Source organism: Lacerta agilis, chromosome 12 (assembly GCF_009819535.1).
Source record: "Lacerta agilis isolate rLacAgi1 chromosome 12, rLacAgi1.pri, whole genome shotgun sequence".
Classification (NCBI taxonomy): Eukaryota; Metazoa; Chordata; class Lepidosauria; order Squamata; family Lacertidae; genus Lacerta; species Lacerta agilis.
The window spans coordinates 13,576,776-13,720,954 of record NC_046323.1 but is presented as its reverse complement, the minus strand read 5'-3'; the positions used below and the strand labels follow the sequence as shown (position 1 = coordinate 13,720,954).

Below are 144,179 nucleotides of genomic sequence, written 5' to 3'. Positions count from 1 at the left end.
GTTCAATCAGACTTATTAGCCTCAGTATGGTACCAGCTTTATTTAGTTTACAGCATAATCCAATGCATGTACTGGAGTGCAGTTGGACTTACTAGTCATGCTGGCTGTGGCAGATGTAAGTTAAGAGTTGGAAGACAACTTAGAACCATAGCATCTGCATAAACTGTGTTAGTTTTCAAAGCACAATTCTATGCACGTTTACTTATAAGTCCCATCGATTTCAATGGGAATTACTCCCAGATAAGTATGCATATAGGACCAGCTTGAGTGAGTACATTGATCATATACTTTACAGCACAATCCTATGTCTACACATAAGTAAGTCCCATTGAATTCCATGGAGTTAACTCCCAGATAAATGAGGTTAGGCTTAATTAGCTATGGTTGATTAATTAGTGGGAAATATTTGAATAACTTGGGTGAAGTTGAAGCAAACACCTGTATGTTTTTAAGATGTTCTGACTTTGGTATTTTACGTATTTATTTACATACATGAATGTCAAATATCACAGTACTTACCATATGGAATTTAAAAATAAAAATAGTAAAAATGGCTTTTCTATCTAAACATGAGTGGCAGCTTTTACTTATGCTGTTGTAAGTTGTCATAGACTTCCTTCCATTTCCTCAAAAAGGCATTGCATTTCTGTTAATATGCAAATTTAATTTATTTAAATCTAATCAGTAAATTGATTAAAAGACAGGTGATTAATCAACTTCAGATCTTTAACTGGTGGACAGCTCTTGTTAGTACAGTTATTAATTCATGTACAGATTGCAAAGTGAACAATTAGTGCTATAAAATCAATTTGTGGTCCAACGTCCAAGAAATGATTATTTTCTCGGTGGAACAATCTCTCTCGGAAAGGAGTATTTTACCATTCCTTCTGTATTGTAAACTAATTCGATACTTTTGCATGCAACTGCAAATCCAACTAAGAATGTGAGAAGAGGAGAGAAGCCTTTCAGGAAACAGAATTAAATAGCAAAATGGGCATTTCAGGAAACTTTCCCAAGCCTGGGGATCTAGTGCAGGTGAAGCTGAATAGAGAAGCAGGAAGGCAAGGAAACAGATGTGTTCCTTAAGGTAATCTTAAGGTTTGTGAAGGAAATCATGTCAACCGAGAAGGCAAAATTTGCCTGTCTTTCCCCCTTCCCTAATGCTGTATGAGGCAATGCATGGAACTTCAGCTCAACTCCTAGAGTAGCTTTGCCAGCTAAGCAGAAATAAAGTAGCTTTAATAGAAGCTTGATTGGCAAGAATCAGGTTTTTGTTTACACAGGGAGAATAAATACTTATTGCTCACTACGTATATGTTATTTCCTTCCATGCATTGCAGTCACCAAGTTCCTGTTGGATCTTCCTGGCTGTTGAAACATCGGCATGCTGAGCATGTCTTCTACCACAGAATACTGTTAGAGACAGGGCCGAAAGGGCGGGTTCAAAATCTGTCTACCGTTTTGTTGTTGTTGTTTTTAATTGGAACCTACCTTAATGGATGCCCGCAGCTCAATCCTCCGGATGTCTCCTTGCAAGCAAGTCCCACTCATAGCTGTCAAGTTTCGGATTTGAAAATAAAGGATCAGCAGCCTCACCTATCCCGGGGACAGTCACATGGCAGTGGCAGGCGGAGCCAGAAGCAAAAGTGGGCGGCACTGGTGTGAACGCGTGCAGTAGGCTTACTGTATTTTGGAAACGCTGCCCGCGGGCTACGACGCCTGTAAGCGCGGGAAATGGCTCCCGCTTGCTTTGAGGCTGCAAGGAGGCGAGGTCTTCCCAGTCCCTGGCCAGCAGGGGGAGGGAGAGGAGCTGCTTCCTTTGAAAAAACGGGAAATTAAAGGGATATAAAAAAATAAGGGATAGCAGCGGGAAACTGCTTGAAATAAGGGAGATTCCCGGGGAAAACGGGATACTTGACAGCACTGGTCCCACTTGAGTTCTCTATGGTTTTCTCCCAGGTAAGATGATAATGAGGATTTAAGCTTCAGTACTGAACATGGATTTGAACCTGGATTTCAACATCCACATCTAACACTGCAGCAGCTCCTGAACCACAAAGACTGTAAGCTGCATTTAGTTCTGGGAAACCGTGCACCATTTTTATTGGTGCCTTTTGGAGACATAGTATGTTTTCCAGAAGTTTCCGGTGACCCAGGCTTTAAAGTAAATCTAATGCTGCAGGGCCTAACAAGAGTAACTTGGGTGGCAAAACATCAGTAGGAGATAACCCTTTATTTACTTGCATAGGCAGGAGTACAACCATGGACAAGTTGCCCATCAGCCATGTCCCAGGGGCCCTTGGTGCAGCTTATTTTAGGTGTGTGGGCAACATCAGGATTGCAGAATCTATATTGTCTTTTACTAGAACCTATAGATCCAGCATGCTCTGGTCCATGGCGTGCTCTGGTCCATGGGTTCACGAAGAGTCGGACACGACTAAACGACTGAACAACAACAAGAGCCAGGTGCAAAAAACAAAAAAAAAAAAACCTACCCAATAGATTGAAAATTAAAGAATCCCAACCCAGGGATTGGTTTTAAGCCCCAGAACTTGAACAGAGCTCACAGTTCTTCCGCACAAAAATCCACCCCAAGCTTTCTCCATTTCAGCAATATCATTTAAGGTGCAGTGAGGGAGTCGTTGCTACCATTGTTAAAACAGTTGAAATCATTGCTGATCTATTGCAAACCACACAGTGTCCTACAAGCAGACCCAGAGCTACTGTATTTTGCAGGCCAATCTGACTCTTCATCAGTTTGTTTTGGATACTTTAATGCTAGCGCTTGAACCTGGGACTTTTCCTATTACCGGTATCTCCCCTCTCCACTTTTCTGGTAATGATAGCTAAGTTTGCAGCTGGACCTTGCAAAGCTTAATTAACTTGCAAAGGAAGAACAAGGTATATTGCAGAAAGGTCAGCTGTTCTTGCAAACTAAATTTCCAGTAAGAAACTTGACTGCAAGAGTGAGAACTTTGTGGCACTTAGTAGCCACACCTGGAGCCACCCTGTCTGGTGAAACAGACAGCAAGAAGAAGAGTGAGATACAAAAAAATCCTGTTCAGGAATGGCCAATTAATACTCTTGCTGTTTATATATTCACACCCACCCACCCACCCCAGTAGTGTTACAAATCTACAGTAGAACCTCTACTTACCACTGCCTCTACTTGGGCCTGATCCAAGTTGCGAACGCAGCAAATCTGGAAGAAAATACTGGGTTTGCCGCGATTTGCGCACGCACAGAAGCGGCTTCTGCCGTTTGTGGACACGCAGAAGCGGCTGGCGCCATCTGCACATGCACAGAAGAGCGCTGCCGCCGAATTTGCCTGCGCACAACGGCGCTTCTACCAGCGACCCGGATCAACTTACGGACAGACCCCCAGAACTGATTACGTCTGTAAGTAGAGGTTCCACTGTATCTAATTTGGGGGTCCCCAATGCTTTTGGGCCTGGGGGCACATTTGAAAATATGTCACGAGCACCACAAAATACCCATTTAACAGAATGAAAGATGGCGATGCTCAGAAATACCCATGGCTCAAAAAACAGGCAAAAACACCCACACCCATTAATACATAGCACTGATTAAAGAAAGCTGGTGACATTTGCAAAGCAACCCCCCTCAATTTGTTTTGTTTTTTTAATGGTAAAAGCAAATGGTAAATGTCAAGATGGGTATCTCAGGGCACTGTGGTGTCTATGAGTCTTCAGGACTGACCCTTAAGAAGCAATCATCATAGAAGGATCACAGCAGTCCTGAGTGTCTGTCGCTGTGGTTTTGCACTATGACAGGGTTCAATCTACATTACATGGTTTATGGCTTTTAATTCAGATGTGGTTTTTGAAGCATGTTGTTTTTAATGACAGAGACTTGTAGGATATTATTGAGCAGTTTAGCTTTTGACTTGTAGGATGTTATTGGGAAGTTTGTAATGTTGGATGTTTTATCGTATTTTTAATATTCTGTTGGGAGCCGTCCCAGAGTGGCTGGGGAAACCCAGCCAGATGGGTGGGGTATTAATAATAATAACAACAATAATAATAAATAATAATACTGGCTCTGTATGTAAAGTAACCCTTCTTGCTTTGTTATTGTCACTATGAATTTTGGTCGCTATGAATTTATCATATCTTTATATTTGGAAAGGGCAGCCTGAAAACCTAATTGTAATGAGTGAATGAAAGGTGGTGTGCAAAATCCATCATATGTGCAACTATTGGGCTAGCTGGAGCACCTGCTCACCATGATTCATAGCCAATGTTAGTAATATTCGGAGTAGGGCCTACTCCGAGTTGGATATAACCCTGTGAATGTACAGACGTACCTCGGAAGCCAAACAGAATCCGTTCTGGAAGTTCGCTCAACTTCTGAAAAGTTCGGAAGCCAAGCCACGGCTTCCAATTGGTTCCTGATTGCGCAGGCGCACTGGAAACAATAGCGGAAGCTGCGCCAGATGTTCAGCTTCCAAAAACAGTTTGAAAACCGGAACACTCACATCCGGTTTTTGATCATTCGGGAGCCAGAACGTTTGACTCCCAAGGCGTTCAGGAGTCGAGGTACGACTGTATTAGTGCCATTTAGGCTAGAGCAGCATACTAACCAACACTATCGATTAAGAACCTCTGCATTTTTAGCTTCCCAATATTGGAGTCTCCGGTGGAGGAATTAAATATCAGGATGAGTACCGTAAATATAATTAAAGATGGAGATTGTTTCCCACAGACCCAGTCCTCCCCTGTAAAATTTAACACATACACTGGGAAAAGGGGGCATAATCTCTCCAGCTTCATTGTGTTACTCATTCTCTGTGGGGAAGGGGTAGCAAATAAGTGAAGTAGACAGTAGTGCAGGCTGAAATAAATACATACATATGAGAATTGGGAAAGAGGGCACTAATTTTTGCAGCTTAATGTGTTTCCCTCCCAAACCAGTTTCAGTCCAAATTAAGGAAAACAACGAAACTAGCTAAATTTTAAACTGGCAATGTGTACACAGTGACATGCTGCACTGGCTAATCCCTGTAACAACCAACCTGCTGCAAAGGTGTAGCTACACAGAGTGCTTTAAAAACTGGCACAGTTAAGACCCACCCACAGATACTTCCTATAATGCTGCTGTTGTTTTTTAATCTGAAGCCTGTCTTTGGCAACTAATGGAATTTTGCAACTCATTTCTACAAGGCCAAGATTTTTCTTCTGTACAGTATGAGGGCTGGTCTTCCTGGCTTGCTGTCACTCTCCTCTTATTTTAGATTACTTCCCTTTGTGCTATTTGTGGATTCTCACCGCCCCCCACCCCACCCCAGGGATGACTGTTAGTCCTTAGTCAGCAGGTTATCTTATTTGATGCCATTCGTTTTTCTGGGCTTTTGGGAATCAGTAGTCCAGGGGAATGTGCATTATTTGTTTGTTTGTCTCTCCCTTTTGGCCAGAAAGCCATGGGAGGAATAATTTATTTTAAATCTCCCCCCCCTCCCCAAACCCATTTACAGTGGAATTAAGGGTGGTGAGATCAAGAAGTAGAAAGGGCTCCCACCCCTTAAATAGTGTTCATGAAAGGGATTTTCAGCAGGCATAGTTTGCATGACAATGCACTTACTTGGTTACCTGAGAGTAGACCCCACTGACTTCAAAGACTTACTTATGAGTAAGCATGCACAGATTTGAATTGTTGGTGTTTCAACTCCCACTCTTTCTCTTGTGCAAATTGATGTGTTTTATTTAGAAGTAAAAATCACTTGGTTCAACTGGAGTTACAAGTACAGGGACCCCTGACCATAGGTCCAGTCGCAGACGACTCTGGGGTTTATTGGCCGAGGCAGCCTGCGTACAGCTTCCGGGTCATGTGGCCAGCATGACTAAGCCGCTTCTGGCAAACCAGAGCAGCGCATGGAAACGCCGTTTACCTTCCCGCCGGAGTGGTACCTATTTATCTACTTGCACTTTGACGTGCTTTCGAACTGCCAGGTTGGCAGGACCTGGGACTGAGCAATGGGACCTCACCCTGACGTGGGGATTCGAACCGCCGACCTTCTGATCGGCAAGCCCTAGGCTCTGTGGTTTAATCCACAGCGCCAACCACGTCTGCGTACTTAGGAGTAACTGGAGTCACTCCTAAGTTAAGGACCCCTGGATAGTTAAGTCCCATCAAAGGCGACTATGGGTTGCGGCGCTCATCTTGCTTTCAGGCAGAGGGAGACAGCATTTGTCCACACACAGCTTTCTGGGTCATGTGGCCAGCATGACTAAACTGCTTCTGGCGCAATGGAACACTGTGACAGAGCGCACAGAAACGCCGTTTACCTTCCTGCCGCAGCAGTACCTATTTATCTACTTGCACTGGCGTGCTTTCGAACTGCTAGGTTGGCAGGAACTGGGACAGAGCAACAGGAGCTCACCCCATCGCGGGGATTCAAACCGCCCTGACCTTCTGATCGGCAAGCCCAAGAGGCTCAGTGGTTTAGACCACAGCGCCACCGTGACCACCTAGCCCAGTATTATCTCATTGGTAGTACATCTCAAGGTAGAGGATTTTCCTGCTACTTGAGAGCATTTAAACCAGGGTTAAGGAACCTACAACTCCTGGGATGCAACTTAAATTCAATGAGGAGAGGCAAGGAAGAAGAAAGAGGATGGCAGAGAGAGAGAGAGAGAGAGAGAGAGAGAGAGAGAGATGGTATGGGTCAGGGGTCAGCAAACCTTTTCAGCAGGGGGCCGGTCCACTGTCCCTCAGATCATGTGGTGGGCTGGACTATATTTTTTTGGGGGGGGGAATGAACAAATTCCTGTGCCCCACAAATAACCCCGAGATGCATTTTAAATAAAAGGACACATTCTACTAATGTAAAAACACGCTGATTCCCGGACCGTGGGCTGGATTTAGAAGGCGATTGGGCCACATTCAGCCCCTGGGCCTTAGTTTGGGGACCCCTGGTATGGGTCCTTCTTCCACTTTTGGCTCTGGCCTCTTCCACTCTTGCTCCAGCCCTTCCCACCGACCCTGACAAATTATGCTTGAAGGAACATTAGTTTGGGCAGAAATAAAGGCTCCTCACCCCTACTTTGAGATTGAATCTGAGATTTCATCCAAGCAAGTCTTGGGCTCTGTCCTGAACTACAGCACCTATTTCAGGTTTTGTTTTCTTAAGTTGTTTCTCCAGAGTGAAACATCAGTTGCCTCCCAGTCTTGGAGGATAACATCGGTCTTGTCCGGACTCGCTATTTCAATGGAAGGTCATTGCGGTTAGTTACATAAAAGACTATTATCTTCCAGTTTAGCTATATGTAAACACTGGGCTCTCAGAAATATGCAAGACAAATCCATTTCACTCCTGTACATGTGTGATGATGGGAATTGTAGTCAAGGATCAACTGGAGGGCACTATATTGTCTACCCCAACATAGACTAGTGTCACAAAAGGCATTTCCATTTGATTAATTTTCATGAGTTTCTGCTTCCAATTTGTATATTTTTGGCACTCTGGAAAAACTGAATTCAGCTCTCCTTCCTTCTGGGTTGACAGGGTCCTATCTTAGTGTGGACTTTAGTTTACCTGCGTTTTTCTGTTTTTCAAAATTTATCCTTCCATACTTTTGCTGGAAATAGAATAATCTTTTGATCCTTATAAATGTCACATTTGGGGTCCCTGGGCAAGAGAAAGGCTTTTTATTATCAAAGGAGGAGTGGATTCCCTTATCATTCAGTGCTCTTTTGTGAAAGACAAAGCAAAGAGATAAAAACAGCAAATATTATCAGTGGGGTATTGGAAGGCACAGGGGTGGCACTGTGGTGTAAACCACTGAGCCTTGGGCTTGCCAATTGCAACGGGGTGAGCTCCTGTTGTTCAGTCCCTGCTCCTGCCAACCTAACAGTTCAAAAGCACGTCAAAGTGCAAGGAGATAAATAGGTACCGCTCTGGCAGGAAGGTAAACGGTGTTTCCATGCGCTGCTCTGGTTTCACCAGAAGCGGCTTAGTCATGCTGGCCACATGACCCGGAAAAACTGTCTGCGGGCCAGTAAAGTGAGATGAGCGCTGCAACCCCAGAGTCGTTCGCGACTGGACTTAACTGTTGAGTGTCCTTTACCTTTACCTTTTTTTAATGGAAGGCGTATCTTCAAGTCAGCATTGACTGGGTGTCTCAATAAAATGCAACATGGTTAAAGTGCAGCCCACTGCAACCAGCACCCAAATCAGTGCTGGCTATTTAAATAATTAAAAATAGTTTAAATAATTAAATTTCTGTGTGCTGCTCTGGTTCGCCAGAAGCAGCTTAGTCATGCTGCCACACACCGGGAAGCTGTCTGCAGACAAACGCTGGCTCCGCAACCCCAGAGTCGTCCGCGACTGGACCTAAGGTTCAGCGGTAACTTTACCTTTACAATCCTATACCAAGTTGAAGTTGGCCATCAAATAAATGGGGGCTGCAATTACTCACCTGAAAGTCAACCCCATTTAACTTAGGGCTTACTTCTGAGTAGACCTATATAGGATTGCATTGTAAATTATTGCATTTTGCATATGGGCAATTGGTATTGTGGTACTTGAAGGAGATTTACTTGGATGCTCCATTTAAAGCCATTTAACATGTTTAGGGTTTGGGGGGGGGGTTAATCTGCTAGTGGTATGCAAGCACTTGTTGTCCTGCCCATTGTAGAGCTTTCAGAATGGCGCCTAAAGCAACTGACAACCTGGTGCTGATTGCAACTAGCAGCCTAAGACAGAGGATGGGATGTGCACACCCAGGGCCGGATTTAGGTTTGATGAGGCCCTAAGCTACTGAAGGTAATGGGGCTCTTTGTATGCCCAACTGTTCTTTGTCAACAACGAATTGTTGCTGTTTTTTGTATTGAATATATGCTATATGGTAATTTATGGACCTAATAGTTTGGCCAAACTGCGGGAGGCAGTGAAAGATAGGGGTGCCTGGTGTGCTCTGGTTCATGGGGTCACGAAGAGTCGGACATGACTGAACAACAACAACAAATAGGTATCTAAAGCCATTTGCACATGCAGAATGTAGGCACCCTATATATAGAAATGAGCAAACCAGTTATATTTTAGGGAGCAGGCTAGCAGGCGGGGCCCATTACTTACATCATAGGAGCCTATACAACACAAAACACTGTTTTTGGATGTAGGTTTTATTTATTTGTGTTTTTTTATCTTATATTTTGGAAATGTACATCCAGGTTTTTTTGTTCCTTTAAATTGGGGGGGGGGGGGCAAGAGAGTGGGGCCCTAAGATATAGCTTGTTTAGTTTATACGTAAATCGGGCAAAGTGCATATCCCCTGCATAGCAAGATTAAGTGGAAAGGCAGGTCCTCAAAACAATCTGCAGTGTAAATGGAGATCATATCAGATGTTATTAACTTTGACAGAACGGCTTTTTATGCTGTCCATAGAGAAGGCAATGGCTTGCATCCAAAAGTGTAGTCTCATTGTAATAAATGGTACAGTGGTACCTCAGGTTACAGACGCTTCAGGTTACAGACTCCGCTAACCCAGAAATAACGCTTCAGGTTAAGAACTTTGCTTCAGGATAAGTACAGAAATCGTGCTCTGGCGGCGGCAGCGGGAGGTCCCATTAGCTAAAGTGGTGCTTCAGGTTAAGAACAGTTTCAGGTTAAGAACAAACCTCCGGAACAAATTAAGTTCTTAACCCGAGGTACCACTGTACGGTAACTGAATTACCAGTAGGTAGAGCATGAGACTCATAGGGTCATGAGTTCAAGCCCCATGTTGGGCAAGAGACTCCTGCATGACCCTCGTGGTCCCTTCCAACTCTAAAGTTCTATGAATCTACAACTACAGCCATACCTTGGAAGTCAAATGGAATTCGTTCCGGAAGTCCGTTCGACTTCCAAAATGTTTGTAAACCAAGATGCAGAAGCCGCGCCGGACGTTCAGATTCCGAAGAATGTCCGCAAACCGTAACACTCACTTCCGGGTTTGCGGCGTTCGGGAGCCAAAACGTTCGACTCACAAGGCACTCAGGATCCGAGGTACAACTGTACTAAACCTGTCCTATTATAAAGCACACAACTTCTTCCAAAGAATCCTGGGAACTGTAGTTTGTTCAGAATTGTAGTTCTGTGAGGGGTAAACTACAGCTCCCATGATTCTTTGGGGGAAGTCATGTGCTTTAAATGCACGGTGTAGATCTGGCATTAGTCTGGATTCAACCCTATAAATCTGAACTCTACTTTTTGCACTACTGTATTCTAGTTTTGTAGTTGGTTTCTCATGACAATAAATCCACCCAGTTAACAACGATATGCTGTTTGCGTGGTAGTGCAGTTTAAATTGCCAACAGTTTTATGTTTTGGACATATGCTAAAACTTTTTTGTTCACTGAAACATTTTCAGATTAGTGATATTGGTCATATATTTTAGTGGTCAATATGTAGCTGTAGAAATGTATTTTATGCTATTTTTATATTGTTTTGCTTTGTATTCCATGCCTTTTATTATTTTATTCACTTTAAAATATTAAGTGGTGTATCAATAGTTTTAATAAATATATGGAACTTTGAACTGCCCTCACTAAAATAAGTTTCCTCTCTCAATCCTAGCATCCAGTCCTATTAAAATACCGGTACATCTAATAGGTTTAGTTCTTGGGTAATCATAAGCTAATGCAAACATTTAGTCACTACAGCCAGACAGCAAACAATCACAAAACCTTCACCACTTCAAACATCTGTATGTAATTCAACACAACAGCTGGAAATTGCAACAGTATAATAGAATTACTCAGAATTAACATAATTTCCATTCCTACTGTTTAAGGAATCTGTGTAAAGCAGAAGCTTGTACTTTCAGCTTTCCTGCTAATCCTGACAGTGGCAAAAGCAGAGATTGCACTGTGCTTCAAAAGGAAATCTTATCTCATTATCCTCCCCACACCAAAAAAATGTGGGACATTGTTTTTATCTAGAAAATTCAGGCATCACTTCAGAGTTTCTGTAGACAGAGCTTAAGCCTTAGAGCTTCTAATTGTTTGAATCCTCCAGAGTGGTACAACAGAGATAAAGATCTGAAAATCACACACTACAAAATCTGCAGCTTTTACCACCATGAGTTGGTCCATTTAAACCTTTCCCTTGTACTGGAAAACACAGAGATAGGCTTTCATGGAAGGAGATATATTTAGAAGCTGGAACATTGTTCTCTAGCTAAGTGGGTTGAGAGGGATATTGTCAGGTAATACTTGTGTGCAATTGGGCAGTTTTTAAACCTTTTCCCGACATTAGACTTACTACTAACTGTGATTAGAATGGCCACTTAATGCATCCTCAAAAAAGAGAAGGAATGCATGGGGGGGGGGAGGGGGAGAAAGAGAGAGCCCAAAAAAGGATGAAAGGGGTCACAGATTTGCATACAGTTTGCTTCTGCTAATTTATATGCGTAGATGCAGATTTAGAAACAATTACAGTAATTTAAATAGCAACAAACTGCATCTCAATACAATGGGGAAGACTGTGATCAGGTGACCAGCTATGTGCCTGCCGACCCTCATTTTTTTAAATTTTTTTTACATTTATAAATTTATTTCCTCCAAGGAGCTCAAGGTGGTGTAAATCAGTGTTTTTCAACCTTTTTTGGGCAAAGGCACACTTGTTTCATGAAAAAAATCACGAGGCACACCACCATTAGAAAATGTTAAAAAAAATTAACTCTGTGCCTATATTGACTATATATAAAGTAATTTTTCAATTTTTCCCACGGCACACCAGGCAACATCTCGCGGCACACTAGTGTGCCGCGGAACAGTGGTTGAAAAACACTGGTGTACATGGCATGGTTCTCCCTTCATGGTTGATTGGGGATTTGAATCCTGGGCTCCCATGTCCTGGTCCAACTCTCTAACCACTACACCACACTGGCTTACTAGTAAGTTCTTCAAATCAGACTTGGCCTGGACTGCTCTGTGGAAACGGGGCTCCTTCAGGAAGAAGTTTTCCTCTGCAAACTGGGGCATGCACATGGGCCACCATTAATTTGAACAGGATGGTTCTCTTTTCCTTGTCAACATTTACTATGATTTGTTTTCTGATTCCGTGGTTATCTGGGCGCATGTTGTTGTCTTGAGGCAAATTTAGAAGGACATTCCACTTTATTCTGTAAAACTTTCTTTTGCCTAACAGTGCAATGATTCCATGTACTATGAAGTCCCAATTCCGGCTGTTTACACTGTCCTATTTACTCCGCATCCACTGTGCTCCCATCACTGGTTTGGGAAGCAATGTACACACAATGTCAGCCACAGTCCATATCTATCCTGTATCTCTCTTGGTTTCTTAAGAAATACAGTGGTACCTTGGTTCTTGAACTTACCTGTAATCCATTCTGGGAGTTCGTTCGACTCCCGAAACTGTTCGAAAACCAAGGCAAAGCTTCCGATTGGCTGCAGGAGCTTCCTGCACTCAATCGGAAGCTGCAGAAGCCGCGTCGGAAATCCAGCTTCCGAAAATCTTTCGCAAACCGGAACACTCACTTCTGGGTTTCAGTGTTCGGGAGCCAAGCCATTCGAGTACCAAGGTACCGCTGTACTGCATTTTCATGCATCTCCCCACCCCAACCAGCTTCAATCCCAATTGAGGAAAAGAACCATCTAGCTGCATTTTAAGAAGGTAAAGGGTACACAGCTTAATTTAGGCAATCTTGCATTTGCAAATCTGCATCTAAGAAGAGCCACACACCAAGAAAACCCCCACCTGGTTTGATCACTGACTCTTAGCAATTCATAAAGGTAAAGGTACCCCTGACCATTAGGTCCAGTCGCGGACGACTAAATTGTCTGGTTCCTGAACTCAGATGTCCGAGCAACTACCCTCCTCCCTATTTTGTTTTATTTTAAAGTAAGGTTGAACTGGAAAGGTTCATTTGAGGGTATTTCAAAGACTCACAAGTCAAAGGGTGAATGGAAAGGGCTTGCTTTATACAATCTAAATATTTCCTACATCAAATTAAGGCTCATATAGAAGATCTATGAATAGCTGAAGCCAGTTTGGATTGAGTTTCATTTTCAACAGCTGACCACAACTAATTTGAACCCTGTCCTTCCCCTTATTTCCTTTGCTAAACAAGCATTTGGATGGTGGAATCCTCCAAGCTGCATTCACAGCTCCCCATTTAATCCCACAAGGAGGCTGACATGCAAACAGATAACTTGGGAGATAGCAGTCCTTGAAATCTGCATGTGCTAATGGGAACCCCAGGGCTTAATTTGAGCTCAGCAGGGCCCCAGGAATCTCTTTTCCCCAATACAGTATTATTTTATTTATCCATTTAACATATTTCTCAAATCACCCAGCCCTCATGGAGAGGATTCCAAGGTGGTGTGCAAAGGTGTGAATGAAGCTATCCACACAACATACAAATACATCATCATCATCATCATCATTATTTATTTTTAAAGTATAAGCAGCAAAAATAAGAGGGAGAATAAAGAATGGAGGGAGGCAAAATACCAACAAGATTGTCATCTAAAATGCCTGGGCAAAGAGGAAGAACCTGGCCACAGACCAAAAAGTTTGCAATGTTGTAATGTTGATGCAGGATGTGGAGTTTTGAAGAGGGGTATTCCAAGCACAGAAAAGACCCTTCCCTTTCTGAATAAATTATATAGTTCAGCTAAAACAGGGTACCTGGTGAATACCTGGTTCAGACCTGGAATATATAAAGTATTCTTTTAAAAATAAACAACAAAAAAGGTGAGTGAGCCTCTGCTCATATGCAAGGTATGTTTTGTTCACCAACAAATAATGACATCGACTTGCAAATATCTGGTGTTATGAGGAAAGCAACCTCACAGTACAAACAATATCCATAGCACTTTAAAAAAAATCCCATGGAAACTCATCAGTTTATTTTGTGAGCCCCAGAGACTTGGCTTGCCCTGGATCACTGCTATATTTTATTTTTGAAGATTTGTACTGCTATTTTAATAAGTTTTTTTTTAAAATGTGTAACATGTGGTGTTCTCTTTGCCATGCATCACCTTGGAATGCTGTATGAAAGGTGGTAAATTGAATACCTAAGTAAATGAATAATTGCTATATACCAGTGGGTGAATTTTAAGAACCACCAAATGGGCAAAACATTTGTTTGCAACAAACAGAGGCATCCTGTTGTTATCGGTGTTCTCCATCAAGATTCTTTTACTACAATTAGCTACAGAGGTCACTTAAAAAAACAAAAAACGTTTGAAATTATTTTAAATGTAATGAATGATGAAGGGCAATGGAGTTTTCTCAAAAGATAAATGTTCACGAAAATGTTAGTTTCAGGAAGGGGTCTGCTAATTGAAGGAGTTACTTTTGCCTTCAGAAACATAATTATGTGCTTTGTTATTTTGTTTTAAACAAAATTATTCCCCTCCTTTCTATACATACATACAGTCAATGCAGTAGGTGATTAGGTACAGCAAATAATCAGACCATTTGAAGATTAGGAAATATAACACCAATTCTAAGAGTTCACAGCCATCAAATAAACATTTTAATTACAAAATGAGGTGGGGGGGGGGAGGATTGAATCTAGATTAAATTGTTGGGTCTCTGGACCATAATAAAGATTTTATTATTATTAATCTAGATTAAGGTAGGCTTAGGCCCCACTGAAATCAATGGGACCAGAAATATTGGAGCAGAATTGGGAAGAAAAGGCAGAATATACCGGTAATGATTCTTAGCCACGCGGGTGGCACTGTGGGTTAAACCACAGAGCCTAGGTCAGCGGATCGAATCCCCGCGACGGGGTGAGCTCCTGTTGCTTGGTCCCTGCTCCTGACAACCTAGCAGTTCGAAAGCACATCAAAGTGCAAGTAGATAAATAGGTACCGCTCTGGCGGGAAGGTAAACGGCGTTTCCATGCGCTGCTCTAGTTCGCCAGAAGCGGCTTTGTCATGCTGGCCACATGACGCGGAAGCTGTACACCGGCTCCCTCGGCCAGTAAAGTGAGATGAACGCCACAACCCCAGAGTCAGTCAGGGTACCTTTACCCTTTATAGTTATGAGGAAGATAATTTTTGCATGTACAGTGGTACCTCGAGTTACAAACGCCTCAGGTTACAAACGCTTCAGGTTACCAACTCCGCTAACCTGGAAGAGTTACCTCGAGTTGAGAACTTTGCCCCAGGATGAGAACAGAAATCATGTGCTGGCGGCGCAGCCCCATTAGCGAAAGCACACCTCAGGTTAAGAACAGTTTCAGGTTAAGAACGGACCTCCGGAACGATTTAAGTTCGTAACTAGAGGTACCACTGTACTTAGTGCTGCATGGATGCGTAGATATATCAGCACCCACTGGGGTCCTTAGCACAGCCTTCCCTTTCAGTGTTGTTTCTGTAGAACAACACTGGCCTCCTGTGGCTGGATTTTTAATCACACAAGTGTTTCCCCTGTGATGCAAGTTGTATAAAGAATTTCAGTTTGTAGATAATGGGGCAGGATGGAAGCAAAGGGAAAATGAAATAACAAAAAACAGAGCTAACCCTGCATGTTCTGCCCTACAATGAGGCAGGGTCAATGGTCTTCTTCAAATCCTGCAGATTTGGGGGTAACAATGTGTGGAGCACGATACTCTTAATCTCAGGGTTGTGGGTTCGAACTCCACTTTCAGCAACATTTGGAGAACCATAGATTCCCCACCCGTGCTAAAGGAGGTCAACAAGCTTAATAGGTAAAATAACTGAGCAAAAAAAAGTGGGGTATTGAATATTTCCACCTTCTACAGCTGCACTGCTCAAGCTGTAGCCTCCTCTCTATAGAGTTTGGAGTATTGGATTAATGCAATTGTTGTTATATATGTGAACAGTATGGGATCCAGAGAACCACAAGTCACATTCAATTCATGCTTCCTTTAAGCTGATTTAGGCCATGCAGAAATGTTGGGTGGAATCTAACGTTAGTCATACTCTGAGTACACCCATTGAAATCATCTGATTATCAGCCAGCTGGATTAATGCCCCTTATTTATTTAGAAGCAAAATTCTGCCCAGGAAGGGTACATTAAGAAAAAGATAACCACGGCCTCTGCTAGCAATAAATGTATTTCCACTACAAGTACTGGGGAAATGAACTTCTGCTCTACTTGTAGTAGCCTGGAGGGACAAAATGTAACTAAGTTCTGCAATTTAACAGTTAATGGATAATCTTGTAAAATAATCTAGTAAACTTTATTATGCATGTCTGAATTCTATTAATAGAGTTTGAGGTGTGTGTGTGTGCGGTAATCATATTTACTTTGGCGCAGTAGGGGGTTTTAGAATGAAAGAATTAGATTCTGCAATTTTATTTTATTTTTTAGGGACAGAACGGAAAATAAGCAAGCATATACAGTATATAAATAAATAAACAGAGGGAGGAAACGCTCACTCTGGATGTAGCAATGTTATTTTCTGTGGGGGGTGGGAACATGAGGCAGGGGTGCCAGCTTGAGTAAAATATTATGGGGGCCCAGGTAAGCCCCACTCCTCATAATTGATCACATGATGCAGCACACATGCACCATTTGAATGGAATACCCATCAACTATGTGGGGGCCTGGTCCCCTCAGAAAATTTATTGTGGGGGCTAAAGCCCCTGCAGCCGCTAGGAGTTGGCTCCTATGACATGAGGCGCCACTTGTTGCAAAAATTACTGTTTACCATGCATTCTTAGGCATGGAATACTCAGAAGTAAGTTCCAATGAGTTCAGTGGGACTCCCAGGTACACGTGTGTCTGTATGTGATGATTTTGATCAGCACCTCTTTTGAATGGTAGGGCCAAGGAAAAAAAAACAAGCTCCCTCCTTCTCCCAATGGATCTCTCACTTTGATTCTATTTCTGGAGTCATTGATCATTTTATATCCCTCCCCCCCCCACCCACCTACTGTTCCATAGCCTCTCAACCATGAATTCTCACATGATAAAAGATTCAACAAAGCAGCTCTAGTCATATTTTAAAGAGAGCTACTCAGTTATTAATGCAAGAAAATTGTATGAGATAATGGCACTGAGATATTTGAAGCACACTGTTATATCTGCTACAAAAACGTATTCCAGTTTACAATTTGCCTGTAAAAAAAGGGGGAGGGGGACTGAACGCCAATGCTTTAATTTCAAAATCTATTCCAATTTATTCTAAACAGAGCAAACATATAAGAGAAGAACATTTATGGAGCAATTATTTCTGCCATAATTATTCCCAATAATCTGAAGTGACCTACCAGTCCTTCCTGTCATGATGAACAGCGTTCCTTCCCCTATAATCCTACGCATGCCATTCAGTGAGAACTTAACTGAGTTCCATGGTAGTTTCCCAGATAAGGGCAGCAGCCTTCTGTGGAGACAAGATTATGATTATGTTGTTAATTACTAACATATTAACTTTTATAGTAATTTTAGGGAGCAATCCTATGCACAAGGAGCTCGCATAAAGCAAGCCAGTGTAAATTAAGTCAGCGTAAAGTACACCAGATCCAAACTCCTCGCCAAACGAAGCCTGGCAGAGGGAAAACAAGCCTTTAAAATAGTGTTTGAGTCACACCACTCTGTTTTTGCCAGCTTAATTTATGCAGGGTGTGCCAGATCGCATGTCCAAGCTGAAGGGGCTTAGGTGTCATGAGTCCTGTGGAGACATCTTGAAGGAGCTGGTCAGATCAAGCAAGGGGTGGGAGGAGATTGGAGAGCTTGACTGTGAAGATCCTGGACAGTGGGGTGCACCCCATGTTTCTGCTCTCTATCCTGCCCCAAACATGCCCTCAGAATGTCCCATTTTCAGGGCTTACACCATTTTACAATCTGGCCTTGGCTTAGCCAGGATGGGGTATCTGGGTGGAGTACTAAGAATTCAGCGAATCAGCCACACGCTGACTTGGCAGTGGATCCCACTGAAATAAAGGGGAAATATGACAGCGCTGGTCCCTAAAAACTGGGGTTTTTTTAGGATTGCAAGGCTGCTTCAGAAAGGGAACCAGGCTTCCCTTTCTGGCGAAAGCCATTCTGAAATGAAGAAGCCGTTCTGAAGTGTAGAATCATTGGTTTATTTTTTGGTGACAGAATGGCAAACACAACTGCTGTCTATACTGATAAAGGCCTGACTCAATATTTAATCTCGCAGTGTCAAGGGCACGATGGCATGGTCCACACAACATCAACAGAGGCAGATGGGTACTTTATCTCTAAATGTTCAAATGGTCAGACTCCAAAACTTGTTGTGGATGCTGCCTGCTGCATTCCCTGCCCCTTTCAGATGTTTAATGTACTCAGGATGAAAGACCTGCTTCATGGCGGGGGTGGGGGCAGGGAAAGAGGAGGGGAGGGGAGAGCCTGCTGGTCCAAGGCTCACCCAAGCCTGTTCTGTTTAAACTGGGCTACTGGCTGTGGCAGAAGGTGGCAGCAGGCCAGCCCAAGGCTCAGGCATGTAAGATCCAAAGCAGGCATAGGCAAACTCCGGCCCTTCCAGATGTTTGGAACTACAATTCCCATCATCCCTGACCACTGGTCCTGTTAGCTAGGGATGATGGGAATTGTAGTCCCAAACATCTGGAGGGCCGGAATTTGCCTATGCCTGGTCCAAAAGCATCCCACTTATTGTCAAAGAGTGAGCTGGCCGTAAATTACACTGTTCAGAGTTGGAGTTAACTATTTATTAGCAAAAACACAATCTTCACAGACTTGGCTAAGTGTCAGGCCTAATGAGCACAGCAGCTCATCCCTGTTAGGTCTTATGAATCAGTTGCTGAGACTGAAAGTCCCCGCCTCTCCACAACTGTCTTAAGTCCCTTGCTCCCCATGGTTTTTCCCAAGCCCATTTCAGCCCTTTTCTGGTTCTGGGAGACAGGGGGGAGCTTGAACAGCAGGAGGAAGAGACACCCGTGACTCTTCACCAGTCTCCCTGCTCCCACTCGCCTGCTTTGGCTTCTGCTTCTGGACTTCTCTCTGCCACAGACTCTCCCAGCTCAGCAAGTCCTGTTATCTCTTCAGCTTCTGACACCTCCTCCTCCTAATCTCCTTCTGCCCACTCATCTTTGTCCCTCCACCACTCCCAGGGCTCTGGGCCGTCTTCCATTGAGAGTTTCCCAGCTGGTTCCTCCCACCATTTCTCTGTGTCCAACCAGTCCATGACATTTTACCAATGTGGAAGACTCTTAGGATCTTGCTTCATAAATTGCAAAACCGAGCGAACTTGTACAATTGGCTTAGAATGGCTCATGTGCCGGTACAAAAGGAGGACGGGGAGGATGAAAGATGTGTTTCCTTCAGTCACCAGTCACTTTTTTTCTGCCCAGCCCACATGGCGGCACCTTTCTGAACTGTGGGAGAATAGCAACCAAACCTAACAAATGCATATTCTAGCTAGTTAGCATGAAAAGTGGCTAATGCCACAGAGCTTTATTGCTGATAGGCAGATACTCAGACCATAGAAATACAATTGGTAGAGAGGGTTCTGTGTGATGCCATTTCCCCTCTTCTCCTGGAGAGGAAGGAACATATAGTATTTCCTGTTCCTCTCTCTCCCTTTGGCCTGTGTTGGATGCAGACATCTCTCTGCTTGCTCCAGCTTTAGGCACATGTCTTAAGCTGGTTATAATGTAAATATAAGTATTTTGCCTGGAAAGTTTTTACTGCTGCCTGGACACAGTATTCCTGGTGTGGTCTGACCAATGCAAAATAGAGTGGTGGTACTATTATTAGATCTGGACATGATACTTCTCTTGATGCAGCCTAGAATAGCATTAGCATTTTTCGCTGCTGCATCACACTGTTGACTCATGTTAAACTTGTAGCAAAGCAAGACCCTTAGATCCTTTTCACATGTACTGCTAGTAAGCCAGGCACCCCTCCCCCATCTTATATTATCATACGGGATGGTGTGAAAAAGGCCCAGGGGGGTGGTATGGTCTCAGAGTCATTTTAGGGGGAAAGAAAATAAAATACAGTTTTGAGATCACCCTTGCAATTGACGAATGTTACTAGGTGTCCGACATTTATTCTAGTCCTGTAAAACCTTGTCTATGATTTATTTGTTTTTAAAGAAAGTTTGTGGTTACTATCCCCTAGCCACAGTTCAGAGAACATAGCCAGAAAACTGGTTCTAAATTTATAACCTGTGAATTAGATGCTGGAATATTGATGTGACATAAGACCTGCCTTGGGAAGCACACTATCTGACTTGATGTCATGCCTGAAGAGACTTTACTGCCTTCTGTCAACACCCTTGCAGTGAGCAAGGAAGTAATATTGGCTGCCAGTGATGTGATCTCTTTGCTGACATTTTAAATCAAAGCTGCTGTCGGCAGGAGGGGAAGAATGCTTCCCCCAACACCATTTTGATTTTGATTTCTTTAAAGAAGAGAATAAAGGCATTCATATCTCCAGCCTTGGCTTGACTCCTGCTATCTCAATAAACTTCCTTCATCTTTAAACTAACTACTCTCCGGCTTGGCACATAGGAAAGCTCATTAGCACTAGCTTAACATACCTAAATTATTGGCTGAATCTGCCTGTTTTCTCTCTGACACTGAATTTACATCTATTTTTTAGCGAGATTTATATACTGCTTAATGGGGGGAAAGTTATATGCGGTTAAAATAAAATAGCAGAAAATATCCATTGAGAAAGAAGTAAAAACTGACTTTAAAAAGTATATACAATTGAATTATCAAAACATTTATCAACAGTTTCTTTTTTAAATGTACATAATAAAATTACATGTCTGGATATATGTGACTAAATAAAAGCATGAAAACCAGTACAGCACAGATGCCTGCAATATAAATTGCAGATCATAGGGAAAATAGGGACATCCTATTCCATCCAACCTTTGTCCAATAACAATAGGAAAATCCTAAGGAAAAGCAGGACATTCTGGCATCAAATCAGAAACCAGGATGGCTTTTGTAAATCTGGGACTGTCCCTGGAAAATAGGGACATTTGGAGGGTATGTGTGATGCTATGAGAAGTTGGATCTGCCAATTTCTTTACAGTAAGCTGCAGTTAAATGCACAAGAGCAGGCCAGGGCCGTGGTTTTGGGATCGTTTGGCAATCCTACCTACAGTATGTGTACAAATATGTAGCCATACAATACAAGCACCCTTTATGATTACAACTTTTTAGTGCTTTCAGTTAAAGGACAAAAAATATTATTAAAAATCCCCAATTTTCATATCAGCCCTTTTAGCTCTTCTTAGGAATTGTCTGTATAATAAAGCTAAACTGACATTCTTCCCTCTGTTAAGAAGCAACTGCATCCCGGCAGAGACAAATATAGGAAATTGGACATTAAAGTATGCAGCTGTTCAAACCAACTGATAATTTCGCCATCTCCACCCACCCACTCAAGAGTTATCAGGTATCCTCAGGAAGGAGAAGAGAATGGTTTGGCAGTCATCCTCTTAAATTAGGACATTAAGGATTAGTTAGCTCTCTCTCCCCCTTCCCTTTTTTTCACACCACCAACCCAGAGAAAAACAACCAGGGATGTGTACTGAACAAAATTTCTCTGCCAAGGAGGTGCCAAGAAAAGCTCATACTGACTCCTGAACTGGTTCAGCACTTCTGGAATTTCACTTGATTCACAAGACAAGGACAAACAGTGTATTGTCATTATACTGATGGCATCTCACTCCAAATGCTGTTCAGGTGCATGTTCTTAAACGAGTCTCTGCAGCTGATCTCAGGTAGACTGGGCTGCTCATACGGAGGAACAGTGGGTGTCACATCCACCCAGTACATTAAATGCACATCTAAAACACATGCTCCCCCCGCCAAAGAATCCTGAAAACTCTAATTTATCCTTCACAGAGCTACAATTCCCAGTACCCTTAACAAACTACAGTTCCCAGGATGCTTTGGGGTGGAAGCAAGTACAGTGGTACCTCGGCAGTCGAATGAAATCTGTTCCGGAAGTCTGACTTCCAAAACATTCGGAAACCAAGGTATGACTTGGAAGCCGCATAACCCGCGTCGGACGTTCAGGTTCCAAAGAACATTCACAAACCGGGTTTGCGGTGTTCGGGAGCCAAAATGTTCAAGTCGCAAGGCGTTTGCAAACCAAGGTACAACTGTACTTTAAATGTGCATTAAACGTGCTTTAAATGTATGGTGTAGATGTAGATGGGGGCAGGCTTTATGTTGGGAGGGCAGAACCGAGTTCTTTGCAATGCAATTGGTCAGTTAAGTATTTTTATTTATTTACTTGATTTGGGGGGCGGGCGCCACCCCCTGGCTATGCCCATGGGTCATCCACTCATGGCATATAGCTGTTATTGGCACAGGCACATAGAGATACAATAAAAGTGGCTGCCTTAGGAATTTTACGTTCTATTCCACATTTTAACCTGCAAGATGCTAAAAACCTGACATGTAGGGTTGACAATGGAAGATCGCCTTAAAGTCAAGTTGCCATAGCAATGCCTGCATCCCATATCTCATAACTCCATTTGTAAATCCATAGTTATTTCTCTCTCAGTTTTTCCACCTTTTAAGCTTTCCATGCAGTGAAACTCATGAAAAATGGACAGAGAAATAATTGGACTAAAACCTGAAATTCTGGCAATGACTTCAGTGTACATTCTGAAGCTGATTAAAATTAAAATCCAAATATATCCACTAGGATCTTAGTACATCATTAAAGCCTTGCTGGAAAGAGCCAAAGGATTTAGGTGAGTGCAGAACATTGTTAGGAATACATAATAATGCCCAGGAAATAGTCTACTGGCAATCACTCTGCGCTGGAGAGACAGAAAAGACAACAAAAGTATTCCAAGATTATGCAGTTTTTAAAGCCCAAAGGAGAATCTACCTGCAGGGTAGAATGTGGGCAACTGAATTTCACATAGCCATTCATATGTGAACCCCAGTACCATGTAAATTTACTGGGTTTTTTAAAAAGGACTTCTGTTTAGATGTTTTATTATTTTGTTTATAATGATCTATTGATACCCTACACGTATCACTTAACCGGCTTCAGCCCATAACATGGAATTTTAATTTAATAATGTTGGCTTACATTCATTCCTCAATAGATCTGGTCTCCTTTCCCCTTCCTCTACTATTTTATTTCCTCCACTGTCACCTGCTTGGGGCAGAGATCTGTCATGTTTGATTATAGTGCTGTGTAAAGCGCCATGCACAAAGATTGTGGAATTCCCTCCTGGGTGAGATCCAGTGAGAACCCTTTTTTGCTCATCTTGAGATGGATACAAAATACTTTAAAGAAAAAATCCAGGTCACTTTTAATGCATGTTCCTCAGCTTTTATACTGGTAACTGCTGGCACTGTTAGTTTTATACTTCTGGGCGTTATTGGGGTTTTTTTGCTGCCATTTTATTCTGATTTGTGATGTGTGTTTTTTCCAATATTATTTATTTAAAAGCATTTATTTAAAATCTTTTTTTAAAACACACACACACACACACACACACACACACACACACTAATAACAATATTTGTTATTCTTCATTGCAGGGGTATTTGTGGAGGGAACATATTAATTGAAAATGCCTAGTAAATCAAATTGGTAGTTGGGTTCCTACTGAGGGTATTTGGTGAGCCAACATGAAAGTAATGAGGAATTCAGGGTTGGAGTGATCACTCTGTGATACTACAGCGGTGGACAAAGCTATATTGTAACTTTTGAATAAATATGTTATATAATGACAGTAATAATAAAAAATCTCCAGAATTCCCTGTGAAGAACCATCTGAGGAAACTATGAGCAACGTGAGGAGCACACTCAACAAACGACAGCTCCCAGAATCCTTTGAGGGACATCAAGACAGTTTTAAAAAAAACTATCATAGTGCTTTAAAATGTAGGGGCTGAATTAAATAATTTAGGTGGCCCTAATCATTATCACTATTTGAATAATTGGTATTAGTAATGTATTATAATATGGTGTTGTTATAATGAGGCTAATATTGGATGGTAATTAATAAAAGTTATTATTATAAAATGTAAAAGCTGTGTTTTTTAAAATACCCGTTGGCTTTATTTTGCATGGCAAACAAGTACGGTTACTCACATGCTTGCATACTTTCCCCCCATTATATTTAGTTTATTTGTCAAAAAGGATTATAGTGTTTTAAATATGAAGATTGTTCCATATTTGTTTAACTTTATAATGCCCTGAATTAAATTACATCTTGGTGAATGGGTTTAAAAAGGTGAATCACTTAAAATACACAACAAGCCATGTGCACTTCAAAAATATTCTAGTGTTTCAAGCAAACAAGACTTAACAGAACGTATGGCTTTACAGTAACCTCAATTTGTCAACTAAATTGTAGCAATAAATACTTATAATCTCTACCCATAGACTTACATTTTGATCTGGTTTAAACAGTACAGAAAACAAATACCAATTGAAAATCTGCTGTAAAATGTTGAAGACTAAAAAAAATCTTTAAAAATAATTTTGAGAAATCTAAAACCAAAACATTTAAAGGGCATTACAGATGAACAATTATTCGCCAAACTAAAAGAAACATGGACTTCATATATATTTAGTGTGAAATATTATGGTAGGGGTTGGCAGCGGGGGGGGGGGGGGCGACGGCAAATTATCGGGGAATGGGGGGCAGGAAGGAAAGTATATATCCGGAGTGGGAGGAGGAGGGAAGGGGTTGTGTTATGTATTGGGTTTAACACATTTTATGTTGCCGGGCGCGTTCTAACCAATAGTACAAGCGTTGGTAGACGAATGTTCTAAAGGCAAGTAAGCGCAGGCACTGTCAACTGTCAACTGAACTGTCAACTGGCAGTTTGTGCTGGGGTTTTTAGTGTGTGCGTCCTGCACGTTCTGTTCTTGTTTTTCTAGGAGTGAGCTGTTGTCACTGGACAAATGTTGAATAAACTTAGTTGAGGAACTTATACTGCCTTGGGCTTCTGACTTTTTCTGAACATTTAACATTGGTGACGAGGATGGGATTCAAGAGCTCCCGTCAGCTACCACAGGCCCGAGACCACACCACGGCACCGCCGCCTGCCGCCTCGCGGTAAGCACAACCTCACCGCCACGCTGGACTCAGCAAGAAGCCCCGGAAACGAGACCACGCCTGCCGCATCTTCGCAACCACCCATAATCGCACAAGTGACTGCTTCAGGTCTGAGGATGGCCACCAGTCATAGTTGGCCGCCACCGGACTTCGATATGAGCCATCCTGCAGAATGGCTGTAGTGGCTCCGCCGAATAAAGAGCTACGTCCAACTACAAGGCTTCACTAGGGAGGCAGACAAGGTGGATGTGCTACTGACGGTGCTGGGAAGTTCTGCCATCATCACCCTACTGGAAGGTCTGATGGCACCCAGGGACATAGAGGCCTGAACTTTCGATGAGCTGACACAGGCTATGACAAGACACCTCGCGCCTCAGCCAACTAAGAACCACCGCCACTACGACTTTGCGCACAGAGAGCAACAAGCGCAAGAGTCAGCGAGTGAATACATCACAGCGCTCCGGGCGATTGTGATGTATTGCCAATTTGCTGACACCGAGGAACGACTTCTCGAAAGGTTCATCATTGGCGTGCGAGACAGCTGTCTCTGCCGCAAACTGCTGGCAAAATACGACATCACGATGATGGAAGCAATGAGTATGGCCACGGCCTTTGAGAGGTGGGGTCCTCTCCCCCCCCCATGGTGGGTTCCTCTCTTTTTTGGGGGCTTCTCTGGTGGGGGAGCTGGAGAGTCTTTTGGCGGATCTTTATTCTTTTACCTCTGTTCCATTATGGCCATCTCCCACAGTAAGTCAACCCCCCCCCTGGATTTCCAGGACTTATGTTGATGTCACAATTGGGAGTAGCCTTCTGGGTATTTTCCCTTGTCTTGGAGGTGCTGGTGTAGCCGGTGGAGGACAGGCAGGTTTGGGAGGGGGATTTGGTCTGCCATAGGCCTTTTTTTCCAGATCTGCCTCGCTTGTCATACTTCTCCCCACTACATATATGTGTGGCAAGTGGGGGAATCTTGAAGCAGAAATTTGACGTTTTGATTGCTGCTCTGCCACCCAAAAGCACACATGCATACTACTTTTGAGGCGGGTCAGGCGTCGCATCCCAAATAGCCGTGGACGACGGTTGGGCATCTCAGCATTTTGACAAGGCCTCTCCACTTCAGCCCAGGGAATATCTGCTTCAAATAACATGGCAGGGTCCCTGTCCGCCCCGCAGTGTAAGTTGCCTCTTCAAATGAAGGAAATTATCCAGGTTTTCCTGCCCTGAGGCTTTGTGGGAGTTCTTGATCGGTGCGCCTAGTGCGCCTTGCCCTCTGGGAACCCTTGGACGGAGCGCAGAGTTGCATTATCTGGGAAACGCATATCACTTTGCTTCCTCATCCTCGCTCCCCGCTATCGTTTGTCCTTGCTTTTGTTTTGTTTGCTCGTACAAGGTTGAAAGGGGAGGGGGAATACACATCTACAGATAAACTATATTACAGTCGGGAGACGGGCCTTGCAGGAAAGGCGCTACCTTTGACCTCTGCAATATCTGATGCCTCTTTGTTACCAAGGAAGGAATGTCACCCTGTAACCCTGCAACATTCAAGGGTGACAAAGGAGTGTTGCTCGGGGAGCCGGTGAAGTGGCGCAGGCATCTCACCGAAGGTTGCCTAGCAACTGTCGAGAAAAGGCAAGGTTTACTCCGAGTCAAGTTGAGAGGATATTGGCAGCATCTTCCTTCCGGGATGGTGTCCCTAAGGGGCATCACACAAACACAAAAAAACGCATATTCTAATCTTAGTATTGTCGTTCCACCATGTGTTTTAAATAACGCTGGTTAGGGGCTTTTATCCAACCACCACAAGACTAATATAATGGGATCTTCTTTTCCAATAGAGGGTGTGCGCGCGCGTGTACATGTCTGTGTATGTTCACTCCCACCATCAAATTCAGCAGCTGAGTTGCATTTTTCTGGGGATGTAGACAGGCCCAGACTTGCTGTCATCATTTTGACCTGCCCTTTTGATTGATATAGCAACCGAGGAATTTCATTGTTTCCCGCAACAACAATAAAGATTTATTCTATTCTATTCTATTCTATTCTATTCTATTCTATTCTATTCTATTCTACTGAAATCCATAAGTATCTTAGAAACAATGTGCAAATGGAATGCATGAAACCTGCCATACCACTCAAGGCTGGCCTACCCATGAGGCCAGGCAAGACAACCGCTTCAGGTGGCAGAATCCATAGGGGCAGCGGATCCTGATGTAAATCTTTATTTCCTCCTTGTTCCTGATGCAGTTTTTAACTCCTTGCCTTCTCCCCTGGTGCGGAGGAGTGCACCATTTTATGGTTCACCTCAGGTGACATATATAACCGTCACCGATCAACCAGCCTGCTTATCTAGACTCCAGTGAGAAGAGCCAGGATGACATCCATGACTGATTTCCCTGCTTTTATTCCTTCGCCCCTCTTTACGGCGCAACTGCAGGCTCAATGGAAAGGGCCAGTGTGAGCTGGCTGAGGTTGTTGGGAGCTGAAGTCCAGAAACATCTGGAGGGACGCAGGTTCCCCACCCCTGGTTTAAACCAAAGTGACTTATCTCAGAAACAAACAGAAAAACAACAACAATGTGGCACTGAGGTAAAAAAATGGAACCACGACAAAAATAGGCAGAGTACTATGGAAAACAAAGCACAATTTAAATTATAAATTAAAAGGGAGTGCATAACACAAAAGAGGAGAAGCAGAAGCAAACCTACAAGCAAGCAAAAGCTTCAAATGTGGTATACGCTGTACTGTTGAAGCACATTCAAATTCCCTCAAAGAATTCTGGGCATTGTAGTTTACCTCTTGCAGACTTACAATTCCCAGCAGCCCTAACAAACTACAGTGCCCAGAATTATCTGAAGGGAAAGGATGTGCTTCAAATGTGCTTTATTAAAGGTCTTGTGTGTAATATTTTCTTTGGTTCTTTTCACCATATGTGGTGGGAGTGTAAAAAGGTAAAATTGTTTTGGGATGAAATATATAATGAATTGAGAAAAATGTTAAAGTATAATTTTGCCAAAAAACCAGAGGCGTTTTTATTAGGCATTACAGGTACAGAAATTAAAAAAGATGATTTAAAAAAATTCAGTATGCAGTGATGGCAGCCAGAATCCTAGTGGCACAAAAATGGAAGCAAGACCTACTACCGACAAAAGAGGAATGGATAATGAAATTAACGGAGTATGCAGAGTTAGATAAAATGACAGGAAGACTTCGCGAACAGCGAGACCAAAAATTCATAAGAGACTGAACTAAATTTACAAATTATCTGAAAGAAAAAACTCAATTAAATACGTCAATAGGACTACAAGAGGCTTTGTAGTTATAGAAGAAATATTGTTGTAGAATGAAATAAGCAATAATGATGTTAAATATGAATAGTAAAGCAATGATAGACTTAAGAGGTGTAAAAACAAAAAGAGAAATAATTTTTGAAACCAGAAGGAAGGATTGAGGGAAGTCATGGCTATAAAAGCCAAAGTATTAGATTGGATATGAAGTAATAATATGTATAATATGTATAATATACTGTATGTTTGTAAAACCAATAAAAATGATAAAGCAAAAAAAAAGGTCTTGTGTGTAGGCCCAAAAGCCTTCCTGAAGGACCAGGACTGAACTTGGCCTTAATGCTCATACCTTGAAGGACTTCCCTGAGGAGGCCGTTTCATGAAGTTGATGCCATCACAGGTGTGAGAGGCCCACTTCTAGTAGCTATTAAGTAGTGGGCGGACATAGCAGACGACACAGAGATTTCTCCAAGTAGTTCTTTATAAGTACCGGTAATCTGGAACAGCCGGCCTGCTTTTGTAGGCAGCTGGCTGACAACATTGTAACAACAGCAGCCCAGGGTTTTCCCGCCTAAATTAACTGACGTGGACCTGAGTGAAAACTATGTGCACAATACCCCTGGTGGCCAGGGTGAGAACTTCAGTAGCCACCCACCAAACATCAGCTGGCAGGGTGCTGCAGAGTGCACCCAAGAGTGTGGGGAAGATGGTCCTTAAGGGACTTGTTAGGCTCAAGGTGTTTACATTCTTCAGTGGCCTTTAAATCACCACCTTGAATTTAATGTAAAAGAAAATAACAGCCTATTGATATTGAAGTAGGCACCTTTGCTCTGCTGTTTTAGGTGTCTGCCTGAAACGTTTTTGATTATGCAAGCCTATGCAGATAGGTAAGGTTGACATACATTTTAAAAGGTTGTTTTGTTTTTTAAACAAATTATGTATATTTTAACTACTCGGTTTTCGACCTTTTTTTTAGGTCAACATGTTCTTAACTTCTGGCTTTTATGTACAGTTTTAACATGCACCACTTAGATGTTTCATCCGGTTAAGCGGTTTACAAAGGTTAAAAATGCATTTTGCAGATGGCTCAAGATGGGGGTGGAATAAAACCCCTTCCCCACCCTGCTAAAGGTTTGTGTGCGAAAAATGTGATACTCAAGGAGTTAAATGCAGAAGCGCCACTTCAGACTTAACAATGCTGGGCCTGTTGTCCCCCCAAAAACTGCGTTTCACATCTGGCTCCAAGGCATTTGAACTGCAGCAATTATGGCTTTGTTGACTCCGTAATTGGCCTAATAAATTACACTTTATAATTAGGGATTTTGTGTGTGTGTGTGTGTGTAAAGTATAAGTAGTTCAAGAGTAGCAGGCAGGAAGATGGTGAAGGGGTGGGGGTTGTAAAACAGTCAAAGACAATCGATGATCATGAATAGCACCAAGATCATGCTGTAGAGATGGTTTTGCTCCTCTTAAAAGGGGCTGCTGCTGCTGCTTGCCGGAGGATGGGGAGGCCCAGCTAAGGAAAACAGAGTTGGAGAGAAAAGCAGTGTTGGAATACAGCTGGGGTCATGACACTTGACCTTTCCATTCCTTTTCCTCTTTGAAACCTGATTATCTCTATTTTTAGGCACATGGGTGGAGGAGGAGCGAGGAAGCAAGGGCAGCTGACCCTGGCACGCTAGGCTCTCTCAAATTTTCTAGCCCACTGTAACCCCATTGTTAATGAGGTACTGCAAGCGGCGCTCCTTGAAACAAGCTCCAGCTGCATCAGAAACGATAGACTTGATTCAGAGGCACAGGTTAGCTCCTTGGAGTCTCTTTTTATCCTTCCCATAATCTCTCCATTTATTTAAATAAGGGGGGGGGGGCGTGTAGAGAGAGAATAACAATGTCCCATGAGTAGCTGCACCCAACATTTATATAGCAGTTTTAGGGTGTGCTTCAGCCTCCCTTTTAGGCCACTACTACTACTACTACAAACAAACAAACAAACAAACAAACAAATTTTTATTTATACCCCGCCCTTCCCCACCAAACCGGGCTCAGGGCGGCTACTGATTTACACATGAGAAATTAAAGACACAGCAAGGGTGTATTGAGATTATAATATTTATTGGCCTTGATTTTGACTGGTTTGTGCAAGGAAGGTGCAGGGGTGCCCTCCAGATGTCTTCTAAATAGCGCTTGTGTTTGGTTATTGCATGTAAGAATGCAGAGCAACCATGGCTCTCAGATTATCTTCCATCCGGGCAGATTTACAGGGCCATCTTCAGACCATAGGTAGCCAGTGTGTGAGTATTCAGATATTGTTTGACTCCTCCCATCATCGCTGAACATTGGCCACACTGGCTGGGGTTGATAGGAGTTGGAGTCCAACAATATATGGAGAACACCAAGTGGACTGCCCATGCCCATAAGGTAAAAACATTCCTTTGAGTTGTTGCTGTGCAAATGTGATTCTTCATCTCTCTTTCTCACACCCTCTATTTGCTTTCCTGATTATTACTATCACTATGTGGAATGCAACTGGCCACAGGCACCATTGGGTGCCATAGGTGTGATCAGTCAGTAGAGCAAAAGACTCTTAACTTCAGGGTTGTGGGTTTGAGTCCCACATTGGGCAAAAGATTCCTGCACTGCATGGGGTTGGACTAGATGACCCTCAGGGGTCCTTCCCCTTTTTATTGTTAAAATAGAACTTTATTGAACAATCAACATCAACCTGCACATCAATACACAATAATACAATATTTAAAACCTACATACACATACCTTACAGAAAAAGAAAAAGAAAAAAGAAGAAAGCAAAGGATAAAAGACAAAAGATGAAATAAATAAAATAAACTTCCGATTTTCCTCATTGTACTGTTTTTTATTTTGTTATTTTACCCACAGTGCCTTATTATTGTTTTCTTTTCCCAATTCCTTTCAAGATATTCTATTATTTGTCACCAATATATTACAAGAATCATTCAAGGTCTGCCAGGAGATTTTTGTTATCACAATAATTTTTCAAGTGCTCTTTAAATACTATCCATTCTTTATTCACCTTCTGCATCGAATATCCTCTAACTCTCCCTGTCATTTTTGCCAATTGTATGTACTCTATCATTTTTATCTGCCATTCGGTTTTTGTGGGGATATTTCCACTTTTCCAGTTCTTCGCTACTAGAATCCTGGCTGCTGCTGTTGCATACTGAAGAGTAGTCTGGCATTTTTCTTAATTTCTGTTGACATTATTCCTAATAGGAAGGCCTCCAGTCTTTTTGTAAATGGGAATTTAAGTATCTTTTTAAATTCATTATATATGATGTCCCAGAACTCTCTTATATTCTCACATTCCCACCACATATGCATATATGAACCTATCTGGTTTTTGCATCTCCAGCATATTTCTGATCTATTCTTATACATTTTGGCCAATTTGGCTGGGGTAAGGTACCACCTGTATTGCATTTCCATAACATTTTCTCTAAGATTATAACATGCCGTAAATCTAGTATCTTCCTTCCATAATCTCTCTCACTGTTTTATGTAGATGTTGTGTCCGAGGTCTTGGGCCCAACGTATCATAGCTCTTTTCAACCTCCTCTTTTACCTCCCAATCAAGGAGGAGGTTGTCCTTTTTGATATGTGTTTACCTTTAGATTTGAATTATTTCTTTTTCCAATTCTGTTGTTTCTCAGGGGTCCCTTCCAACTCTGTGATTCTATGGTTCTTTGCTGAACTAGACATATCCACATAATCACAGAGCTTAGAGTGCAAATGAAGAACTTCCACTTATGTGGCTGCTGTAAAAATGTATCTGCTACTGGTAAAGGCTGTTAAGACATTTTCTACCTGGGTATTAGGTATTAACCACTCATGGGAAGAATGTGTTTCCCCAACTTGTAAGACTCCTCTACAGCCACGAAACTCTATAAGGAACAGCTCATCTCCTCTGGTCTTTAACAGACCAAGGGCACAAAATATACAATGATATAGCACAAATGCTTCAGTGTTTAGAACTTATACAAGCTTAATTTTGGGGTGTTTTGATGCACACATTCCCCTTATGCCGGTGACCCAAGAAAGACTGTACCTGTATCAGGCAATTAAAAACTGGCCCAAAGACCCGAAAATTGTATTAAGACTCCCCGCCCTATCCGCAGTGGAAGACAGGAGAGTGACAAGAGCATACCGTAGTTATGCTTGCAGATGAACACACTTTATTTAAAGAAAACTAGAGTTATGGGCAACTGCATCTACTGGCTGCTTAGCAACAAGCTACTGGGAATGCCCATCAATTCTCAGTTTATAATAACCTGAGACAGATCTAGTTTTTGTTTTCCCTTGAGGGTATCTCCCCTACTCAGCTCTATAATAAATGCTGCATAGCTATGCACCCAGCACATTGGGAAATAATGCCATGGAACATTTTGCATTCTGCTCGCTGAGAATTGCCTAGCCAGCAGGGTGTCTGCAAGCATTATTAATCACATAATTAATCTCATAGTGTAGCTCTAAGGGTGTTATTTTTATTTTTTTATTTTTTAATACACCAAGTGCCATTTGAAAACTGGAATATATGTATGAACAACCTGCACTCTTTAGGGCCTATACCAATCATCCTCCCCTTGACTAACTTATAGAACGGGTCATTATGCAAAATCGAACCTGCGATACTCCTAATACTTAGGAGGAAGGACTATAGCTCAAATATAGAATATCTGATTTGCAGAGAGGTGGCAGGTTCTAGCTGCTGGGATAGCTCAGTCAGTAGAGCATGAGACTCTTAATATCAGGGTCATGAGTTTGAGCCCCGTGTTGGGCAAAAGGTTCCTGCATTGCAGAGGGTTGGACTAGATAGATGATACTTGTGGTCCCTTTCCAACTCTATAATCGTATGATTTTATCCCCAGCATCTCCAGGTAGGTGCCCTCTGTCAAACCTTGGAGAGTCACAGCTGGTCCACATAGACAATATTGAGCTTAGATGAACCAGTGGTCTGGCTTGCTGTAAGGTATCTTCCTGTATCTTAAGCCTTTTAACCCTAAATAGTGTAACAACCCACAGCTTTTGGCTACAATATTTACATCAAAGATTGACCAGTATATGCCTCCTGTGACGTGAGACAGTACAAATGCCATAACAATTCCAATTGTAATTATATTCTTTTCGAGAGCACTTTTCAGTATAGAAAGATTGTTCCGGATGACAGCACTGGTAGCTGAGCTATTTCCTAAGGACACTGAACCCCAATACTTGATTACTGTTCCACCATGGAATATTGAAAAACAAAGAACTTTGTTCTTCTTACCTTGGGGTTGAGAACATAGAACAGAATATAGGTAACAGTGGAGAAACTTTTGTTTTTAGCTGGGCTCCACACTTTTGCTGATAACTCTGATTTTGAGGATTCTTTTGGAAAGTCTGCCCCCTACTGGCAAGGCTTGGAACAACACCAGGCGGAACTACCGGTAGTTGCATAACCAGTTGGACTTTAAGCTTTCTTGTTTGCAAATATAATGTTCACACTATTCTCTTCTTATATTTGGAATAGGATAGCTACATGTTTTGTTATTCCATATGGACAACAACAGGAAGGCTCAGTTATATATGCACATGTAAGGCAGGGCATATTGTGACCTACCAAATGTAACATAGATCAATGGCTTTATATTGCAGTCTTGCTAAGTGCTTGACACACACCCCTTTTATTTTTCCAGTCCCAGCCATGCAGCAAACGCCATCTATGGCTATTTATTTATTTAATTTGTACATTGCCCTTCATCTGAAGGTCACAAATACAAAATGAAAACACAAAATGCATAACAAACAAAAACCCCTCAATAATCCCATTCTTCCAAACACATTCAAAAGGCCATAGACTGTTTAATCAGTCAAAGGCCTAGGAGGACTGTTGATAAGACTAGGTGGGTAACACTGCACAGGCCTTTTATCAACCCCTTTCATCAAAACAATTAAACCATAAATAACATTAGTCATGCAATTTTAAAACTGTTTTATTTCTGAAGAACAACACTGACATCTAATCAGGAGTAGTTTAAAAATACTGATACAGGACAACAGAACTTTCAGACCAATGACATCCAGCAGCACTCAAATATGTACCCAGAAGCTTAGGGATCATTATTTGGGAATATGAATGCCATCAGCTTCCACGGAAACCAAAGGTGTTTCACTACTTGCACTAACAAAAGAGTTAACATCTCTTCCTTTCCCTGTTGAGAGATTTCATTGAGTTAGTCATACATTATAAACAAGTAAAAACGAAAGTATTTTTTTGGGGGGAAATTTAAAGGGGAAAAAATCAGTGCTGCATTTTACCCCAATAAAATGAAACCAAGTACTTGGTAGACAATCTCAAGGCAAACTAGTTTTCTCAATACTCTTCCTCACACTAATACTCTCATTTGGTACAGTTTGCATGTATCTTTTGTGTCTTTTAAGGTGCTTATTTCAGAGATCTGACTTTTCAAACATTAGGGATTTCATGCAGAGTAGGTTTCCCCACTCTGCATAAATAAGCTTCCTGCTTATGACACAGGGGTATCCTGTGGAGATTAGGGGGCCCTGTGTCTTATGGGTAGATTCCCCTTGGTACCTAGTAAAGTGCACAGGCTGTTTCTATGTAGACATGTACTATGCTTTGGCTGGAATAAGCTGTAAGTGCACCTGGAGAGAATCACACACCAGTCTCATGGCTGAAAAGAGGACAGTTTACAAATCAAAGTGCAACACAGTAGGATATTTTGTAAATTTTATCTCAAAAAAAGTTGAAAGTGCAATGCTAATGGGTAAAGGTTTTCCATAGACATTTATAAAATTTTGTCAAAACAAGCTGTACTGTACTTCTGCAAAATAAATACTCTGCTGTATGCTTTATGTACAAATAGTCAACTAGAATATTGGCAACGTCTGAAAAATATCCATTCTTCAGTTTTTATAGTCCCAACAGTGGGGGGGGGGGAGGAGAATCTGTGCTAGAGATAAGCTTCAATGCCAACTTCAATTCTCTAAATACGATTTCTTATATATTAAAATCCATACTGTTCATCTATATTGGAGGATGTACTGACAGATTTTGAATATATAAAAACCCACATGCCTTTGTCTTCTTTAGATTTCATCCAAGTTTTGTACATCTTGTCCCCCAACAGATCCTTTCAGTGATCACCCTGAAGCAGAGACATCCCGGACTTCACATAGGAACCACTCAGCCTTTTGTGAGACTGCATAAACAAACTGACTTAGTAGTTTGTTGCTTTAGCAGCAGCTGAAAACCAAGGAAGCATCTTGGATTACTTGTAGAATACTGGCATAAAAAACGAGTATCTCAATTATTTAGTCTAAGTAGTTCCGATTGTTCATTTGCTTACTAGGAAAATATTGGACTGGTCAAGTTTACTCAGTTGGTGCCCTCAGTGTTTCCAGTTCCAAGGAATACAGAGGTCTCCATCCTGCATCACGGAATAGAAATGAGAAATGCAGAGATGCATGCCTTGCAAGTTGGGAAACGACTCCCCCTCCAGCAGTCTATTGCAAGAATGGATCATCTGTACGCTGGAAACGCTGGGCTCTTTGTACAGTCGTTGGAGACGAAATTTCTCAGCTGAAGCCTTGATCAGTTTCTTCTCTAACACCATTGACCTGAAATAATAAACATAAACCCCCATTCCAAAGTTATAAATGTGAAGGGGAGAAAATACAGAATTGGTTCTTGTGTTTCAGCTTTTGGAACTACCCGTTCTGCTACAATAGACCCATATTTTACCGCCCACCCCCCAGTGCTTCCCAAACTGCAAATAATCAGTTTGATGGATGGCTAATTTTGTACCCAGCTGTGTAGGGGATTGAATAAAGGAGAATTCCAAGGGTTTTGTCTCAGTTATCATACCCTTTTCCAAATTCCTAGCTAGGGCCAGGAAAAGGAGGTAACTAAACTAGTTAGCGACTGGCTGGCACTAAGGCCAGGTGAAAACTAGGTCCTCAACCCTCTCTCATGCTCCCCCCCCCTTCACCATGGTGTGTGGTTTTATATTTGTGCTAACACATCCAGAAAAGAACCTAGAGCACAGCATTTAATAGCAGGGCAAACTAGGCAAGAGGTTTTTCAAAACTTCCTGAAGCAACAAACTCTTATAATCAGTGGAGGACGCTAGTAGTTTTTAAGCTGATCTACACTTTTTTTATGAAGGGACGCGGGTGGCGCTATGGTCTAAACCACAGAGCCTCTTGGGCTTGCTGATCGGAAGGTCGGCAGTTCGAATCCCCATGACAGGGTGAGCTTCCGTTGCTTGGTCCCAGGTCCTGCCAACCTAGCAGTTTGAAAGCACGTCAAGTGCAAGTAGATAAATAGGTACCGCTCTGGTGGGAAGGTAAACGGTGTTTCCGTGCGCTGCTCTGGTTCGCCAGAAAAGGCTTAGTCATGCTGGCCACATGACCTGGAAAAACTGTATGCGGACAAACTCTGGCACCCTCAGCCAATAAAGCGAGATGAGCGCCGCAAGCCCAGAGTAGTCCGTGACTGTACTTAATGGACAGGGGTACCTTTACCTTTTTACACTTTTTACACACTTTTAAGTGTTGGTTCCTCCCCATCAATCTCCTTGGAAACTTCCCAAGATGTCAAGCACAGAATGGAGCAGTTGCACTGAGCTTTAAGAAGCACTTACTCTTCCTTTCTTTTCAGTTTCTCTCGCGCTTGTTGTGCTTTAGTGATCATAAACCACTGAAGTGCTGCTGGATCACAGGTTGCTGGGATGATGAAGTGCCCTAGTTCATGCAGATATGGTCCATACCTGTCACTGTAATAAAACAAAGAAAGTACATTAAGGACAGTGCAAAACAGCTGATGGTCCTTTTTGTATGGAAGGTTTTTGCTTAAAGTAATATTCACAATATAGAAACTTAACCCAAGAAGATAAGTCCTTATTTATTGGATCGCCCATATGCACATGCTTATTGGTACTCTAAAACGTTAGACAGACCAGAGTTACTATTGCAGAAGCCATGCTGATTCTGCTTCTTTGAGATGCTTCGTAATTCTCTATTTAAGGATACTTTTCATCAGTGTTCCTGGAACATATATTAAATCTAACTGGACTGTAATTTGCTGCAACTCTTAAAAAAATGGAGCTGCCAAGGAGGAAGTTCCTGCTTCCAAAGAATGCTCTGCAGCTATTGCTGCCACTGCTGCCGCAGCAGACAATATTCCTTCGAGCAGTGGCTTTCAACCAGTGTGCCGTGGCCTGGGGTGCCTTGAATGATGGTTAGGGGTGCCCTGGGCAACACTGGCCTGTGTCCCTCTTTCCTTCCCTCTCTCCTCTGATGCCCTCATGTCTCTGCCTCCCAAAGGCTTGCACAGCTCTTTATTGCAGCAGCCCTGGCTACATGCTTTGCAGGTGAATAGTGTCTCTGGGAGGCACCTCTCCTTGGGGCAGGAGGGCAGCTCAGGGATGGCAGCAGTAGCTGCCTGAAGGACTCCCAAGGAAAGGGGAGAGGAGAGGAGGCTGAGGGAACACTCCACAAGGGAGGATGTTCGAAAAAGGGTGAGAGGCTGCTAGCTGGGCAGGGAAGGGGTGACATAACTGGGCTCCTGAGCCCCACAGGGTGCCGCAAAAGGAATGTGCTTTGTTAAGGGAGCCATGGACTCAAAAATGTCGAAAACATATGCCTTAGAGGCCAGATCTGCTACCCTTGTGGATCCTTCTGCCCAAGGCAGTGGCCTCACCTTGCCACATGAGTGGGCCAGCCCTCATTACTGTAATGTGCAACGCTTTGAAGACAGTTCAGAAACCGCAGCTAGTGCAAAATTCAGTGGCTGGACTGCCTGCCAGGGCAAGATGGTTGAACATGTAACAATAACTCTGGCACAACTGCACTAGCTACCAGTTAGCTTCTAGGCTCCATTCAAAGTCCTGGTTTTAACCTATAAAGTCCTGTGTGGCGCAGGTCTCCAATGAACCAACCCAAACCCAGCATTTGTTATCTGAGACCCTTCTTAAGCTGCCCTCCGAGGAGTGTGTGGAAGGTAGTAACACAAGAATGGACCCTTTTATTGATGGCTCCCCACTTGTGGATTTCTCTCCCCAGGGAGGCATGCTTGGCACCATCACCACCTGTTTTTTAGGCACCAGGCAAATACATTTTTATTTACCCAAGCCTTTTGCCCTTAGTTGAGAGGTAACTAGCTGTATCTGTGGCCTCTTTGTTGTGCTCATCCTTTTAAGTGGGGTGGACAGGATTTGTTTCTTGTATAATAAAATCATAACTACATGGATGAGCACATTAGGTCTTGTTTTACTGCTTGGTTTTAACATTTTGCGAATTTCTAATTTTAATACGCAAATCACTATGAGACACTTTGGTGCAACAAGCAGCAAATTACAGTAATATATATCATCATTGTCTTCCATCTTCGTAAATGCACACCTTTCTAGAATCATTTGCAACCCACGCAGGCTGTGAGGGTGAAATGGGAGCCTGCTGTTACGCACTCGATTGTAAAAGCCGTCCAGGACAGAGTAATACTCTTCCAGCATCAGCATCGGTTGAAGCTCTTCAATGTATCCTACTTGTATGCCTCCCAAAATATGGCTTATGCAGTCCTCCAAAAGCAGCACTTTTTTCTGAAGTGCAGAGTAGCTTGGCAATCTCTCAAAAATCTGCACAAATTAAAAGGTTTATTTAAGTGGGTGACATGATCAAACACAACCAACTCCCACCCAACTGTTCCAAACGTACGTTTTAGAAACTCTTTATCAGCAGAGAGTTACTGTTAGTGGAAAATGATAAACTCCCAGCTTGAGACTTGAACTTTCTACCTAATGAAATCAAGTTGGAAATATCTGTGAGGGGTTTTAGGCGCCAATTTAAGGATTTTGTAATTTCAGCAAATCTCATGAAAACGATTTTAACATTTTTATAACCTTGTCAGGTGACTCATCCTGTATTTCCGTTTTGATGTATTTCGGTTTGTTCTCATCTGTTAATGCCGTTTCAGTTTTTACAAATTCTTATTTGTAAAAGAATTCATACATTGCCTATTACAATCTTTCAAAAGGTAGTATACAATGATAAAACAGTAAAATCACAGTAATCTAAATAAAATACAGCTGATAACCCGGGGCACCATTTATTCACTTCAGATTTTAACCCCAGAAAAGGTTTAAGTGCACAGCTATTTTTTAAACAAAAGCATTAAATTGTAAATAGGAACTCTGGTTAGTATTAGCTATAGTCAAAGTGGCTCTGACACAACCTCATAAATAAGCTCACACAGACTACTAGCCTGCGTAACATTTCACTAGCTTCCTAGGGGCTAGCAGAGTGGGATGGAATCCCCTGACAACCTGCTTAGCTATCTAGGGTAGGAACAAAGCACTTTCTCCTTTCCTTGGAAGCCCCTTCACTTGCCTACATGTAATTCCTTGCCAAATGGCTACCAGACTAGTGCTTTAAATACAAGACTGTACCAACATATCCCTTAAGGCAGGGAGGGGTAGGAGGAAGGAGCTCATGAGTTAGGCCCGCACGAGCCCAATATATTACAGAGATATCAGAACTGCAGGAAGGCTTTTAAAAAAATGCATTCATGTAATCCTTAACCAGAACCAAAATATAGCTATATAAGTTATATTTTACAGTTGTGAGTTAGTTGTTTTAGACATTAAGGCACTAGAGAAAGAGTCAATTACTGTACGCACATACAATGTTGTAACTCCACTTTTCAGCAGCAAGGTGACAAGACACCACAAACTCTCCTTAAGAAATCATTGACAGGTTGCGTCAACCAGAAACAGGGAGGTTGCCCACATAATTTTTGCACTCCACATACATATTAAAACAGAATGGAAATGGCAACATTTTTTTAAATTAAAAAATATATAATTTAGTTACCAGTTCTTACTTGGGTCCAGTGGTGGTGAACATCCATAGTTCCTAGCATGACATGGCCTGTTGCACTCATGCCTGAATGGTCTGTAAATATCACTGTGCGGCCTATTGAAAAGAGGAGGCATTTTTGGGGATCACTATTCACAGCTGAGCTTTTTGGAGGGCGGGGTTGACTGACAACAAAGGGAATTCGTCTAGGGATTCCAAAAGGTTCCCTGTGGATCCCCTGCTACAGATCTAAGTCTCTTTTATGCCGTCCTCCACTAGACATCTCGCTCTATGCCCGCTGAACTCCTGGCACCCACATACATAAGTAAACCCTATGAGTTAACACCAACATAATCTCATGTGGGTGCTTTGAGTCATCACAGAGATCACAGTTAGGATAAGAACATACAAAGAGCTCCGTTGGATAATTCCAAAGGCAATGGTGGTCTCCAACAGGAAAGCTTGCAAGTGGGACCTGAGTGAAATGGTGTTCTCCACACCTACAATCGCCTTGCAGCTTGTGTCCAGAATAAACTACCTCTGACAGAGGAAGTAACATATAGCAATCATGCCTAGTAACCACTCATAGCTTTAGCCTCCGTCAATGCAACCTTGGAGACATGTAGGATCTGAATCATTTGGGGCTTTAAAGCTCAAACACAGCACCCCACATTCTGCTGAGAAGGAAAGCAGGAAATCAACTTGCGCCAGCTTAAAAGATTCAGAATTTTCTTTCAAGAGCAGCATAATATTGTTGACAAGTGAAAGAAAGAAAACTGCAGCAAAATAATGTACCTTTAGCATTCCTTAGCGCTTCTGGGCTTTGTTGAGCTAACCGACTTAGACTGTGCAGCTGGCTGCACCGATGGGCAATACCCCAGCTCCTCTGCCATCTAAAAGAACCAAACCAACACCAGCATGTTTCACTCCTTTTAAATTGCACAGCAAATTAGGTAACAAAAAAGTGACACGAGCTCGTCAATGAAAGGCACTATTATTTGTCATTAGCAGACAAGCAGCTTCGAGCATTAAGAACTTGATCGAGGTCTATAACTCAAACAGAAACTTTGACAGTTTGGGTGAATGGGTGACTGCGATGGGTGTCTATATAGCTCTTATCTAGTTTTGCTGTAAATATATTTGCTTTTTTGTGTTCTTAACTATTTTTTGCTGTTGAATTGTGTGGGAGGATATTAAAACATTGATGATCATGCACAGAATGCAGCTGCTTAGAAATGCAAGAAAACTAAGAATAAAACTGTAGTGACCATTATAACACTTGGACAAGCATTGCAAGCACACATTTTTGGTACATTTAAAATACATTTGCCGGAGTCTATCACATACCAGCAGTATTGCTCTGTTCCACCCTTAATCTTTTTTTAAAAAATAAAAACCACTGCTTTCTCACAGTTTAAGTTAATTTGTTACCTGATATCAGAGAGCTGTAGCTGATGAGAAAGTTCACCTTTCAAACGGTCTAGCTCTTTCCTGAGTGGTAAGCTATTCTTCAGCTTCTTTTCTGCACTTTGTTCATTACTATCTAACCAAGAACTAGAAAAACAACATAGATCACAAAGACATTTTAAAACACAGTAATTGGGCAAGAGGATTAACAATAAACTTTAAGCAGCAATTTAAAGTGCTCATGGATCAGAAAAAATGTGAGAGCACATCAGGAGCCTTCTTAAAATTATGGAATTATAGAATTAATTGTAGAGTTGTAAGGGACCACGTTTTTAAGCTGATCTACACTTTTTTTACGAAGGGACGTGGGTGGCGCTATGGTCTAAACCACAGAGCCTCTTGGGCTTCCTGATCGGAAGGTCAGCGGTTCGAATCCCCACAATGGGGTGAGCTCCCATTGCTCGGTCCCTGCTCCTGCCAACCTAGCAGTTTGAATGCACGAAGTGTAAGTAGATAAATAGGTACCGCTCCAATGGGAAGGTAAACGGCGTTTCCGTGTGCTGCTCTGGTTCGCCAGAAGCGGCTTTGTCATGCTGGCCACATGATCCGGAAGCTGTCTGTGGACAAACGCCGGCTCCCTCGGCCTATAGAGTGAGCCCTGCAACCCCAGAGTCATCCGCAACTGGACTAATGGTCAGGGGTCCCTTTACCTTTACCACTGTATATGAAGTTAAAGAGTGTGGCTGTCATTCTAGAACTGTGCACGCAAATTTCTGTATGTACTCTCAGGGATGGAAAAAGCATGTCGCTATCAGTAGATAACCAATTCAAATTGTGATGGTCAAGTCAAAGTCTATTTCACGAATACTACTTTCCCACATCCATCTATTTCCTAGTTGGGAAACCTGTGGGGTAGATTTTGGGAGCATGGGGAGCAGCGGAAACTGAACTTCCATTGTGCAAGCTGAAGTCCATTCACATAGCGTGCTTGTATGCCTGGTAGGAGTTCCAAATTCAACACTTCCCTACTCAAATGTTTTAAAAATAAATCATTCAAGTCTAAAATACGAGGCACAAAATATCTGTTTGGGATAAATAATATGCTTTTCAAGCAGAAGTTGCCAACTTCTACCTGTGACATCTCCTGGTGAAAAATCAATTGGTTCAAAATCCTGAAAAGGCCTCTTAAGACTCTGAAATTGAGGAAAGTGATGTCACTAAGGTCAGTACCTTAGTGTAGTTTCCATCCTTTGAGCCTGTTCAAGTTCTTCCTCAGGATCCTTGAATCCAGTAAAAGAGTAGTAAGTCTTGTCCCATTTGATAGGCCTGTGGAAGATTCTTTCTGCTGACTGGTTAGACGGAGTCGCCACTTTGCCATTCAAGTTTTGGACATGCTCTGTAGATAAGTTACAGGAGTTCAGGATGTCCAGTACTGTGCTTAGTAGGTCCCTGGTGCGCAAGGTGAAACTGACTGCTCGAAATCCTACAAAATGCAAACCCAGAACAAGCCAGTATTTAACAGGATGCATTTCCTTATGCTTGCCTTACCAAAGATAATGCAAACCATGGCTTGCATGGATTAATCTCCTAGTCAACTTCATTCAATTGTAGTGCTGCTATTTGATTTCAACTGACAGGGCTCCTGGACTCAGCAGATTAAGTCCCCATGCTCTAAGATTGATATGAACAGGCTCCACAGTGAAGGCTTTTCCTAATGCTATTTTTGGATGAAGTGCACTACAGGACTCTGATAAAAAACAACAACACTGAAATATAAACCAATAGCTGTGAAGTGCTATGGGCAGGTATGCCTGACACTAAGACACAGAAACACCAGTGTATTTGTCTATTATCACAGCACCCTGCTCCAACAATTGAAGATTACCACGTATAATTGGATGGTAAATAAAAGAACTTGTTAAAAGTGATTTTCATAATTAATTCTCAGTTCATTGTGCTAATAACTTCTAGAACAGGAGATAGTAAAGTGAGAATACTTTCAAATAAAAAAACTCAACATCTTTTTTGATTTAGAGGCTACATGAATTTTCAAAAGTGCAGCTTTAATTTTCAGAAAAAATTCCTCCCATCTACATGAAGCAGTTTTATACACTATATTTTGGCTAAGTGAGGGAAACCATAATTTTTATAGGGATACACAAAGAAACAAATCTGGTGGCTAAATCCAATTAACCTCTGTTTAAGAGGCTTCTCAGAAAAAAAACAACAACCCAGTGCCTAATGGCTAGAAATTTTAATGACAAGAAAATTTCAAGTACTCAAAAGCATTTTATTTTGTGGAGAGGGGGGGGATCCAAAATGTCTAAAATACCTGAGGAGCCAAATGCTTCTTGAACATTGGAAGGATTTTGTTCTTTCTCGCGTACGTAAAAAGTGAGCCGAGTTGGTTTTAAAGACCTGAAACCTGGTTTTTGGAGATTCTCCAAATAGCCATTTAATCTCTTCAAAGAATTTTCATTGATCTCCTGAAAATAATTACAAGAAAAAGAATTACTCAAGTTTTGAATATGGCCCAGGTTAAAGCAAATACAGTGGAATGCCTCGCACAACGAGGGTTTTGCGAGTTTTTAGTTGACTCGCGAGATGAATTCGTCTATGCCCGTGCTTCGCCAGACGAATTCATATGGCGAGGTACCACTGCGCATGTCTGGGTCGATCCAAAATGGCGGATGCGACGCGGAAAACACCCCTCCCCACCGGAGCCACCGGCTGCGGTGGGGAGGGGTGCAGTCGGAGCGCGTCGCCATCTTGGGGTCCACTGTGCATGTCTGGACATGCGCAGACGATCCCAAAATGGCAACGCGCTCCGACTGCACCCCTCCCCACCGGAGCCAAAAGGTAAGCCCGCGCCCCTCCCGACCGGTACGGCGCCGCGTTTTAAAGCTGCAGCGGGCAAACAGTTCGCTCGCTGCAGCCTTAAAACGCGGCTCCGGTGCCGACCGGCGCCCCTGGACTTTTCCCCCATAGGAACGCATTAATTAAATTTTAATGTGTTCCTATGGGAAACGGTGCCCCGCAAGACGAAATTTCCGCAAGACGAAAAGTCTTGCGGAACGACTTAATTTCGTCTTGCGAGGCACCACTGTACACATAAATTAACAGTGTCTGTTTACAACAACTTTGATTCACTGTGTATTTGTATGGAAATGTGTGTAGTTTACTAAGACTGGGGAAACTCAGGTTCAAAAAAATCCCTATTCTGCCATGAGTTACCTTGTGCCAGGCAGCTTTTCAGCCTAACCTAACACAGAGAGCTGAAAAAACTGGTGAAGGGGGAGTCATGTTTACCATCTTGAGTCCACTGCCTTTCCTTGAGGCCCATCTGGTGCCAGGGTAAAACTTGCATATTTACTCAAGCTTTTAGTAACTGTTAATCTCATTGTCTAATTTTATAATAACTGTCATGTATTTTAAGATAATTATTGTTTTATCTTCTGGATTTGTGTGCTACACCCTGAAACTTTGGATAGAGGGTGGGTTATAAATATTATGTTCACACAGAGGAGCCATCATAAGCTTCCAAGAGACCCTAGGGTTCTCTGGAACATATTATGAAAATCACTATAAGAGTCTAAAACAGTGTCAAACAGATTAGTAATGACCCAGCTACCATAATGCCCAGCTACCATAATTAGGGCTAGAGGGAATGATGCAGATTTCATCAGGTTTTTATGCATCTCTTTTTACTGGGAAATTACCCCTGTCCAGTCCTAACAGCAGCATTTCTACTTCAAGTTTTATCCACAAAGTTCAGCTTCACAATAATTTTTTTTTTTTTAAAGTGATATACAGTGGTACCTCGGAAGTGGAACAGAATCCATTCTGGAAGTCTGTTCGACTTCCAAAATGTTTGGAAGCTCCTGCAGCCAATCGGAAGCCACATCGGACGTTCAGGTTCCAAAGAACGTTCGCAAATTGGAACACTCACTTCCGGGTTTGCGGCATTCGTGAGCCAAAACGTTCAACTCGCAAGGCATTTGAGATCCAAGGCATGATTGTATTAGAGTTTGTCTATAATACAAATATCTAACAGTATCTATCAATTCAGAAGTCCCACCGAGTTAAATGAAGCTCAATCTCCATACTGTTCTCATTTTCTATTTTTATGTTGTGAACTACCCTGTAATCTTCAGATGAAGGGTGGTATGCAATTTTTTAAAAACAATAATGATGATGATGTCATGGTAGGTGTTTAGGATTGCAGTCTAAACCACTGGGAAAAAATGTATTTACCCTTTCTCTGGGATGCTGGCCAAAGAAATCTGGATGCACTGCAAAATAGAATGGCCGCAGTGCATTAACAGCATCAGCCCCTGATAAAGCTCTTGCCTGGATAACATGCTGCAATGGTAATTTATTGAGACATAACCTAAGAAATAAAGATGAAGAGTAAATTAAGCAGCCTAAGAGACCACAAAATGCTTAAAGGTAAATTGCAACAAAGATGGGAGAATTCTGGGACTATTTAAATTAGGATTGGGCTATGCAATAAGAGGTAGATATGTGGATAATACTTGTAACAGTACTAATAAATTTAGAATTATATAAGCATGCACTCAGATCTATCACATCAGTCCAACAGGCAATATACAACCGTAGATAAATTTCTGGCTACTACTTACAATCTGATGCTGTATTTGTAAGACAGCATCAGATTGCAAGTGTATGAATTGAATCAGATCTTCCTGTGTATGAATTGAAAACTCGATGATGATGATGATGAAGTACATTTACCTCTATAGTTTTGACCAATAGATCTTCCAATTTACAATCCTACTTCTAATTTACAATTCCTAAAACTAAAATTTTAAAACTCTCAGAAATTCAGCCAAAAGTAATGTAATAATTTATATGCTACAATTAAAAGTGTAGTAATAGAACCACCTTACCTCCTCACAGTCCCCCAATGGCAAAACATCTCAATTCTTTTAATCTTGATTCCAGATTGCCTCTAAATTTCTTTAAACAAATAAAACATATTAAACATGTAATTAATGCATTTAGTTTTGTATGTGTTTACTTTCATTTTGCCAGTACTTTAAACAACAGAATTTGACTGTAAAATTACAATCTGGTTTTATGTAAAAATGTCCACCAGTGACGCTAAACAGTGGCAGGAACAACCACTTTAATGTTGTTGTGACACAAGTTGCTTAAAAATGGACAAACTAATTAAAAATTTGTGTAAGTAAGTAAGTAAACGCAAAAGCCTGATAATTTCTATACAGTACTAATTTTTAATTAGAGCACCTTTCCTGGGCCCCAGTACAATGATAAGAGCACACTGACTAAATCAGATTACAAGGAGATGCTGTTCTAGTCAATTTCATCTTGAAGGAAACTTTAAGGGAAATAAAACATATTCTTGAATAGTAAAGGCATTGCTGACAGGGAGAGAGGAAGCTCTATACAAGCAAATATGTGGACACTCATACATCTTTTCTTATAAATAAAATAAAATTAACTGAGGAAAAGAAGAGTGCTGCTCATCATGGGTACTATCTGAATGCAACAGCCATAACTAACATGTATTGCACTAGTACTAGCTGAGTTGGCTGTTGGGTGGTAATTTACATGTTTTCCAGGATACAATTAAAAATGCTACAGGAACCTGTTGCCTGGAGATCACAGAAGAGCAGAAAATAGCTTAACTATTTACTGCAGGCAAAGTAAACTTATAATAACCATGTCCAGTTTTTTCAAATACTGTACCAGTTTTTATACAAAGGCACACTTGCACACAAAAGAAAAAATGTTTATAAATATATGAAAATCCCTCAGATAATGAACTGACGTTAAGTAGAGCTCTGTGTTAATCTGGATTTTAAATGCAATCATAAGAGTTGCAAGGGACCTCAAGCGTCAACAACCCCTTGCTAATACAAGAAACCTATTACTATAGCATCCCTAGTTATCCAACTACTGCTTAAAAACCTTAACAAAGGAGAGTCCACAACCTTACAAGACAACCACTGTCAAACAGTTTGTACCATCAGGAAGCTATCTGTGATGGTCAGTTGTGTAATCTGAACTCATGAGTTCAGGGCAATACCACCATCTGGAGCATAGAATCATATAACTGTTAATGGAAAGGGACCCAAGGGTCATATAGTCCAATGCCCTGCAATGCAGGAATCCCCTCTAAAGCATCCATGACAGATGGCCATCCAACCTCTGCTTAAAAACTACCAAGGAAGGAGAGTCCACCACTTTCTGAGGGAGTCCATTCCACTGTCAAACAGCTCTTACTGTCAGAAAGTTCTTCTTGGTGTTTATAGTCGAAATCTTCTTTCTTGTAGCTTGAAGCCACTGGTTCGGGTCCTACCCTCCAGAGCAGGAGAGAACAAGTTTGCACAATCTACCATGTGACAACCCTTTAGAAATCTGAAGATGGCTATCATATATCCCCTCAGTCTCTTCTTTTCCAGGGTAAACATACCCAAAACCCTCAAATGTTCCTCATAAAGCTTGGTTTCCAGACCCTTGATCATATTGGTTGCCCTCCTATGCACATGTTCCAGCCTGTCAATATCCTTCTTAAATTGTAGCACCCAGAACTAGACACAGTATTCCAGGTGTGGTCTGACAAAGGCAGAATAGAGTGGTAGTATTACTTATAGCTAATGCCATTCTATGCAGCATCAACAGAAGTACAGAGTCCAGATCAAGGGAAGCTCTATTATGTTAAGACTGCTTTAACCATGTTAATATTTGCTCCAGCCTATCCCTTATGTTTGGGGATATACAATGCTAAACAATAGTTTAGTGCTACATGGATGAGCTGCTATGAGCCCAAGCAAAAATCCCTCTCCCCTCCTATGTGGCTCAGAGGATTTCTGGGCAGATAACATTGACTTTTCAACTTGTACAAATCTGGCATATGGCTTAAAACAAACTGCTTAGCTAAACCAGCTTCATAACCCATGATTTTAAGGTGGTTTGCTTTGAACCTTACCAGTTTTTGTTGTAAGTGAGGATTACTGGTTTGTAGAACATGACAAGCAAAATAAAACTCAGCAGGGATCCTCTTCCCAGCAGCAGAGTATAAAGAAATGGAGGAGCACTCAAGCCCAGTGCTTTTCTCAGTCTCACCAGAGATTGTCCAGGTAGTGCTAAACCATGGTTTAGTGTTATGCACAAACACATGTTAGCAGGTTTCACAGGTTTTCCAAGAACACAATTTAAATATCTTAATTATGGTATAAAGCTACAGTACTTCAAATGTACACAGAAAGGCAACATAATTCTGATTGCTTAGATACATGCAGAGAATGCCTATTCTTCAGAACTATATAATGCCAATACTTAGAAACTCTGAATGGTTTTTAAGCGTTTCTTGGAAAGCCACACACAATCTCCCCAAGCTTTTAAAATCTTATTGTGTGCAAAAAAGAAGCAGGATGGGGGAAGGAATCAAGACCATGCCAAATGGAAATTTGAGATACAGCCTTATTGCAACCAGCAGATCACATTATAGACAAATGATTAGCCACCTTTTGCAGGCTGTACAGTGCATGACACACAGAGGTTACCATAAAAACTGCAGACTCAGGACAAAGCTACTGTACTTAAGTTTCTTGCAGAAACAGGAGAGTAACCTCAATGAATTGGCAAAGTGCCATAACACACTCTGATTGGCCGAACAAAAGGTTACATTTTAACAGTATGGCTGATGTTTACAAAAGTATAGCATAAGGTAAGCATGTGAAGGATCAGACAGGTGCCTAGAGATTCAGAACTTTTACATGCCAATGACCATCACATAATGACTTTGGGAGATACAAAACTATGCCGGCAGCCTCATACAGTATTTTTAGATACTTAACCATTTTTGTTTCTTTTTTCCTCTTTGTCAAAAACCTTTAATAAAGTTCATCTAAATACAGGGGAAAACGCAGCCTATGAACTTCATTTGCCATTATGCTACTTTTGTTGCCAACCATCCAGTTAGCAGTTCAATTCCGGTCACAACCATAACAGAATCATAGAATTGTAGAGTTGGAAAGGGGTCCCTGAGGACCATCTAGTCCAGTGTTTTTCAACCACTATTCCGTGGCACACTAGTGTGCCGTGAGATGTTGCCTGGTGTGCTGTGGGAAAAATTGTGTTTATTTGATTCCTATTCAAGAGAATTACTTTATATATAGTCAATATAGGCACAGAGTTACATTTTTTAACATTTTCTAATGGTGGTGTGCCTCGTGTTTTTTTTCATAAAACAAGTGTGCCCTTGCCCAAAAAAGGTTGAAAAACACTGATCTAGTCCAACTCCTTGCAATGCAGGAACACGCAGCTGTCCCGTATGGGGATCGAACTTGCAACCTCGGCACTATTGACGCCACACTCTAACCAACCAAGTGATCCGGTTGTTCCGTTCAAGTTCAACGTGGCTTGCTTGCAAGTAAGCGCATCTCAGATCTTAAGATGAAAAGGGAGCTTAAGAACCACCTGCTGCTGGGTCTACCATAGCAAAAGGTTCCAGATATGACGCTCAAGACCCCATTACTTTATTCCCAAGGCAATGCCCAGCTTTACTAACACACCACCATAGGGGCCAACTCCTAGGGACTGAGGTCCTTTTGCCCAACCCACCCCCAATAAAATATTTAAAGGGGGGTGGTGGCCTCCCCAAAGTCGATAGGCATTGCCATTCAGTCATGTGACTGATTATGTGGGGTGGGGCTTACCTGCCCCCCATATTTTATTCCAACTTGGCACCCCTACACGCCACAGACGCGAGCCCCACTTCATCCCCTCGCTCCAGGTAAAGCAGGCCCCTAAGTCACTTAGAAACTGCGCGAACCTCCCGAGAAACGCCGGTCCCGTTGCTTTACCTCAGCGAGGACGAGGAACAAACAAACAAACAAAACAAAACCCCAGCGCTTCTTCTTCCCCCAAACCCAACACTGTGAGGAAATCAACGCTGCAGCGCTGACTACACACCCGCTTACGTGGGAGCGCTCGGCGGAACTTGGGACCTGTGTCGAGCCGTTCAGACGTTCGGAGAAGCAGAAAGTCCTCCCCCCCTCAGAGCCCCCAGCACTCTCCTCCGAAATCTCCCACCCCTCCATTCACCCGACAAGCTCACCTTACTCCTCCTCGCTGTCCCGCTGGAAGGGACGCGGCCCCCATCACCTCACGCGGGGCGAAGCGAGCGCTCGCCGAAGCGCCGGGCTGCCTGTGGGACTCGGTCGCCTCGGCGGGTGACCTCGCGGGCCTCTGCGCGCGAGAGGCACCTGAACCGCCGGGAGGTCCGCGAGGTGGGCGGGGCTGACGCCAGGAGCCACAGACGGAGGGAGGGAGGACGCACGCAACACGCCCGTGCGCCGCCTCCACAGCTCGGCGCTTTAAGGCAGGCGGAGTCACGCAGGCGTCGTCACTCGCTCCTCTCCTCCCGGCCGTCTTTCTGCGCATGGGCAGAAGAGGCTGCCGTTGGCCCTTTGCTTTGAGCCGTGGGGAAAAGCCAATAAAAAGGGGGTGGGATATTAGCGGCTCGGAACATTTTGCCGCCTGAGGCGAACCACAAAATGGTGCCCCCTTTCCCTCCCCCAAGGCAGGGGAGAAGCGGGGAGTGATGTGCCACAGCAGGGACAATGAAGGGGGGGGGATAAAGATATACACCAGGAACAAGATGTACGTTGGGATGGGCTGCTCCTGTGAATTCCGCAGCCCGAGGCAGTTGCCTCGCCTTGCCTCGTATGTGGGCCGGCCCTGGCTGGCTTATTTCATGGCTCCTCCAGCTGCAATTGTGGTGCCACAGGTTAGATGCTACTGGAAATGTGCCCAGCGCCCTCCTTGAGAATGCCACCTGGCTTGGTAAATCTGCAAGGACTGCAGTGGCAGAGGCAGCTGGTTGAGCTCACGGTGTGGTCCTGTTCCACGTCTGCTCAGAAGTGATGCCCCACTGAGCACAAGCTCCTTGGAAAGTGGGTTTCGGGCAATCCAGTCTGTTCCAAATCGGTTCTTCAACTCCACCCTGGCTCTTATGTAAGGGGCCTTTTGAGAAGCTCTTACTGTATCTGCACACTGCAAAAGCTCCCAAAGCAATGCGGGTTTTTCCAAGCAAGAAAATTAGAACAAAAGCAAGGAACTTCCATGGGTTACGACCACTTCATTAGGTGCATGAAATGGCACTCTAGAGGCATGTCAGTGGCATTGGACTGGCTGCTTGTAGGCTCCAGAATACAAGATTGGGATCAGGAAATGGGAGTAGAGGTGGGAGCACAAATATTTCCCCCTCTTAGATAAAAGATGGACAGGTGCATGGGAGCAGGATAGATGCACTCACACAGCAGCCAGAACTGACTTCTGGGGTGAAGCAAGTGTGCCTTGTACAAGTGGGAAGATGGTAATCTTTTGCTGTGAGAGGGCACTGCGCCTTTCGCCTGCAGTAGGAAGCCTCCACGGTTTCTACTACTGCAATTATAAATGTTGCTCTTGGTTAGAATCCTTTAAGACCCCCTGAACCTATTTTCATTTCCAAGGCAGCAGTTGTTCTGAGCATGCTCAATATACAGCAATCCAGATGGGACTAGCGAACTCCCTACAACTAAACTTGCTGAACTATATAACAAATGGTGACCATTTTGCTTGTATCCAATTGGCATGAAACCGTTGAGGTGTGGATCCTTTTGCCAAGTGTAACTTACCTTAAGCACTTAACTTTCTCACTAGTAAATCTATTTATTGGCCTCATGCATGTGATTGATGGGAAATGAAACCCAGTCAAGAGTTGAATGGATGCTTGGGTTGTAAAAAAGAAAAAGCACTAAGCTCCACAAACTATAAACAAGGACCAGAAAATAGAGCAACTTATTTTAACACAATTCCTCTTTCCTCATTTGAGCTTATTCATATCTCAATGGAAATTTGATACACTGGCAAGTTAAGTGTTCTATATTTTTGTTGTATGAATATTGTTTCTGCCTACTGTGGAGTTAACTAGTTTGCAAATAAGTCTACCTATAGATGGCAAAGAGATGAAGACTAACACTAGAGAACTCAGCAAATCCTTTGTTCTGTTACTGGTGTTTTTCAAATAAAGTGCATAAATACAATATTAAATATTCAAAATCCTCCAACACAGATTCTCTGTAATCCTTACAACTGTCATGTGAGGTAAATTAGCTGCATTATCAGCGTGCTGCAGATGGAATAGGACCGAGAAAGATTTGCGCAGGCTGCCTTGCTGTTAGTACGTTTGCCAGGCACTTTGAGGATAAAATCGCTCACCTCCATCATGCCAAATTGAATACTACTTTAACTGAGCCAAGTCTTAACTGATGTTGTGGGATCACTTTCAATTGATGCCTGAGGATGTGGACACGGTACTTTCAGTTATTTGGCCCACTACATACTCTCGACTCTTGCCGCATCATGACTTGAGCTGGAGGCGGACTGTGGGGTGGGCCTAGGAAGTGGCTAGTGCATCACAAGGGGATGATGCCAGATTCCTTGAAAGAGGCAGCTGTGTGGCTGCTCCTTAAACCCCTCCCCACACCCCCTGGACCTTGAGGTACTAGACAACCAGTGCCCAGTCACAAATACTTTAGGTAAGGTGCTCAAAGAAGGTAGTGTTGGGTCAGCTCCAAATGTTCTTGGGAGGAAATAGATTATCTTGGCCCATTTGCCTGGCTTCAGGCTGTTTTGGGACAGAATTGGCCTTGGTCACTCAGATGGATAACCTTGGGGAGGAGGACAAGAGAGGTAAGAACAGTCATCATGAGTTGGAAGTTGGTAGCACTGTTTTCCACTCCTACTTAAAAGGCTGAATTGACAGAACAGTGCTGGGAGTTTATGCGTATACCCCACTGCTATACAAAGCTATTTCTCTATTATATCTGAATTAGGAGGTGTGGCATTTTAGACTGGTCCCTGGGTGAGGGGGACAACTGACAATGATGCTCAGTAATACAGGGACTCTCTGGGTGAGCTGTTCCCAGGTCCAGGAGAGTTTACTAATTCTATACGAGGCTCAACTCCTTCTGAAGTAGCAGGTATGTTATTTGAAGGTGCTCCTAGATTTGTCTAACCACTGGTGAGGAGCACTTGTTAGCAACTTAACTTGGTATGCCAACTTCACCCACCCCAGGACAGGGATAACTTGGCCACCATGATTCATGCACTGGAAATCTCACCAATGGATTACTGCAATCTGCTCTATGTAGCATGCTGAGAGTAGTCCAGAAGCTTTAGCTGGTACAGATCAGAGTCAACAAGTGGAGCACCTAGACGTGCACTGATTAGAGAGGGCACTGAACTGGCTACCAGTCAGCTACCAGGCCATGTTACTAACATATAAGACCCTCACTTGGGACAATGTTACCTGAAAGACCACACTTGTCCCTGTATAGATATTCAAAATAACTTCTATCTGGGGAAATTTTACTCATGGTGCCACACCCCCAACGCACATTTCCCAGCATTTCCACTGTAGGATGTCCTTCTCAGTGCTATAGATGAAACCTCACCCACCTGTAATTTCACAAGTTTGGTAAAGATACATCTTTTTGCTCAGGCATTCCATGACCCACAAGATTGGGCCCTATTATCCAATTCCTGTTTTTAATAATACTGTTTTACTGGTTTTCATTTATTTTTATGATGTGTATTGCTTTTATGTTGCATTTTTATATACTGCTTAAATATTAAGTGGTTTAGAAATGCTTTTATATTTAAAAGATAAATGAAGCTAGTGAGTTCAGATTTGAATCGGGGAATTCCCAGCTCACACTCAGCTTCCTTTTTCAAGTGATAAAAGGAATAAGGCTTACATAGTCTCTGACACCCTCATACATGATGGGTAGGAGGAAAATGGTCTGCTCTCTGGTGTTACCACACTTCTTGTATTAGGAAAAACACCCAATACTTTACAGGATTCCACAGCTTATTGTCAAGGGCTTGCAGCAGGTAGATTAGTTTATTCCGGAAGATCTCCATGTAATTTGCAAATTGGCAAGGGTTAATAACGGGAATGACTTTTCCCACCTAAATTAGATGGCTGAAATGAAGAAAGCTAACCAAGAGAATACTTGTGTGAAAGGACTGTAGCAGATCAGTTCTGCTACAGAAGACAAATTCCTAAAATCCGAATGTGGTCAGAGTCTAATTCTATGTCTTTAGCAACTGGTTGGTAGATCTTGAGTTTGTAGTAAAAAACAACAACAAATATCTGCCAAGCGAGGAGCCCGTTAAACGCAACAGTTATTTGGGTTACTGAAGTTAAAATATAAAAAACAAGTTAGAAAACTGAATTATATAAAATTAACAATGGGAAGTTTGAACACAACAGAAACCTTTATTGATTCATTATTTTGAACAGTGATTACTATAACTGAAGTCTTATCAATGACTAAAAAAGCCAGACTTTTCCTGCCCACTTCATATTCTCTTTCAACCACTCAAGTACACAAGTGTTTTCCAAACTACACACTTGCTCCGTGCCACTATTTACTGTGAAATGCTTTATGAAAAGTTTTGGAGTAGATATGTTAGTAGCTTGAATCAACCTCTCCACTGCACATTGGTAGTTATCTTCATTGCCTTCACATCTGAAAGAGAGTTTTCACAATCAAGAAAAGTTACAGTCAGCAACCAGTCATTCTAAGACGGTTAGCTGTGTGATATGAGCTACCATCCTGTCTTTCCTCCCCAAATGTGCTTCAATCCTCCTCTGTTAAGTTTTTCAACTGGGAACAAATGATAACTACTGTAACATGTCAGCAGAAATGAAGCAACTACTTGGGAGAATCAGCTCCTTTCCACACCAAGCTTTCTTCCTAACTAATGTATGACTGATCACAAAAAAATGAGGAAATGGTGCAAAAGTAGAAGACAACACGAACAGTAGCAGGAGGAGGAGAAAATTCAAAAAGACAAAATAATAAAACCATGATTCTATTACAGTGGTACCTCGGGTTACATACGCTTCAGGTTACACACGCTTCAGGTTACATACTCCGCTAACCCAGAAATAACGCTTCAGGTTAAGAACTTTGCTTCAGGATAAGAACAGAAATCGTGCTGTGGCGGCGCGGTGGCAGCGGGAGGCTCCATTAGCTAAAGTGGTGCTTCAGGTTAAGAACAGTTTCAGGTTAAGAACGGACCTCTGGAACGAAATAAGTACGTAACCAGAGGTACCACTGTACTGGCAACATGTTACAAAAAGGACTTGGAAGAAATTAGGTATTTATTGTATTTTATAAGTTACTGATTTAAACTGATTACTGTAAGATTCTTTTCCTTAACAGAAATCAAAGACATAACCAAGAAAGCTGAGGGGAGGATACACAATCATGTACTTGGAAAAGCAAATGAACTCACCTTTTCAGTACTATTTGAAGTATTTGATTGGAAGCACCAGGACTCAGAATACTACTAGCATTAGAAACCAAGAAAATTTCAATTGCTAACAGCATCTCAATCTCAGTCATGTAAGAGGGAATCAGAAGAGGTTTACGGTGAAGTTTTCCTTCCAGTGGTGGGTAGCAACCCAATGCTAAAGCATCTAAAAAGTGACAGTAAAGTATGTAAAAGAAGGTGTCAAAGTTCCACTAAACAGTACACATCTAGGTTTATGTGTGGGTACTTGGATCATCTACTGCTTTATTGAAAAACAGTTTCTTCCAAGATTATTGGAACTTCTGGACTACTTTTAACTGTTCCAAACTTCCATCCTACTGTAATTGCTGTTTTGGACAGTCTCAAAAACCCTCCCCTACTTGTTCAGAAAGTCCAAAGCTGCTCTACATATTCCTAAAATCTAGAAAACTCTAAGCTTCAGTTTTAAAGTTCTGCAATTGATTTTTGCTATAATTTGGGACCAGACCAGGTTTTGTTTTCCCACCTCACTTTTTCCAGGCAAGGTTAGCAACCTACTTTTTTCCTTCAAGAAGAGAAGTTGTCACTGAATGTTCCTTTTGCTGTAGATCCATTCTAAAGCACAACCCTAGGAAATCTAGAAAATGCTGTGTTTGCTTGGAATGTCAATACATATCAGACTGGTCTTCTGAATAATTATAGCACAGGTCAGTATCTCTTTAGCTATATTGTACCTTTAGGAACTCCCGAGAGATCTCCCAAAAATAATTTTCGGCAGAATTCTTCAATATCTAGTTGTTAATGTGTAATTGTGGGTTAGACTGCAGCCTGAACTTTTCTAACAATGCAACCCAAATCGTATCTATTCATAAGTGAGTGCTACTAAATTCAGTGGAGCTTATTCCTAGATAAGTGCATTTAAGATTTCAGCGTAACTGAAGTTCTTCAACTAGTAATGTAGTAGACATTGAGAGCTTACGTTTATAATGTGTCCTGGCTTTAAGCCACCAACAGCCTCTTCCGAGTGCTGTGATTAATGTTCTAAGTAAATCAAATTCAATGGGAATGTTCTTTGCAAGCATGAAATCTACTACAGTAGATGATATTTGAAGCTTCTGGCTTTCCAAAGAAGCACCTAGCAGTTTATTAAATAAACGCCTGTACTGGGATACATCCAAACTATCTGCAAAAGAAAAGCATTACAAGTGATTAATTTTCTTCAATTACTAAGTAGAACATTGGTTTCAGCAATATAACAGTGGAAAACTACAGCAAAGATTTCCCTCTCAGTTTTTTTTTTAAAAAAACAATCCTAGTTTCTCTCATTTTCATAAACAAATCAACTGAGCTAAGAATGCACCCCCCGGCCACCTGAGGCATCATTTCTTCTTGTATTGGAATAACTGCACTGCAAAATGGTTATCTGCTAAATGAAATATTTCAGAAGTGTGTACACTAAGCAATAAATATTATTTTCATATCATAAATGCTACACAGAAATAGATCTTGATGAGAAGCAAAAAAAAGTTACAAATATATTGTGATATGCAAAACAAACAGCTTAAATCCCGCATCCTGAGATACATAGGTGATTGTTTTATTAACCCCTCTAAAGAGTTTGGGCGAGCAAACAGTGAACATCTGTGCAGGCTCCCAGTCTGTTTTTGAGCCCAATTAAAAGCACTAGTTTTAAATGTTAAAGTCCTTATTTGCTTTTAGCCAGGCCCCCTGAAGGACCACCTGCTCTAATTTATACCTGCCCAATAATTGATTTTCATCAGAAACCCTTGTCCAGGTTCTCCTGCTTAGCAAGGCAAGCCAGCTAATGACTAGAGAAAGGGTCTTTTTTGTGGTGGGATGGCCTCCCTAGAGAAGACTGACCATAGCTGTCAACCCTCCCTGCTGTTTCCCAATGCTATAATAAGGGAATTTCCCAAAAAAAGGAAAAGGTTGACAGCTATGCTGACTGGTGCCCACACTATGATCCCTTTTGGTTTTGCTAAGTCTTTGAATGTTAATCATACAATTATTTTAGTACTTTTAGAACTCAGAACCAAGTTGCTCCCCTGGCTGGTATTATGTTGTTTTAAAAAAATTTCAGTTGCTGTGTTGGCTTCCACTGCCTTGATTGTCTTATAATTGGTTTTTGTGCTTACAAATTTAAATTTTATATTTTGTATTTGAATGGTGTAGAAACCACCCATATAACTCACTTATATGGGCGGTATATAAATGTTAATATACAAATATTTATTCCATTATTGCCCCTCACAATCCAGAAGTATAGGTTAAGACTTAAAAATAGTTCTGAGACCATCCAGCAAGCTTCATGGCTGACCTGGATCAGATCTAAGGTTTACGTGGTGCAGTGTCCCCTTTCCCAGTGATTAGCAAGATAGTTATGGAAAGGAGAAGAGGGCAATTGCCTTCTTCTGCTGTGGTTTTCCAGCAACTTACATTCCAGGAATTTTAACTCTAATCTCCACACTGCAAGTCCACAAAGGGTTCCAAAACTGCTATATGCCAATAAATAATCCACCTCAGTAAATCTGTTCTCATTCCAATCTCATCCAAAATTGCTCCACCCTCTCTTGTCATCATTTTCAGGAGTACACATTTCCAGCTTGTTGCTCCTCTGATCATCTCTGCCCTGTGTTTACCTCATTCATTTCCTGACACCCAAGGCCTCCCTTTCCACTTCCTTTGCCTCTATCCTGCAAGCCTCAAGGTATTGCAGCTTTTAAAGTTTTGTTGGCGGATTAAGAATATATTGTAAAGGACAGGCAGGTCAGATCCCCAGCAAAGACTACTTTCATGACTTAAGGCAGGAGGACTTGTTTCTGGAGGAGCCTTCTTGAAGGCTAACCAATAAGCTTTAGGCTGCCCACCCTTCCTGATTTCAAAGGAGAACCAACCCAATGCAGACTGCCTGCACTCTAAGAAGGCAGGGAACAAATACTTGAGAATAAAATATACAGTTGTACCTGTGCTTACGTATCCCTCTGGATATGTAAACTTCGGGTTGCAACATGGCAAACCTGGAAGTGTGTGCTTCTGGGTGTCGCCGCATGCACAGAAGCGATCAATCGCGCCGTGCACATGTGCAGAAGAGGGCCTCTGGTTACAGACTTTTCAGGATACGGCCACGCCTCCGGAACGGATCCTGTCCGTAACCGGAGGTACCACTGTACGTATATGAATGGCAGTGCTGATGCAACATGGTATCTACCTAGATACATACTGTTGCCAGGTGTATCCTGCTTTGTAGATTCCTGAAAGGCCTTACCAAAACAAAAACAAAAACACCTTGTGCATTTCTTAATTCTATAGACCCCAAAACAGAGGAGACAGGATAAAAAACAGAAAGAAGTGGTTGTTTTAAACTGAACAGCTGCTCTCCTTTCAGGAAGAGAATGGAAGGAAAACCTTTCTTATGAAATGAGCCATCTATATCAAGCACTTGCAGCATAAAATACCAATTTATCTTAGTATCAGTTCACATGAAATCTGATTAAAAGCCAACAGATGCTTACTAGCTATTGAGAATGGAATTATAAACACTTACTACAAGAATTCTGGAAGCCTGGTAGATTTTGTAAGACTTCAAATGCATCTCCATAACGGCTCTTTGCAATGCATTCAGATGCTATTACATATAGCAGGTTATGTCGCTTGAGGACATCCATTCGATCACAAGGCCATGTTAGAGTACTTATTATCCATTCCGACTCTAGAGAGATTAATACTGGTATTTTAAAAGCGACTAAAATGAGGCCATGAATGCTGACAAATGAAATAATATAGGACCTTGTGAAAGATCCCAGATGACTGCCCACCTTGCATTCAGCTATTTAACAAAGAACTGCTCTCTATGCAGAGCCTGAGGAAAATAATTTTGATGTCCAGTTATAAACTACTGACCATTGTTATGGGAATGTTTGGAGGCTGCCAAGTCTTGAGTGTTATCTTGGCAGCTTATGTGGAAAACTATGAGTTTGGCCTAGCCATGTTGACAAGCTTGAGTTCCTGACTGAGACAGAAACCAGGTGTCCCCAAGGTATTTGCACAGGATGGGAGAGAGGGAGAGAGAGTTTAAAATGTGTGATTGGAGGATATATTGTCATATATCATATATCCCCCTTCCAGAAGCCACAGGTCTATGGGGTTCATTTCCTGGTTGGCTACTGCTTGGAACAGCTAGCAAAAAAGTGTCACTTCAAGCACAGCAGCAGGTCAGAGCAGCAGAAGCTGGGGTTAAACACAGTCAAGAGCACCAAGGGACCATCTGCACAGCACTGTGCCACACTGTTATGGAACAGGTCATTAATCTCACAAAACGTTACATAACTAATGAGAGAAAGTTGCTCTCCTGAAAACTGCAAGGGAGGTAAGGATTTGACATTTCTGAATTTAGCAAGACATGAAATATGAACGAGACCCAATTTTTGGATGGCGGACAGTTCCCCCTGCTTCCTTTATTCTGCATTATTGTCAACATACTTTAATTATTCACCAAGCCTATGTCAGCAAATTCTCATGAATATGAGTAAATGTCAGCTTGAGACTTCAACCACATATTTTGGCTCTCTCAATTTCCACTTTTGCTGTAAAGTTAGACAGAACCTACATGTGTCATTTTCAGCCTTGCTTATTTCTGTTAATAAAGAAGTGTACCTCTCAATACCCATAATGCTCCATTTAGGCTCCTGCACTTGAGAATATTTCCACAGCAACGTTAACAATGTGGCACAGTGATGCCAACCTCTCCTGACCAAGAAGTCCTTTCAAAAATGTGAAACGTATCTTTAAGGCATGAAGCGTATCCAGAACCTTCTTGGCCTATGATACAAAGGGAGAAAGCAGCATGTGTTGAGAATTACCACAGTATCAGTTTTTTGTCTCATAATACAGTGGTGCCTCGCAAGACGAAATTAATTCGTTCCGCGAGTTGCTTCGTCTTGCGAGATGTCGTCTTGCGAAGCGCGGCTTGCATTGAAACGGCTGTGCAGGGGGGGGGGAATCGCAAAACGTTTCATCTTGCGAAAAACGGCCATAGAAAAGTCGTCTTGCGAGTCACCACTGCAATCGCAAAACCCTTTCGTCTAGCGGGTTTCTCCTTTCGCGAGGCATTCGTCTTGTAAGGTACCACTGCACTTGTTCATGCACAACACTGTATACTCCTAAGCACAAGGTGGTTTTTCTTTTTTTGTTCTTAGCTAGCAACACTGATAAGTATGAAAAAAAATGAGCATGGAATGGAGCGGTAGTTTCTACCTGTGATAAGCTCCTTTCTGCTGTGTTAGGATGACACCCTCATTTGGGTTGCTCCTCCCACTTGCTTCTTTTTGGACCAGTCAGGACAAAGGATTGAAGGTTGGCTGCTGCCTCCCACAAAGGGAGCCTGAAGCCTAATTGTTTTAGCCGTAGTCTAGTGGGAGGAGCAATCTGAACAAGGACGTTATCCTCCACCACAGGAAAATATTGGTTCAGCCAAAGCACAATACACAAGCATCTTGAGCTGCACTCCCTTCACACAAGGAATTGTCTTCTACTTATAAATTTAATTCAAGATTAAAAGGCACCAATATTTTTACACCTGTATAGTTTGCAATTTCAGCTTAGGGGTCCAAAAAGGCAAATTGCTTTGTTGGCATGTGTTTCAATGATTGCCAAAATCACTTTGAACTTATAAAAATGAGTATGTAGCATACCAAGCATTATCCTGGCTCCTTACATGAATAGTTTGGTTGGAAATTTCCAAGATTATATATATAAATACATATGCCTCAAGAGGAGAGCAAGCATCAGGCAAGTGTGACTCTTTTAAAAGCAAACTGCCAACTCCATTTGTCGCAGCGGGAAAACCTTGCCACATATAAACCAATTAACCAAGTTTAGCAAATGAAACAATTTTTAATTTTTAAATATTGGTGTCCTCCACATAACCCTTAATAACCATGAGTACAGGAAGTAAAGAAACACGACCTCCCTTAAACCCATACTCCAGTTCCTAAGAATGTGTATGCCCTCTGAAAACAAGCTAAATTAGAACTATATATAAAACCCCCAAACATTGACAGATGCTGCTTGAAACTGCTGATAAATTTATAATTAAATCTATCCCCACTCAGAAAACACTTACTTAAAGGCACTGTTTCTGCTATCTTGCTTATATATCTTGTGCATGATCAGGCAAAGTTAAGAATTTTTAAAATCCCACTGACTTAAGTAGAAGTAAACACTTTCCCACTGAAAAGAGTGAGACTTAAATTTAAATACAGCAATGCAATAATCACAATAATCGTTTGAAGCATTACAATTTGTGTATTGGTCTTCTTCTAAATTGTCTATAAAAGTTTGCCAAGGTCATCCATCTAATTGAATTTTAGAGATTCAAAGTTGGCAGAAGAAAACTAATAATCTTAGGAATGTGGGAATCATTGTTAATAATTAACTTGAGTAAAGGAACAGTAAAATCCCCCCCACTGCCGAGGTGTGCAATAATATCTAGATAAATATCTCCAAATCCATGCTGCCGTGGTCATGTTTTAAATACATGCTCATGTAATACTGGTAATATGTGATTAGACACACGGGTATGCCTTGTAAGAAGCAAAGTACCTTTGGCCACTGCTGTAGTTTGTAATATGAAAACATAGCACCAATACCAATCCTTCCCAATAAAGTTGTATCTGTCTCATTGTGACAAGCATCAGCTTTAACTAGAAAAGAAAAGAAAAATGTTGCTTTAGATTTTTGAAATTATGTTTTTAAATGGAGGAACTAGTTAAATGATTACCGATTCCCATATGTGCCAATGTGGCATTTATTCTGGGTAATAAATACAGTAATCTGAATTATTTCCTATGAAAACAGCTTTTTTAAAGATATACAATAAACCGTAGCAGATTAGCAGGCTTCCATCTTCAACATGCTTACTAGGTGGCATGTCTCATTGGGCACAGTGGGACTACTGAGTTAATATGCAGAGAGGTTATGCTGTAACTCTGTTCTGAAGGGTGACAAGTAAGATAGGAGAAAATGGCACAACCACACCACATATGACGCATTTAAGGGCCAGGAAACCAACACCATCAGTATGGAGCCAGTTAGCTGGTTCAGATACCACGTTAAAAGCTAATCAAGGATGGGGAATCTCAGACCTTGGGGCTAAATGCAGCCCTTCAGAACCTTCCCCAGGCTACAACCTTTGCACCCCAAGCATTTATTTATTTTTGCACCCTTTGCATCCTGAGTTTTTGCATTCCTGGCTGGAATGTCTTCTGGAACTCTGATGGCTCTTATTTATCTGGATGGAGGACAGAGGGGGTATTTAAGTATGAGTAGAAACTAGCCTACCCCCCACCTTACATTTGTTGCCCCACCACGTTGCCTCTGGCTCTACCAGCCACTGGCATGTGGCCCCTCTGAAGGTGGCCCAGAAGGAAATGTGGCCCTTTGGCTGAAAAAAGTTTCCCCATTCCTGTTTAGATCATAAAAGGCCCTGGGCTTGTTTCAATTAGTCTAGGGTTTAAGCAAAGTTATCAAGTTTGGGCATGACAGTAAAGCATGGCTAGTTTAAAGTCAAAAGCAGGAGGTTTTTTATTTCCTCTTCTTGCATGTACACAAGCCCAATGATTTCCATAGGTAGTACCTGCAATGCGAAATTACTGTTTAGCTCTATGTCCAAATTGGCCTAGTGAGTTGGCAATGTCTACTACTGTACGCCAGGATACCAGCCCTTCTCATCTTTTTACATTTGCAGTGCTGAGTGCTTAGTATTGTGGCAACAACAGCATAATAAGGTGCAGATTGTACCAGCTGTTCCCTGAATCCCATTAAAGGTCACTTGTTGGCACAGTGCAGGCTCTTACCAGCTGGCCACGATGGCTTTGTGTGTTCCCCTGCCTGGAAATGCCCTATCAGATAACTTGTGGTTTGGCACCTTCTTGGCATGTCAGGGACACCCTCGTCTTCCCTGGGTTTCCATTTGCTCTCATGGGAACACTGGGAGTGAGGACTTGTTTAAAAGGAGCTGCCACATGCCTGACAAGGCCCTTTCTCACTGAACTTCCTCATCCACCCTCCTATGGTTTTAGTCCTAGTGCAAGGTTTCCAAAAACTGGGCCTCTAGCAGTTTTTGGGATTGCAACCTTCCACCATCCCTATCTAGCAGGACCAGTGGTCAGGGATGATGTGGATTGTTGTCCTAAAACAGATGAAATCCTGGTTTAGTGCATTTCACTGAGGCTCCATACTGGCTGCTGGTTTGTTCTCAATTGTACCAAGTCAAGTGTTTGGGAGGCTTTAGCCTTTCCTTCAGTAGAAAGCCTACTTTGCTATGAGTTTGTTCTCTTTTGTCATAACTCTGGCAGAAACTACATTGGGCAGAATCTCAAATGCAGGGTGCAGCCTCACATGGGGTCTTGGGGGCAATGTTTCAGGTCTCTGCCATAGCTCAGAGGCTCAGGCCTGACATTGCTCACTAAAGGTTGCCAGTGGGATCCTAAATGCATGGCCTGTGCTATAGTGGGTCCTTGATGCTGGTTAACTCCCAAGTGCAATGCCTCAGTGGTTGTGCTAGGATGGGTTAGCAAACACCAGGGAGGGCTTTTCGAATCAAGAACCAATCCTGCCCCACTGCTATGTCAACACCCACTTACCTGCTGCAAATAATGAAGTTGTGGCCTGCTTTTAAACACACATGTGTTTTGGTCTTTGCTCTGTTCCCTTGTCCACAGCCTACTGAACATGCCACACAATCAGAATATATGGGTAATGAGTTGACTCCTCACACTGCAGATGAGGCACACATATCAGTGTTAGAAGAACTTCTGTGGACGCACTTTTTAAAGATCTCTCCATGCCTCTGAACTTCCTCTAAAATCTCATGGGTTGGTTTGCCTGTGAAATATTTGTGGTGGTGCTGTACTTGGAAGAGGACTTGGGGGTGATAGTGCTTGCTGAAATGATATTTTGGTGAAGTACCCCTAACTTTTATTAAGTTCCCTTTGCATGTGACTCCAGAATAATGGGCAATATTGTTCAAATTTTACCTGCAACTGCAAATTCACAAAAAGGAACGCCTGGTCTCTCTTCTGTCACTGAATCGGTCAGGATGTTAGCAATGCACAATGAGTACTTTTCAAGGTCACCAAAATTTTCACATCCACTTCTCACATTAACGTATAAAGTTCCCAATTTGGCCCAGTCACCTTTTTCTTTGCAATGCTGTTTCAAAAGTATTAAATGTTAATAGAATTATTCATAATTTAATATGATCACAACATAGTAAACTTAATAAGCATTTGAATTTTTTGTTTTAAAATTGGAAGTGTTATCTCACTTTAGTAACTTGGGATTTGTTTGTAACTTTGTCACTGGGAAAGTAGTAAATTTTATAAGGTCTTTCACAACCCAAGCAATCAAAATAGTTATTGTACAAAGAACTGAAAGATAAGTCTTCCAATTATTCTTCAAACAATACATATTGATCAGATATTATTCAGAGCTGTTCTTGCAAAATGCAATCCAATTTTCAAATATGGAAATCTATATTATCTAAAATGTACTGCCTTAAGCAGCTGACAAATACTTTACATTTTGTTTAAACAGTAGCTTCATAGGGACAAACAAAGATGCTGAATACAAAGATGCTTGGGTTTCTATTTAGCTTTTTAAGCATATACAAACTGCAGCAATGGAGGCTGCAATCTACCTCAGGCTAGGCTGTGCTACTTGTTCCACTTCAGCAGGTTTTCCAATGAAAACCTTAGATGCAGGTGCACCTACAACTTTCTCTCCAGCAAAAAGCTGCCAAAAAGTCAAGTTTTCATCATGTGCAAGCCTAATACCATTCACATTTAGTACTTCCAAAAATCAGCTACCATCAGGGCTGTTTCTCCAGGGAAGGATCTTCTTGGGGGACTTATTAAAAACTAAGATCAACAGATGACTTTCTATTCCAATTAAAAAGAGGACGAACAAGATACAGTGCCATGAAGTCACCAGGACACATTTCGCTGGCACACTGTATAAACATTTGAGTCAAGCTTTCTGAGAGCATTATGGTTGGAAGGAAGAAGGAAGGAAGGAAGGAAAAAGAAAGAAGGAAGGAAGGAAAGGAGGGAAGGAAGGGAGGAAAGAAAGAAAGAAAGAAAGAAAACCCAAGATTATGAAAGATGATAGTGGAGCAGTCAGGTGAATTGCACTGCTAGCTATGACTAATGATGAAACAATTAATCTTCAAGCTTTTCACATTGACAGTAAAAGAGAACGTTGAAAGTACACATGGCCATACTGACTTTTTCCTATCCTGAGCATGAAACTAAGCCTATTCTGCACCTTGCTCATGAGTGCTGGCAACTACATTCAGAATACCTAACAATACTTCAATGTGATTTATGAGAATGAAACTGGCAGACATTTAAGCATGCTTTAGCAGTCCAGGTCCCTAAGTCTCTCACCGCCCCATTTATTTCTCCTTTTGGAAGGGAAAGTTATTTTCCTCTATATTTTATGAATGCTAAACCACCAAGAGCAAATATGCTATTCAAGCATTTAGCACCCCAATCACCATGTGATATACAGAAGCAAGGTCCTACTGATTCAAGGTATCTTTCTTCCATTTGACTTGATTAGTATTGAGATGTCCTCCCAAGCTTGCTTTTAAAACAATGAGCATATACTGTACTGAAATTCTGCAATTGCTGAATCCAAGTCACAAAGGCTAGCCTTATGGAAATGTCTTGCCTGCAAATCTTAGGAACAACAGTTATCTGCTTTGAGAAAGCTTAAATTTGGAGTTAACAGAAAAAGCAACAAGTGACTTTCTAAATAATTATCTTTTGCTGCACTTATACTCCCCCCCCCCAAAAAGCATACACTCTGCAATCAAAATATGATCCAGTTTTTTTATCTGCTGTATGGAATGGGTGTATTATGGAGGCCAAGGGAAGAAACTGCAGCATACACAAAAGTGTGCACCTGGATACTTTATAGTGTTACATGTTTGTGTGGTTCAGGTGGGTATCTTTGTGTTCTTTCCAGTGAGGTTAGAAGTGTGAGAGGAAACCTGCTGGACCAATCAAACCAGTTCGTAAGTTAAGATAACTGCCTTAGCTAGCCAGTTATTACTTACCATTTACCTGTCCAAAGAGGCTGCCCTGTTTCCCATAGACACAAATTTGTGGGTCCTTTCCCCACCTCACCTGGCTGTATGGCTACATCACCCTAGGGGAGGAGAACAATAGGCAAAGGGGGGAAGGCTGTGTGCGAGAGTGTCTGGGCCCCTGCTGGAACCCGGAGCTATGTCCTGGGGATTCTCCCTCAGAATCTAAAACGGGAGACAGATCTGTTGGAATGGTTAATACTGTGTGAGCCCTTCCATCCTATGCTCAGCTTGTATATATGTAAATAAAACCATATATTCTAAAGACGCCACAGTCTCTACTGACCTTCATTCTAAGGAAACTGAACCCTGGGCAAGCACTGGTACTGCTGGAAGTCTCTTGCCACTTGGAGATTGGGGTTTACACAACATAATATTGCAAAAGGTTTGAGGGCACAGCCTTCGTAATACTTTAAAAATTGGCAGATGAAGGAGCTCATAAAAGATGCTGACAACGCTTACTATAATGAGGGTCTAACAGTGACATTACCCAAATAGCACCTCCCTCCTGCTTCCCCATTCTCCTACCTGTTGTTGCCTCGTATTTTGTCCCTACAGCCTAAATAATTACCTCTTTCTACTCCTAAATTCACCCAACAACTCTGTATTCTTACTGGGGATTGTGGTAAGAATAACCCAGTGTAGCTCATTAATTAGTTGGGTTTTGCTCCAATTCCTCCTTCCTCTGTCCACAGGCTCCAAAAGAAGGTTCAAGTCCCAGTTCAGATGCAATGACCATGGTTTGTTTCTTAGATGGAAGATTAGCATTATGCTCTGTAATGAAGGACTTCCAGGGTTTCTTAAACTGTAGCTTCTCTCTTGCATCCAAACTGGGAAACTGGTTTAACTAGGATCTGATCCTGGTTTCATATCCTAGCTTGTACTCTAAGGTCATACGACAGTTCCCAGGTTTGGATATAAAGAGGAGCTATGGTTTAATAAACTGAGACCTAATTGTGGAGCATCAGAGAAAGGAGGAAGCACATAAGTAAATTCTCATTTTGGGTTTGAGAAACAATACTTGATTAGACCAAGATTGTTATGGCTGAACCAAACATAAAAGTTCAGAAATGGGATCTTTATCACATTTTATGTACTCATTTGAAAGTGATATTGCCAAACTTCATTCTTCATTTTTGTTCATCCTAAGAAAACTCAATGGACATAAAAAAGGAGAAGCTTTGAGAATAAAGTGAGTTTCCAAGGCATGCTGTGGTTCAGGGGGTCATGGAGAGTCGAACATGACTAAGATGACTAAACAACAACAAAACAAAGCATAAGAGCCCTCAATGGCAGCTTTCAAAATAAAAAAATAAAATCAATAATATAACCAAATATTTAATATTGTCATCTTGTTGAGATCGAAAAATAGTTTATAAAATACGTAGACTGGCATTTTATGGCACCAGTGGTTGAGAAAATATATTTTGTTTTAGGTTTAATAAAGATTGCATAAGAGAAGAACATACCTGGACAAAAAAATAGCTTGTTCCTGACTGGAAACTTGTAGTTGGTTTAGGAATGTGGTGATGCAGCCAACGTGCTCGTCTTTAAAAACCATTCCACCATCACAAAGCTATGACAGGAAGGAAATAAACCCCAAAGCACCAAAAACCTGAATATCACTGAAGACTTCCTAAGCAATTCTATGTTTACAATGTTATGTACAAGTGATTAACAATAGACAGTTACCGTAAGTAATACGCCTATGTATAAAGCAGTGTTGGGCAACCGGCTTTCAAAATCCCACTGCAAGTGATCAGTTCTGTTATCTGGCATGAGTGATCTTTCCTTCCCCCAGCAGAGAAAGAAAAGGGGGTGGGTTCAGGCTTCACCCACTGTCAGCATTTCCTGCCAACAAAAGATTAGCCCTACTGTATGCAGCCCTCAACAGCAAAGAGGTTGCCAATCTCTAGTATAAAGCCTTATATGACATATTCTCTGGGGATAAGGGAAAACTGTTGGAAGAATTTTATAGCTAAATGGATTTTGGAGGCAACAGCATCCCCAACCTCCAGCCAAATTCTGTCTTATTCACAGTTGCACTGATTCATAGGTAATGCAAATTATACTATTCCTATGGTAAAGCCAGGGCTTATCATAACATGAAGCAGTCACTTCAGGCAACAGATTTTAGTTTGGATGCCAATTTTGCGCCTCCTGCTAGTAGACCTCTGTGTTATGTAAGGAGGGTGTAAATTTTTATTTTTCTTGAGGTATAAAATATCTAAGGTTAGTGCTAGTACTGACAGGGTTGAGTCTTCTAAATACTATGATGTTATAGCCTTTGCAGAGGCCTATAGAAAAAACTAGTACATGAAAGCAGCTTATGATCATGTAAAGGGATGACCCAGAATTCTATAAAGCTGTTATGTAAACAGTAATATACAAATAAATGGGAATTATATGCCACTTTGATCTCATTGGAGCAAACAAACAATAGCTTAGTATATTATCCACAAGGCTGATACTATTTCTTGGCTTAAGTTTTTAATTCTATGTGTATTGACTGTGGATGGTAGAATGTATTTTCAATAAATATGCTCTATGTCCATATAACTTTCTTTTGGAGTCAGTTTTTAAAAGGCGTTGACCTTTGGACCCACAATCTTCAGCATGAGAAAGCATAAAATCAAATAAAAATGAGCATAATTTATGTGATTGATAAGACATGTAAAAGAAGCAGATAAATTTACGCAGAAGGCAGAATGACATTTAAGATAGAATCAAAAAATCAAAGTCATACCTTACAAGAAATGTCAATTAACTCAGGCACTAAGACTCTTAGTTTCATGGACGCCACTTGTTCATAGACACTGAGGAGAATGTCTACAGTTGGCTAAACAAAATGCCTTAACATTAGAGCTAAATACATTAGCTGTTATTAACAGAACTTCAAGGAACAATTTCAATCTGAAACAAAACACTTGGCTCTCATATAGATGGCTTCCAAGAGTTAATCATTAGTCCATGGCATGTGGTTGCCACTTCTGAGTTACTGGGATACTGCACCTGTGCAGTATCACCTGTCCTGGTGAACCTCAAGCACTGGACAGGCAATGTGGTGGTGGTGTGGGAAGTTAATTCTCTGTGGTGACCGCCATGATTTATACTGTATTGTGATATTCTATTATGTTCTTGTTATTTATTGTTTGTAAGCCGCTTTGCGATTCACCTGAATGAAAAGTGGCACAGAAATCTAATAAATCCAATCCAATCAGGTTGTAGGAGGACTTCCACCCTGAGGTACATCTTGCATCATCACTATATGCTGTTTCATGATTGGTGAAGAGGTGCCTCTTTTACTCAGGTCTTTGGATGACATCTGTCTTACTCCTCCTGCATTACTGTTCTGTTAACTTGGTCATGGCTTGTTTTGCAGTCTTATGTTGCTTTGTGGTTTAATGTAACTTGGTTATTTTTGTGATCATTTTTGTAACCTGCCCTACTACATTCACCTCATTTGGTGAATGGTGAGTTATAAGTAAGTTAATTATCTGTCTGACCCTACCAGGTTTTCAGATACACTCAGTACTATTCTGGTGTGGGATCCCATCCATATGAAAGCAAACACCATGCTGCCAGGCAAGGGGTTAAACTGCATTCTATGTTTATCTATTTTTAAATGGCGATGGTCACAATGCAGAGCAATATAAATCAGAGAAAAGTGTGCTGAGTTTTGAAAAATCTGCTATGCAGGGAGTGCGGAAGCACCTATTTGTGTGCACATACAATAGGTTTTTTTTTTGTTTGTTTTACAATTCCTTGCAATGTGTAAAGTCCAATGGCCATAATCCAATGGAGCCACTTATGCATGTGAACACCTGGAACCCAATCAGTGCCATTTCAGGAGTTTTAAATGTCTTAAGTCTCACAGAAGGTGAAAGCAAAGCACTGTTTGTCTATTTGCCAGGGACAAATGCAGTTATGGGCACACAACCTCTTGCTAGGCTCCCAGTTGTCTCAATTCAGTCCTATATTCGTAAAAGTTTACCCTACTTTTCTGTGTATAAGATGAGCTATTTTTACTCTAATGTTCAAAATCGGGGCTTGTCTTATACATGGATAGTGCAGAGAGGGGACGGGCGATTGGCTGCAGCCACGACCAGGAGCTTGTCAACGGCAATTGGGTGGGTGACTGGTGGCTGTGCAAGGGCTGCTGCTGCGCCAATTGGCAGTCTGGTGAGTGATTTTCGGCATTCCTCCCCCCAAAAGCTCAACAACTCTGGGCAACCCTCCCCAGAAAAATCTCAACAACTCTGGGCAATCTCTCCCCCCCCCCATTTTCTTAAATTGGAGTCCCCAATTCTCTTCTGTCTTATAGACAGAAAAATATGCTATCTTCCAAACAAGTGATTTTTTTTGGGGGGGGGTACTTGATCTTAATAACAACTTCTATTTAAAAAGACTAATAAATGTATTGTTTCACAAGCTTTTGTACGACTGAGCCAACTTCCTCAGTGTCATGAACTTTTCTGGGTACTGCGCATAGATATATGTTCAGATGAGGAACCAAAGTTCTGCTGCCTGCTTTCTACCTGTAGTGTTTCTCCAAGAGAGTTTGGCTTCAAGAGGAATCAGGCCTGACTCAGCCATTTCCAGCTAGTAGACACCTGATTACATCAGCTTCCCAGGGAAAGGGCTTAAAAGAAACACTGTCTTGGGTGGTGGCCCCCCAAAGGGAGAAAAACAAAAGGGATCATTTTCTTTATCTTTTTTACTGATTTAAGCTAGCCTGTAAGGTATGATTGGTTGACGTACCATTACACAAGGGATTGGTGCCTGCCGACCTGAAGGAAGCAGTGATGCAACAACTCCTAAAGAAACCCACATGCAGACTTCCTGGTAACTACTGGCTGAACACTAATACTCCCCTTTGAGCCAAGTAATCAAGAGGACTGTGGCACTTCAGTTACATACATTCTTGGACAAGATGCATTATCTAGACCAGGGGTTGTCAACCTGCTCTCTTACGCCCACTAGTGGTCGTTTCAGGATTCTAGGTGGGCGGTAGGGGGTTCTACGGCACAAGCTGAATCCTCCTTCCATCGAGCACTGGTGGGCAGTAAGGAAATTTTACCATCAAGAAAGATGCATTAGTGGGCAGTAGGTATAAAAAGATTGACTACCCCTGATCTAGACCTATTTCAGTCTGGGTTCAGACTTGCTTCGAGACTGATTTAGGCTGCATCCACACTGCAATGCATTCCGTTTTCCTGTTGTTTCCCTGTTATTTGCACGTTATACTTGAGCTTTCACACAACGTAAAAGCCACTTCCGGAAAACTAATGGAATGGACTACATTGCAAGTTTAGTGCTCTTTTCCATGTTATCCAATTTTGGGGAAAACCCGTTTTCAGCCCAGAAAATCAAAGGAGTTTTGCACAGCAATTTTCCTGCCTTTTTGATGGGTTCACACCACAGCCACTCACGTGATGAGTCAGGTACTGCACTTCACTGGCCATTTAAAGGCTGTCTCTCCTTCCTGCTGCACTTTAACATTTTTTGGCTCTTGTAGATTTCTAAAAATTATCTTATGATTTCCAAATTAATAGCTCAGAATCAAAACCCAAGTAAACAAAACTGAGAGCTTATTAAGATAAACACATGACATCATTGTACCATGAGTAAGAAGGCCTTTTAAGCTGCAGTTGTATACCCATTTACTCAATGGGACTTACTTCTAGGTAGACATATACAGGCTTCACTATTAAAAAATACCAAGTTACTTACCAGTATTTTAATCATTATGCTAGTGTGGAATACATGAATATTCTTTCAGCAAACAGCACTGGAGCAAAGATGTTAGCAGTTTATTTAGCACTTGCGAACCCCAGTGCTTTTCAGGAATACCATTTTTGCAGTAATCTGTAAATACCTGGGCTAAAAAAATGGGAAATTTAAGTGTGAAATTGTTTTATGTAGCATGCTACTGAATATTAATTAACACATTTTTAAAAGGCAAAAATGAAGCACTGAAGATCTATTTTACAGGGCAAGTGCATTTGTAATGTTGAGAGCAGTATCTATGAACATATGAAAAGCCCTTTTATTTCTTATCAGCATTATTTCATGATCTGTTGGATGAAAATAGCTGTACCAAATTTTGTTCCTTTCCTTTACAACAATTGTTCTAGTACATCATGGATCTGAAAATGCTCACATCCCTAGTCAAGCCCAAAGAATAATTAATTTAGCACTTTAATCTGTAGGCCACATTATATTTACTGGTTCATAGCTTCACATAAAATGAGAGAGGGATAGCACCTACTAAAGCAAACACCTCAGCAAGGATGCCTCGATATGTCAATATCCAAAAGAACCTTACTGTGGGGAGCATATTAGGAAAACACAATCTCCCTCTCAACAGCGAAATTCACTACCTTGAAAAATGTCATCTAGAGCTTCTGCAACAATTCATCTGCATATTATTGTTTTTTAAAAAAAGAATTGAATTAAATTGTGGTAGGGCCTTGGTCTCATATACATATGTCCTAATAATGATAATACTTCCTGTTTCAGCACTGAAGTAATATATAATAAAGCCCACAAACCAAAGAACTTCAAGAGCTTATACCACAAAAACCCTCATTCAGGTTAGAATTCTAGTTCTGCGTAGAGTTCCAGATCTAAATAGAACTATCCTCTTATTTGGCTAGGCTTTTGCCTTTAGGATCTACATATTAGATTGCCTATCACAAACTATTTCAGAAATGCTGTGCTAGGATACATGTTAAGAAACTATGCAATGTTAACAGCCAAATTTCTACTCAACATAGTTGGACCGTATAATGGAATGTATTATATGGTCTGTTACATATATCCACTTAAAAGTTATGGCACCGTCAATCTTCAAGCAAAACCTATATTTTGTCTTATAATGGTGATTATATCATACCTGCACGCTGCAACAAAACCGCTTCACCGGTACTTATATATGTATTAAGTATTTCAATGAAAAACGGAGAATAAAATAAAACCACAAATCTATTATAAATATATTACAGATAAACTTGCCATCTATTACAAGCGTATTACAAGTTTCCAAAATGTGAGGATCCACAAATGCAAATAAGGTTGCCACCCCCACCCCCTCACGCATGTGTAGAGAACCCAGGAAATAAAGGAATGTTTTATCCTTGTATTGGGCTTCTGCTGAAGATGCAAGCAGCACACTGCTGCTAAGGAATATTGTAAAACCCCATAGGAACCCTCAAGCTGTTCATGGAGAAAAGGCATAGTTTCTTTCACTTCCCATTGTGCATTCTGCCAGAGGCAACAACAGTTAAGGCTGGCACTTTCTGCAAAAGCCAGTTCACAGGTTACATTTGAGCTGTTATTAAAGTTTTATCTGTGCCGTTATTTGATGGCTGCATTCACAGATCACCAATGGGTTCTGTAGTCATCAAGTAATGAACATGTGTATGTCTCTCAGGCCACAGAATTCTCTGATTACTCTACTGTTAATGACAATCTTATCCTGGAGATCTGATAAAGGGCTCACGTATTTTGTTCTTTAACCGGGCAGCACCAACCAAGTATTTTATACAGAGAAGAAACACACAGTTTTTACCTTTTCATGTCTTGGTGCAAGTGAATGTGAATACCAGCAATTCGCTCTCTGACAACCATTCAATGTATTGAAATGAATTCTGCAGAATCCATGGGGTAGATAACTCAATCCTAGGTAAGTCTGCAATGCAACCAGAGAGAAGTCTTTCATTTCCCTCTCAAAATTCTCATTTGAAAACCAAAAAACACATGGTACACATTTTGGGAATTATGTGCATTAAGCAGGGTGTGGACTACTTCACACATAGCACAAAGTGTCATAGTTTGCTTAACCTAACAATGGTTTACTTGAATGTACAACCTAGCCCAGCAAACTAATTATAGCTTATTTTTCTACCAACAAACCATGATGAGAAACCATGATTTGTTATTGGCTTATGAAGCATGGCTTGTTTCTGAAGGAGTGGGTACATTGCTTATGGGAACTACTGGATCCTTTGCTGTTGCTTGAGGCTCAGATCATGGCCTCAGTAGCGTGGAGTGCCTTGCATCAGCTTTCAAGCTAGCAGATTTGAGTCTGAGAACCGGGAGACAGGCTTAGAATCATAGACTTGTAGAGTTGGAAGGGATGCCAATTATGCTAAATTTTCAAAAATTATGAATCAAATGTCTCTAGCAACTATATGCCGTAAGTCAGAAACTTTATATAAAAGCAGGACAGTTGAAAACAGGATGACTAAACCCTATGAAAGAGAACATCAAACAAGCATGTAAACTGCATCTAAGTGTTTAAAGCTGTTTAAACTGAGCTTTAAATGGTTGTTAACAATGTAAATGTTTAAATGGTAGCTAAGCTTATGCTTAGTTTCAGGATTTTTTGAATTTTAAGGACTTACCATAACTTTTTTTTTAAACTGTTGGGATATGATGGCTGCAAAAGAGGAACTTTCCTGAGAATCTGAAATCTAAGATTGAAGAAAAAAAAACACCTAAACTGAATGAAATAGCCATGTCATGATTATACATTATAAACTTCAATTATCGTATCCCAGAGAGGACCGACAACTGAAGTTTTCATTTCCTGTCTATTGACAAGTTAAAGTCTTTTCAAGTACCATGAGTAATAATGAATCTTAAATGAAATTTGCCACACTGGACGGCAAATTCTGCAATTTTCAAACTGATTCTGTGTCAACGTAACAAAGAGTGATTTCTTTATGTTGATATTGCATCTATGCAGGAATACTGTACACCTTAACACATACATTTTCATTTATGTATGTTTTTTCAAATGTTGAATTATATAGACAGTGGCCTGGTTCACACAAACTCTAAACCATGGTTTGTTTAGCCAGTGTCTTTGTTCAAATATCTGGACCCTGCCCATCAGATTAGCCATGGTTTTCTAGCAGCAAACCATGATCTGAAGCCAAAATTTATTGTTACCTTATAAACCACTGGTTGTTTTATAACCAAACAGACTTGCTGTCCTAACCAAACAGACTTGCTTAAGCATGGTTTGTTTTGCCACCCCACCTCAGACACTTGCCAAGCTAGAGGAGTTGTGGTTTGTTTGAGCAAACCATGGTTTAGCATTATATGCCAACACAGTCTGTGTATTACATTGATATCTTACACACAAGTAATGCATTTTGGAAATTATTTTGTGTGTAGCTGTTCTTTTATCTTTCGGTCATATAGCTCTTCAACATCCTAAGAGAAGTACAAAAACTATTTGGAAGAATTAAATGATTTTACTAGTAGGGTAGCAAACCTGTGGTCCTCCATGTTGCTGGACCCACAACAGTACCCCTTTAACAGCCTTTAAACTTGTTGTTTTGACGATTATGTATTTTTACATGCAGTCCTATATTCCCAGGGGATACAATACCTCTTTGTTAAAAAAGTGAGAGGAATGCTTCACTTAACTGTGAAATTCTGTAATTTATTTTAAGTCTTTGAAGGATGTCTCAACGTAAGGAAATTTTTGCCATTTCAATACCCCATTCTGACTTCTGGGGTGACAGCCTTTGAAAGATTTTGAATTCTATTGTAAAGCTGTAACTCTGAAGAATCCAAGTAAGCATGATTAGGTAAGACAGAAAATGTAGTTCTAGTCACATAGGGTCAAATTTACAGACGTTAAAATCATTTGGGCTCTTTGACTGCAATAGGATCTGGCCTGCACCCTACTTTACATGCATGGCCATATTTCTCAAGATTTTATCTATTCAGGATCTAACTCAATATGGTGACTAGAATCCAAAACGCGTAAGGACACTCGTGGATGTTCACTGTGTGTTTTTTACTCTCTGAACGCAAACCTCCTGCCATAGCAAACTACTTTTGAAGTTTCCTTGTTTTCAAAAACAGTTTTGTAATGTCAAAGCTTTCTTGAGTGCAGATAACTAGTTACATGGTTCTCTGAGTCTTGGCCAATGAAAATAGAAATGGCACTCAAATGTTATCCTAAGGACACATAATAATGCACTGATTCAGTAATTTATTTCACTGTCATCTTTAGATTTTGTATAACTAACTTTGCATAGTATTTTAATTAGATGGTCATTTAGCTAAACAAAGATGCATTTATACTAAATCTCAACTAACAGTTGCCCTGGCAAGGGCAAATCTAGAACCCAATTACAATTAAGCTAAGAACCCTCTGATCTGGATACAGAAGGTAGAACTAAGTGAAACAGGCAATAGAAAGGAAACTCCAGATGTTAATTCCAAGCTTTATTACAGAATCACTCTACTTTTCCTAGGTTGGATTTTAACTTCCATAAACAAAGTAACAAACACACCCATCCATATACATTTGCATCAGTTACACAGACATCATGACCAAACCATTTATGCCTCTGGAATGTGCTGTGGGCTCACACACTCCTGCCTCTCCCAACACATTGTTTATGTCATGGTTTGCAGAAACCAGTTTGTTGCCACATCTGAACTGGGAAAACTATGGTTACGACTACCACCAGAATCCACTGCCCACTTCAGCTGTGGTTTAGACTGTGGTTCCCACAGAATGGAAGGGACCTTTAGGATTACCTAGTCCAACCCCTTGCAATGCAGGAATAGGCAGCTGTCCCTTATGGGGATAAACCTGCGACCTGGTGTTATCAGCACCACTCTGTAACCAACTGAGCTATCCAGCATGGGCAAACTATGGCTAGCAGTAATAGCTTGTCTAGTTCAAATATTATAAGATCACGAGTGAGCCCACAGGTTTTTCCTGCAAACCAAACCCTGTCAATGAAACAGACCTTTATACAGACAGAGAAAAGTAGCACTGTAGTACCATAAAAAAAATGTGTAGGTATTTTGAACTAATACAATACCATTCACCCACGGTTTCACTGCTGTGACTTGCTGCCGGGGATCAGTTTTGATAGCAGGAGGTGTCAATTCTAGCTGATGATCATGGCTCATAGATTCAATATATCGAGCCTTCTCACTAAATTCCAAATGAGGAAAAAGATGCTCATTTGACTAATGATACAAAAACTTTATATCTATTATTTAAAAATTAGCACAATAAAGTAAATTGTATTTTCTATACCCAAGCACACTCCCTTGCGAAGGAGAGGAGGCGCTGCTCCTACTGACTGCAAAGATACACATAGCAAGTGAGGTGGGAATGAGAAGAAATGTGAGTAGATAGATGGGATATAGGGCATAGCATTTATCACTTCCTGATCAGTACCATCTAAATGATTGTAACCTGCCCTGGGACCAGCTGATGAGACAATAATTTTTATTATTATTAATCCTCCTCCATTGGCTATATTGGTTAGGGTTCTGCTCCACAGCACTTGTGTTGTGAAGTTCCAAAAGGCTCCATGCTATTTTACATCTATGTAAAATCACTTGTGACGCCATACACTCTGGAGCGACAACCACCCAGTAATATTTCTCCTATGTGCTCAATAGGTGGCAAAGATCAATAATAGACTATAAGAGGGTGAGCAACCTGCAGTTCAATCTAGGCAAGACTAAATTACTACTAACAGGTAGGTAGCCGTGTTGGTCTGCCATAGTAAAAAAAAATAAAAAATCTTCCAGTAGCACCTTAGAGACCAACTAAGTTGTTCTTGGTATGAGCTTTTGTGTGCATGCACACTAGTTTTAAATTACTACTGACAGGCTTGCGTGAATTGAGAAGTGGCCTCTCAACATGTTCTGTATCAAGTTGCTGTTAAATCCTGCACTAACTCTTGATGCTCTTCATGCTGCGGCATGAATTGCCTTCCAGCAGCTAAGGCTGGCCAGCTACAATCTCTGCAAAAACACGGGCAGTTATTATTAAACTATGCATACTTCCAATGCACTGCACATGGGGCTGCCTTTGAAGACTGCTCAAAACCTCAACTGGTTCATAATACTGCTGCTTTGATTACATATTAGAACTGGTCAAGTTGAACATCTTGCCAGTTTTAACACAGTTCCAATGGCTTCAAGTATAGACTTCTTAAGAATGGCTTCAATTCAACATTCAATTTAAAGCCATAAAGAAATAAAATACTGTGGGAAGAGGTTATTTGTTTTGGTTTGTGACTATGTTATGTTTTGGTGTTTTTATATTGTAAACTGCCCTGAGATCCTTGGATGAAGGGTGGTATAGAAAATTATAATATAATATAATATAATATAAATAATATAATATAATATAATATAATATAATATAATATAATAATGCTTGATACCAGGTAGCTTAAAGGACAATTTGCTAGGCAGGTGGTAAGTGGGGAAAGGCTCATTTTGTTTGTGGTGCCTCAGCTCTGTAATGCTCTCCACAAGGGGAGCTTCTGACCAGTCATTTTATCTCTAACATAGGTGTCCAATCTTGACTATAAGACCGAGAAAAAGGTTTGAAGATAAAATGTCGTCCTTTCACTTAACTAGGACTACTTAAAACTCATACACACATTTTTGCAGTGTCTTGAATCTCTGCTTCTTCTTTCACAGTTGAAATTTCATACTGTAAGATTAAAAAGGTTGCAATTCAGTTAAAATAAACAGAAACTCATGTTTCATTTAATAACTTTCACTTTTTGTTCATAGAATATTCAAGCGGAAAAAGTGCGGTTGCTGTTTATGGTTCTGCAACGTCTAAGTCCAAAAAAAAAAAAAAAAAAAAAAAACAACACACCAACTCCCTAATGAGGATATCCTATTTATGAAAAACAATACAACAAAAGCCTACCAAAGTCTTCTTCAATCTAGCATGGAAGGAAGTTCCATGACTTCCCTCTATAGCTCACAGTATTGTAGGCTCATAAGTTAAAAGAACACATCATTTTTTAAATGTTCATCTATTTTCCTTGCTTGCTTAATTTTGATTTGAACACTTAAGATTCACAGCAGAGTTTCAGATTGATGAAGAGAAATTAAAAGTATCATGCTGGTTTAAAACAGTACATCTAATGAATCTCATTGTATTAAAACAGCATACAGACATCTCTAAGGGCCAGGCATAGGCAAACTCGGCCCTCCAGATATTTTGGGACTACAACTCCCTTCATCCCTAGCTAACAGGACTCCCATCATCCCTAGCTAACAGTGGTCAGGGAGTTGTGGTCCCAAAACATATGGAGGGCCGAGTTTGCCTATGCCTGTCTAAGGCTGTAACCCTACGCACACATAATTGGAAGCTAGAACTTCCCAATTTCAGTGGGACTTACTTTTAAGTAAACATGCATTGGATGTGCTGTATGTAGTGCAACTTACTACACAGGCCCGTCTTAGAGGGATCGTCCGCCTGGCGCAACGATCCCTCGGCGCCCCCAGCCTGCCGCCTCTCGCCCCACCTCCCTCCCGCGCTGGCCGCCCCTCGGGAGGGGGGGTGGGCGAGCGGGGGATGAGAGGCGTGGAGTTGGAGCGGGCGCCCGCGCTCCGGCGGGCGGCGCTCGCGCAGGCGGGGAGGGCAGGCAAGCAAGGCGGGCGGGGGGGGAGGGGCGGGAGGGCTGCAAGCCGGCCGCCCTCGCTTCCCAGAGCCCCAGCTGAGTGCTGGAAGGTCGCGCAAAGCCCCGCGCCGCTTCAGCGCTCCCGCTGGGGCTCCGGGAGGCGAGGGCGGGCGGCTTACAGCCCGCCCGCCGCCGGCGCGCGAGTGCCCGCCTGCCCATGGGGGCGGGGGCTGGTTGGGGGGGGAGCCCGGTATGCCGGCGGGCTCACGGGGGCGCCGCGCCACCGGCCTCTATGGATGAGACGGCTCTGTTACTACATGATAAAAGTTCCCTCAAATAAATGACACTCTTTGGCACACTCTTTTATACAGCAAAAATTAATTCACTTCAGTACCTTTTCATTTGCGTCAGAACTCTTTATAACATAATCTGATTCGCTCAATTGCCCATCCTCAAAACAGGATTCTGCTACACTTCTGTGGAACTTATTCCACATAGGAATTCTGTTTTACTTCCGTCAACTGGAAAAAATGCAACACATACTGCTGAAACATAGTAAAATTAAGAACAGAATGCTTAACTATGAAGTTCGCATATCATTGGTGAGTTTTTGAAAAGATGACCCTCCTTACAAAGTATGCAGTAGTACTGTACTAGTTGTGAAATTTCTGTGTTGGGCAACTGCTAAAGGGATACAAATTAATACTACATGATAATCATGTGATCAACAGCAGCAGTCCCATGTGTTTCAAGTAATGAAATGACAGCAATTATCACATGAATATGCTAAATGGGACTAACTTACGACTCAATATTAAAAAGTTTAAAAAATTCTCTATGAAATATGCCTTTTATCTTTACATACACTTAAAAGACAGTATCAAAAATTAACACTAAGACTGTGTGCAGCAGCTTGTGTTTTGTTTCAAATACCGTGTTGGCCCGAATATAAGCCACATCTTTAAAATTGGGGGGGGGGCAAAAAAAAAAAAAAGACCTGAATATAAGCCGCTCCATTCCTCGCTGCTCCTGGCTGCATACTGGGCCGGGTCTGTGTGTGTGGAGCCGTGCTGCATTGCCAACGACCTTTTCCCTTCCTCACTGTCTCCCTTCCCAGCCATGAGAGGACAGGGGACTATGCACAGACGGGTGCCGCTTGACGTGCCCCTGGCGCTGTTTGCTTCACACTCCTGACTGCATACCATAAGGTTGCGAATATAAGCCGCACTTTTAACAGTTGGAATTTGGGAAAAAAGTGAGGCTATATTCAGGCCAATACGATACTTTGTTTTATTTAAAGGGAAAAGGAAATATTCACATTTTTAAGGAATGCAACCAACTGCTGTCATTAGTTGCTGTAAGGGTTAGTACTGTAAAAGGATCAGATCTTCATACAGTCAAACCTCATGTTGCAAATGCTGCAGGTTACGTTTTTTCAGGTTGCACTCGCGCCAAACCTGGAAGAACCGGAACGGGTTACTTCCGGGTTTGGCGCTCGCGCATGCACAGAAATGCTAAATCGCGACCCGCGTGTGCACAGAAGCAGCGCTGCGGGTTGCGAACGTGCCTCCTGCACGGATCATGTCCGCGACCCGAGCGTCCACTATAGATTCAAATAAATGCACTAATAGAATCTGGATAATCAGGCAAGTCACACAGAGAACTAGGGGTACAAACAGCCCCTGCTGGGAATTAAGCAGCGCAACATCTGTCACAGAGCTCAGCAGCTCATAAGAGGCAAAGCAGTGGCTTTGGGCTCCCCATCTTCCCTTGGACAATAAAAGACCCACAGCGTAGATAATTATACATCAGGCAACAAATAATAATGACAAGGAAGTTTTTCTCACTCGATTGTCCTTTTGCTCCTTAACCTTCTGATTAATACGTGATTGAGGGAGATCTAGGTTTACACTTTAAACTAATGGGTATGCCACATCAAAGTTGTTTAAACCTGGACTTCCAGGGGGGAACCCCCAGGATTAATTTAACAACAACTGCATGCTAAGTGCCTCCTCTCATTGTGAGGTATAATCAATCCCTGCATAAGTTTTCATGGCAGCTACAACTGTGATTGGCTTTAAAATAACCCAAATCCTGTATGTGATGCATACAAGGGATAGCAGTACAAGAAACAACAGACTGGAAGAAGCTGATGGCCAAGGAATAATGGAGTGGGTGGAACAGAAGTTAACAGATATAAGAGATTCTGAAAGAACATGAAAGAGCAAGTGGCAAGGTCTTCTCAAAGACAGTTATTATAGTTATGTTTTTGCATACATGTATAGACATTTACATCAACTGCTGATCTTTGCATCAAGCCTAATCATTGACTCACTTCAACAACATTGACTACACATAAGCCGCAATCAGAAATTATCAGAGCATTCTGGGAAAAGAAATATTGCCCAGGACTAGGAATGAAAGAGCAAGCACTGAATTTCTCACAAATACCTAGGATTTAGGGAAAACCAAAATAACATTTAAGAGTAAAGGTAAAGGGACCCCTGACCGTTAAGTCCAGTCGCGGGAGACTCTGGGTTGCACGCTCATTTTGCTTTACTGGCCGAGGGAGCCGGTGTTTGTCCGCAGACAGCTTCCGAGTCATGTGGCCGGGAGCTCACCTCGTCAAAGGGATTTGAACCATCAACCTTCTGATCGGCAAGCCCTAGGCTCTGTGGTTTAGACCACAGCGCCACCCGCGTCCCATTAACATTTAAGAGTAGACGCTGTTTAACACTTAACTCCCCCTGCACAAGTTGTCCTATTCTCCTTAATATTGCATTTTTAAATTCCTGTTCTTACCTTCTGCCAGTGGAACACCAACATCTGTGAAAGACTCCAATGTTCCATCATACTGAATGGGATCTTCTCTGTAAGCAAGAAAATTTTACAAAATGTTAAGTGAAGGGAAAGTTTTCTGAACCAATACCACACTCATCTAACTAAAACACAATGAGTGCACTAAGTCTGCCACAGCTACCCTTAACAATCTGGGTCATGAGTTCTTTGCCCGAGTTTACCCTTGCTCATTAGATTAATCACACTGCTGTTTTTAGCAATTATTGATATTTAACTGAATGTTTTATTAATAAACTCTCTTTTTACTGAAGTATTTATTTGTAATTCTGGTTACAATGTTGTATACAGGCTTATCTTTTCCTTTTTAATCTTACTGTGTTTTATGCAAACCACTTTGGTATTTTTTATGTTAAGCAGTATATAACTATTAGAATAAGAAACCTAACTTTGGAGCTAAGAGACCAGGAATGCATATTATATACAATATACTCTTCCACCTCTCAGCTCAGTTCAACAAGTAGTGCCTTACCAAAGAAAGCTGTTTTATTAACCAGGCTGAGTTTTCATTTAAAATAATTTAAATAATAGGTTCTGGCATTTGAGTGTCAGATTTGAACTGACCCTTCATCATACAGGTGTAACAATAGTGGTATTTTAAAATAGAAAATAAAATGTTAGATGCATCTGAAAGAATCACAAACTGTGCCTTAAAACTAAAGGCAGTAAAATCTTGCCATTCAAATTTGAACATGGAGACCTGCATGCAAAAGCTACAACTGTTAGTTGTACTGACTTTGTTTAGCTACGAAATAGATATGCTCACTTAACTGGGTAATTTATTATAGAATCATTTATTGTGTTTGTGTTTTCTTGTTTTATTATTGTTTGAAATGATTCTGTCTTTTTAAGTATTCTGAGTCAATTGAAGATTCTTTTGTGAGCCTTAGGCATTACAATATACGCAGTTTTAAAGCTGGAGAATTTAGCATAGTTAAGATTCACAAAAGATGTATCAAGATGTTTTTAAAGGCTTTCACCTGCCTAGTGTGGCAAGTTACCAGTCGTAAAGCTGTTATGTATTCTAAACACATCCCCCAAAGGGATCAAAACTTCATAAAGATGCTTCAATACAGGAAAAGCAAATGTAGAATTATCGCATTTGGGAGTATTGATGGTAGGCTGAACTATTCACAACTGCCCACACAACATATTATGTATGCAGTAGTTGGCTTAAATTATTTGCCATTCTGCCCTGGTTGTTTCACATCAGCAGCGAAAAGACCATTTTATACTGTATCTCACCAGCATAGTCAGATGTGTTTCAAACTTCACTTTCAATTGTTACTCTTATATCTTAGTTTTTACTTTTATCACTGGGTTAAAATAATAAAGATAAAAAGCAGAACAATCCATTATTGCTAATCCTCAATTCTCACTGTAAATCCCAATCTATTACTGTAAATCCTACATAATCAAATTTTAGTAACTGTCTAACCTCAAAGTCACTGAATTGTTTAAAGCTAGCAAGAGCACAAGCATCTAATAACTCAATACACTTACTATATAATTATTTCCAGAGGATATGCTTACCTAGGACAGCAATCCAAATGTATTTTCTGTGGAAGCTGAGGGGGTTCCGGTTCCAATTCCATTTCTTCCTTTATGGAAATGCTGGCATTCAAGTCGGTTTGGGTACAATGCCCCTCTTCTTCTTCCTCTCTTCCTTGGTTTCTCCAAACAGATCAGGGTCATCCTGAATTACATCAATCACAAGAACATCATCTTCATAAGCCTTAACAACCTCTGCAGAGAAATTAGCTTTGTCCTGTGCAAAGTTATTGCTGCAACTACTTTCATCATTAGTTGGCACTTCCAACACCACAGCAGAGTTGTGGTTTTGAATCTCCATATAACCAGTACTCAAAGTGTCTGGATTATCGCCAATTCCAATTCTCTCTCATGGGAAGTCTTCACACCTTCATTATGAACACTTCTCTCTTTATAAAGGCTTTCGAGAACACTGTCAAATTGGTCTGCATTTTCTTGTAGGACAGTAATTCCACTAACCTCCTTTGACTTGAACTGATGTCCAGAATTCACATTGGATGAGGTCTCTTTACCTCTGGCTTTCTTCACTGACACAGTAGAATCTAGGATGTCTAAAGGACTGCAAATATCTCTTCTTGACAATCTAGTATATTCTCTTTTTCTGGATTCATTTTTATCCTTCAGTAAAGGAATTTTGAAATTTGATAGGTTCCCTTTGATTAGCGGTTCTTGTTTGACAACAGATGTCTTCCTATGTTTTCCACTGTCCGAACAAACACAATTATGGGTATCTATAGAACTGTTTCTCTTTGCTATACTTCCTTTATTTTTAGCCTCTTTGCTGGTGAATTTAAAGCTATTTTTGATTTCTTTACATTCTTAGTGCTAGATGTGCAACGTTTAGGTCTCTCCCCATACCCATAGAGGAAATTCTGTTGTCGTTAGCAGTAGCTGAGTGAGCCTTGCATATATGAACTACAGATTCTGAGGTTGGGTTTTCATTGGGAAGTTGCATTTTATGATCCATTACCTTATATGCAGAAGCTTCGACAGTACAAGCCAATGGTTTATGAAGCTCTGCCTGGCCAGAGAGAATTACTGAATCAGAAACTCTTAAAAATTCTCTTTTCGAGTCTGATGCATGATTTTTACCAAACCACAAGTATGTTCTAGCACACGATTCATGGGGCCAAACATTTTTACCAGAAATTGGTACTGCTCTTTGACAGCTTTGTAGCTCCAATTTCTTTCTAACTTTATATATTGTGTTTTCTTTGACGGATCTTTTTTCTCTTTTCATACAGCCAGCAACATTATTGCTGTGGTCGGTAATTTTCTGACTGACTAATGTCTCCCTTATAGAGTTCTCAACCAATTTATTACTACAGCAAAGTTGTGGTTCTATGCTGCTTAACTTATTTTTCTTTTCAAGAACCTCCGATTTTTCAAAACCAATGGCACTGTATGTGGTAAAGTGTGCTTTCCTCATCTCTGTACCACGAGATAATTTGGCACGTTGATGTTGAGGTTTATGAACAGCCTTCTCAAGAACAAAATCAGGTGTATGACCAAATGAAGACAATAAAGTTGCTTCATTGTAGAGTGGGTTTTCCAAAATCGTTGAACTTGTTACAGCAGTTTTATTCTCCATTTGTAATCCACATTCACTGTGTATGTTCACGCTTGTGAAAGCTTCCTGGTCTGTTTTTCCCCCCAGATCCTCAAGCACTTTAACCCCTTTATTTAACTTTTTGAAATCTAAACACATTTTACTTTCCCTGGATTGCTTTCTATTTTGACATCTTGAGTTCTTAATATTTTGGCACATCTTTTTTTCAACCAATGTACTTTTTTCTGGAAATGATTGTCCAGCTTGTACTATATTAGGGCTGCAACTCAAATCGTTCTGTCCCATATCCCTGCTAGAGAACAAAACCTTACACTGATCAAGTGCAACATGCAGAGATCCAGAGTGAACCTTACAGCTCTGGGTGGTCTCAAAATCTGTAGGTGTCAAGAGTGCCTTAATGTAACGACAGTCAAGCAATCTCACTACTGGAATAGTAGTCCTTTCTACTGTATAATGCAAAGTATTATGCCTAGAAAGCCATTTGCATTCTTCATTTTGCTGCACTACCAGTGCATTTGTTCCACATTTTCAGCTACTGTTGTGTCCAAAAGCTGTGAATTGGCATTTGTAACAGGAAACAAGGAAGTATCCGCTCCAAAACAAGGGATGACAGGATCTTTGCTTTCAGTCTCATCCAATTTAGATACTGGAAGGTTTGCAGATTGCTCTAGCAGATTTTGTATTGCAATCTTGAGAAGTACTCAGACCAGTCTTGCGAACTTTTCCATGCTGTATGCTTGAAAGTTCATGGACTTGCTCTCCTGAGTTAAAAAAGGGGATAATAATTAATCTAATGTTGAATGCATTCTAATATACAAGGTTGTACTTTGCCAAAGCATATCTGAAATAAATATGTATTTTATAAAAATGCCTTTATAAACTGCAAGTGCAGTAACGACTAGCATATCTAATGGCTTAAAAATACAAAAGCATGGTTCTCAGCCACTATGGCATTCATTAGTATAGCAATTAGAATAATAGAATTAGAAATACAGAATATAAGAATCACAGAATTGTAGAGTTGGAAGGGACCACAAGGGACATCTATTCTAGTCCAATCCCTGCAATGCAGGAATCTTTCACCCAACATGGGGCTTGAACCCATGACCCTCAGTTTAAGAGTTTCATGCTCTACTGACCGAGTTATGTATTTTGCTACTGGCTATACAAAATTCTTGTTTTTTGAAAAAGTTTTTTAAACTGCTAAAATAAATTTGCCAGCATTTCCAGAACGGCAAAAAAATCACAATATTGTAAATTCAATGCTACACATAAAGAAATTACACAAGTAGAATGTGCACATATATACACACACATACATAATATAGGCAACATACCCAAAGTAGGAAAAAAAGTTCGTGAAATTGTAAATTCAAACTTTGCCACTTTTGCTGATATCCCTAGTTAGCGTCTGTTAACAAGCATATTAAGTTTTTCCCATAGCTTAAGTTTAAGTAAAGGCTAAAACTGTGAAGCCTTACATTTTCATTAGTCAAAAGTGAATCTAAATATGAATCAAAAGGAGCAATTTAATGGCTTCACGCAAATTGTAAACAGAAACAGTGCTCCTTAGTCAGGGATGGAATTTCAGCCTCTTGTCTCCTCCAGCAAGAAGCTTGCTTTGTGAAGTGTCCCAATAAATTTACTGTACGGTACAATGCTTTCTAGCTTAAGATTTCCTAGTTAACAGTATCCTAGTGTAAATAAATACCTGTGATTTAGTTTTTATATTAAATTTGAAAATGTATTAAGATTTTCAGGCTGTAAAAAAATAAAGGCGGGGGGGGGGTTATGGTGAAAAACATAACATACAAATACAAAGAGAAAGAGGGAATAAGCATCCTTACTAGATGTTCTGGTCTTTTTTTTTAGTTCAGTTGAAGTCAGAACTTCATCCTTTCCATTTCTCTGTTTCTTAATACTACCATGTACTCTGGTAATCAGTAGATCCTCTGTGGGTCCACAATCCATCATTTTCTCCTCAAAGATCACTTGTCTACACCCAGGAACCTCTGAAACAGACTTCTCTGGTGTCCAGCTCAGGTTCTTACTATCATTTTTGCACACCACTGATTTCAAAGATGCTCGGGTTACCATTTTATGCTTTCTTTTTCTGCAGTGTCCCTATACCTTCCATTCTCTTCTAGATTTGCCACACTTTTCAACAGGCATTTGCTATTTTCTGCACCTACATGTAATTTTGCTAGATTCTCTGCAACAGAAGAATTCTCCCCTCTTTCTCCCAAAGTTCTCAGGCTTACGTTCTGTATACCAGGCTTAACTCAAAAGACAAACACTCCCTATTTGTTCTTTGACTTTTCTCTGGGTTCCTAAAGGCTTTTTGCTCTTGCCAAACCGATTTTGTCTTCTTCCTCATGTTCCATGTTTTCTGGTGTGGTCCCAGTTCAGAACAGCTTTTGCTTTTCTGCAGTCCCCTAGTTACTTTCTGAGATTCTAGCCCTGTTACAGAACTCCTATCCTTTCCCATTAAGCAAAGACTTGGTTTTAGGAAGGAACAGCTGTGCTTTTCCCTCAAGCTCCTTGCATTCTTCATGCAACTTTGGATTTTTCGTTCAGGTTCCAACAAGGAACTCAGACTATTTTTGTCCGGTGTCATATCTTTGTCATGAGATTCCATTCCCAGCAAGGATCTCTCTCTTTTCTTTCTAACGCATGATACCAATTTAGTTTGCAAACAAACTCTAGAAGCAGAATCATTCGGCTGATCCGCCATACTCCGGACAACCTTCTTTGAATTACGTCTTTCCACCAAAGCCATTTCCCCTTTCAATTTTATGCCCACATCATAATTACAGTTTGCTCCGATTGCATTCCTTTCCCCAGTACTTCGCCCCTTCCTTCTTTTAGAGACAAATCCCTTGCTCTGTTGCTGCTTCTCCCTTAACTGTACTTCAGAACCAATAACAATTGGGCTGCTTAAGTTACTAGCCGACAAAGAAATGACTTTTCTGTGCAACTGCTCTCATCTTTCCGAGAGTGATATAGACTGCTGGATGGTTGCCCCGTTTCAGCTTCCATCCCTATTTCTGGCAACAAACTAATTGGCTGCTCTTTACTCTTGCACTTTTTGTACCATCATGGACTAATGGAACAAAGAAAAGTTATATTTTTCTATAGACAGGCATATGTTTCATCACCTACAACTCTTTAAAAAATAAATAAATCATAGAATCACTTAGAACCCCACAACAGAAGCTTATGTTCACCTACCAGCACTTGCCAAATCTGTCGACATAAAATCAAAATATTAAAAAAACGCTTCCAAAGGACGCTCAAATTTAATTAAAAAAGATGGAAGGGATTTAAGCCCTGTCACAGAAACTTGTCTTCCTCAGGCCACGACAGCAAAGACGTGTACAATATATCGTGTGTAAAGGCAGAAACTGATTTAACCCTAGCTGGCTATCCCTTTCTTTTGAGGTACTTTAGGGTCTGCACACCCTTCAGAAGGAAAGCGAGAAAGAAGCCGCCCCCCCCCAGCCGCCCCCCTTTGCGCTTTGCAGACCTGCGGAAATTGCGCGGGCCCGGAGTCTAAACAACGGCCACTCACTGAACCGGCAAGAGAACTGGGGAAGCAGCACTTCTCAATTAGCCACCTCCCACCCCACACACCAGTACCGCGACCCCCCCCCGCCACTTCTTTCCGCCCCCCCGCTCAGAAATCCCGCCCCACACCCTCAGTGCGTGCATGCCACACACACACACGCCCTTTTGTAGGCCCGACCGCAAGCCTTAGGACTCCAGGCCGCCGCCGCCGCCGCCCTCCTTTCCCGCCCTTTTCCCCCTCCTTCCCGCCCACACACTCACACGCTCAAGAGGCGACCGCGTGGAGCGAGCGAACTCAAGGCGGCGAAGACGCACGGCCTGGGGTGGTGGCTCCGCGGATGCGCCTCGGGAAGGGACGGGATTTTTTTAAAAAAAGCCGCGCAGGGAGGGAGGAGGCGCACGGCTTTCCTGTCCCTCGCGAGCGCGAGAGCGAGGCGTCGCGTGCCGCTGAAGGAAACGGCAGTGAAGGAGTAGAGCGCGTTGCTCGCTCGCTCGCCCGCCTTCAGGCGCACCCACCGCGGTCACCTTGCACCTTATGGGGAAGCTTGAGGGAACCGGCCGAAGCTTTCCCCCTCCCCACCCCCCTCCTCCTTCTCCTCCTCCCGCTGCCAATATAGCAAGCAAAGGGAGAAAAAGGCAATAAAAGAAAAACGACAACGACGCACAAAGCGCCGGTCCCTTCCTTCGCAAGGGGCACAAAATGGCGCCGTCGAGGAAGCGCGGGCGTCGGTGAAGGCGCCCCGCCATCCCGCCCCTCCATGAAGTATGGGGAGTCGCTTCCTTACTTTACAACTCTCAGGTGTGGGCAGAAGACACGTGTTAAAGGGTCTCGTGGAGATAACGTGCGGATGGGGAAAATCTGCACGCACACTTCAAACACACACCCCGCCATGTTACTCTCTTCTTATTCACCATCGCTTGGAGGGGCTTTTCCCCGCCCTTTTTTTTGGTTCAGATCAGTTTTCCGAACTTGGTTCTCCAGCTGCTTTTGGACTACGAAGCCCATCGTCCCCAGCTAGCAGGGCCAGTGGTGAGGGATGATGGGGGAAAAACCCACACAGCAACAGCTGGAGACTCAAGTTTCGGAAACCCTGGTTTAAACTCCAGAGAATCCCTTTGGTTTCTCGAAATCTGCCACTAGATGGTGCTGCTCTGGTGTGCCATGGAGGAGTTTACCTAATGAATTTGCGCAGTGTGTTAATTTATGCAAAATTTAAAGGAAATTAGAATGAGCTTTTGGAAAAATAAGGTACCTTAAAGTGCAAAGCCTGTCTCCAGAGGTCAACTGCCAATCATTTATGCTTCTATAGTTTACTTATTTATTCTGTAAATGCTTTGCATTAATCAGGTTATAGTTTCACCTATATCTGCGTTGTATGTGATTCATTGATTCCAAAACCGCTAGTTCCTATGCTTACTCTGTAATACCCTAAAAGCATATTCAGCCTTATGACACTACTATTCCTTTCCTTCAGGTTAGAAGTTGATGCCTTACTCTGATTTCTGTCAACATGGGAAGTGGAATCTGGAAGGGTACAGAACAAGGATTTCTCCGTGGTGTTTTAGCTTTGAGCTCTTTTCTGAAAGAAACCCTGTGAGGTCTCACCATGCCATCTCTTAGGAGTACTGTATTTAAACATTTTTATTTGAACAAAGGTTTTATGGGATAATCACTGGATAATTCTGCACTCCTGCTGTTGCTTGTACCTGTAATTGAAATGATGCTTAGAAATGTTGCATAATTTGAGGTGAACATCAGGAGATGGTGGGGCTTTTTTTTATAAAAAAAAGACTCAGATGTCATATATATTATAGACAATTCTTCCATAGATGCCAAGCCAAAGAAGAATGGGAAGGGACTCTATATTGCTCTATTCTCATTTACGTCTGTACCTGGTCAATTCCTGATGGCGTAACAATCGAATGACTGAAAAAGCTGCATAAAACACAGCACTTCTGAAAGTGCTCAGTCTTGTTTAGCCACTTCAGACAAAAGGGAATATGAAGGGGGAAACATGATACAAAGACTAAATCTTCAGTCATTTTATTTGTTATTTCAATTCTTATGAGATCCTCTAATGTGTGTCAGAATTTTCCCCATATTAAAGATATGGGGAGTGATGAGGATGGCTTCTTTTAAGGCCATCCTTTAAAGTTAAGGGATGAGCTTGAAATCTGAATTGTTGGGGTAGGGAGAACTCCGGGTTTTAGGCCTGTGCTATTAACTACCATAGTATGTTAGCTATTTGATACTTAGGCAAGAGGAATCATGCCTTGATACATAATATTTAAATAACCATTAATTTCCATATAACACATCTCTAGCGCTTTCATCATTCTGTTTATTTAGCATAATCAGTAAGCACCGTGCTTTACAGAATACTGCATGCAGTTGCTCCAGTTACATATCTGTAGGCTTAGTTTCAGTTCATTAGACAAATATTCTGTACATTGCTTTTAAAGTCAATCTAATTTCAGCTTTTAAACAACTACACTGATATGAGTGGTAGCTTTTCCCACCAAATGTATTTACGCAGTTGTTCAGTTTAATTTTATTTCTCTCTTTGCCCATCTCAGGCATTGATGCTGGACCTATGAAGGGCTGCTCATGATCAGAACTGCAGAACATCCCTCCCAGCGGCTCAGCAAGCTACCATTTATTTTTAATTGCTCCCCACAGTGGAGGCCAATTAAGGATGAAGACAGCAGGGTAAGGATCACTCACAAACCCTTTGAAGGGCACAGACTAAGCATTTGCTTTGCCGGAAGGCTGCCATTAACACATTTCATTTGTGCAAGAATGCAAACACTTGGACACACACTCTGTAGTATTAAATGCAGTACAGTCCTAATTCAACTAAGTTTTAGTGCAGATGGCAACAGAAGTGACAGAATATAACCCCTAGGTTATAAACTTTGAAAATTAGATTTATTTTCTTTATCCCTCCCTCTTTCAGCAGGAAGCACCTGCTTTAGACACTCTAATAAGACCTCTCTGTCTCTCTCCCTCCATATAAATACTAGGTTTTCAGATTAAAATTATAGCAGGAAATTAGCATTAGTTCTCCTTACTGTTTGTTTTTATGGTAAAGAAAGGATTTCCTTGTCATTTAAATTTTAATGAATTGCGAATTAAAAAAATATTCTGGGTATTTATAGACTGCCTGTCAATAAAATTCTCAGTGTGATTTACTATAAAATTTTGAGAAAATATCAATTTACCTAAAATAACAATACAACAGTGGTTTGCCGCCATTGTAGGTTTAAATGGGAAAATATATGGTATGTACATATAGCAGCATGTATATAGTAATATATATATATCCCTTGCTGGATCCTCTGCAATTTGCTTATCGAGCTAATAGGTCAGTAGATGATACAATCAACATGGCATTGCACTACATCCTGCAACACCTGGATTCCTTGCGGACCTATGTACGAGTTCTGTTTGTGGACTTTAGCTCAGCTTCTAATACTATTGTACCATCTAAATTGTTTTCTAAATTAATTCATCTCAATTTACCTGCCCCTGTTTGCCGATGGATATACAGCTTTTTAACGGACAGGAGGCAGCAGGTGAGGTTGGGGAAAATTATATTGAGCAACAATACCATCAATATCGGTGCTCCCCAGGGGTGTGTCCTTTCCCCACTTCTTTTCTCTCTATACACAAATGAATGTACCTCAACTGATCCATCGGTTAAGATCTTGAAATTTGCTAATGACACAACAGTTATTGGGCTTATCCAGGAGGACGATGAATCTGTGTATAGGCGGGAAGTAGACCATCTTGTTTCGTGGTGCACCGAAAATAATTTGGTACTAAATATCCAAAAGACAGTAGAAATGGTAATTGATTTCAGAAGGCACTCTTCTGTTCTGCCACCACTTTCCATTCTTGGTAACATGGTTGTAATAGTAGAGTCCTTTAAGTTCCTGGGCTCCATAATTTCTTATAACTTAAATTGGTCAAGCAACATCAATAGTATTATTAAAAAGGTCCACCAGAGGCTGTATTTCCTGCGTCAACTAAGGAAATTTAAATTGTCCCAGGAAGTGTTGATTCAATTCTACAGAGGCATCATTGAAACTGTTCTCTGTAATTCTATAACAGCTTGGTACGGTACAGCCTCTAAGAGAGACAAGAAAAAGCTCCAACGAGCTGTAAGAATTGCAGAAAGGGTAATTGGTGTTAGCTTGCCTTCAATAGAGACAATTTATGCTACCCGAGTAAGGAAGAGAGCAGAGAGAATTGTAGCAGATCCTTTACATCCCGGTCATCATCTGCTTGATTTACTTCCATCTGGACGTCGCTACAGGACTTCATATACAAAATCGGCCAGGCACAAGAATAGTTTTTTCCCTTGTGCCATTAAATTGTTAAATTCGTAGTTGTATAGCTTAAGGGGAGGTAAAATATGGGTGGGGTTTCTTTACTTCTTTGTATTGTGAGAGGAACAGTGTCTGTATGTTTACATTGCAATGTAGCCGAAACAAATTCCAAGTATGTTGGAAAATGTACTTGGCCAATAATAAATTATTCCTATTCCTATTATTCCTATATATATATATAGTAGGGAAATATATAGTATGTTGAAATGTAGATTTATTCTGGTTGTGATTAATTTTGTTTTAAAATCCATTTACACAGGGAGAGTTTGAATACATTAAACTATTACTGATTACTCAGTGAATAGATTAAACCACAAGGAGTTTCAAAGAGCTTGTGACTTTTAAACTTCATGAGTACGCAGCAGGAATTTTGAAACTTTTGTTGCAGAGAGGCTAAATTTAGTTTCAATTTATTCACTTCACACTCAATCTTTTCCATCTCTACACAGCTATTCATGTGTGGCTTCGTGTAGTAGTACTGTATAAATATAGGTTAGAGTGAACCTCCTGTATTATAATTTCCCCTAAAAATAGTACATGCTGTTTGGTGTGGATGTTCTTTAAAATAAATTACACTCTTTTCTACCCAGATAACAAGTTGTATATCGTGATTTTAAGATCCCAGGTAATTGTTGCTCTTGTCTTGATGTAGCACACATAATAGTTTTTTTGTTTATTTGTTTTCTTTTTAATAGTTAAGACCAAACGTATTTGAACATTAAGTATATTTAAGTATGCTTTGTCTACTTATTTCCCAAAATGTATCTATTTGAAGATTTGTAGTCTAATCACTGTATGAGCACAAACTTGTAGGACTGGCATAAGAGTCCCTCCCTGCTGTCAGGTGAGAACTTGATGACTTACAAAACTGGTGCTCTTTGTCTCTCCCCTGGTAAGGAATACTTGCTTCTGTGATTGGAATGAACTGATCCACTAGTGTTAGGAAAGGCCATGCCTGCCCTCTTCTCCTGTAATCGGGACAGATCCATGAGATACGGAGCTTGCTGCTTTGTAGGACTTGAAAGGGAAAAGTATCATCCATAAATGATAGGGTACATATTTTGGTAATTTTAAAAACCATTCAAATTCCCTGAGGATGTAAATCCTGATTTGTCTTGATACTACTGAAGGAATTTACTGCTGTGAAACATGCTTCATGTCCAATTTTGAAATGTTGGTCTAAGTTTTAAATGTTTTTTCTCCTGAAGATATGGATGCTATTTCTGGAATCAAGGTAAATGCATCCTTCAGTGGAACATGGAATCTTTCTGAAGGCATTAGCATGGTGAGCATAAAAATGCATTTGGAACCTTGCTGTGACTGGAAAGGCTCCCTGTGGAGTTGCTCAGAACTCTTTGCATATGTAATCCATCTTTCTGTCTCCCACAAGCTTCCTGCATTTGACTGACAAGTCACAAACTGGCTGGAGTCCACTCGGGAAAAGATCTTCCTGATTTACAAGACATTGTTTGTTCTGCTAAGATAAAACAAAACTTAGAGATAAGAGGCAGTAGCTTTTGGGTCATATGCTTTCTGCATATATGCCATTACCGGTATATGGATAATATGCTTAGTCTAAACCATTTGGAGAGTATTTGGCAAACTTTTAAATGGCTGAAGCCTCAAGAAGTGTGTGGTGTGTGTGTGTGTGTGTGTGTGTATAAAACAACTACGTAAATCAGAGAAGCATCTCTGAATACTCCACAAAACTGATGATTTTAGTATATACACTTTGACAATCTTAACAAACACAAAATGATACATAATAACCTCCATCACTTAGAGACTATTGTCCACAACTAAAATATACAGTATATTGTATCAGCAGCAGTGCTGGTCTGCAGGGTTTATGCAAAGGCAGGAGGGAAGGAGAAAAAAAATAAAATGTGTACTTCATGCATGTCAGACTGTGCTGTAGACCAGGGGTCAGCAAACTTTTTCAGCAGGGTGCCAGTCCACTGTCCCTCAGACCTTGTGGGGGCCCAGACTATATATACATATACAGTATATTTAAAAATGCCCCACAAATAACCCAGAGATGCATTTTAAATAAATTGACATATTTTACTCATGTAAAAACACACTGATTCCTGGACCGTCCGCAGGTTGGATTTAGAAGGCAGTTGGGCCAGATCGGGCCCCCGGGCCTTAGTTTGCCTACCCATGCTGTAGAGACTATAGGCACCATTCTACCATATGCCTCATTGTTTGTATGATCTATAAAATCGCCCCAGACTGGATAAAGTTAATCATATTCCCCTGGCCTCTTGCTATCTTACATTTATTTCCATGTCAGTTTCCCCAGTAATGCTACCTGCCAGACTGCACTATACCACAGGTCCATGGTCAATAATTGCAATGATTTCCATGTCCTGGCAATGGTCATTCTTGCCCTGGTTAACAGATGTGTTATGAGTTCTTTGTTTCCAATTTGTGGCATATCCTTACTATACAGATTAAGCAGAGCCAGTCCTGGGGCCGCGGGTACTGTCTGCCTTGCGATCAAAGACATCTCTGTGAAAACATTTCCCCATAACTTTTCTGTTTTTGGACACACTACCACATGTGTCAGTATTTCCCTATAGTGGAACATCCTCTCCAACACCTGGAAGAAGTGTTTGGGTTTATATATGCTAGGCATCTAGGTGTTAAAGTACACTTTAAACACCTAAAGGAGGATGCACATTGTGTTGCTTCTAGAAAGTGAAGTATTCCTCTGGTATTCATCTACATGCCCAGGACAGAAAAGTGTGGGCAGAGTGCCTATGGCTCAAACCTGCAGTGCATATGAGATTAGATTGCTGAACTAGAGATGATACTACAAAATTTAGCCATGGTATCCTCTGAATTATGCCTCCAAGTCTCTTGAGGGTGCTGTCTAGTTCATGGGGACCTTCTCAGCTGCAGACAACTTCTATCTAGTCCCTCAGACACACTGACATTCTAGTAATTATAGATTGTGTTACTTTGGTATTGAAAGGACCATGCTGTAAGACCTGGACTCCCTCCATGGTGTAAATAGGAGAATAAACCATAATTCTTAAAGCCACGACAGTCTCCACCGTGTCTTCTATTCTGCAAAGGAATACAAACCCTTTGGGGATGCCTGCGACCCCATAGTCTCTTACTATTGTTCGGCAGAGAGAGAGGGCAGACACACGACTTTTGTAACACTATGTTACAAAAGCACAAGCTGTTGATCACATTTATGACTGCTTTCTAGGAAGGCTGGCCTGATGCTGCTAAGGTTGGGATGGAAGGGATGCTCACACCATGAGTGAGCTGATAAAATCTTGGGGCCCAGTGTTTGTAGGTGGCCAGCTGTAATATGGATTGATGAAAAGGTGAGGCTGGTTACTATTGATCTACTGGCCAAATCACTTGTACCAGTCTATCTGTGAGGTCAGAATAATGTGCATTGTTATGCTAGTGTTATGTCAGGTTTTGTAATATGCTGGCAAGAGCTGTAGATCTGACTCCCAGCCAATACATTTAACTTTGGTTACAGGTTCAGCTCATCTTTGGCAGTTACAGGGTAGCTAGTTTTGTGAACAAAAGGCTGCAGCTCTTGTTTAGCTGTAAGGTGCTGTTCCTGCATTGCTTAATTATGAACCTGCAGTGCAAAGGTTTGAATCACTTTCCCTGGCTTTTTACTGTACGACAAGCTACAGGTTTCCAACAAATCCAACTTAAAAAAGAGTGGGGGGTAATATTGCTCCAGGTGTGTGCTTTTTTTTTTAGGAATTGTTAGCTTTCTGCAGATTATCTTAAACACCTGTAACACACTTTGCAAACATTAGTATGTGTATGCACTTAATTTTATTCACTTGGAATTTATGTCACAAGTCTGAATTTTGTCGTTGAGTACAGTATTTTTTTAACCATCCCTGTAGCACTTTTGAGAGTGCGCCATGAGTCGTGTTTGACTAACATATCTTTCAAATAACCTTGTGAGATGGGTTGAGGAGAGGCTATCATGTGATTTGTGGCTTGGATGGGGATTTGAACATGGCACTTGAATATGCAAACACTACACTCTATCCACTGCATTATACTGCTTTTGTAATTAGCATGATTGCTTTATCTTGTCTTCCAGGATATTAATCATTTTATGCTATTTGAATACATCATGGAGGAAATATGCCCATTAATTAAAATAGGTGCATAATATGGCAATAATAACTCCGTTCCCCCAAAGCAGAGCAAAAAAATGAATTGTTATGCATGCCAAATTGTTATCCTGTTTTGATCTTCTGTCGCAATGTGCAGATTGTAACATTCTTTAGGAACCCAGAAAAATGCAGAGAAGTGGTCAAAGCAGAGTAAGGCTTTATTGTTGCATGAGCTTCAGTATCAGTCAAGTCTTTTGAGGTTTTTACATCACCAGCACCACACCACAAGAATCCTGTGGCAGATGTATGTATGTGTGCTACCCTCTCAAGTGCAAATATGCACTAGCCTTCTCAGTACTATACTCTGACCATGTATAGATCTCAAGCTTTTATAGTTTAGTATTTATATATGTTTATAATAGGCAGTTTCAGGCTAGCATGGACTCAGTGCAATAACCTCAACCTTTTCAAAAGACTTTGGAAGCTGTGGTGCTTTCCTGTTCTATAAACCATTTGCTCTGGCAAATACCACGTGTATTAGCATATAAAAATGTGCATACCAGACAATATCTCAAAGGAAAGAAAATGAACTGGGGAATGTGTGATGTGCGCACAAAAGAAACATCTGTTAATAAAAATGGACCATTTGTTCACATAAAAGCAAGGCGGCAAGTCACATAACTATATAACATTCCCCCATCCTCAAGTGAATATTTTTGCATGTACACAATATGTACATAAGCCAGCCCAAGGCTGCAAATGAAAAGTGTTTTGTGACCAGTGCTAAAAATATTGGACATTTCCTTTAAAATTAATAGCATAAAGCCTTGGAGCACTTAATTGTACAAAGCCTGAGGATAATGTGGGCTATTCATTTCCTTTATCCTAAATACCCAGTCATGCTTTTAATTCTTAGATATACTGTGTGCCCTTTCCATATAATCAGCCTAATTTGTCTTCAGCTGCAAGCAAGTAAACCAAGCTTCATTTGGTTAAGCAAGCTAAGCAAAAACATTTTAAAATCCCCCTCACCCCAGCCACCCACATATAGGTAAGTCAACAAGCATGCTCAGGAAAAATGTGTGATCTTGGGATTTTGGTTTGAGTGTGTTCAGGCAGAGGAGCAGAACTGCCTTTCGTAAGGAAGCCAGAATTTCCTGACTTACGATATCTGTGAATATGACTAGCATTTCTAACTCGTAGTTTGGATACTCCCTATCTAATGCTGCTTATTTCATAAATCGATCAGACAGATACCAACAAGAGTAGAAATAAATAACAATACCCATGTCTTTCTTTGACTGTTTGAACATGCCTATCAGCATTCTTTATCCTTTTGACTTTTCCTTTTTCTTTGACTCACGCTTTGTTCAGAATTAAAGGGTCTGAAAAAAAAATCGAGGGGCTGATGCAAGATAATTAACTCCCATTGGTGATGAGAGTAAGAAATTATCATTTATTTAAATAAATAAAACATAGCAGTACTTTGAAGAGCTGTTGATTTTCTTTCTGGGCTTTACGATTTGGTGGCTGGGGGAAAAGGAGGCATTTTCACAGCACAGTCTTTTGTAGTACCTACCAAATTTATTATGGCATACATACTGGGTAAGTCCACTTCTTTGGATGCACTTGCAGGTACATATGTACTTGGTTGGGTAGAATTGTGGACAAACATATCTAGAGCCACCAAATGGTATCTTTCCCGGACAAAGGTTGATCCATATCCCTTCCAGACCTTTGTTCTGCGATCACAGTGAGGGAACCACCAGACGGTCCTCAGAGCTGGACTTCGGTGTCTGGGCTGGCCTTGAATTGGGGTAAGTGAGGCAGAGGCCTCTAGCCAGAAATACCACAAATGTTCTTGTTGTGGGGAGGTGGGGTCTAGAAAGGATAGGGAATCATTGTAGAACAGCAGCCAGAACAGAAATGTAGGCGACGCAATATATTTCAAGCTTTTTATTTGTACAGACAGACCTAGCTGTACAATTGCATGTTTCAGCTCTGCACTTAATTGAATTGTAGCACATCTTAACAACTGGGGAAATAAATAAATAATAATAATAATATAATAATAATAATAATAATTTATTTGTACTCCACCCATCTGGCTGGGTCCCCCCAGCCACTCTGGTGCGGCCTCCACAGATATTAAAATACATTAAAATATCACAGGTTAAAAACTTCCCTAAACAGGGCTGCCTTCAGGTATTTTCTGAATGTCAGATAATTATTTATCTCTTTGACCTCTGCTGGGAGGGTGTTCCACAGGGTGGGCGCCACTACCGAGAAGGCCCTCTGCCTGGTTCCCTGTAGCTTTGTTTCTCGCAGTGAGGGAACCGCCAGAAGGCCCTCGGCGCTGGATCTCAGTGTCCGGGCTGAACAATGGGGGTGGAGACGCTCCTTCAGGTATACAGGACTGAGGCCGTTTAGGGCTTTAAAGGTCAGCACCAACACTTTGAATTGTGCTTGGAAACGTACTGGGAGCCAATATAGAAAGATCAGGGAAGATGCAGCCAAGGGCTTAGAGAGGATAGAGGGGAAGTTTCTTTCATTTAATGCTAGAATTCTGTGTCATTCAGTATCACTGATGGGGAAAATTTAGCACAGACCATGGAAAGGGTTCTTCCTGTAACAATTTGTGGAATTCGCAGGCACAAGTTGTGACAAGGACTACCAGGTTGGAGGTCTGGGAAAGGGATTACACAAATGCCCAGAGACAAGGAAAAGAAATCTGTCTCTGGCTATGAAGACTCTATAGAACCTCCAGGTTTAGAGGCATCCTACCACTGAATTCCACCTGCTAGAGGGCAAGCAACAGGAATGGGCTATTTATTTATTTATTTCATTTATGAACCCCCATAAGGCATTCTGAAGTTAGTGACAATCTAATCTGGTTTGCTACTAGACCAGATGGGCCTTTGCTCTGGTTATTTTTGGGCAGACACAGACCACCATCTGGTTCTCCACAAGAAAGTCATCTCTTGTGTATCTTGTGTGCACACATGCAAAGCCTCTGTACATAGTGGCACTTACTTCTGAGTAAGCCTGCATCCACTTGTGCTGCATGGAATTTAAGAGCACAATCTCATATGTTTACTAAGACGCAAGTCACAGTGTGTTAAATGGGGCTACCTCCCCAGTGTCTGTATATAGATAGGATTGCAGGTAGCCTTAAAATCCTTTGAGGTATGCAATGTGTCTCTCCACCTTCCTTTCACCTCTAAAATTATTTCAGTTCTTCTACTAGAGCAAACAGATGAAAAGGATGAGTGTCATGGCTGTAAACGAAGACTCTGTGTCAAACAGGCAAAGCCAGGACAACTCTTCAAGGGAGGAAAATTGCTCACATTTTTATTGCTAAGGCAGAAGGCAGACACCTTAATCACCATCTTTCTCCAGGGAAATAAACAGTCTGCCCGATTTATTTATTATATTTTCACTTGTGTCTCCTGGTTTTATCACTGCCATGCCGTTGAAAGCGCTATTGTGCATTTCGATGACATTATCTCTACCATTTGAAGGCCCGTATAGAGAAGCAGCAATACATGCTACCTCTGTCTTGTGGTGACCTCAATTACACATTCCTTCCTGTTCTTTTCCTGTTGTAGATGGTGCATTTGCTATCATGTAAAACACCTGCCTTCTGATATCATAGAAGGCGGAGTGTGTGTTTGTAACTCAGTCTTATTATTATTTCTTTTGCTTCCTTGTTTTCAGCCATTGTGCTGGCAAACAGTGTCTGTGTCTATTCAAGTCATTTATGGGATTTAATTTTTTAAAAAAAGATATAGAGAGAGGATTACAGTGGGTGCTAAGCAATAAAGGCCTAGTTAGCTTAAGGTACCTTCAGAGACCAATTTCAACATAACCTTTTGCTTTTTCGATCAAAGAATTTGGACGTTCCCTTCTGTTTTAAACCTATGAAGCTGACATTTACTGAATCGGACCATTGATCTCCACTCTAGCCTGGCGGCATCATCTATCTAGAAGCAGTGCTGCTCCATATAGATTAGGCTCACCTCCACCCTTCCTGCTCTCTGACTTCCTGATGCCAGGCACTGAGATCCAGACTTTAGAGCATGTACCTAAAGGCAGAGGTTCCCATATACGGTAACTCCCTCCCCACACTTGAAAGTTGCTGGCGGCCTCAGCAGATCACTTAACCAATCCCCACATTTTCTGCGTCAGCATATTTGTCTAAGCCAGAGCCATATTACATAAATCACAAGCCCATGGCCAGGCTGCTGAAAAGAACCTCTATCACAGGCCAATTTTTAATGAAAATTAGTAGACTGCATTAGCACCATATTATGGAAATCACACAGGGCAACAGGGCCTTTTTAGCTTGTTTCATAGCTCTTCATTGGTGGTGCTAAATTATGTTTGTGTGAGCAGATGGGGCTTGTCAACCTGGGGAGGTAGCCCATCTAGGAGAAGGTAAACTCCTAAACTTGCATTGCCTTGTGGGACATCCTTGGGAGAAGAAAAGGCTAAGGAGTAAACCCTACACAAATCCAGAGTGGAGTCCCTAAGATGGTTTGATGGCACCTTGTACGCCTCCTTCCAGGAACTCCTGCAGCCAAGCTGGTGCCAAATGTACTGCTCTGTGTTCCTTTGACCACATCAGCGAGGCCGAGAGGGGAGTTTTGTCATCTGGGCAGTCCAGGACCTCCATACATACTTGCACCCTGGGGAGGTCACTTCAGTGCTGCTAACGCAGCAGTTTGACTTCACCTCAGGCACACTCCATTGCCTCTTAAGACATACAGATGCCACAAGTTGTGTGTGCATTAAATCTGGGTCAGCAATTGAGATGTCCTGTGGGTGTGATTGGCTCAACTTCAGTAAGGCCAGTAAAATGTTCTAAAACCTATACGGTATATGATAGAATTAGCCATGCCAATGTCTCCCAAAACTGATGGATAATCCATTTATTTCCTGGTTTTTAACTCACACAAAATCAATAAAAATATGAATATCAATATAATTTCACAGGATAGCCTTCCCCAACCTTGTGCCCTCCAGATGTTGCTGAACACCAACTCCCAATGTACCTTACCACTGGCCATAGCGGCAGGGTTCCCCCCTTTAGGAGGATGATGGGAGCTGTAGTCCAAATATCTGGATAGTACCTGCTTTGGGGAAAACTGAAGTAGGGCATATGCGGCAGGAGCAAGACACAAATGTCAGACATAAAACATTAATACAGAGCAATAAAAGAATGTTTCCAAATGTTATCACAATTGGCTATTTGGAGCGAAAGGCAAATTACAAATGAGTACAATTAGCTTTTTTCACAAAAGGTTAGGCTTTTCTTAAACAGGCTTGGCTAATTTGTGGGCCTCCAACTCCCATTATCCCTTGCCACTGACCATAGTGGCTGATGGGAGTTTTAGTCCAACAATATTTGAATAGTTACAGGATAGCCACCCCCAGTCTACTTGAAGTGGGGTCTGCTCATGTCCAAATAATGTTTAAATACAAAACACCTGCATTATTATTTTTTCAGTAGAAGAGGATTGAGAATTGGTGTCCGATATTGCGTGGTAACAGTAATGATGCTTCAATCTGACTCCATGATTAAAACTTTTTTCAAAAAGTGAAAATCGGGAAACAAAAGTTGGGAGGTTTTTTTTTTGCAAAATCTCCAAAAAAGAAATATTTTACCTATTTTATAAATGAAAATCGCCCAAAAAACAACACTTTTCCTGGAAATTTTTGCCGCTTTTCAAAAATTCTGCCCAGAGGCCATTTTTGACAGGTGAATCTCAGCTATGTCCAGAAAATTCCGGACGTGTGTCAGCCCTGGTATTATGTCATTCAGAACTTGTCCAGATTAGGGAGCATGTTTTAAGTAAAACAAATCCTTTTACAGTAATATAATTAACAGCAACCAGTTGTTATTTCCTTGTTATAAAACATACACAATGAAAGTGGGTCCATCCAGCTTTCCTGTCCTGGAGAAAGGAGTTTTCTTGCTGAGAAAGTCTTTGGGCAGTTGACTGTGGCAAGGGGCAACCCTGGTGTTGTGAAGTAGCCGTTCTCTTTTTGGCAACGGCCTGATTCACAACACCAGCTGCTGCACCGAGCCATACGTTTTAGCTCTCTTCGTGCTAGGATTTAGGGCTTGTTGGTTATCTTCCTTCCTGCCCACACCTACAAAGCAGAAACCAAAGAAATGTCAGATGTTAACATGAGCCAGCTAACTTTCCTACCTTCTCCTTTTAAACATTATAAACTATAGAAAATTTCCCCAAATAAGACCACTTGCTTGATGCAGTGTTAATAATCTTCCCCAAAACAATTTTTTGCATTGTTTATTTGGTGTCTGATTTTCTGGCCTACCATACCAAGTAGTTTCAAGGATATTCCAAAGATATCGTGTGAAATGCTCAAATCCTATAAGGAACGCTTAAAAAAATATATGCATAAGATAACCAGTGCTGCATCAGTATAAACAATTGTTCCACATTAAGTGTGTACCACCCTCTATTTTGGCATTCACAATCACCTGCACAGATTGACATCCTCATTTCATATGAGTGCACTGAAGTGTTGGGGAAGATCCACTCCTTTCAATAAATTTAATCACTCTGATTTTGAGTGTAACAAGTTGGTTAACAGGCATTTATCACACTAATCTGTGTTAAATTCTCTTGGATATTCTGAGAATCGCTGATGCTATAAGGCAAATATCTTTTTTTGGGGGGGGTCTGTTCAGTGCAGAAAGTGGCATTTTCAGCATTCCAACTCACTAAAGAGTGTTAATCTAAAGTGGAAAAACCACCCCATTCCCTCTAGCACCCACATGGACAACCCAAGGCCTGAATACGCAGCACTAGTCAGCTGGAGAACGGGGAAGGCTGTGTTTCTTTCTACAGTATATGAGCGAGCTAGAGTGGGGTGGGGTGAGCTGGGAGGGACCAGGGGCTTTGCAGAGTGTGCTGGAGCTGTAATGAGACAAGACTCAGGCTACTTCAACTTCCTCTTGGAAAGCTCACCAATGAAACATGCAAATTGAGCATGCCAAATTTGCATATTTATAACTGACAATTACGTTGGGCAGGTTTTTGAGGCTGAGATACGGACAGCGCTAGCAGAGCTGTCCACCTGTTGCCTAAATGCCGCTGAACGATAAAACCCAACCCTGCTTATGAACTAAGGAATGAATAGCAAACACCCCCCCATTGGCATGCACATTATTGCTCATATAAAAAAGTAATCAGAAATTTGGCTGCATTGAGTTAGCTGATAATGCAAGGGAGCTCTAGAGCTTATTTTTACACTGGTGGAACAAAGCCACATTTCCAAAGCTGGGGAGTATAAACCACAGAAAATCAACTCCCACTTTCTCTGACTCCACCCCACCTCCAATCTTATGTCCATACTTTTTTTAAAAACGCAAATCGTGGGTTTTGGTTGAAAGGACAAATGTATATGTTTCTTATGTCTGGCCTGCTCACTTTATATAAATTGAAATGGCTGTAACTGGGGAAGCAAAAGGATAATGCAATCCTATAAGTATGGTAGGAAGTAAGTCCCTCTAGCTTACTCCCAGGTAAGTGGGCAAAGGATTGTAGACTGAATTTAACTGTGTGTGTTTTGTGTGCAGTTTTATTCGCGATGCCTTTTTCTTGAGAGACAAGTCATTTGTTAAGAAAATGCTTCCTAGAAAATAAAGTAACCCTGAAAAAAGTGCATTTCATTTTACTAGTATTTTGCTCTCACCCAGAAAAAGAAATGATTTGCAAAACAAATGTACATGTGCATTGGCTAGAAAAACAACAGTCATTGAAGGGAAATGGCTGCTTCTGAATTGCTTGTGTGGTACTGGCTATTTTTTTGCAAAAGATTGACTGCACCATAGAAGTTTGGCAGGATTAATCTGCAGAAGATAGAAAGACAACTGAATTAATAGGCTATTACAAAGAAGGCGACTCTATTTGCATGAAATATTAATAGCACTAATAAACTTCTGGCAGATGAATTCCAGAGCATATGGATGGCATTTGTAGCCACGATCGCTCCAGAAAATGAAAGCCACAGAATAGGTGACAGGGCATCGTTCACCACGACAAATTACAATTAAATTGTTAGATGGTTTGAGAGTTGCAAGCTTATGAATTGGCTGGGGCCTGTTTGGACATTTCTCCCACCTAAAGGGATTCTGCTTCAGAAGAGACTGAGCTTGTGCAGGTCTTCCCATGCTCTTCATGGTGGAAAAAGGTAAACTTCTGAATGGGAGATCCTGTGATTAAAATGTCGCTCAAATTTACCTGCTCTTCCTTCCTTGTGATGGAGGAATTAAGGGGGGGGAAGTATGCGGAGTGTGAAGACAAAAGACATGGATTTGCAGGCTTCCCAATCAAACAGATCCATTTTTCAAGGAGTTGGTGCTGGCTTCAATTTCCTGTCCACTAAGCTGCCTTGTTGAGAAATCAAGCTAAATCATAGGTCGCCAAGCTTTTCGGAATATGGGCGCATTTGCGAAAGTACAGTGTGCACAAGTCATAAAACAGCTGCTATGGGGTATGTGTGTGTCATAACTCAAAATGGCTGCCACAAATGAGTAGAAAAAATTACAGGACTATAGGATGGTGTGGGCAGGCTCCCCCATCTCCACTCCACAATAAATGGAAAAGGGTTGCCTACATTATCCACAGCTGTGCTTACTCCATTGTGTTCTGAATGGAAGGGAGGCTGGGAGTCCAATCCTGGCATCCAGTGAAATGTGGGCATGTTGTAAGGGGATGTTTTTGGTGTAGGAGAGATTAAGCCAATGCAAGAGGAGCTGAGCAGGAAGAGCAAGTAACATCTCATGCACTGTTGACTTTTGAGGTTTATTGAGATTTATCGGAAGTGCCAGAGGGTACTGCCAGGCACCCTGGCACTTGCCATGTTGGTGACCATAGTTTAGAATGTGGATTGGTGAACCTGTGGTCTCCAGATGTTGCTGGACTCCAACCAGGTCAGGGGTTGATTCAAGCTGTGATCCAGCAACAACTGGAAGGCCACAAGTTCATCAACATTGGTGACACAAATGACCCAGGCAATTCTTGGCCTCCTCAATGCAGCCCCAAGGACTGAGGTTAACGGTAAACATTAGTTGTGAAACAAGTAAAATTGAAAGTGCACAGATGGAGGGTTGGAGCATGCGAGTTTACCTAGGCTCCTTTCACATCATACTAAATGATTTTTAGCAAGACATCTAAATGTGCTTAGTGACACATTCCAGATTTGCTGCTGTCAGATGGGAAGTGTAAGGGACACTAAAACATGTAGAGTGGTACTTCAGTTTTCAAACACAATCCACTCTGGAAGAGCGTTCGACTTCCGAAACGCTCAAAAACTGAAGCAGTTATTTCCGGAAGCATTTACTTCTGGAAAAGTCAATACGGAAGCTGTGTGGTGCATTTGATGTCCGAAAAGCGTTCGGAAACTGAAAGTTACCATTGGGTTTTCAGTGTTCGAAAACTGAAATGTTCGACTTCCGAGACATTCAAAACAGAGGTACCACTGTACAAGCTTGGTTACCTAGAGTGATCTGAGACGAATGGGTGGTTTGGACACAATTGTCTGGATTCAATTCAATTGCAATTCTCTATCTCTTTCTTCCAAAGCAAACAAAGAGTGTATCTGAAACCAAAGGAAGGCAGCATAACAGGCAGCTAGGTATATGATAAATTTATCTTGAATTGTGTAGATAGATAATCATAATCAGCAACTTCATTACCCAAATAAGACTCAATTCTGCACTAATAGTTCACTTTGGATTTCGAGAGGTAGAAAAAGGTGCCAAAGGGAAAAGTCCTTGAAAATTAAAAGTATTTTATCCCTGCCTCCTCTAAAACATAAATATATCACCACCCTAGGTAGTATGCTGTATCCAAGCAACCTAACTGTGGCCAGTCTTTGGAATAGATAAGGCTTTTCACCAAAAATTCATCATGACAGTCCGTACAGTGAGCGAAGAGTGATTTGCATCGGTCCCCGTTAGCCTTTACATTCTGAGCAGCATTTTTTTTAGCCTAAGTAAACAAGTAATTCCTCCCCAAGCCAAATGTCACAATTAACCTACCCTTTTATTCCCCGCCCCCCCGAAAAGTTAGTGCCTTGTGAAAAATGTACTAACCTTTGAGCAATGTCTGTCACATTTGTTTGGTCAAGTATATCTATCTCATCCTAGTCATTTTTGTTGCAGCTCCTTTTAATTTCCCTGCCTGATAATACGTGTGTATAAGATGCATCCTCAGAGTACCCACTTGACCCAAAATACAGCGTACTGCTGGTACAGATATATCCTTACTATTTTATAGGGAAGAGCCATTTACCAAAACAGAGCAGAAAAGTTATCAGCCCTATTCGTATGCATGCAAATACTTTATTTCTTTGGCAACAGTGGCCTAATAATTCTGGCCCCTCTTGTCTGTGATATCTTTATCCTCCACAGGTTAATCCTGCCAAGTTTCCTAGCTACAGTGTATGTCACACAGTGTATAATATCCAACAATGCAATTTTGCTAATCCTGTTTTATGAGCTTTGTGGCCCTGTCTGGTCAATCCAATAGTCGTTAAAAATCTCATGGAAGGTTTTTGGCAAGATCTCTTTTTCCTATGTAGCTTGAATTAAGTGGTTTAAGAGCCAAACATTGTACTTGAACACCTGCCAATGTCCTTCAGACACAGAATGTCAAGATCCTTAATTAAATAGGCCTCCAAACTCTTTCAGACACCCCACCTTATCCAGTCAGCTCGAACATACTAAGTAGAAGTGTATATATATATATATATATCAGTTCAATTTTTCAGTGCATTCTCCACACAACACAAACGGTCAAGTCGGGGCACATTCATGGCCCATTATCTTAGAAACAGATTAAAAACAAACATGTAAAGACAGTCTCATTAACAGTCCTTTTGTTGTCTTGTTTACCATTTAGTGGACTCATTACCATTACCGTAATTATTAGTGGAGGAAATGAGCGACACAGGAATGTTATTCTTTCCAGGCAAAATTTACATGTGTAAAGAAAGAAGCAAAGATCCGGAATATCCGGGTTCTGTGCCATATCTCCATCCAGCTTCCTGAACAAACTGCACAAATCTTCAACCACTGCCACAACTAAAATACAGGGTGATTCATAATGAAGTATACAGTTTCCATTCACTATAAATGGAAACTGTATAGTTCATTTTGATTCAACCTGTATAGATTTGCTGCATGGACATGGGCAGGGGGGCAGCTGCCCGCCAAATCAAGTAAACAGTGGTACCCCGGGTTACAGACGCTTCAGGTTACAGACGCTTCAGGTTACAGACTCCGCTAACCCAGAAATAGTACCTTGGGTTAAGAACTTTGCTTCAGGATGAGAACAGAAATCGCGTGGCGGTGGAGGCCCCATTAGCTAAAGTGGTACCTCAAGTTAAGAACAGTTTCAGGACCTCCAGAACGAATTAAGTTCTTAACCCGAGGTACCACTGTAAATAAAAATACTTAACTATAAATAAAAATAATCAGAATATTTGAAATTGAAATGCTCACTGAGGTCACTTGGATGTGGTGCATTCTAGCAGTGCAACTGGCAACCCAGCTGATCGATAGGCATGGCTTCCATGAACTGACCAACTGTGTCACAGGTAGCTCAGTTTTGGAACAGGATAGGTGGGTCTCCTACTCCAACCCCCCAATAAATCCTGGCTACACACATGATCTGCCTGGGCTATCAAGTTACCTGCAAAGGCCCTTCTCTGCGTGCCCCCACCAAATGAGTGGGTGCAGCCATGAGGGAGCGGGCCCCATTTGCAGAATGCCCTCTTCAAGAAGGCTAGCTGGCCCCTACATTGTGGCCTTTTCACTGCCAGATTAAGACATTTTTATTTTCCCAGTCTATTCAGCTTTCTGGTGCTTTTAGCGTTCTTCACACTACTGTTTCCTTTTTTTTTTGCTGGCTTTATTCTGATGCTGTTTTAACTGTTCTTAAGATTTTATATCTATGCCTTCTTTATGGATTTAACTTCCCTTTGAGAATCGCCCAGAGAAACTTTCGCTGCAGTGCGGTATAGAAAAGGTGCAAATGAACACATAAACATTGGCGTTTGGATGCCAGTTGCCACACCACCCATTTCTGAATGCAAAATACTAAACAGAGGAAGTGCCTCTTCCTTCTTCTCCAGTGTGACCTTATGTCATGTACTAATAAACTGTCTGTATATTTAAATTATACTTAAATAATAACAAAAATGTCAGGTTTTCCAGGCACAATAGTAGTGTGTACACACACACACACACCCACACACACACACACCAAGCTACATTTTCATAATGCTACCTTATCCTGGACATAAACAAGTGCAGAAAAACGTGATTGATTGAATGGTTCATAAATTGCAGTTGAAACTGTGAACTGTAAATGGCACTTTACCTCCCCCATGGCAGGATGTTGGCACAGGATACTGCAGCTGATAGCATGAATTTCACGTTATTTCATCTTGTTTAGTTAAGAAATATACTTCCTTTAAATATCCTCATTTTTTTAAACTCAACCGATAATTTAAACTGGCAGAACCGAGGCATAGAAAGGTTTTAATTTGTTTAACAGCGGAAGTACTATTCTCTTCCCCACTTTTATACTGTTGGATATTCTTTGTGGAGGTTTATATTGTCAGACTAAGGGATACTGATCTATTTTGGGCTTTGATGATGCCTATTTTCTTTCCTATCCCCTATTTTTAAAAATATAATAATAGCATTTTGAGGAATTTTAGTTCTGAGAGCAAGTGGGCGACTTTTGCTCAGTAAAGTTTTTGATGCAGCCTATTGTCAATTATTATCCTGCTCAGTTCCTACGAGTCAGAATGTAGAGCCCTATTTCCATATCTCATCAATCTTCACATTCTCTCTGTGAGGATCAGCTATTTCTAAGCTCACCACCAATCCTTGCTTTGTTTGCTTAATGCAAATTGTACATCCTCTGATCACTGGTTCCTACTCAAGATGGCTAGATTACCTGCAGTATCAAAGGCAGTTATGCCTCTGAATGCCATTTGCTAGGGACATGAGTGGGGTGAGTGGTTTCTGCAGATTTTTCCATGCTCTGAGAAAAGATGGAAGAAGCAGGATTGCAATGATTGTATGACAGCAACCTGTGGATGCTCCATACAAGTGTGTGAACAAAGGCAAGTGAACAAGTGAGTGAACAATTGCACACCAAATGTTGTAAAAACACCACTTGTCCGACATAATCTTAATTGGGATGCGGAATTATTTTTAAAAAAATTATCTCGGAATTTAGGATCCAACTGCAATGTGACTCATGCAACAACTTCAGCATTGGCTTGATGGAACTGATGGATATCTGTGAAGACCAGCACTCTTGACTCCCACAGTCAGTTGCTTCCAGGAAGCTCGTAAACAGGACAGGTTAGAGACAGCCTAGCCTCTAAACTTAAGATCTTCTGTTCTTGGCCACAATGGCTAATGACTATTGGTAGACACAACTTCCTTGAAGTATGTTGGAATCTGGGTGTCCTTCATTCTATCACCTGGGTCAAGATTTTCCAACAAATTACTGAAAATGTATAGAGATTCTTGCTAAAGCAACTTACAGTGGAATAATAGTAACCGTTGTTGCTATTATTCAGGGTACAAATCATTCAAAATATCAGTACTCTCTTTCCTAAGAGGAAAGGAACCCACAGGGGATGAGTTCCACCACCCACAAGGATCGTAGCCCAAACAGGGCAACTCAGAAACAAGAGGGAAATACCAGAATGCTTGTGATAATTCCAAGGGCTGCAGAAATGCAACAAATCTAACCAGGGTGGGGAGACTCCTCCCAAAATAGCCTAATCGGGACTGAGCATGTTCAGCAGTCCCAGAATGGAGAGGGATAGCTGGAAAAGAAAAGCAAAATGGGGAGGGAACAGTTGGCTAGAAAATGAGTGCTCCGTTTAGAAGGGAGCACACTCAGCAAGGGTTTCAGGTCCCACTTGTCATTTCTGTACTATAAAATACCAGAGGGGTGGAGAAAGGTTTAAACGGGCATTTTCTCTGGCACTCTTTCACTACCTGAAAGAGCAATGTCATGAACTGACCAAGTCCATCCATGCACCCATTGAATCATTGGCATTCCTGCCTGGTGTAAAAGGATAAAACGAGTTTTGCCTTTGTCTGCTGCTTCTCAGCCACAGGCGGCTAGTTTCAGACAGTGGATCAATGCACCGTTCTTTGGGCGCCAAGGGAGTCTGATATAAGGAAACTTATGTAGAGGCTCCGCAAAGTGACAACGGCCTCAAGCTGTCAGATCAAGTCCTCCTCCTCCTCCTTGTCACACTGCGTCTAAGTGGCCATCATAAAATACGTTGCATTTGCCTGCCAGCCAGCCATATTGGTTTTGCATGCACTCTCTGCTAATTATAATGAGGAATAATTAAGCTATTTGCTAAATTAGCAGTTCTCGCCCTATAGCCTTGTGGCTGGGCAGAGGTCCACGGAGAGGGTTTGCCACGCTACCTTGGTGAGAATTTGTGCTGACAGAACAGTCCATTCGTCTTTGCATCTTTAGACAGCTGTGCTTACCTAGCAGAATGTAAACATCTTTGAACTTTGCTTACTGGATAAAATGAAGCATTAGTTTCCTCCTGCATTTCCTCCTGCAAGATCAATCATATATGTAGGCTAGACACAGCATCCCTGTGTTTGTAATTAATCTCGTAAAGGCAGAACATCTGGATCGATTGCTTGCTATATTTGTCTGCAGCGTTAGAGAAGAAAAAGGGAATCGAGGGAAAGATATAAGCAGTGAGAATAATAATCACTTCTGATCTGGATATGAAACATGCATGTAGGCACTCTATACTTTATACATACAAAACAGGAATATGCCATTGTGTCAGCTGATTCATTGCTGGAGTTGTCATTAAAAAAAAGCTTCTAGTTCTCATATGGAAAGTTGGGATTATTTCTAGGTATGCCAACAGAGATAAACTGATCACAGAAAGGTTAAAGGTTTTGTCTTGATACACTCTGCAAAATGACATGCAATGGGGTTTTGAGCTGTAAAGTTCTTGATTTGTTTTTGCCTTGTGCTACTAAGTTTCAAACCAAATAATCTGAATTACTGTAAACATCCACAAATAGAAGAGCCTGTAGATAAAACATTTGCTTTTCAAATCTGTAATCAAACCCAGTTTTGTGAAAGGATTATTATGCTGTACAAATATTTAAAATTTGCCATTTGTGGGGGGAAATGCCTGACAATTAAGAGAAAGAAAAGGGAACCTTGTAGAAAATGTGTCTTGTTTTGTTTTCTGTTAATGTTCTTTCCTTATGATACTTGGTAACAGTAGAGAAAGTGGACAAGATGTCGATTATTAGGGTAAAGTTGAAGAATTTTACAACCATGAAGGGAATACATGGACAATCGTATTCAATAATTACAGGATGTACAACTGTTCATGAGCCGCTTCAGGCTATGCATATATTGAATATACAATCCTTCTTTTGAAATGGCGCTGTGCTGTTCGATTCACAAGAGAGTTACAATAAATGCTTAATGCTGAAATGAATTCAGTGATCCCCTCCTCCATGAATTAAATGGCAAGAAGACTCAAAACTGTTTTAACACACCAGAATACAGAGAGATCAGACTCTCACAATGCAACTCTATAAATGTCTACTCAGAAGTAAGTCCAATAGAGCTCAATGGAGCTTACTCCCCAGGCACAGGATTGCAACTGCAGTCTCTCCCCCACAAATCAACTCTTGAGTGCACTTTTCATGGCAGAATTCATGCAGGAAAAGACTGCACTGTAAGTCTATTGGATATCATCATGCGTCTGGTAGCAAAGCCATATTTTAGTTTTTCTTTCTGTATACCAAAAGCATATTAGGCAGCAAGCATCTCCCAAAATTCCAATCAAATTGTTTTATTTGGGAGGGTGGTTTTTCCTTTCCTTTTTCTATTTACCTTCTGCAATCTGTTGGGGCAAATATTTTCCAACAAAAGTGATACAAAGAAGTAGGTGTAAGTGCCCAAACATAAATTTCTTTCTGAAAACCAAAAATGTTTTTTTTCTATAGATCCCTGAATATTTGGGGCACATTTATTTAAACCACCCAATAATGAGTAAACTTTTACAAGCAAAAGCTGATCCAGGGAAGTGGATTAAGTTCCCTTCTTCTAACACAACTTTTGCTTTGGGACACATAACTACTAACATAACACATTGGAATTTGGTTTGGTATAGTAGCCTCCCATCCCAAAATTTCTAAGGGGGTTTGTTTTGGGGGTTTTTTGGCAGTGAATTTTAAAAGCTTGGTGCTAAAGGGCTGATTCTCACAATGGGCTTTCTCTAGTCTTTCTTCCATGCTGTCTTAGGAATGTTGAGTTTCCATTGGATTTTTGGATGTTACTGTAACTCCAGTAGCTGTGTGTCTTCTGAAAAGCTCATCTGGCCATGTAATATGATAGGCAACAATTCATGGCTTCCACACAATCAGCTGAACACACATTAGCCTGAATTACAGTAAAATCAACAGTGCTCATATCAGATACTTCAACACAAATTATGTTTTCTTTTGAACATGATCCCTAATTTGGGAAAGTGAAGTATACTACATTGAGGATGGTAATACTGCATTCAAACAGCAAATTCAAATTCAAATTTATTGCGGCTATAAGCCCATAAAAACATAAAATATGGAATATATGACATAAAGTTACAGCAAACCATAGACCCTGGAGTCATAGGGAAACAAACCACAGCACAAATACAAGTTTTAAAATTGCAGCCAGGGAGCAGAAAACAAAAGTATTAGTGGTCGTGTAGTTGGCCACAGCGCCTTTTTTGAGATATGGAAAATCTATGTCTCAGGACATTAGAAGGAAAAACATTAAACCTCGCTTTGGTGAAAGCGAATCGGTGCCCAGCAGTGGAGAGGGAGGATAGGTATAGAGGGACATGATGTATTGGAGTAACTCCAAAATTCCGAGGCGAGCAGCCACCCCCACCCAGCATATGATTAGGCTGCAGCTCCAAATCGTCCAGTCTTTGTTTGATTAATCTTTTTGCCGAAGCATGGTCTAAATTAAGCGAATCTGAAGGAGAGATTCCAAAAGACAGAAGTTTGGCGTGGATTTTCCCAGTCCAAGGGTTTGCAAATTCGTCACGCCAAAGACATTGGACGAGATAATGGCTGGGTAATCTATGCCAAAGAGTTAACCAGTAGGTGAATATTCGTTTCCATAAGAGAGTCTCTGGTGAAGGAATCTTCAATTCTAGTCGTATAGCTGCATTACTAAAACACGTAGGGAGTTTTAAAAGCCGGCGAAGAAACTGATTTTGCAGCACCTCTAGCGGGGAACAAACAGCTTTAAAATGTTTTTTGTTGTTGTTTTACTCAAGCCCAGTGCTTTTTTTCTTTAAAAAATGTTTAGGGGTACTTTCATTTTGATTCAAGAAAATCACCATTTTATAGTTCAAATTGAGAAAAATAAATACAGTAAATGGATAAAAGTACAAAGATTCACAAAATGTTTAGGGGTATGTGTACCCCTGCATCCCCCAGAAAAAAAGCACTGATCAAGCCTATATTCAACTTACTTCAGCATATAATACACTTAGGATTTTTATGAAAAATTTTTAACTGAATAATACTAGCCAATCACCCAACAGTATGAAACCATTATATGCTTGCATAAGCTATAAAATGCAAATATTGAGAACATGAATTTTCACCATTACTTTTAAATGGAAGGCTAGACGATTTTAATTATCAATTTAATTATCAATTTATTTTGCACAATCTGCACATGGATGAACATAGGAAACATCCTTTGAGCAGCAATACTTATTCCCTTCGGAAAATGAATGGATATATTTATATATATATTTATATATATAATGCCATTGTTTCCAAAGCATATGCTAAAGACAACTAGATTTGGGCCATCTTTGATGGAGAAAATACTTGCAGAACCCTAATAGCGAGTTTGGCTGGTATCTTAAAAAAAAAAAAAATAGTCGATGGCCTTTCTGCCTGTTCATTGTTCAGAGAAATTACTAACTAAATCAAGGGACAAACCACTGGTCTGAATCTTTCTGCATCTATTAATCAGTTCCCTGTGCAGCAGCCTCCTTGTGTCTGCGTACAATCAGACGACAGAGGTGCTGTCGCCGGACTGTTCACGCAGACAGACACATAAGCTGAAATGACAGACTGTTCTAGAATATCATTAAGAAGCCTGTTCCAGGGCTCTTTCTGTCCCCTCAGTGGCGCAGAGAAATGGGTCACTTTGAGCAAATAAATACCCTTAAATCTAGCTTTTTCTACAGCATCACTAGGAGGGGAGGGAGAACCTTTGGAATGTCTTTGTGCAGATTTCATGAAGTTTGATCTCTGCATTCTTATAGAAGTCTCCTTGCTGTCTGTTGTCAGTTGCTTTCTGTCTGTGTAAAGGGAAAGGGGAGAAGGGATTTATTTTATGCCTATACAGTGGTACCCTGGTTTACGAACTTAATCCGTTCTGGAAGTCCGTTCTTAAACCAAAACTTTTCTTAAACCAAGGCATGCTTTCCCTAAAGAGGCCTCCCACCGCCAATGCCCTTCCACCATTTGGATTCCATTTTTAGACCAAGGTAAAGTTCTCAAACAGAGGCACTATTTCTGGTTTTGCGGAGTTTGTAAACCGAATCGTTCTAAAACCGGACTGTTCTTAAACCAAGGTACCACTGTACATAAACTATTTAGAGACTGATTAACGTTGGGGTGTACAGGAAACAGGAAACAGCTTGAACATACCAGGAAATTGGAACTACCAGCCATCAATGACAGCCACCTATCCGCAGGCAAGGAAATGAGGGAAAATGTGCAGAAGAAACCAGGAAAAATGTATAATTGCCTTTGGGAGGAAGTGTTTATTCCCCCCCCCCCTTAAAAACTTTTCATTGATGAAGAATCTGATTAACAAGAACTACATACGACATTCAACAATCTTCTGAAACCCATCTGTGTGGAAAGCAGCTCATGGAAGATCAAAACAGATATGATATTGATAAACAAGAGGGAAAATGGGAGTGCCTAACACAAGTTGAAAAAAGACGAAAGAGAAGGAGAAAGCTGCTTATGACACCTCAGACCCGAGTGAAGGGTTGATGAATCTCTTGAAAAAGATGTATGCTGAAGGCGATGATGAAATGAAGAGGTCAATTAACAAAGCCTGGGTTGAGAGCCAAGAAAAGCAAGTCAAAGATGATTTACCAATAGACATTTGAACAAATAACCACCTTAAATGTACATCTTTTGTATGGGGCTTCTGCTGAGATCAGAGAAAGTGTGCTGTTTACATAATCTTCCAAGCAAAAACAACGAGTTTTACATTTCAGGTTGGAGATGGGAAATAAAGCATGCAGAAAAGCTTTTCTTTCAAATGTGTTGCCCCTTTTCCATAAAGCTTTAAGTGCTTTTTGTGAAATTGATAAATATAAGCTAGTTTGAGTGCAAAAAACCCTTTTCATTGAATACAATATTCAATAAAGCAATGTCTTATAAAATTATTCATTCTACTTTTAAAGTTGAGTAGCTCAGTTGGTTAGAGCATGGTGCTGATGATGCCAAGATTGCAGGTTCGATCCCTGTATGGGGCAGCTGCATATTCTGCAGGGTTCTTTCCAACTCTACAATTCTGATTCTACATCAGCTTGCTTATATATTATCTCCGCTGTTGGAAGCATCTGGCTGACCCCTGTGAAAACCCATGGCTGCAATCCTATTTTGCATTTCTTGGTAACATGGTTGTAATAGTAGAGTCCTTTAAGTTCCTGGGCTCCATAATTTCTTATAACTTAAATTGGTCAAGCAACATCAATAGTATTATTAAAAAGGTCCACCAGAGGCTGTATTTCCTGCGTCAACTAAGGAAATTTAAATTGTCCCAGGAAGTGTTGATTCAATTCTACAGAGGCATCATTGAAACTGTTCTCTGTAATTCTATAACAGCTTGGTACGGTACAGCCTCTAAGAGAGACAAGAAAAAGCTCCAACGAGCTGTAAGAATTGCAGAAAGGGTAATTGGTGTTAGCTTGCCTTCAATAGAGACAATTTATGCTACCCGAGTAAGGAAGAGAGCAGAGAGAATTGTAGCAGATCCTTTACATCCCGGTCATCATCTGCTTGATTTACTTCCATCTGGACGTCGCTACAGGACTTCATATACAAAATCGGCCAGGCACAAGAATAGTTTTTTCCCTTGTGCCATTAAATTGTTAAATTCGTAGTTGTATAGCTTAAGGGGAGGTAAAATGGGTGGGGTTTCTTTACTTCTTTGTATTGTGAGAGGAACAGTGTCTGTATGTTTACATTGCAATGTAGCCGAAACAAATTCCAAGTATGTTGGAAAATGTACTTGGCCAATAATAAATTATTCCTATTCCTATTCCTATTCCTATACTCCCTTATATTGTAGGACTTGTGGGATGTGAAACACAAGAGCAGTCAAGTATAACATTCCTAGAGTGGCCATAGAAAGGGATGTCTGGTCCAGCCAGTCGGAACTTCCTGTTTCTCCTGGGCTGGGACACACTTCCTCTACATGTGACTGGAGGTGGGTGTGGCCTCACCTGTGCAGGTAAAACAAAAGCATAGGGGCTGGCCGCCATCTCTCTTTTTTTGACTTCACTCTTCAAGCAAGCAACATCTGCTTAGCTAAAGATGCTCTCTTGGCCTCCAGCCAAGAGAGGACAAAGGGAGCTGTCTTCCCTATGGAATAGTCTCCAACAAGTATGTTACTTTTTCTAAGCTAAAGTCTGCCTTCTGGGATCCTATTGTGAACAGGATGTCTGTAAGTAAACTTTTTAGACCTTTATAAAAGACTGTGCCGTGTCTTATCTTTTAAGGGGGAATAAGGGGAAAATACCAGGACAGTATTATTATAGAGGTTTTAGCGAACCTGAGCAACGCATCCGCTGTGCATGTTTAAAAGGGGAATGTAAACTCTGCTGATATTGTTGAACTTGTTAACGCAAGTTGGAATAGGATATAATAAATAATATATCCTCTCCTACATCCCTGAACATTCCCACAGGACTAAGGTTAAAAAGGTAAAGGACCCCTGGATGGCTAAGTCCATTCAAAGGTGACTATGGGGTGTGGCACTCATTTCGCTTTTCAGGCCAAGGGAGCAGGTGTTTGTCATGGGGCCAGCATGACTAAACTGTTTCTGGCGCAGCTGAGACCCATAAAACAAAATGCAACTTACTTCTAAATAGACAGTATTGCAGTGTAATTTACATGTTTGTACCAGACAAGAATAGGACTTCAAAGGGTGCCTCCAGACCAGGGGTCAGCAAACATTTTCAGCAGGGGGTTAGTCCACTGTCCCTCAGACCTTGTGGGAGGCTAGACTATATTTTGGAAAATAATAGAACAAATTCCTATGCCCCACAAATAACCCAGAGATGCATTTTAAATAAAAGGACACATTCTACTCATGTAAAAACACGCTGATTCCCGGACCACCCGAGGGCTGGATTTAGAAGGCGATTGGGCTGGATTTGGCCCCCCAGGCCTTAGTTTGCCTACCCATGCTCCAGACTGTCATTATTTTCCAGGAAAGATTCAAGCTCAAAGTAGAAATTTTGGTTTGCACCATCAAAATGGAGCAAAGCACTCTATCATTCTAGCACAGTGTTCCCCCAAATTGGGTGTCTAGCTGTTTCCGGACTACAATTTTCATCATCCCTGACCACTGGTCTTGCTGGCAAGGGATGGTGGGAGTTGTAGTCCAAAAACTACTACAGTTGTAGACCCAAGTTAGGGAAACACTGCTCCAGCACGACAAATCTACTTAAAAAACAAACAAAACAAAAACTTTCACAATTAGGAAAGTGGCAAGGACATGCACTGAAAAGTATGGGATGAACAAATGAGGAATAAGATGACATATAAACACCCTTCAAGCGAATCAAGATAAATGCTCATTGTCATATAACTAACTTCCTCTCAAACAAATTAAGAGTGAATGCTCAATGAAGACTGGATGTAGCCTAACCTCTGTGTTAAGCACGGTGCAATCAATGAATGTTCCATAAACTGGTTGTCTGGAGGAACCCAGAGATGATGGCTTAGTCTGTGTGTTCCATCAAACCTACTTAATAACAACTAGGGTGTAATGTGAATGCACAGTGTGTTGGTGCCACTGAAAGGTTCTCACTCTACTCCTCCTCAGCTCAAATTGCTGCTGCACCCTGGATGAAACAAGCCAGAGTCTGGATAGTCCTATGTCTGAACTATGTCCAAATTCAGTCCTATGTCCAAATTCAGATGACACAACAAGCCAGATTATGGCATGTTTTGTCTATTGCGCGGCAGCAGGAGTGAAGGAGGCATACACCCTGGGAACTTTTGAGTGATATGTAACAGCATGTTGCTCATATGTATATTAGACCAGAAACAGAGCATAATGGGCATTAAAACCACATGGAGAAATTTTAGGTAAAGGTAAGGGTACCCCTGACTGTTGGGTCCAGTCATGGACGACTCTGGGGTTGCGCGCTCATCTCGCTGTATAGGCCGAGGGAGCCGGCGTTAGTCTGGAGACAGCTTCCGGGTCATGTGGCCAGCATGACTAAGCCGCTTCTGGCAAACCAGAGCAGCGCACGGAAACGCCATTTACCTTCCTGCCGGAGCAGTACCTATTTATCTACTTGCACTCTGACGTGCTTTCAAACTGCTAGGTGGGCAGGAGCTGGGACCAAACAACAGAAGCTCACCCCGTCGTGGGATTCGAACCGCCGACCTTCTGATCGGCAAGCCCTAGACTCTGTTGTTTAGACCACAGCACCACCCACGTCCCCCAGAAAGTTTAGTGAACATTAAATGCAACTGATAAAATCTTGCTGTTGATTAACTCAATTCAAACTGCATAAATACACATCATATGTAATCAGGAGTCAATGGGAATCTGGTCAGCTCACGCAAGGCATACAAAAACCCCCAAAACAAACAGGGTTATCAGTACCACTGGGACTCATAACAATCAGTGTTGCTCAGCAAGCTGTAAAAGAAGAGAACAATAATTCTGCATCACAGCTGTGTGTAATCTGCACAATAATACAGGTGCATATGCAGATATGCGCTTCCTTACTGCTGCCCTAAATTCCAAGCAAAGGTAACCCAAATTATGTGCAAGAAAAACATGATTCAGTGAACTACATTAAAATATTGGTATTTGCCACAAAGATGACAAGGTCTGGTAAGAGCCAATTTCACTATGAGTGTTTGTTCCAAGATGCACACCACTGTCAGCTTCCATAGAGTCTGGACATTTGCCACATTGCAAAATCAAAGTTTGGCAGAGGTGGCCAGAATGCAAAAGAAGAACAATGTTCCAGTGTGCTGCTTTAGCAGGGTTTTAGGGGAAATGCTGCAAGATTCTACTCCTCTCCCTCCCACCCACATGCCGTCCTGTTTTTAGCTAGTGAGACTGGAGTCATGGGTGTCCACAGAGAACAGGCCCACCATTTCTAGTGGATCTTGTGACAAGCAGTGGTGGTTCTTAGCATCTGAGAAACGAATGTTTCAGATCTGCCCCTCCATTTTTCCTCAATTATTTTATGAAATATGATCTGAGCTAGACACCTGTCTTTGATGCTTCCTTTTGGCTTTGAATTGCCACTCTGCAGCCCAGAGGTGGTTTTAGGGTGGTGCAACTAGTGTGGTTGCACTGAGCACAGCGGTGCAGGGAGCGCCAAAACAATGGTGTAAAACACAACACCATTGTTCTGTTAGGCGGGGGTGCCTAATTTTAGTGTTGCACCGGGTGCCGCTGAAATTTGAGAGCCTAAAGTCCACCACTGCCCAACACTAAGATTGTTATCTTGCCCAGCAAAACAATGTATGTTCTTTTTAATAATAATAATAATAATAATAATAATAATAATACCCTGTCCATCTGGCTGGATTGCCCCAGCCACTCTTTGAAACAAAGCAAAACAAAACAGTTTTGCCTAAGAGATTTGGGCTTTCACATATTCAACTATGAGGGCCGTTATCTGGTCACCTCTGAATTCTATTCCAGGCCCAGCTGAGTGATGCACACATCTGTCCAGATGTTAAGTGCAAATTTAGGGATAAATCAGGTTTAAATCAGTGGTGTGTTCTTTGGCTAATGAAAGAACTGCCAATGCGATTCCTTTGGAATTCATTTTAAAACAAAACTGCAAATTTGACCATCAAGTTGTTGATGACTCTTGATGAAACACGGTTTTCATTTTAAAGAAATCACATCCAAACTGCCAAAGTGTGCAAATGTGAGGTTTGTTGTGTGGGTCCACTTACAATGGAGCATCTGGAAGTTGAAGCTTGCAGGGAGCATGTTTTTATGTTTCCAGAGTAATTAACAATAAACTGTTGTTTTATCTTCTTGTCTCTAGCTTTGGGTTACGGTTCATTTTCCATCTTGTTTGCCCTTAGTGGTGAGCCGTGCAATCCAAGGACAATAAACATTATTTAGATGCCCCGAACAACAAAACAATTGTGGGCGCTTTGCCATTGACTGCACAGAGTTCTTTCCTTGTTCACTCATAAGCATCTGTAAGTGCAGATATGCTGGGGTACATAAAAGCAAAAATAATGGTATTTCTTCCATTTTAAAATAATAATAATAATGACTCTGCTAGTTCCCCACCCCTATGATAAAATATACTAATTTAAATTTACGGGAATGAAACTGAGCTGGCATTAATTGCAGAAAGTGGTGTGTTTTTTCCACAGCACAACTGACAGTAATTTCCCCACCAAGGCAACTTCACAATTTTACATTCTGGGCAGTGCATGTGGGTTTATTACCATTTTATCCCCATAAAAACCTTACAAGATAGCTTGGGAGTTAGCCAGTTGTGCAAGGCCACCTATGGCTAAGTTAACATTTGAACCCAAGACTCTCTATCTACCAAACCACATCTGGCTATATAACCTTTTAATATGCACAACGTTGGATGCAGTCCAGGAACACAGTGTGAGGGACCACTATAGTACAGGCTTCCTTGAAGTTCCCACTATAGCCACACCTGTTGCTGAAGAGGCAAGCCACATTTTAAACTGAAAAGCAGCTTGCCTCCTCAGTCGTGTAAATTGCTTTGGTGGTGATTTCTTTAAAATCTGCGAGTACACAGTTTTCTCTTCTCCAACAAATGGCTTCAGTGGATTGGGTAAAGGCTATTGCTCAGTGAGAGAGCATGCAGAAAATCCCGCCCGGGTTCAATCTCCAGGACCAACACTCTGAATAAGGCAGCTTCCTGGGATTTCAGTCATTGTCTATACAAATTAAAAAGGACAACTCTGGCTCTTGATGATAGTGGCTTGAAAGCGGCCGCAATATCCCTGTCTTTAAATAATTTGTCATCAGAGGGAATCTGCCTTGGGGAGGTGTTTGCAGCCCTCTCTCTACCATTCACCGAGATAAGATATGAGCTTCCTTTGAAACGATAAGAGTCATAAAGCATTCTGGAGAGAGAATGGGTGCTTAGCTAATAGATGCGCATAATTGCTAGGTAACAGTATTCCTTGATGGGGAATTTTGACAGCCCGTTTTGAGTGGCATCACAAAAGACACGCAATGTGTTCAGTGCCTGTACTCATTTCCTTGGAATCCTCCACAATATCAGCTGTAATTAAAGAGAGAGAGAGAGAAAAGTTCCCAAATATTTCAAGATCTCAAGCAGGCATTTTGGTGGCATTGTGTCAGAGAAGTGTATAGGCGTTAAGAGCAAGTGTTGATATTTCCCCTTTGTTCCAGCTACGTGGTGTAAGGAGCTGAGAATGAATTGCATGGGAGTTAAAGAGAACGAGGGTTGAGGGTGGGGAGAGGAACATGCTGTGGTCTGGAGGGAAGGGGGGAAGCTGTAATTACCTTCGTGTGTACAGGAAGGTATTAGAGAAATGAATGGGAGATTGGCATGCTAAAAGCCAATTTACGCTCCCCACCCAATGAGGCAAAGAGAAGAAAAGATGCTATAAGAGACCAGCTGGCATGGGCAGCATTCTAAAAAGGCAGGAACGCTATTTCAAAGGCCACATAACGTTCTATGGCCAAATGGTTAGTTTTATTCTTTCTGTTTTATCTTAGAAATAATTGTAGCGTCTTCACTTTGTATTAGGCCACCAACCGTCCATCTTTAATTTCCACAAGTGCATGCAAATTAGGAGTTCACGTTTTTCAAGTTTGCAAAGTGCATACCAATTTTTTGAAACCCAGCTACAGCCGGGGGTGGGGAGGGGGGCGGTGTGCAGGGAAGAGGCATGATGCACTTGGGAGCGAAATGCGTGCGTGACCCAGTCCAAGTTGCACAGTTTATAATTATCGAAGCTGAAAAGAATATGCTGTTTGAGTTGGTTATAAAACACAAATCTGGAAGAGAGAACATGCCTCAATGTTCAGAAGTCCTTTCCCTGTTCTTTTTGGGAACCTCAGCTCAATCACAGTTTATTTTACCTATTTGCATTAAAGGTATATATCAACTTTTTAAAATTTTGTCTTAGCTACTTGGGGAGACTCTTGAGTTCAGATGGCAAGAGGGGGATATGTGTCCTTGGCTCTGACCCGGATATTCCAATTGCTTCCTGATTATCCTGTAGACCCACCTGCACGGGTTACTTTAGAGTGGTGTGCATGCAAAGCTCGAGTTGAGCCACAAAGTGGCGGAGCTCAGGTCTGAACTATTTTGATTTCAAATGTATGAAGTATGTGGAAAGAGGGTGCTCTGTGCATGTGCGAAATGTAATTTCCTTAAGTCACACAGTAACCACTGTTGCCTCCATACCTCTTTGAGGAGGGAGCAAAGATTCTAAGAGTGTGACATTTCTAGGTAAGCATGGCCTTAGCATCTTTCATATTCAGAAATGGGAGCCCTCTAGATGCAGATCTGAGAAATCTGTGATTTTGATTCCTCTTAAGCCAATGGAGTCACTGGGTGCCATCATTTGTGTAGGTCCATCTCAATTCCTCAACTGTAGTTGTAACCAACACTTGCCCTCTTGTCTCAGGTCTACCTGGCTGCACTGCTAAGCTGATCTGGAGGAAGCTACTGTCCTTGAACCCTCTAGGTGTTGCTAAACTACAACTCCCATCTCAGCAAGCGTGGCCAAAGCTTCCCCATGTCTGGTCTAGATCAACCTCCTCTGTCTTGGTGCCCTCCAGCTGATCTGGACTACAACGCTCAACTATTGGTTATGCTGGCTGAGGCTGATGGGGTTTGTAGTCCAAAACAGCTGGAGAGCATCAGTTTCAATGAGACCGCTTTAGATAAGTGATATATCCCACTTTTAGCTTTGGAAGTGTACAGCTGCGTGGAAGTGATTTGCTCATGGCTACCCATGGCTGAGGGGGGTTGAAATGCAGACCAAGTCCAATGTTATATGAACCACACACTACTGACACTTATTCTGCAATCTGATATCTACTTACCTAGAACTAAACAGTGCTGAACTCAGGTATGCATCAAACTGAACTGTAACAAATCAGCATGCTTTCTCCCTGCACAAAATGTTTTATAACATTATTTTTTTACAAAACTAACTTGGCAATTCCAAATGTCTCAATCACAAGAGAGAGAAAATCAGAATAGCCGGCAGCATTTTCAGTACAGTAATAACTTGTTTTTTTCTAGGTTTTCATATTCATTACAAAGACACTATGAGTGTATATAACTGTGATGTGCGCACGCACACGCGCACACTGCAGTGCTGCAATATTTTGATGGGTTTAATAAGCTAAACCTAATAAAGGGGATATACTATACTCAGTACAAATGTCAGGTTAAGTTAAATCAAAACACCAAGCAAAGTTCTGGATGCAAATAATGGCTGGCAGGCATAATAAAGGAAGATGACTTAATTTCTGTATTTTGGGTGGTTTGGAAGGAAGACATGCAAAAGGTGGTAATTATTTGCTATGCAATTAATTTGCTTAAATTAGCTGTGTGGTGCATTTTGGTCAACTGCCTCAGCCGGTCGTAGACAACATATTCCAGTGATCTGACAAGGGAATGCACATTTATAAAAACAAAAATAAATAAAAATCCTCAGGAAACTCGGTTCCATTTAATTTCAGGCCATATCCTACTACAGAAATTTCATGCTGATTTGAAAGGAAAATCCAAGCATATTCAGCAGATACTTAAAAGTTGCACTAACTGTCAGACTTGTTGAATCTCAGGCATGTCACACACACACAAACACACAGCAGGGTTTTAGTTCCAGGCAAAGTTATGACAACTAATCGGAGTAGTTGAATGGCAGCTCAAGCATCCTGAATAAGCAGAATCTGGAATTTTTGTTCAGTAAATCAGCCTGCCCCCACCCTGGTTTAAAAGACAAATGTCACACAATATACTTGAAACAGGGCTACAAATGAATGTAATGCAGAGTTCCTCAAAACTGTGGGATGCAACGTCTGTGGAAGTGGGTCATGGGCTTTGTAAGTAAATCCAAAATAATTATTGCTATTAATCCTTAACTGGTATGATGAATTCCTCTTACAGAAGCGATTTGTAATACAGCCACTTGAAACAGCTCCCTGTACAAGCATCTTGTGGTGAACTGTCACTGGATAAGACGGTTGGGTGGCGCCTTGTACGTCTCATTCAGGCAACTCCTGCAGCCAAACTGGTGCCAAACGTACTGCTCGGCTTTCCTTGGGACCACATCAGTGAGGCCAAGGTATTGTCGCCTGGGCAGCCCAGGACCTCCATACACACTGCCCAGGCTTGCACCCCGGGGAGGTCACTTCAGTGCTGCTAACGCAGCAAAAACAATGCGGGAGGCAGCAGTTAAGAGTTTCCAGTCTCTGCAGCCACAGCAGACACCATGATTCTCTAAACAAAATAGAAAGCTCATACCAAGAACAAACTCAGTTGGTCTCTAAGGTGCTACTGGAAAGAATTTTCTATTTTGTTTCGACTATGCCAGACCAACATAGCTACCCACCTGTAACATGATTCTCTAGTACAGTAGTTTGACCTCGCTCCCAGAGGCACACTCCATTGTCTCACATGACAGACAGATGCCAACATAGGAGCCAGCTCCTAGGGGCTGAGCCCAGCCCCCAGTATTTTATTGGATGCCAACAACCTGTGGAAGCTAAGCATGCTCTATATAAGCACCACCAGTGTAAACTTTCTTCATTTAATAAAAAAATGATTTTGTCTCTATGGCTTCAAAATCTAAAAGAAAGAAAGAAAGAAAGAAAGAAAGAAAGAAAGAAAGAAAGCATTCTGTCTCATTTATGTCATGTTTAAATCCCGCCTTTCTCTCATGGAGCTCAGGGTGGCAGTCACAGGAGTCCCCAGCTGGTCTGCCAGCTGGGCACTGATCATACCCAGATCTGCTTAGCTTCAGCAGGTTTGTGGCTCCATATGTTGTTCAAACCATACCCCGGGCCCTGAGATCACGGATTGACAACTTATAATACCGGTAATAATATTATTTATATATACTGTATATATAAATTTATATCCCGCCCATCTGGCTGGGTTTCCCCAACCACTCTGGGCTTACAATATATAAAAAACACAACAAAACATCAAATATTAAAAACAAAAAACAAAATATCGATATGAGCAACAAACAAACAAACAACAAACAAATCAACAGAAATCAACAACAATAAACAGTTTACAGTTATACCCAAATTAAAATAATCACCAACTCCAACTAAACATTTAACCGACACCAAGCAGACAAAAAACAGAGGTACCAAAATTAGAACCATTTAAAACATTTTAAAACATTTTAGCCAGTTGCTGCAAACCAAGAGTTGTTCCAGCAATGTCCCGGTGGCCTCTCAGGAGCCTCTTTTAACTGTTCAGGGTGAGTCTGGATCCCGCCCCTTAGGCCAGGTGGAAATGGGCCTTGCAGCAGGGAGCGGCCTTCGTGCCAGCACTCATGGCAGCAGTATATGGTATACTATGCAAGGTGTAGCCTGTCTATCACTGTTTTAAGACATGGCACCTGATATGATATACATGAGGCAGTATGGTGTAGTGATGAGAGCACTGGACTGGGACTGCGGAGACTTAGCTTCAAATTCCCACTCAGACATAAAGCTCACTGGGTGATCTTGGGCCAGTCACTATTTCTCAGCCTTACCTACCTCTCAGGGTTGTTTTGAGAATAAATTGGAGAAGAAGATAACCATGCATTGCTGGCTGGGGTTCCTTAGAGCAGTGTTCCCCAACCTTGGGCCTCCAGCTGATTTTCGCCTACAACTCCCATCATCCCTGACCACTGGCCTTGCTAGCTAGGGATGATGGGAGCTGTAGTCCAAAAACAGCTGGAGGCCCAAGGTTGGGGAACACTGCCTTAGAGGATATAAATTCAATAGAGAAAGGTAAAGCTCATTTCAGAATATTGTATACCTTGCCTGTTTTCCTCCCCCCTGTAAGCCCACTTACTCTCCTTTCTCTATCAATCCTCTTTTGTATTTTGTAGTCACATTAAATTGCTTGCTTTTCACCTAGGTCAGGCATAGGCAACCTTCGGCTCTCCAGATGTTTTGGCCTACAACTCCCATGATCCCTAGCTAACAGGACCAGTGGTCAGGGATGATGGGAATTGTAGTCCGAAACATCTGGAGAGCCGAAGGTTGCTGACCCCTGACCTAGGTGAATAGAAGCACCTCATGTGTTGGTTTAATTTTTTTTTTAAAGCAGGGCTTTTTTCCAGCCGGAACTCACAGGAACTCTGTTCCGGTACCTCTCAGGTGGACGCCATTGCCATTATAAGAGAACAAGGGAGGTGTTCATGGTGAGTTCCGGCACCTGTTTTTCTAGAAAAATAGCACTCGTGGGGGTCTATAGGCATTGTGATGGATTTAAAAATGGCACCATAAAAGCCTGTGAAGAAATAACACGTGCAAGTTGTTCGGTTTCGGTCTCCGTCTTTCTGATCCAGCCCCACATGCCCTCCGGTGTGCATGCCCGGTGTGTTGTGTGCAGGGACGACAGTGTGAACATTAGACAGTGTGAACGTTAGAACTCCCGTGCTCATAAGAAATCCCTGACTCACTCTGTTGTCACAGGTATGTAGCCGTGTTGGTCTGCCGTAGTCGAAACAAAATAAAAAATAAAAAAAATCCTTCCAGTAGCACCTTAAAGACCAACTAAGTTTGTTCTTGGTTCTTGGTATGAGCATGCACACGAAAGCTCATACCAAGAACAAACTTAGTTAGTCTTTAAGGTGCTACTGGGAGGATTTTTTTTATTTTTTATTTTGTTTCACTCTGTTGTGTGTTGCACGCAACTCTATGCTCAGAAGTCTTTTTGTGTAAGCTAACTGCAGCAACATCTTCATTCCCCTGCCGTTTCTACTCCATGCTGACATTGTCATCTGTGGCTATGTCAGCAATTTCCCCCCTCTCTCCCCCCTCACTGACATTTCCTTTCCAGTTGAAGAACAGATGCATGATCAGATGGCATCGAGTGGTGCTTTTACCTCTTCGCGGCACTATTGACTCATCACACAGAACAGGGTTCATTAAAAACCATTGTTTCATCCCTTCCTCTAACCACAGGGAGACAAGCAGGATGGCTGCGTTGTTGTTTGAAATACAACCACGTTGGTATGTGCATACAATTGCCCTTTTGTCTCTTTACCTTGACATGGAAGCTGCTGCAGGGGGCAGGGAATTATGTCATGTGCATCGTCACAGGTCAAATTCTATTCATTCATTCATCGTTTAAAAAAAGAAGAATGCAAGTTTAACTCCCTACATGGCAATAATGGACCCTTAAAGAAAACCCTATGCATGTTTCCTTTGAAGTTAAGTTCTACCGATTTCACCGGGACTTGCTCTGCGGAAAGATTTTGCCCAGGATTGCTGCCCTCAGTGCTGGAGCTTGCTCAGTTGGGCTTCTTTAAATCAGTTCCACCATCTGTTTTGAAATTGCTGGTGCAGGGCTTTCAGTGAACAGAGGAAGAGATCAGCGGGAGATGGGCAACAGGAGGCTTATGTTGGGAGTCCCTGCTGAAATCTGGCTCCCTAATATGTAAACAGGGTGTTGGTTATTGAGGCTGCCCAAGTTTTAACAGTAAACCAGTGCAAAACACTGTAGAGGAATGCTTTGTGTTGCTACTGGCCTGATATTCAGAATGGCACATCAAGTTCAGCCATAGCATGAATTAGTTGGGGGGGGGGGAGCTTATAAAAAAAACTGAGTACATATATGTCGCAAAAGAGGCAGATCAATGGCAAGCAGATTCATGGCATAATGCAATTAACAATAGATTAAACAGGAAAAAACCAGAGCCAAAATTGTATTGCACTTATTTAAATACTAAACACAAACTACTAGTATGAATTCATTCTTCATCTGGGCACATTTTGCTCTATTGACAGCTAGACCATATCACGTGGCCTCAAAATAGCTTCGGCTGACTATATTTATCTTTACTGCAACTGCAAAAGGCAATTAAACTGTCTTCTAATGGGATTTTTCCCTTGGATTTGGCCCAATTTCTTTTCAGCATTAGATGAAGGTGCCTCTCTCTCTCTCTCTCTCTCTCTCTCTCTCTCCTCTCTCCTCTCCCCCTCCCCCCCTCCCTCCCCATACCATCAATTGTATGTTTTGTTGGACAACAGTAATAGCTTCATTTATAACAGGGATGCTTCAAAACAAACAAAACAATCCAACAATTTTTAGTGGCAGAATTGTATTATCCAATAGACCAAAACATTTTGCCTAAGGGTGCATACTAATTTTTGAGAATGCAGCTAAAGAATCTGAAAGGAAAGTGAAAAACTGGGGAATATAGGGTGGAGGCACTGCGTGGAGTAGGTTCTGCACAGTTGAAATATCTATCTGTGCAAGAGAAGGAAATAATAGTCCGTTACCTGTTCGTCCCTCAGTTCATTCTCCAACAGTGAAATAATCCTGTCATCTTTGAGAGTACAACTATATCACTATCACAACATACTGCTTCTCAAAACCACTGGGGAAAAGCTTGAAGAGACCCTGCCTAAAAAATAGTCTCACACCCAAAATTTCCACAAGCTGGGTTGGAAACAGAAAATGTATTCTAGTAGATAATCTAAACGTAAAGCTTCGGAAATTTTGCCGCACCTTCTGCAGAACCTAACACACATGAAGCCATTTCAGGAATGCAAATCTTCCATTGCTTGCTCATCTTCAACTCAAGAGTGGAATCCTTCCTAGAAGACATTATTGAGCCAATAAGAAGAATGGGTAAATGGCAGCATAAGTGGCTTATGGATCGCAGCCGCTGACGTATCAGTAAAGTTTTAGACTATAATGTCATAGGCCTGGGAACTTCAGGCATCCTGTAAAAGGAATTGTTTTATATTTTCCTGCCTTGGTCAAATGATGCTAAAACAATCTGTCTCTTTTTCTGAGTGAAAAGGTGGATCCTGCAGCCTATTTGAGTCACTGCTGTTTTAAGAGAATTCAGATATTCTGAAATTTGGAATTTTTTAAAAAAGTCACTGTTAGTAATCATTCATACCATTTTTGTTTCCAACAGCCTTGTCCCATTTGAACCACATCTTCTATGCAACATGGATGCCAGCATAAGACATACATTTCATACTACAGTGCTTCCTATCAGATTTCTGGCTATAAACACATTTCAGTCCACGGGCTGGTTCAGACATTAAGCCAGGCACCAAACCCATTCTCCCTCTGCCATTTTCTACACCTATAACTCCTTCTCTGAATGTTTATATGGTGGCACCTCTCCTCTCCCCTTTCAAAGGCTTTTGGCTTTACTCTCCATCCATGACCTGACTGCAATCACACAAATGTCATTGTGATTTTCTCATTATCATCCATTGCTGTCACTGCCATCCATTGTTCCCTCTACTGTTGCGTTCCCCATTTCCAATTTTACCACCTTTGGAGCAGAGACCTCTTTTTGTGGCCTTTGATGGCCAGTTGTTGAACTGTACATACATGTTCAGCTTATGTGCGACATCATTTTGCACAATAACAGCCATGCTTGCTGCTAAGGCTTACGCAGAAGTTTGAAGCCACAAAATTTATACCTCAGTGCGCCGCTATCGGAAAGTAGGGTGCCATCAACAGTTCATCAAATATCAAGCAAGCCAAGCCACACATTTGACCTGGGGAGAAATTCCCTCCCATCTCGATTTATTGTGATCATGTGTCAGATGTTACACATGACCAAAAGCCACCCACTTTTTTGATCCAAAGGAATCTCCTTAATAAGCACACCGTTTCCGCAGTAGTCCATAAAAGATGGAGGTATGGAAGAGGGAAGGTAAAGTCTTTCCATATACAAGTTGTAAGGTATTTTGTTTCAGTGGAGGGGTCAACACGAGAACGGGCCTTTTCTGTAGTGGCTCCCTGTTTGTGGAATTCTGTCCCTAAGGATGTTCGTCTGCCACCTTAGAATCATAGAGTTGGAAGGGACCACACGGATAATTTAGTCCAACCCCCTGCAATGCAGGAATCCTTCGTCCAACAACATGGACTTGAACCCACGACCCTGAGATTAAGAGTCTCATGCTTTACTGACTGAGCGTCATTATATATTTTTAGGCACCAGGCAAAATGTTCCTCTTCAACCAGGCCTTTGGCTGATTAATATTCTAAGCCTTTTAAATGTGTTGCTATTGTTTTGTTGTTTTTGTTTTAGCTACTTATTTGTGTTTTCATCTGTTGAACTCCCAGAGATCTTTTGATGGAGGGCAGTATATAAATCTAATAAAATAAATAAAGTAACTTCATGTTGAAAGGGATGTGCATATGGAGCTGGCTTCTCCATTCGAGTGAATGAAGGAACCTGCTCATGCGTGAGCAGCATTAAACCCTAGTGCCACTGGGGGGAGGCAGTTGCCCCCCGCCCAGCTAAATGATAAACCTCTGATTCCCGCCTTCCTTTAAAAAAAAACAACCGTTACTAGCATTTGTAAAACCTGAGATATGAGGCAACATGTACAGACAATAAACCCTTCTCATTTTTGGGTGAGAAACTAGCCTGCTCCCCACTTATTTTTTACTCCCCCCCCCAAAAAAAATTTTTTTCCTGTGGATGCCCATGCCTAGAGCACATGCAGAATTCTAGATGGGAGATGGTGTTACAGGTAGGATGTCGAGTAATTAGATTTACAGTGCGGCCATGTACTTAAAATGCAGCTCCGAATCACCCTGTGCCTCAGGGTTAGCTGAAGACATTATGCTTGCTACCCCCCCCCCCCCCTGCCCCAGGTGCTTAGTATCCAAGCCTCGCAATCTATTTGGCACCTGAGGCAGAAAATTGCGCAAGTGCCTCTTCCCTCCCTGGCAAACTAGTACAATCGTAATAAATTAAATGTCTAACCATTTCCTGCCTTTTATGAAGCTCAAACACTGTACCTTATGGTAGGCTAGGTCTGTGATAAGTGCAATAATATTTAAGTATACTTTGTGTGGGGTCGTTGTTTTTTAATCTGCTCAAGAAAATTGGCTTTAAAAAAATTACACTTGAGTTACAGATGCTGAAGCTATTCCCCCTGTTGATGGTAATGTGGTTAAAGGATCCTCTGGAAGTTCAACCAAATTCATTCTGAAAATATTTGTTCTCCATTAAGCCTTTATTCCCTCACTAGTTACACTGATATACAAACTCTCAGATTATATGAATATCCCTCCATGCCCTGAATGTCTATTTTGCCAGATAAAGAGAAGAAAGGGGTGCTGTTTGCCTGCTTGATATGTTTGGCTTAGCTATACTTTAAAAATAAATTCAAATCCAGGCTTCACTGCTGCAAGTTGGAATATTTTTGCTTGGCACTGAGCAGGTCTGTTTCTATTTTTATTTCCTTTTTTTCCAATTGAGTTACGTTACTAGGCAACGGAAACATTCAGCTCTATTGGTTAATAGCTATACTGTATTTCACATAATCAGTTGGTATATTGGGGCAAATTGTCTATGGAGTGGGGGGGGAGACACAAATGACTGTCTTTTGGACACCAATTGCTTATAAACTGTGTTACCAGCTGTCTCTACTTAGGGATAGAAAGCACTCGGACGCCATTCAGTTTGCAATTTATAGAGGTTGTCTCTGCTATGAAAGGGGATGACAAATTTCCAAAACAGTATCCTCAGTAAAAGGCAATTTGATCAGTTTAATTTCCTAAAGATACAATTCAGCAAGCACACCAGCCACACTGTGTGCTCACGATGACAAGGTTTTGTTTTGCTGCAGGAAAAACAACAACCGTATGAAAACAGAGCCACTTTGAATTTATGGCCAAAGTGGGGTGGAATCACTGAAAACATACATCTCTTTCTTGTACATTTATACATCACCTTTCCAATAATAAATAAAAAGCCAAAGGTGGATAAAAACAATAAAACCGGAAGCAAATAAAACTGTATAATCAGAAAAGAGTTGATTAAATGTAAGAACAGCAGGCCGTTAAAATTATAGGGTGATGTCTTAGTCAGACTCGCAGCAGGCCCACTGAACTCAATGGGTTTTTAATAGAAATGTAGAGTTGGAAGGGACCCCAAGGGTCATCTGGTCCTACCCCCTGCAATGCAGGAATGGGTCTGAATGACTTGGTTGGCTGCTACCCTTAGATTAAAAAAACAAAATGGGAGAGAAGAGCAAAGCAGCTCAGCAGAGCAAACACCTATTTAAATAGAAAGGGATTTGTCTGCTGCTGGAAAAGGCCACCAAGGAGAGATCTAGATGAGCATCTCTCTGTGCGGAGCTTCAAAGTCTGGGTGCAGCCACCAAGAAGGCCCTTTCTGGAGTTTCCACCAAATTTGCACAAGATGTTGGCAGGACAAGACAGAAGGGTCTTTCTGGCAGATTCCAGTGCCTGGGCAGGCTTGTACAGAAGACGGTAGTCTTTCAGGTAGCCTGGTCCCAAGCTGTTTAGCCTCCATACCCTCCAACATTTCAGGGACAAAATATAGGAACATGACTGTAACATTTCCGTTCTCATATTTGTCCCTTTGGGCTAGCTATACTAGAAAAAATGTAGTTGTCCTACAAAAGGTTTTTGGCAGTTCCGATACATACCGGTATTTCAGTAGCTGCAATGTTTAAAATGCCAGGTAGTGCATGAAATGGTGCCTTAAGGTTCATACAAGTGCAATTACAAGTTGTGTAGATTAGAAGCAAGGTGGGCCTAAAGCTGCCCCAACTCATAGATGTAACTGTTAAGAAGAGACCCGGAGAAGGGTCTCTATCTACTCTCAAATTTTTAACATGGCATTGCCCAAAGGTTAAGGAGGGGAAACCAAAAAAGGCAGCAGAAGGAGAGAAAAGAAGCAGGGCTATTCTACTGCCCTCCTCTTGGCTGTCCTTCAACTGTCTTCTAAGCAGCAGCTATTCCACCAGGCAACCTGAACAGTATGCATCCCAGGGGGTCATAATGAGACAGTGTTTCTCAATCTTGGGTCTCCAGCTGTTGTTGGACTACAACTCCCATCACCCCTGACTACTGGGCCTGCTAGCTAGGGATGATGGAAGCTGCAGTCCAACAACGTCCATCTCTGTTTCCTGGGTGTTATATCATTTAGTCTAAGCCACTCTGGGCACTGCTTTGTTTAAATAAAGGCTTTAAATAAAGAACTAAACTGGGGCGAAATTGCTTTCCTGGCACAACTGGTTGCAAAGGACCACTGCAGGGCCTTAGATGGAAGGGAAACAGGTATGCAAATGTCCCAGCACATTTGAACAGCAACAGGCAACACTGCTACGAGTGCACTGGAAATCAATACGCAATCAGAATTGCATAATTTCATTATGCCCTATTAGAGAATCAGCAACTTTCTATCAATTTATTCAATGATAACTATAATAAGATATGGAAAGAGATCAAAAAAGATTTGGAAATTTGGAACAGATTAAACCTTCGCTTTGGGGGAGAATCTCAACAATTAAGATGAATGTGCTCCCAAAAATGTTGTTTCTATTTCAGATGATCCCAGTTGGGGGAGGTACTGGATGTTTTAGGGATTGGCAGAAGGAGCTATTGAAATTTATTTGGCAAGGGAAGAAACCCTGAATTAAATATAAATTACTAATGGATATTAAGGAAAGAGGGGGTTTTGCACTACCAGATCTAATGCTCTATTATGAGGCCTCATGCCTTTGTTGGTTAAAAGAATGGATGACTCTGCAAAATACTAATATATAGGACATGGAAGGATGAGACAACAGATTTGGGTGGCACGCCTACTTAGGCTATGAAAAAGTAAAAGTTCATAAAGGCTTTCTAAGTCATATAATTTGGAAATCATTATATATAGTATAGGACAGGTATAAAAATTTGCTGGAACCAAAGACACCCTGGTGGCTATCACTTCTAGAGGCCATTTCAGTAAAAAGGAAGAATATGGAAACAAAACTGGGTAACTTACAAAGAAATTCTAGGGGAAGATCAAAAGCAACTCAAGCTAAAAAATTTTTTTAAGAAATCAAACATTATTTTACAGATTGGTTACAATACCACCAACTAAACAATGTTACTGTGCTGGCCCCAAGGGTTTGTCCATGAAGCGAGGTCCAAGTCCAGTCCTGGGTCTAGGGGTCCAAAGGAGGTCAGTCCGGCGGGGAGCGAGGCAGGGAGCAGGTCAAGGTCCAAGGCAGGTTCAGGCACAAGGTTGCAGGTTGAGCACACGCTTGCAACTATGTTGCTCACGCAACTTGGGCTGGGTCTGGCTGGCTTTTATCTGGCCCTATGCTTAGGGCCGCCCCGATCCTCTGGAGACTCGCCTCTCCTCCGGGCCTGGAGGCGAGCACTCCTCCTGCAGACACTTAACTCCCTTCGCCTCTCTGCCCTGAGCCTCTGTAGCTCAGGAGAGGCTGGTGGGTTACTGGACCCAGGGGATGCCTCAGCTTCCTCTGAAGAGGCTGGGAGTGGAGCACCTGCAGGCAATGGGTCCTCCCTCCCATCAGGAGCCAGAGCAGACTCTGCTGATGCCTGCACCTGGGGATCCAGCACAGGTGGGGATCCTTCAGGCTCAAGCCCTGGCCCCGGCTCAGCTGGTTCTGGAGGCGGGGAATCCTGTGCAGGCTGGGATCCCTCAGGTTCAGCATCAGAGTCTGACTCCCAGGCCATCACACCATCCCCCCTCCCAGGCCTCCCCCTCAACTGAGGGGCCGGACCAGGCTTGGGGTAAGCTGCATGGAAATCACGGAGGCAGGCAGGTGCGTGGACGTTTTCCACTGGTACCCATGAACGATCCTCAGGCCCATACCCCTTCCAGTCGATGAGGTATTGGAGCTTCCCCTGCGGTATCGTGAGTTGAGAATGCGCTCCACCTCGTACTCAGGCTCCCCCTCAACCAAAACTGGCTGCGGTCGTGGATTGTCTGGGTGGAACTCGTCGGGCGGGGCGACTGGACTAAGTAGGGACCGGTGGAATACTGGGTGAACCTTGAGTGATGGAGGTAACTGGAGGCGAAACGCCACCGGTGACACCTGCGCAGTGATGGTGAATGGGCCGGCAAACCGTGCATCCAGCTTTCGTGAGGGCCGAGAAGGATGCAGGTGACGGGTAGAGAGCCACACCCGATCGCCAACATGGAGTTCTGGCCCCTCCTGACGATGTCGGTCAGCTTGGGCCTTGTATGCGTCCTTGGCCTGGCGCAGTTGCTCCATCAATAATTGTTGCTGGGACTGAAGCTCCTGAAGCCAGTCTGTCACTGCGGGGACCGCGGAAGCTGGCAGCACGTCCGGGAACAAACGTGGATGGTAGCCATAGGAGGCCTGGAACGGGGTCTGCTGGGTGGAGGCGTTCACTGCATTGTTGTAGGCGAACTCCGCCAATGGCAAGTGATCGACCCAGTCATCCTGCTGGAAGCTGCAGTAACACCGGAGGTACTGCTCCAGCACCGCATTTGCCCGTTCCGTCTGGCCATCGGTCTGCGGGTGGTGGGCCGAAGATAGACAGACCTCCGTCCCAAGGGTCTGGTGCAGGGCTCGCCAGAAGTGGGATGTGAACTGGACGCCGCGGTCAGAAACCACACGCGGGAAGGCCATGCAGGCGGAAGATGTGCTGCATGTACAGTTGAGCCGTCTCCTTAGCTGTGGGTATGGACGGGCAGGGGGCACAGTGCACCATCTTAGTGAAATGGTCCGTGAAAACCAGGAGGCAGGTACAGTGACGAGATGGGGGCAAGTCTACCACAAAGTCCAGTGAGACCGTGTGCCAGGGACGTGGTGGGACTGGTAATGGCTGGAGCAGACCGGGGGGTCGCCCAGTAGGACCCTTGGCCCGCCGGCAGACATCGCAACCAGCAACATAGCGTGCCACATCAGCCTTCAGGCGGGGCCACCAGAACTCCCGGCTTACCAGATGAGTGGTCCGGTACCGCCCAAAGTGCCCTGCTGCTGGGGCATCGTGGGACATCTGGAGAACCTCAGCCCGCAATGGTCCTGGTGGGATGTATAGACGACCCTGGTGCAGCAGTAGGCCCTGGTGCAGGGCCAGCCCTGGATATCGAGGGCATGACCCGTCAGACAGTTCCCGGAGCCGTTCCTGAGCCCAAGCGTCGACCCGTTGCTGTTCTCGCACCCGAGCCTGCAGTGGCTTGGCCTCCTGAGTGGCCAGGAATGTGGCTGGTGGTAAGATAGTCGTCGGTACTGCCTGCTGTACAGTGTCTGCGACGTCCTCGGGTTTCCGGGACAGGGCATCCGCTTTCCGGTTTTGGGAGCTAGGGATGTAGCGGATCCGGAACTGGAACCGGAGAAAAACAGCGCCCACCGGATCTGCCTTTGGTTCAACTTGCGGGTGGTCTGGAGGTCTTTTTTTTTTTTTGGGGGGGGGGGGGGGGGGGGGGGGGGTACTCCAGATTCCGGTGGTCCGTTCTCACTTCCACCGGGTGTCGTCCCCCTCAAGATGATGGCGCCAGACCTCAAAGGCCACCTTGATGGCCAGTAGTTCCCGCTCCCACACGGTATAGTTACGCTCCGCCGGAAGGAGCTGCCGGGAGTAGTAGGCGCAGGGTAACAGCGGCGCATCGGGTCCGTGTTGCTGAGACAGGATGGCACCGAGAGCCGTACTGGAGGCATCAGTCTCCACCACGAAGGGACGAGAGGGATCAGGATGCTGTAAAATCGGCGCCCTCTGGAAACAGGCTTTCAACCCCTGAAATGCCACTTCAGCCTCCTCATCCCAGGAGAAGGGTGTCTTGGGGCGCAGCAGTCGGGTTAATGGGGTGGTGCGATGAGCATAATCTGCAATGAAGGTCCGGTAATAGTTGGCGAACCCTAGGAACCGCTGTAAGTCCTTGCGGTTCCGGGGCGCTGCCCACTCTCGAACCGCAGCCACCTTCCCAGGGTCCATCTGCACCCCGTCAGGGGAGAGTCGGTGTCCAAGGAAGTCCACTGACCGCTGGTGGAACTCGCACTTGCTGAGCTTGGCATACAGGCGGTGCTCCCGCAAGCGCTGCAACACGGACCGAACATGACTCTCGTGACGGGCTGGGTCACGGGAATAAATCAGAATATCATCTAGGTACACCACCACGTATTTGTCTAGCAAGTCCTGGAACACGTGGTTGATGTACCGTTGAAACACGGCGGGTGCGTTGCATAATCCGAACGGCATAACCAGGTATTCAAACTGCCCATACCGGGTCCCGAATGCCGTCTTCCACTCGTCCCCGGCACGGATCCGAATCAAGTTGTAGGCCCCTCGGAGGTCCAGTTTGGTGAACATCTGCGCCCCCTGCACCCGCTCCAGCAATTCTGCAATAAGGGGCAAGGGTACCGGTCTGGGATGGTGATCTTGTTCAGGGCCCGGTAGTCATGGCAGAGACGAAGCTCCCCACACTTCTTCTTAACGAAGAGTACAGGAGCGGCAGTGGGTGAGGTAGAGGGCCTAATGAACCCGCGTTCCAGGTTCTTGCGAAGGAAGTCCTGCAAGGCTTCACGCTCTGGCTCCGAAAGAGAATATAGGCGGCTTACAGGCAGGGGCCCCAGGCTGGAGGTCTATGCCGCAGTCGAAGGACCGATGAGGTGGCAGCTGGTCTGCTCCCTGTTCCTCGAACACGTCTAAATAGTCCTGGTACACGGCAGGGAGCGTTGACACAGCCTGCCCCATGGGGGCAGCTGCTACTAACTCGGACTGAGCATGGGAACCCGGGTCTGGGAAGCGTACAGTCCGATTGACCCAGTCGATCTGAACATTGTGCAACTCCAGCCAGTCCATCCCAAGCACCAGGGGAAACCGGGGCATGGTGGCAATGTCCAGGGTTCGCACCTCCCGGTGCTGCTGGTAGCACAGGACCAAGGGCTGGGTCTCCCGAGTAACCGCGCCCGAGCGTAGGAGCCGTCCGTCAATTGCCTCCACCTGTACTGGTTCCGGCTTGTTCTGAAGCGGCACCTGATGCTGAGTGGCGAAGGCAGAGTCCATATAGGAGCGGGTTGCCCCCGAATCCACCAGAGCGTGGGTGAGAATCCAGGGCCCACCGGGGGGTATAGACGCACCGGTATCATGAGGTGTTGCAATTCCACTGGTGAGGGCCCATCATGCGATGCTTGGGGCCCCAGGTAGCCTGGGCCATCGGCTACTGGGGTTGGCCGTGTCACCTGCGGCTGGCGTTTCTCAGGGCAGGTTCGGGCGTAGTGTCCACTCCCACCGCAGTAGAGACACAGGTTCCCCTCCCGACGCCGAGTCTTTTCCGAGGGGGAGAGGCGAGGCCGCGCTGCCCCGAGCTGCATCGGCTCCTCCAATGACTCAGCTCTGGCCACGGAACTGCAGGGAAGCACCGGCGCTGGGAGCCCGGAGTGCCGGCGGCCCCGGGCCTGGCGACGGTCCTCCAACCGATCATCTATCTGCAGACTCCGTTGGATGAGGGCATCCAGTGTGGCAAGGCGATCCAACGTGGCCAGCTGATCCAGTACCTCGTCTGAAAGTCCCTCGAGATACTGGTCCCGCAGTGCAGAGTCGTTCCAGGTCAAGTCCTGCGCCAGCAGCCGAAATTCTGTGGCGTAGATGGCCACTGTGGACTTGCCCTGTTTCAACCGCCGAATTGCCCGATTGGCTTGACTCCCCTTCTGAGGGTTGGCAAACGTGGTTTCCAGAAGATTGCAAAACCCCGTATAGTCTGTCAGCAAGGGGGAGTCTTGCCGGAGCAGCGGCAACGCCCACTTGGCCGCCTGGTCCTTCAGCAAGCTGATCAGGAAGTGCACCTTGGTGCGGTCGTCGGGGAAATCCCGAGCTCGCCCCTGAATATACAGCTTGGCCTGGGCGAGAAACATGGGAAAGCTGGCTGGGGACCCATCAAATTTCTCTGGCAGGGCCACGGGGTACTTGCCAGGAGCTGGGGCGGCGGCCCCAGGAGCCGGTAAGGCATCCAAACGCTGCTGAAGCGCCGTAACCACATTGCTTAGCTGCTGCACGGTGTGGGTCAAGGCCTGGTTCTCCTGGGCCAATGCCACCAGCGCAGCCGCCTGGTCAGCCATGGCTATTAGTTCCTCCCGAACGCACCCCAGCGAAGGGGGAGTGCGGGTGTGGCGTGAGCAAACTGTGCTGGCCCCAAGGGTTTGTCCATGAAGCGAGGTCCAAGTCCAGTCCTGGGTCTAGGGGTCCAAAGGAGGTCAGTCCGGCGGGGAGCGAGGCAGGGAGCAGGTCAAGGTCCAAGGCAGGTTCAGGCACAAGGTTGCAGGTTGAGCACACGCTTGCAACTATGTTGCTCACGCAACTTGGGCTGGGTCTGGCTGGCTTTTATCTGGCCCTATGCTTAGGGCCGCCCCGATCCTCTGGAGACTCGCCTCTCCTCCGGGCCTGGAGGCGAGCACTCCTCCTGCAGACACTTAACTCCCTTCGCCTCTCTGCCCTGAGCCTCTGTAGCTCAGGAGAGGGGTGGGTTACTGGACCCAGGGGATGCCTCAGCTTCCTCTGAAGAGGCTGGGAGTGGAGCACCTGCAGGCAATGGGTCCTCCCTCCCATCAGGAGCCAGAGCAGACTCTGCTGATGCCTGCACCTGGGGATCCAGCACAGGTGGGGATCCTTCAGGCTCAAGCCCTGGCCCCGGCTCAGCTGGTTCTGGAGGCGGGGAATCCTGTGCAGGCTGGGATCCCTCAGGTTCAGCATCAGAGTCTGACTCCCAGGCCATCACAGTTTTCAAAGCAGATAAGAAAATTGAGTTTGAGACAGAAATATCAAAGTTGGAAAAAAATTATTACGAAACAAAAATAAAATACTATCTAAAATGTACAGATTGCTGCTGGACTGGGAGGTTAAGGATGAAGAGGTCAAAGAAGTGATGATGAAATGGTCAAAGGACTTTGGTTATTCCACCCAGATGGACGATTGGGAAAAATTATGGCAAAAAGAATTAAAATTCACGGCTTGCTACACAATAAAGGAAAATTTTATGAAAATGCTATATAGATGGTACATGACCCCCAGCAAATTGGCCAAAATATATAAAACAAACTCACATGTATGCTGGAGGTGTAAGCAAATGGAAGGAACAATGTACCATATGTGGTGGGGTTGTGACAAAATTAAAAAGAAATGGGACATTGTCTATGATGAATTAAAAAAAAAGTTTAGACAAACATTTGTGAAGAAGCCAGAAGCCTTTCTTCTGGGTATGCTGACAATTGATATCTCAAATTAATAAAAGGAGGGTACTCCTACAACTGCAGCAAGAACACTGATTGCTAAAAATGGGAAAGGGGATAGGTTACCCACGAAAGAAGAATGACAAATCAATTTGTGTGAATATTTGGAATTAGCAAAAATGATAGAAGTAATTAGAAATCAACCAAACCAAAGGTTTAAAAAGGAGTGGGACTGTTTTAAATAGTATCTGGAAAAACATTGTTCTCAAACAAAATATTTGATGTGTTTTGACTAAAGTTTGCAAAGTAATACCAGATAGATAACATATATTATGCAAGAGAAGTGAAATAAAGAAAGTAGCACAATTAAAAAGATAAAGAAGAAGTAAGAAGCCGCAATAAGATGGAAGGAAGTCATGTGTGAATAAGTATTGATTTATTTTGGTTTAATTTGTGTATAAGTTAACATATTTTGAAGAACGAATGGAAAATGTATATAATTAATCAATGTAAAACTCAAAAAAGAATATTAAAAAAGACAACTTTCCATTTTACTACAAGCAGAAATATACCCTCTGCTCTGATCACTTCTCTCTCTGCATTTCTCAAACCCCTTTTTATCCCCGTTTCCTCTCCTTAGCACAGATTCATCTTCACAGTCAAATTAGCCCATACATACAAAAAGGAACATGTTCCCTTGTTTTAGACTCCTGCCATTCCTCAATGAATTAGAGAGCTTAGATTTTAAACCTTTTTAAAGTTAGGTACACAAATAGCTATGGAAACTAGCAAAATGTTTTCACTTAAAAGCAGTGACTATGAAGCATTTAGAAAAACCCACTATGTTTGCAAATAATCTTTTCTAGATATTCCCAGAAAGGGCTCTAATACTATAAGTCCTATTCAGTCGGGGAAGATTCTAATATAACTGGCAGACCCACCCAACCAACCACATGCTGTTGTGACTCACAGACGAATGCTTCTTCCTGTTGCTATGATGCGCAGTGACATCTCAGGTTGGCTCGGGTTCAGCAGGAGGAAGCCATGTCTGGCTGGCTGGCTAGCACTGTGACTG

At 42.1% G+C, this 144,179-nt stretch overlaps 2 protein-coding genes and 1 long non-coding RNA gene across 3 annotated transcripts; 1 reads left to right on the top strand and 2 right to left on the bottom strand.

The window, feature by feature from the left end:
• Positions 1-29,377: 29,377 nt before the first annotated feature.
• Positions 29,378-36,007, top strand: LOC117055567. The gene is made up of 2 exons (XR_004427651.1): positions 29,378-30,073; positions 35,438-36,007. It is a non-coding gene; the product is annotated as an uncharacterized LOC117055567 (long non-coding RNA).
• TCAIM (T cell activation inhibitor, mitochondrial) lies at positions 34,264-50,861 on the bottom strand. Its single transcript, XM_033165166.1, has 11 exons — positions 50,680-50,861; positions 46,481-46,550; positions 45,825-45,960; positions 43,903-44,056; positions 42,801-43,053; positions 41,595-41,717; positions 40,959-41,056; positions 40,189-40,280; positions 38,712-38,944; positions 36,953-37,084; positions 34,264-35,927 (listed from the first exon to the last, which is right to left on the bottom strand). The coding sequence occupies exons 2-11, from the start codon at positions 46,507-46,509 to the stop codon at positions 35,699-35,701; spliced, it is 1,479 nt and encodes a 492-aa protein (XP_033021057.1). The 5' UTR covers positions 46,510-46,550; positions 50,680-50,861; the 3' UTR covers positions 34,264-35,698.
• Positions 50,862-54,868: 4,007 nt separating this feature from the next.
• On the bottom strand, positions 54,869-89,538 carry TOPAZ1 (testis and ovary specific PAZ domain containing 1). Its single transcript, XM_033165925.1, is given in 32 exon segments — positions 54,869-55,141; positions 55,914-56,097; positions 56,890-57,093; positions 59,476-59,640; positions 60,585-60,626; positions 60,629-60,749; positions 62,532-62,632; positions 64,967-65,144; positions 66,606-66,662; positions 66,985-66,987; positions 68,546-68,656; positions 69,827-69,919; positions 72,814-72,853; positions 72,855-72,963; positions 73,979-74,043; positions 74,655-74,773; positions 75,489-75,557; positions 77,947-78,055; positions 79,527-79,579; positions 80,899-80,977; positions 81,010-81,025; positions 83,307-83,374; positions 84,894-85,014; positions 85,017-85,244; positions 85,247-85,696; positions 85,699-85,762; positions 85,765-86,988; positions 86,991-87,165; positions 87,167-87,242; positions 88,329-88,586; positions 88,589-88,760; positions 88,763-89,538. Coding segments are annotated over 32 exon segments (5,406 nt in total). The 5' UTR covers positions 89,216-89,538; the 3' UTR covers positions 54,869-54,942.
• Between the last annotated feature and the right edge of the window lie 54,641 nt (positions 89,539-144,179).

Coding starts and splice junctions, on each gene's coding strand:
- TCAIM (XM_033165166.1), bottom strand. CDS start 46,509: ATGTTTTGCCATTGGGGGACTGTGAGGAG. Junction 41,057..41,594: donor CTACAGCTCTCTGATATCAG/GTAACAAATTAA, acceptor TGGTTCTTTTAG/ATGGCAGAGGAGCTGGGGTA. Junction 35,928..36,952: donor AAACTGAAAAGAAAGGAAGA/GTAAGTGCTTCT, acceptor TTATTATTTCAG/GTCAATGGTGTTAGAGAAGA.